Genomic DNA, 135,663 nt, shown 5'->3' with positions numbered 1-135,663 from the left:
TGGTAAACACCTACAATGGAATATAATTCAGGCATACAAGAGTGAAATCTTGCCATTTATGACAACAAGGGTGGACTTTGATGGCACTACATTGAGTGGAATAAGTCAGACAAACAAAGATACATATATGATTCATTTATGTAAAATCTTAAAAAAAAAAACAAAAACAAAAAACAAATTCCAAACCAAATTAATAGGTTACCAGAGGTAGGGGGTAGGGTATGGGTGAAATGGGTAAAGGGAGTCCAAAGGTACAAACTTCCAGTTTTAAAATAAAATAAATAGGTCATCGGGATATAATGTATACAGCAAGGAGACAATAGTTAACGATACAGTACTGAACACTTGAAAGTTGCTAATAGAGTAAATCTTAAAGTTCTCATCACAAGATAAAAAATTTGTATTAATAACTATTTGTGGTGATGTGTATTAACTAGACTTACTGTGACGATCATTTTATAATATATTCAAGTAACAAATATTGTGCTGTACAGCTGAAATTAATGTTATATGAGTTAATTATATCTCAATGAAAATGAAAAGTTCAGTTTAGTTCAGTTCAGTCGTTCAGTCGTGTCCAACTCTTTGTGACCCTATGGACTGCTGCACGCCAGGCCTCCCTGTCCATCACCAACTCCCAGAGATAACTCAAACTCATGTCCATTGAGTCGGTAATGCCATCCAGCCATCTCATCCTCTGTCGTCCCCTTCTCCTCCTGCCTTCAATCTTTCCCAGCTCTAGGGTCTTTTCAAACGAGTCAGCTCTTCACATCAGGTGGCCAAAGTATTGGAGTTTCAGCTTCAGCATCAGTCCTTCCAATGAACACCCAGGACTGATCTCCTTTAGAATGGACTGGTTGGATCTCCTTGCAGTCCAAGGGATTCTCAAGAGTCTTCTCCAACACCACAGTTCAAAAGCATCAATTCTTCGGCACTCAGCTTTCTTTATAGTCCAACTCTCACACCTGCACATGAATACTGGAAAAACCATAGCCTTGACTAGACGGACCTTTGTTAACAAAGTAATGTCTCTGCTTTTTAATATGCTGTCTAGGTTGGTGATAACTTTTATTCCAAGGAGCAAGCATCTTTTAATTTCATGGCTGCAGTCACTATCTGCAGTGATTTTGGAGCCCCCCAAAATAAAGTCTCTCACTGTTTCCACTGTTTCCCCATCTATTTGCCGTGAAGTGATGGGACTGGTCAAGCAGGAGATGGCAAGAGTGAACATCGACATTCTAGGATTCAGCAAACTAAAATGGACTGGAATGGGTGAATTTAACTCAAATGACCATACTATGGGCAGGAATTCCTTAGAAGAAATGGAGTATCCATCATAGTCAACAAAAAAGTCCAAAATGCTAATCTTGGACGCAATCTCAAAAATGACAGAATGATCTCTGTTTGTTTTCATGGCAAATGATTCAGTATCACAGTAATCCAAGTCTATGCCCCAACCAGTAACGCTGAAGAAGCTGAACGGTTCTATGAAGACATACAAGACCTTTTAGAACTAACACCGAAAAATGATGTCCTTTTCATTATAGGGGACTGGAATGCAAAAGTAGGAAGTCAAGAAACACCTGGACTAACAGGCAAATTTGGCCTTGGAGTATGGAATGAAGCAGGGCAAAGACTAATAGAGTTTTGCCAAGAGAACACACTAGTCATAGCCAACACCGTCTTCCAACAACATAAGAGAAGACTATACGTGGACGTCACCAGATGGTCAACACCGAAATCAGATTGATTATATTCTTTGCAGCCAAAGATGGAGAAGCTCTATACAGTCAGCAAAAACAAGACCAGGAATGACTGTGGATCAGATCATGAATTCCTTATTGCCAAATTCAGACTGAAATTGAAGAAAGTGAGGAAAATCACTAGACCATTCAGGTATGACCTAAATCAAATCCCTTATGTTATACAGTGGAAGTGAGAAATAGATTTAAGGGACTCGATCTGATAGACAGAGTGTCTGATGAACAATGGATGGAGGGTTGTGACATTGTACAAGAGACAGGGAGCAAGACCATCCCCAAGAAAAAGAAAAGCAAAAAGCCAAATGGCTGTCTGAGGAAGCCTTACAAATAGCTGTGAAAAGAAGAGACACGAAAAGCAAAGGAGAAAAGGGAAGATATACCCATTTGAATGCAGAGTTCCACAGAATAGCAAGGAGAAATAAATAAGCCTTCCTCAGCAATCAATGCAAAGAAATAGAGGTAGAATGGGAAAGACTAGAGATCTTTTCAAGGAAATTAGAGATGGGCTCGATAAAGGACAGAAATGGTAGGGACCTAACAGAAGCAGAAGATATTAAGAAGAGGTGGCAAGAATACACAGAAGAACTGTACAAAAAGATCTTCATGACCCAGATAATCACGATGGTGTGCTCACTCATCTAGAGCCAGACATCCTGGAACGTGAAGTCAAGTGGGCCTTAGGAAGCACCACAATGAACAGGTGGAGGTGATGGAATTCCAGTTGAGCTATTTCAAATCCTAAAAGATGATGCTGTGAAAGTGCTGCACTCAATATTCAAGCAAATTTGGAAAAGGCAGCAGTGGCCACAGGACCAGAAAAGGTCAGTTTTCATTTCAATCCCAAAGAAAGGCAATGCCAAAGACAGCTCTAACTACCGCACAAATGCACTCATCTCACACGCTAGCAAAGTAATGCTCAAAATTCTCCAAGCCAGGCTTCAATAATATGTGAACTGTGAACTTCCAGATGTTCAAGCTGGTTTTAGAAAAGGCAGAACAATCAGAGATCAAATTGTCAACATCTGTTGGATCATCGAAAAAGTGAGAGAATTCAAGAAAAACATCTATTTCTGCTTTACTGACTATGCCAAAGTCTTTGACTGTGTGAATCACAATAAACTGTGGAAAATTCTGAAAGAGATAAGAATACCAGACTATCTGAACTTTCTCTTGAGAAACCTATATGCAGGTCAGGAAGCAACAGTTAGAACTGGACCTGGAACAACACACTGGTTCCAAATAGGAAAAGGAGTACGTCAAAGCTGTATATTTTCACCCTGCTTATTTAACTTATATGCAGAGTACATCATGAGAAACGCTGAGCTGGAGGAATCACACACTGGAATCAAGATTGCTGGGAGAAATATCAATAACCTCAGAAATGCAGATGACACCACCCTTGTGGAAGAAAGTGAAGAAGAACTAAAGAGCCTCTTGATGAAAGTGAAAGAGGAGAGTGAATAAGTTGTCCTAAAGCTCACCATTCAGAGAAAGCTAAGATCATGGCATCCGGTCCCATCACTTCATGGCAAATAGATGGGGAAACAGTGGCTAACTTTATTTTGGGGGGCTCCAAAATCACTGCAGATGGTGATTGCAGCCATGAAATTAAAAGATGCTTACTCCTTGGAAAGAAAGTTATGACCAACCTAGACAGCATATGAAAAAGCAGAGACAATACTTTGTCAACAAAGGTCCGTCTAGTCAAGGCTATGGTTTTTCTAGTAGTCACGTATGGATGTGAGAGTTGGACTATAAAGAAAGCTGGGCACTGAAGAATGGATTCTTTTGAACTGTGGTGTTGGAGAAGATTCTTGAAAGTCCCTTGGACTGCAAGGAGACCCAATCAGTCCATCCTAAAGGAGATCAGTCTTGGGTGTTCATTCAAAGGACTGATTATGAAGCTGAAACTCCAATCCTTTGGACACCTGATGTGAAGAGCCGACTCATTTGAAAAGACCCTGATTCTGGGAAAGATTAAGGGCAGGAGGAGAAGGGGATGACAGAGAATGTGATGGCTGGATGGCATCACCAACTCAATGGACATGCATTTGAGTAGACTCCGGCACTTGGTGATGGACAGGGAGGCCTGGCGTGCTGCATTTCATGTCTTTCAAAGAGTTGGACATGACTGAGTGAATGAACTGAACTGAACTGCTTCATTCTGTACTCCAATGCCAAATTTGCCTGTTACTCCAGATGTTTCTTCCTACTTTTGCATTCCAGTCCACTAAAATGAAAAGGATACCTATTTTGGGTGTTAATTCTAGAGGGTCTTGTAGGTCTTCCTAGAACCGTTCAACTTCAGTGTCTTCAGCATTACTTGGGGCATAGACTTGGATTACGGTGATATTGAATGGTTTGCCTTGAAAACAAACAGAGATCATTCTGTCATTTTTGAGATTGCACCCAAGTACTGCATTTTGGACTCTCTTGTTCAGTATGATGGCTACTCCATTTCTTCTAAGGGATTCTTGCCCACAGTAGTAGATATAATATTCATTTGAGTTAAATTCACCTATTTCAGTCCATTTTAGTTTGCTCATTCTTAAAATGTTGACGTTCACTCTTGCCATCTCCTGTTTGACCACTTTCAATTTGCCTTGATTCAGGGACCTAACATTCTAGGTTCCTATGCAATATTGCTCTTTACAGCATTGGACCTTGCTTCCATAAAAATGAAAAGGCAACTTATAAAATGAAAGAAAATATTTGCAAACCATATCTATAAGATGTCAATTTACAAAATAAATAAAGAATTCATCCAACCCAACAGCAAAGACAAAACAAAGCCAACTACTCCAATTTAAAAGTGGACATAGGACATGAGTAGACATTTTCCCAAAGACATATAAGTGACTGGATAGAATTTTTTTCAAGGAGACTTTATTCTCTACGAATCTTTGAGAGAACAGGTGTTCTTGTCTTATACAGCTTCCTATAGATGATAGAAATTTGCCCTTCAACTTTGCTTTTTGACTTGCTTCTCTGTACGCATCTCGGAGAAGGCAATGGCATCCCACTCCAGTACTCTTGCCTGGAAAATCCCATGGACGGAGGAGCTTGGTAGGCTGCAGTCCATGGGGTCGCAAAGAGTCGGACATGACTGAGCGACCTCCCTTTCACTTTTCACTTCCATACATTGGAGAAGGAAATGGCGCCCCACTCCAGTGTTCTTGCCTGGAGAATCCCAGGGACAGGGGAGCCTGGTGGGCTGCTGTCTATGGGGTCACACAGAGTCGGACACGACTGAAGTGACTTAGCAGCTTAGCAGCACCCATCTAATCAACTAAGTGATCCATTTTATTTTCTCAACTCTCTCTCATTTGCTCTCCGTTTTCTACCTAGTCTCCCAGGGACACATGTACACTTCTATTACTTCAGCATCCTGTCTCTCACCTCTTAAAACTGCCCCTTCTTTTCTCCTTTGCTCCCATTACAGATTTTCTTTCCTTTCCAAGATATTGCCTTAATTAATTTGTTCAACTCTATTCAATACTTTATACTCAGTTTCACATTGGGAGTAACCTTTAATAATCTGAAGATAGAATTCAATTATTTAAACGAAACTCTTTATAAACCCTTGCTTGAGATATATGTATCAGAAACACAGAAGTTTGGCATAATATATGGCTTACTTTTTTAAAGTAGTTTTTTGGAGAGGGCAGGGCAGAGGAAAGTAGCTGGTACTTTAAGGAAATGTTAGAGACCGTGGGACATGTATTCACTCTTTCAAGACAACTAACGAATGAATCATCATCTCCCAGTTGGGTCACTGGAGGGACAGCCTCTTCAGGTCATGAAATCTGCATGACAAATGTTGATTGCAAATGTGGGTTAATAACTGTATAGCAAGGAAGATGCCCGGTAGCAGAAAAGCACATGCTGACAATGTTAATTCTGGAGTTCCGGCAGTGATGAGGTGTTCATCACAGCTAGGTAGGAATCACTGAGGAATGCAGCGAAACTGGCCATGCCAGCATTTACACATGGAACAGCTCACCGGCAACTAGGTGTCATGGGGCATAGACCCACACACTTCCCTTAGTGCATGTCAAGCTCACGGTTCTCTCCACAGAGGGAGGATAGGTACAAAAGGACCACCGAAGGTAGGTTCCCCCATTCAGGTAGCAGGTTCTGTTTAGCCCCTTGCTGTTCTGGATTCCCATGGATGATATAAACTGGGAAGGCCAATGACGAACCATTATTTCTGAAGGGCTAGTCTCCATGTAACGGATGGGTAAGTTTACGGTGGCTCAATCCAACAACTAATCCCAGTTCAAATGCTTTGGAAAAGGCCACGATCAAAATCACACTGGAAGAGATGTACCCCGTCTTCCTTTGTTCCATGGCCCACAGATAAGTGCTAATAAATGTTTTGACTATAACCTTCAGGGAGATTCTCCTTCCTCAGCCATACCTGACTTTCTATTTTTTTAATTAAAACTTTTAGTGAGATAATTATAGATTCACATGCAAGTGAAAGAAATAACACAGAGATCTCTATGCACCATTCCTAGTTTGCCCTATTGATAACATTATGCTAAATAACATCACAACCAGAGGACTTCCCAGGTGGCGCAGTGGTAAAGAATCCATCTGCCAATGCAGGAGACATGAGAGATGCAGATTCGAGCCCTGGGTCTGGAAGATCCCTTGGAGCAGGAAATGGTGACCCACTCCAGTATTCTTGCCTGGAAAATTCCAAGGATAGAGGAGCCTGGTGGACTATAGTCCATGAGGTTGCAAAGAATTGGACATGACTGAGCACACACTCACAACCAGAATAGTGACAGTAGTAAATTTAATTCACCAATGAAAAAATCCAAACGTTTATCTTCAGATGTGTTGAGGAATGATCTATCTGGTGACAAGAATCTGATCCCAACGCTTTTTTCTACAAGAAATTTTCATTAATCGTTCCTTTGGGTAATCAAACTGAAACCTATGTTAATCATTTGTTCAAATAAAACAAACCCAAAGGAAAGGATTACTGTCTGTTTAAGTAGATGTAAGGAGAATTTATCTGAGAAGGCGATGGCACCCCACTCCAGTGTTCTTGCCTGGAGAATCCCAGGGATGGGGGAGCCTGGTGGGCTGCTGTCTATGGGGTCGCACAGAGTTGGACACTACTGACGCGATTTAGCAGCAGCAGCAGCAGCAGCAAGGAGAATTTATAAGCAGAAACTCATTCCCTCAGTCTTCACTGACCCCTTTCACATAGAAAACCTATGTTAACACTGCAGTTAATCTGTAGATTGCTTCTCCCACCCCACTACCTCTATTTTGTGGCAGAAGGCACCATATTCTAAAATGCTTTAGCCAGAAGCAAACAGAATATGAAGGAAAAAGAAATAAAGCAGAAATTACAAAGTAGAAGAGCGTAACATCATCTGCAGGGTATGAAAGTGTGAGGGTGAGTGTGCAGGCAGGTCGGGCAGAGGCAACGAGGACCTGGCCTGGCTCACAAAAGATCTGAGCTTGTGGAGTGGGCAGAGGTGCCCCTGTCAGGGATGGCATAGCAATAAGGCCATGTTCAGAAAAAAGCAGTGGGGCAGCTGTGGCTGGAGCCAGGTTGGAAGTGTCTGAGAAATGTCAGGTGCAGCATTATCATGGTACCTGGTCCCCTCCCTATCTGCGGAGGTGCAGGTCTTGTGCATAGGATTTGCTGGATGGATCAGAGTAAAAATGCACCAGCTGGGCTTTAATTCTGGATTGCAGACTGAGCCCTAGCCCCAGGCCAAGTTTGGCAGGGGGTCATATGAGTGGAGAACTATTAGTATTATGGTCTTTATGAGTGTTTTAAACACTGTGTTTTTTTTTATTAAAGTGTCTTCTTCTAGAATGAGAGATCATGTTTGGCTTCTGTCACAAACTATACAACGAATTACCAAACACACACACACATGACACAATGCAAGGAAGGAAAACTATCCATGAAAAGATCATCATGTCTATCCTGGTTGTACAGCTCTGTCATTGATCAAAGTAGGATAAGTTACTTCTCTACTTCCCCATTTATAAACATGAATATACTGATGCATGTCTCGTAAGAATCGCTTAAACATTATCTGGGGTATAACTCAATTGATTACAATTAGATCTGAATAGTGGGTTAAACGCATATGTTTCTCTGGAGAGAAATAAATGTATATAAGCACAAATCAGGAAGTTCAGTCATTATCACCTAACTCTCCAAATAGGAAATGCTTCCTCTTAAATTTCTCATGAGCTGCAAACACAGTGGCGTTAAGAGACCAGGGGATTTCTCATTAGTGCTTATGTGGGAGATCAGGAGAAGAAAAAGTCAACAGCTAGGTATATGGAAGGAAAAGAGAGGGGTAAGGATAGGAAGAAGAAGGGAACTCCCTTCAGAAAATGTCTTCAGCTTTTGAGATACTTTTCACAATTTTTCTCCCTTTCACAGCTGGTGAGTCTGTTGGGAGTGGTAGTGGGGAAGGGCGAAAGGTACTGGAGTGAAGTAGAGGAAACCATGTTGAGAAAGATACTTCAGATTGTTTTCCACCAGAATTTTTATGTCTTTTAAAAACCTCAGTTTCATTCTTCTCTTTCTAGTTTCCTTGGGTAACAGTTTTAGAACAGTCCTTGCAGGGGGATTTAACGCTCTGCATTTCTAATGAGCTACCAAGTGATGTTGCTATTGCTGGTATGTAGACCAACACTGAGTAGCAAGGTTTTAAAGAAGTCTTGTTTTTTTGAAAAAAGACACTTGTGATAATTCTAAGATTGCATCTTTATGCCATTTGCAAAAAACAAACAAACAAACAAACAAAAACAAAAAACCAACCCTAAAATAAAGCAAAAACCAAAAAGGAGTCTAAGAATGAACTCAGACACAAACGTTAACTCTCCTTATAAGTGGGTACAAGCTATATAAGCCATGTTTGGGGATTTTTTTAAGAATTCCAGAGGCAGTGTGATGTAGAAAAGGTATGCTTGTTCCCTGTGCTCCCCCTTTGTGGAAGGGGCTCAAAGGGGCTCCCCCTTTGTGGAAGCTTTGAGTTTGAGTCTCTGCTCTATCCTTCAGAGGTAGATTTCTCATCTGTACAACAGGAGTAGCCATTTCTCCCTGTAGAGTTCGTGAATATATTAGTGCCTCTCACATAGTATAGAAGTGGCTCTCACGCAGAGGATGCTCAGTTAAGATTAGGTTTCTTGTCTCTTTCCTATCTTGTCTTCTGAAGAATCTGTTTATAAATAACTACCAGTTTTGCCCTCAAGATAATTTAATTTCTTATCTTTTTATTCATTCTTAGTGCATTATGACAATGCATTTTAATTATTAGGCTGTGTTACTGTACATAATTAAAATTAATAACACTTCTCTTATTTTAAAAAGTGTTTTACAAGTGTTTTTGAACTAACCTAGAGTGATCTTCTTTCCAGGTATTTTGGATTATCAGGGAAGTTTTGATATGAGAATACTGGGCTTCAGGTCAAAATATCTGACTTTGAGATGCAAACGTGGTCACTTACCAAGACTACCAAGATGCCTGAAATTGTGTTTTGTCTTTTATCCATTTCTGCATAATTCATGGTACCTATCACAATACTTCAAATATACTAATGATGATATTTATTGAGCACTTATTACATGCAAGATGGTTTTCTAAGTACTCTACATGTATTAGTTCTTTTAGTCATATTACTTCTATTTAAGGGAAATGAAATTGAGACACAGAGGAGCTAAGTGCTGTATTTCACTATATCTAAGCTGCAATATTATTTCACATTTTAGCATCTCCACAATGGGATGTGTATCAATCAGAGTCCCAGCAGTAAACAACCAGCACACTTTGAGTAACTAGGGCAGAGTTTTACAAAAGCATGCATGCTTTAAAAAGATGTGGTTTCCATAACCAGTAAGAGATAAGGAAGGACCTGGTGTCTTGCAACTGCTGGAAGGCATTACACTCCTTGACCTGAAGTTACAAGATGAAGGAATCTGAAGAAAGCAGTGTTTTTGAGAGAGCTGCCTATAGTACGATGGCTATGGGAGTGGTACATATGCGAACCCTAACACTCCCACAGGAAAAATGTAGAACTCCGACCTCACTCTCCTTCCACCTCTGATCTACATTTGTTGTCAATGCCTCCAAGAAGTCAGCCTCTTAGGACCTAGAGAATGGCAGAAAAGATTGGAGAATTGATCTGGAGGAGCAAATGGAGCATATTCCAGCACAAGATGCATCCTACAATAGAGACCATGTCATGAATAATTGGCAGAGCATTTTGTCTCCTACTGTTGTATAATCAATATGTTACAAATTAGTATCATTCTTTTATTTGATAAAGCACAGAAACTTGTTCAAGGTTACACATTAGAAGACAGTTGTGGCAGAATTTGCACCCAGATAATCTAACTCAAGAGCCCATGGCCTTAACCAACTTGCACTGTAAGTAGATCCTTATTAAATAGTCACAGATAAAACTTGATTACTTTTTTATTTTACTTTTTTTCTGTTCTCATTTACAGCATCTCCAGAAGTAATACTACTTCAGGGGAAGAATAAAACTTCAATGTGCAAAGATTGCAGGGAAACCAGATAGCACAGATTTTCTCAACCCCAGGAGATTGCATCAGTTCAGTTCAGTTCAGTCGCTCAGTCGTGCCTGACTCTTTGCGACCCCATGAATCGCAGCACGCCAGGCCTCCCTGTCCATCACCAACTCTCGGAGTTCACTCAGACTCAGCGTCCATCAAGTCAGTGATGCCATCCAGCCAGCTCATCCTCGGTCGTCCCCTTTTCCTCCTGCCCCCAATCCCTCCCAGCATCAAAGTCTTTTCCAATGAGTCAACTCTTCGCATGAGGTGGCCAAAGTACTGGAGTTTCAGCTTTAGTATCATTCCTTCCAAAGAAATCCCAGGGTTGATCTCCACTGAGCATGAATCTAGAATTAACATGGCAGTGACTGTCCAGAGCACACGCCACTGGGTAGGCAACAATGTACATTATGTGACCTGCTTTGTTTTACATTTGAATAGGAGCAAGTCTAACCATAGGTGAGCAGGCTTGCAGTAACTGATTTAATTATCTTAACTTCTTCCCAAACAAGTGTCAACACCTATTGACATACTTGGTTATCGCCTCAGGAAATTCTAATTGACTTACATTGAATTTTTTCATTCTGTCTTATTTCCTCTTTCAAGTTTTCCTTTGCCTTCTATCTTATTATTGGACTGAGGTTGATTTTCTCAGATAAAATTCACATTCTATTGTTTTATCTCTTTATTGGTTCTTAGTCCATTCTGACTGTGCATTTTAAGTATTAGGTTGTGTCACCACTTAATTTTCTTTTCGATTATGTCTGATTAGGTTTTTAACCTACCCACCAAGATTTGATTCCAATAATTGTATTTTTCTTTTTTAAAAGTTTAGGTCTTTCATTTTATTTCCTTTTTCCTCTTTTCTTTTTTAACTATGTTAATCACATGTTATTTTCCATAGTGGAAAACCATAGTGGTTTTCACACTATCTTATTATTTCTAGTTATTGTGTTGCCAGTTCTGGTGGTTGCTGTAATAGAAAAACAGAATTAGAGAAGAGATAGTGACCATTAAATGGTAACAGGGAGTGAGAAGAATTTAGAGAGTACTTTGTACAGGGGATAAAATTTGAATGAGGTCTGAAGGATAGATTGAAGTTTAAAAAGTTAATCAGGCTGACAAAGTAAAAGAGGGCATTTTATTTTATCAATAACAGCAATAGTTGATTTACAATGTGCTAGTTATATCTGCTGCTCATCAGAGTGATCCAGTTATACATATACATATATCCACTTTTTGAACTTTGTTACCATAAAGGCTGTTACAGAGTACTGAGTCGAGTTCCCTGTGCTATACAGTAGGTTCTTATTAGTTATCTATTTTATATACAGTAGTGTGTATATGTCAATTCCAATCTCCCAATTTATCCCTCCACTTGCCCTTTCCCCCTTGCATTCAGTTGCTCAGTTGTGTCTGACTCTTTGTGACCCTTTGGATTGTAGCCTGTTAGGCTCCTCTGTTTATGGGATTTCCCAGGCAAGCATACTGGAGTGGGTTGCCACTTCCTATTCCAGGGATCGAACCTGCGTCTCTTGCATCTCCAGCATTGTCAGGAGGATTCTTTACCACAAGCCACCTGGGAAGCCCCATCCCTTCACCCATGGTAACGGTAAGTTTGTTTTCTACATCTGTTACTGTATTTCTGTCTTGTAAATAGGTTCTTTTGTACCATTTTTTAGATTCCACATATAAGTGATATCACATGATATTTGTCTTTCTCCGTCTGACTTTACTCAGTATGACAATCTCTGGGTCCATTCACGGTACTGCAAATGGCATTATTTTGGTCTTTTTTTTATGGCTCAGTGATACTCCTTTGGATATGTGTACCACATCTTCTTTACCCATTCCTCCATTGATGGGCTTCAGTGTCCTGGCTACGGTAAGTAGTGCTGCAATGAACAGTTTTGAATTTTGGTTTTCTCTGAATATATGGCCAGGAATGGGATTGCAGGATCATATCATAGCTTTATTTTTACTTTTTAAAGGAACCTCCATACTCTTCTCCATAGTGGCTGTACCAATTTACATCCTCACCAAGAGTGTAGGAGGGTTCCCTTTCTCCACACCCTCTCCAGCATTTACTGTTGGTAGATTTTGTGATGATGGCCATTCTGACTGGTGTGAGGTGCTACCTCATTATAGTTTTGATTTACTTTTCTCTGATAATTAGTGATGCTGTGCATCTTTTTGTATGCCTCTTGGCCATCTGTCTTCTTTGGAGAAATGTCTATTTAGATCTTCCGCCCACTTTTTAATTGGACTGTTTGGGTGTTTTGATATTGAGCTGCATGAGCTGTTTGCATATTTTGGATATTAATTCCTTGTCAGTCACTTCACTGGCAAATATTTTCTCACACTCTGAGGGTTGTCTTTTCATTCTGTTCATGGTTTCCTTTGCTATGCAGAAGCTTTTAAGCTTAATTAGGTCCCACTTGTTTATTTTTGTTTTTATTTTCGTTATTCTAGGAGGTGGATCAGAAAAGATCTTTCTTGTGATTTATGTCACAGGGTGTTTTGCTTTTGCAAAGAGTGTTTTGCCTATGAAAAGAAGGAAGTGGAGATTATTTGTTTGGAATTAATATGTTTTACAGATGAGTTGGGAACACAGATTCAAAGGAAATTAGAATGGGATTCAGATTTTGAAGTCATCTTCTTATAAACAATGAATCAGATTTTCTAGACAAAGATGTTGAATTAGATAGAGAAGCAAGCACAAGATAGAATCTGGGAAACACCACATTTTTAGGAATGGTCCAAGAAACAGAATCTAATAAAAGAGGCAGAGTGGAGTCCATAGGGAAGGAAAATCAATGGAAACCAATGAAAGAGTTTGAGGGAGGAAGAGGCAAAAATTTCAAATTCCTTCAAGATGTCAAGTAGAATAAAAATTTTAAATGTGTTTGAATTAATCAGTGGATCATTGATGACTGTCATAAAAGCAATGGGGAGGGCTATAAAAACTGCTCTCTGGGCAGTTTTTGATTATATACATATTTTTAAAAAACCTTACTGTGAATCATATTAGGAAATACCCTCAAATACGTTACTGAGGTTCTTTTTGTATAATATCATAATAATAAGTAGCACATTGGTCAAGGAGTTTTTTTTTTTTTAATCAGAATGCTGACATTTGATGTCTTATTTGCAAAACCCTTTCCAAAGAACTTTCATGGAACATTTGGGCAAAATTTCACCAAAAAATTCTTATATTTCTTAGAGAAAAGCATAATGCCTGACTTTTTTCAGATTCCTTTGCTACTTTGAGCAAAAAAGAATTATTAACATCAATAATACACTATAGATTAACCTGACTTGTCAATAGGAATGTACTTTTAAGATATTACTTGTAATTAAAGTTCTTGAGCCTCCAGGTTATTCCACCCCTCGGACTCAGCCTTAAGGTTCTCTTTCCTTCTGGGCATTCTGACTATTGTGGGATCCATTGCCTTCTGGAAGTTTACTGGATGCAAGTTATCCATTAGTTAATCAAAATGGACTTTACATTCAAATTATATTTATTTAAATGGGAAATTCATAGGCAGCAAAATTTATGATTGTTCTATGCTACCTCGATAGTCCTAGTATTCAATACTAATGGCACTGGTAAAAACAACTACTAAAACAAAATAGTAGCAACAGCAGCAACCAACAACAAATAGCAATAATTGTCATTATTTGAATGTTTACTACTCTGCCAGGCGCTGTACCATATGCCTATACATCACTTAAACTATTATTTTTCTTATTAACAAAGACAGAAATATATATTGGAAGTAACTGTTCATTTATGTGAAAAGCTTTTATGTCTTTTATGCATGTGTTTTTGGATATGTCAAGGTATAGCAGTGAATATAACACATAATTTTATAAAGAATAGTTTTATTCTTTTAAATAAAAAATATAACACAACACATAATAAAAAACGGTTTTTCTTTAAAAGTGTAAATAGCTTTTTATCACAATTGCTTTGCCAACTAGAATTGTTAAAAGAGGAATAACAAGTACTAAATCAAATTACAAGGACTTCCCTGGTGGCCCAGGAGTTAAGAATCCACCTGCCAGCGCATGGCACACGAGTTTGATCCCTGGTCTGGGAAGATTCAACATGCTGCAGGGCAACTAAGCCCCTGCAACACAGCTACTGAAGCTACTGAGCCCCAGCTCTCGAACTTGGGAGCTGCAGCTACTGAAGCTTGAGCACCCTAGAGTCCATGCTCTGCAATAAGCAAAGCCACCGCAGTGAGAAGCCCGAGCACCACAACTAGGGTACCCACCACTTGCTGCAACTAGAAAAAGCCCACATGCACAGCAGTGAAGACCCAGAGCAGCCAAAAAACAAAAATAAACAAATACATCAGATTGTTTTTTCTTTTTCCTACGTTTCCTGGCTCCCTAATATTTTTGACACACACACAGATAAAAGAACAGTCTTTGAGCTTTCAAGCTTGTTTTAGCTTAGCTCTAACTGAAATGTGGTCCTAGGAACCCTTGCAGGAGGTCTTCAAGGTAGGTTCTATTTTCATAATACTACTAATATGTTTGCTTTTTGCACTTACATTCTCTTGCACTCATTTTCTAGATGCTACATGCATATGTTGATATTGTTGCTTTGATGGCTTATGGAGTGAGTACTTATGTATTATTAGTGTGTGTGTTTCTAAATTTTCCTATGGCAAATTCTTTGGGATCCTCAACAATTTTTAAGGGTAGAAAGACACACTGAAACTAAAAAGCCTGAGAATTACTGTTTTAGCTGAAAGAAAATATGAATTAGGACCACTTATTATTGAATTAGTCTTAAATTGGGGGAATAAAACTTTAGAAAATTATATAAAATTATAAGATATTATCAAATGTGAAAAAGTAATGAAAATTCATGAGCTGTATCATTTGGCTTACCTGAACTGACTATAAATTACTGAGTTGACTATAAATTCCTAGCTGTGGGTCTCTCTCTTTTTTTAGAGTTATAACAAGGTTCTTGTGGTTAAGACTCAGACTCTTAAGCTGCAGAGTTTCCTCTCTTTGTTTTTGTCTTGTTTTATAAATAAATATATATATATTGCCCATCTTCTTTAAAATTAACACAAGCATAACTTTGTTTTTTGTTGACTACTAACAAACACACTCTCTAGCCTTAATAACCTGCCTTTTGGACAAACACCATGTGGTTAAGCCAGTCAGTCAGTCTGTGGTGTTTTGTTACTGATGCCATTGCAGACTAGTACTCTATGGGACTTGGTCTAAAATGCCTTAAATATGGGTTATTTTTGATGTAAATGCTTTCAACTTTTAGCCTAAATATTTGTTGATGTAGTCTACTTATCCCACTTATTACTCTTATCTTCCCAAATCAAATTGTTTACTATATCTTTTTCTCTCTTTTTTTTCCAAGTATCCTGTTTTTCAAGATACCTTTCTAAGTCAATTCTGCCAAATATTCTATAAGTCAGCATTAACATACACTGTGGAAATATTTATCAGAGGTTCCTAGGACATACAATTTTCTCTTTAGTTATTTTTAAAATAATATATTTTATTTTATTTTGGTGAAATGTCCTTCTTACAGGACATTCAGGCAATACAGAAAATGTAATTGCTTCAAATTCCACCACTCAAAACAACCACTCTTAACATTAGCTGAACAGTTTTCTATGAATATGTGTAAAAAGAAGGAAAGACAAATTATTTTATGCAAATTATTTCATATGAGCATGTTACCTTAAATAAAAATTATTACATTTATTGTTACTTTATTTTAAGCTGGCAAAAGGAGCAGATGTAATTACTGAATGTGAGATAGAAATGTCCCTACCATATACAAATGTGAATGTGAACTACGATCTTTGAGTGATAATGCTGCATCATTATTTGTTCATCAATTGCAACAGATGTACCACTCTGGTAGGGATGATGGGGGAGGCTACGTATATGTGGAAGTAGGGGGCAAACAGAAACCGTTTGTACTTAATGCTTAATTTTCTGTGACTCTCAAACTTCTTTAAAAAATTAGGAATACATATAAAAAGTAAGCTCCTTTTCAGAAGCAATATTTTCTAGTGTACCATAATGATACATAAGGCAGTCAAGACACAAAACAAGCACAGCATGCCAAGTAGAGAAAGTAAATTTGCTTAAGTGTCTGTTCCAGTTAGTTTGGACTATTGCCCCTACATATTGAAAAAAAATCTTTATCAGATGGGACACTAATTCCACTAATTGTTCACTAAGACTGTGAACAATATTAAGCACATGATGTAACTATCCATTTTAAAACCTGCATTTTTACTGTCATTGTGTCTGGTGACTCCCTGCTATGGCAGATAAAGATGAGCGTCACACTTTTTCACACAACAATTCTTTCACTTTCTGTTTTGTTGGTTTTATGTTATTTTTACATAAGAAAGTGTTAGCTGCTCAGTCGTGCCCAACTCTTTGTGACCCCATGGACTGCAGCCCACCAGGCTCCTCTGTCCATGAGATTTTCCAGGCAAGGATACTGGAGTGGATTTCCTTCTTCAATATATATTTTTACATATTGAAGGTTAAAACACTTGTGTTCTTTACAAATAATTCTCTCATGTTTAAATTATATATTTAAATGGATTTATTGTTCTTCACAAATCATGATTTAAATTTTTAATTTATTTTTTTGTTGTTGTTGGGATATATATGGCAGAAAGAGAAGAAGAACTAAAGAGCCTCTTGATAAAAGTGAAAGACGAGAGTGAAAAAGTTGGCTTAAAGCTCAACATTCAGAAAATTAAGATAATGGCATCCAGTCCCATCACTTCATGGCAAATAGATGGGGAAACAAGAGAAACAGTGAGAGACTTTATTTTCTTGGGCTCCAAAATCACTGCAGATGGTGACTGCAGCCATGAAATTAAAAGATGGTTGCTCCTTGGAAGAAAAATTATGACCAACCTAGACAGCATATTAAAAAGCAGAGACACTACTTTGCCAACAGAGTTTGTCTAGTGAAAGCTATGTTTTTTCCAGTAGTCATGTACGGATGTGAGAGTTTGACTATAAAGAAAACTGAGCACTAAAGAATTGATGCTTTTTAACTGTGGTGCTGGAGGAGACTCTTGAGAGTCCCTTGGACTGCAAGGAGATCTAATCAGTCAATCCTAAAGGAAATCAGTCCTGAATATTCATTGGAAGGACTGATGCTGAGGCTGAAACTCCAATACTTTGGCCACCTGATGCAAAGAACTGACTCATTTGAAAAGACCCTGATGCTGGGAAAGATTGAAGGCAGAAGAAAGGGATGACAGAGGATGAGATGGTTGGATGGCATCACCAATTCGATGGACATGAGTTTGAGTAAGCTCTGGGAGTTGGTGATGAACAGGGAGGCCTGGCGTGCTGCAGTCCATAGGGTTGCAAAGAGCTGGACACGACTGAAAGACTGAACTGAACTGAACTGAACTATCTAGTGCTTTTGTTGTATGTTTTACAACTGAAGAAGTATGAAAGGAAAGATAAAAAAAAATGAGTGTTTGTATCTGTTTTTAAACTCTCTCCTGTCCTCTTTGGTTTTGATCTACAGGTAAGATGAAATAAAACCTATTGTAACTCATTCTAATCCAGAGTATGTCTGTCTCTCTGTTATGCCACTCATTGAATATGTAGTTGGATCTATTATCTTAAAGTGTAACCATGGAGTTATTAACACCACTAGTTTCCATTCCAAGGTAAAAAAGATGAAAAAAAAAAAAAAAACCCTCGCAGGAGCAAAATAAAATAAGACAGAGTAACAAAGTCTTACTCACAGTCATAACCACTTAGAGACTACTGATAAAATAAAATATTGCTAAAATGTTAAAACAGATACGAAACTGTAGCATTTTCAAAATAATCAGCCACATTGCCTGTGGTTCAGATGTGAAATAAGCAAAAACAGTTTCTTCTGAGCCCTGATATTTATGATGACCACAATTGACCACACCGTGAAAACCTAATGCTTGGTTTGTGCGTGTATATGGTATATTTGCATTCATGTGTTTAATGCTATTGACAAAATGTTTGTATTAGTGGTGGAAATGTTTGTGATAAGAATCAACCTAAGCAGGAAATTCATGTGAGTAATTGTCTCAGTGCTAAATATGCACTTTAGAAAGGCAGTAGAGAAGAAAGATGAGAAAGACTGCCAGAGAATTGGGGGGAGAAGTACAGTGAGGCAAGCTGGCCATGGAGGGTGATGGAATAACTGGACCCCAAGATATGTCCAAGCAGAAGCAGCTTAAGCCATGATGATAAAAGGCTGTAAGGTCTCCACAAGTGACCTTGAAAGTGAACAGAGTTTTGCACATAGCTTACCACCAATGTAAATAAAAAGGTCTGACTTCTGAGAATAAAGTCAGTATATGAGATATAACATGTTTAGTTGCTAAGTCATGTCCAACTCTTTTGTGACCTCATGGACAATAGCCTGCCAGGCTCCTCTGTCTATGGATTTCCCAGGCAAGAACACTGAAATGGGTTGCCATTTCCTTCTCCGAAGGATCTTTCCAACCCAGGGATCGAACCCATGTCTCCTGCATTGCAAGCAGATTCTTTACTGCTGAGCTACCAGGGAAGCCATGATATATTAATAACATATACAGGATATAATTATTATAAGAAGGTGTTAGTCACTAAGTCATGTCTGACTCTTTGTGATCCCATGGACTATAACTCTCCAGGCTCCTCTGTCCATGGGATTTCCCAAGCAAGAATACTGGAGTGGGTTGCCATTTCCTCCTCCAGGGGATCTTCCCAATCCAGGGATCAAACCTGTGTCTCCTGTGTTTCCAGCATGGTAGGTGGATTCTTTACCGCTGAGCCACTAGGGAATTGAAAGGAGAAATAGGCAATTTTGTAATTACAGCTGGAGACTTCAATAAGCCACTTTCATTAATGAATACAACTAGATAGATAGCCAATAAGGAGATAGAAGACTTGAACAATATTATAAACCAACTAGATCTAACAGAAATACAGAACACTCTACCCCCTCAAAAAAGAAAACACAGTTTTCATTGAGTGTGACTGAGACATCCTCCAGGACAGACTATGCGCTAGGCCACAAAACAAGTCTCAATAAATTTAAAAAGATTGAAATCATACAAAATATCTTCTCTGACAACCATTGAATGAAACTAGAGAAATCACAAATATGTGGAAATTAAACTTTTAAAAAATAAATAATAGAAAAGAAAAGAAATCATAAGGGAATTTATAAATACATTGAGATAAATAACATAATATACCAAAATTTATGGAAAACAAAAACAGTGCTCAGAGGCAAATTTATAGTTGCAAACCTCTATTTTTAAAAGAATAATATTTCAAATCAAAAACCTAACTGTATACCTTAAGGAAGAAGACAGGAATAGCAAACTAAACAAAAAACTGAATATATAAAAAATCTGTACTACTCAAAACTAAACAAATAAGCCCATGATAAGATGCTCAGTGTCACTAGTCACTGCTGCTGCTGCTGCTGCTGCTGCTAAGTTGCTTCAGTTGTGTCCGACTCTGTGCAACCCCATAGACAGCAGCCCACCAGGCTCCGACATCCCTGGAATCCTCCAAGCAAGAACACTGGAGTGGGTTGCCATTTCCTTCTCCAATGCATGAAAGTGAAAAGTGAAAGTGAAGTCGCTCAGTTGTGTCCAACTCTTAGCTCACCAGGCTCCTCCGTCCATGGGATTTTCCAGGCAAGAGTACTGGAGTGGGGTGCCATTGCCTTCTCTACACTAGTCACTGCTGCTGCTGCTAAGTCACTTCAGTCGTGTCTGACTCTGTGTGACCCCATAGATGGCAGCCCACCAGGGTCCCCCGTCCCTGGGATTCTCCAGGCAAGAACACTGGAGTGGGTTGCCATTTCCTTCTCCAATGCATGAAAGTGAAAAGTGAAAGGGAAGTCGCTCAGTCATGTCTGACTCTTTGAGACCCCATGGACTGCAGCCTACCAGGCTCCTCTGTCCATGGGATTTTCCAGGCAAGAGTACTGGAGTGGGGTGCCATTGCCTTCTCTATACTAGTCACTAATGAAATACAAATCAAAACCAAATGAGATATCACTTAACACCCACTAGAATCCTACTACTATGACTGCTGAAATGAAAAAATAGGTGTAGACAAGGTTATAGAGGAACTGGAACTCATATATTACTAGTAGAAATATACAATTGTGAAGTTACTGTTAACAGCAAATTGGTGAGTCTTCAATAAGTTACACATAGAGAGGGAGACAGAGACAGTAGAAAAGGAGGATGCTGAGCTCACCTTCCCCATGAACAAATCAGAAATACAATTATATGTGGAAGAATTATTACTGAAAACAACATGGAAACTGTCAGAAAGACTTCTATAACCAGCACTGTAAAGAAAGATCCACGAGAAGTTAGTTAGGGAGAGAGGAGAAGCCATCAAGACAGAACCCAAACCTTAGCAGGAAAACAAGAGAAGGGGGATATCATGGGCTCAGGAGCCTCCCTGGAAGAAGCAAGGACTTTAAGGTGCCCCAGCACAAGGGTCCAACACTGGTAAGATGAGTCTTTTTAGCTGTTTTGAAAACCAGTGGGACTTACTAGAGAGATGAAAGAAACCAAGATAACACTCTTTAAAAAAAAAAAAAATTCAATTGGGGGAAAATTACTTTACAGTATTGTGATGGTTCCCACCATCATTCATGTATGATGGTCCATAGATCTACATGAATCAGCCTTAGGTACACTTGTGTCTCCTTCACCCCCAAACCCCTCCAACTCCCCTCCCTCCCATACCACCCCTGCAAGTTGTTACAGAGCACTGGCTTTGGGTGCTCTTCTCATGCATCAAACTCTCCCTGGTTATCTATTTTACATATGGTAATTTATATGTTTCAATGCTATTGCCTCAAATCATCCCACCCTCTCCTTCTCCCACTGAGTCCAAAAGTCTGTTCTTTATGTCTGTGTCTCCTTTGCTGCTCTGCATGTAGGATCATCAGTACCATCTTTCTAAACTCCATACATATGCATTAATATATGGTATTTGTCTTTCTCTTTCTGACTTATTTCACTCTGTATAATAGGCTCTAGGTTCATCTACCTCATAACTGACTCAAATGTGTTCCTTTTTATAGCTGAGTAATATTCCATTGTGTGTATGTATTATAACACTCTTGAAGAGCATTGCACATGGTTGCTTACTCCTAGGAACAACATACAAGAAACAGATTGAAAATTGCCTGGGGCTCTGGCTAGTTTGCCAGAGAAGCCCTCGTGTATACCCAGCCACACTGGGTGCCAGCTTTATCCCCTCTTCTCTGGCACTGCTCTCCATTGTGAATGCTGTCCTTACCAAGAAGAGTGTGTACACTTAGAGGAAACAGAACCAGTTCAGACCCAACCCTGCTTCAGACCAGGGTGGAGGCAACCTTTACCAGCACACAAGTTCCTGCCCACATTTAGGGGGAGCTAAACTAGTTCCATGGTAGACACTAATATTTTCAGCAGGGCAAAATGAGCTCAGTAGTGTGACTCTAAACCCTCTGACCTGACTCAGTCTCTAACCAAGGAATGCACAATGGGGAAAACGTGACTCAGCACAGACCTGAAGTCACTAGCCCCCAGGTCCCTTCCACTATCCCAACCAAGGCAGAGAATGCCATCACACACATGGGGAGAAACCCAACTCTTCAGAGCTTCTGCTCCAAACCCTTGGGCCTTGCCCCTAGTTTGCACCCTATCTGCCCACTCAGATAGGGTGGTGACCTCCATTAGGCACAGGAGAAGCTCACATCTGGCTCTGCCTCTACTCCTCCACCTCCAGCCTTACATCGCACCAAAGTGATGGTTGCCAGGACACCTTGGGGATATATGTGACCCATGCTCACTTCAGTTCCAGCTATCTCACAAAATCCGCCAGGCACACACAGGTGGCATTGGATGTAATGCTCCCACCCAAGAACATCCCTTTAAGATAGGGTAGGTAACTGTTTCACCTAATTTCATAGAGACAGGGAAAGTTAAACAAAATAAGAAGACAGAGGACTATGTTTCAAAGTAAAGGACATGGAAAAAAGCCCTGAAAAAACATAGTGAAACAGAGATAAATAATTTACCAGATAAAAGCACTGAAGCACTAGTAATAAAAATGATAACTGAATTTGGGAAAAGAATAGATGAATACAGTGAGAATTTTAACAAAGATCTAGAAAATGTAAAAAAGAATCAGTCACAGCTGAAGAATGCAATAACTGAAATAAAAATTACACTAAAAAGAATTAAGAGCAGATTAGATGATAGAGAAGAATGCATAAGCAATGTGGAAGACAGAAAAATGAAAATCAGCCAATCAGAGCACCAAATAGAAAAGCAAATTAAAAATAAATTTCAAGAGAGCTCTGAGACAAAATCAATCATACTAATATTTGCATTATAGGGTTCCCAGAAGGAGAAGAGAGAGGAAAGTGTTGCAAATATATTTGGTGAAATTATGGCTGAAAGCTTCCTGAAATTGAAGAAATTTCCAAACAAAATGAACCCAAAGGGATCCACATCAATTATGACCACTTTGACCAGTGTGTGCTGATAACTCATTGTAGTTTTGATTTGCAGTTCTCAAATAATTAGTTATGTTGCGCATCTTTTTATATGCTCTTTGGCTATCTGTGTGTCTTTGGAGAAATGTCTATTTAGGCCTTTTACCCATTTTTTAAAACTGGGCTATTTGTTGTTTCGCTATCGAGTTGTATGAGCTGTTTGCATATTTTAGAAGCCAAGTCCTTATGTGCTGCATCGTTTGCAAATATTTTCTCCCAATCTGTAGGCTGTCTTTTCACTTTGTTTATGGTTTCCTTTGCTGGGCAAACGGGTATAAGTTTGATTAGATCCCATTTGTTTATTTTTGTTTTTATTTCTATTGTGTTGAAAACTGACATAAGAAAACACTGGTATGATTTAAAACATATCATATTAAAATGGAAAAGTTAAAGATAAAGACAGAATTTTAAAGGCAGCAAGGGACACAAACAGAGTCACAAATAAAGGAGCCCCTATAAGGCTATCAGCTTATTTTTCTGTAGAAACTTTCAAGCCAAAGGGAGGGACATGATATATCTATAGTGTTGAAAGGGGAAAATCTACAACCTTGGACACTCTACCCAACAGAGTTATCATTCAGAATTAAAGGGAAAATAAAGAGCTTCTCAGAAGCAAAACCCAAAAGAGTTCAACTAAATGGATCTTACAAGAAATGCTCAAGAGTCTTCCTTAAGCAGAAGAGAAAAGGCTACAACAAGAACTAAAAACTTATAGAAAAGGAAGATTCTCACTAGTAAAGACAAATATATAAAGAAGGTTAGGTATCAACCATTTAAATAAGCAAGGTTAACAGACAAAAATTGGAAAATTAAATATAATTATATTAAATAGGTGATAGACAAAAAGATGTAAAATATGATATCAAAAACACAAAATAATGAAAATTTGTCATTTGAAGCAAGGAAGCAACAGGGACAGACTTGAAGGGTATTATGCTAAGTGAAATAGTCACTGCTGCTGCTGCTGCTGCTAAGTTGCTTCAGTCGTGTCTGACTCTATGCGACCCCAGAGACGGCAGCCCATCAGGCTCCCCTGTCCCTGGGAGAAAGTAAAACACTGTATGATGTCACTTACATGTGGAATCTAAAAAAATATAAGAAACTAGTGAATATAACAAAAAAGAAACTGACTCACAGATTTATAGAGCAAACTACTGGTTACCAGGGCAGTGAGCAAAAGAGGAGGGAGAAATAGGAGTAGGGAATTTAGAGATACAACTATCATGCAAAATGAGCTATGAGAATATATTGTACAGCACAGGGAATATAGCCAGTGTTTTGTGATAACTATCAATGGAGTATAGCCTTTGGAAGTTGTGAATCACTATATTGTACACTTGTTACTTATATAATATTGAACATCAACTATATTTCAATGAAGAAAAACAGAGACTGAAAGTTGCTGCTGCTGCTGCTGCTGCTGCTGCTAAGTCACTTCAGTCGTGTCTGATTCTGTGCGACCCCATAGACGGCAGCCCACCAGGCTCCCTTGTCCCTGGGATTCTCCAGGCAAGAACACTGGAGTGGGTTGCCATTTCCTTCTCCAATGCATGAAAGTGAAAAGTGAAAGTGAAGTCACTCAGTTGTGTCCGACCCTCAGCGACCCCATGGACTACAGCCTTCCAGGCTCCTCCATCCATGGGATTTTCCAGGCAAGAATACTGGAGTAGGGTGCCATTGCCTTCTCCAGTTAGGGAATGAGAAAAGCTGTTTCATGCATTTGAAATGACTAGAAAACTAAGGTAGTGACACTCATCTCAACAAAGTAAACTTTAAAACAAATTCTATAACTTTTTGTCAGTGGCATTATACAATGATAAAAGGTTCAATACAAGAAGAAGATGTAACATTTGTTAACATACATGCACCTAATATAAGAACATCTGAATATGTAAAGCAAATATTAACAGATGTAAAGGGAGAAATGGACAATAATACAATAACAGCAGGTGGTTTTAAACCACAATTACATCAATAGGTGTCTTCTACACAGAAAATCAATAAGGAAACAATGATCTTTAATGACACATTAGATTAGTTGGACTTAACAGATATCTATAGGACATTTCATCCAAACCAACAGAATACACTTTCTTTGCATAAGCACATGGAACTTTCTCCAAGACAGATCATAAACTAGGCCACAGAACAAGTCTCAGTATGTTTAAGAGGACAGAAATTATATCAAGCATTTTTTTCCAACCATAGCAGTATGAAAGTAGAAATCAATTACAGCAAGAAAACGGGGGAAAAACACAAACATATGGAAGCTAAGCCACATGCTACTAAAAAACCAATAAAGAAATCAAAGAGGAAATCAGAAAAAAACCTTGAGACAAATGAAAATAAAAACACAACTTTCCACAATCCATCAGTTCAGTTCAGTTCAGTTGCTCAGTCGTGTCCAACTCTTTGCGACCCCATGAATTGCAGCACGCCAGGCCTCCCTGTCCATCACCATCTCCCGGAGCTCACCCAGACTCACGTCCATCGAGTCAGTGATGCCACCCAGCCATGTCATCCTCTGTTGTCCCCTTCTCCTCCTGCCCCCAATCCCTCCCAGCATCAGAGTCTTTTCCAATGTGTCAACTCTTCGCATGAGGTGGCCAAAGTATTGGAGCTTCAGTTTTAGCATCATTCCTTCCAAAGAAATCCCAGGGTTGATCTCCTTCAGAATGGACTGGTTGGATCTCCTTGCAGTCCAAGGGACTCTCAAGAGTCTTCTCCAACACCACAGTTCAAAAGAATCAATTCTTCGGCACTCAGCCTTCTTCACAGTCCAACTCTCACATCCATACATGACTACTAGAAAAATCATAGCCTTTACTAGACGGACCTTAGTCAGCAAAGTAATGTCTCTGCTTTTGAATATGCTATCTATGTTGGTCATAACTTTTCTTCCAAGGAGTAAGCGTCTTTTAATTTCATGGCTGCAGTCACCATCTGCAGTGATTTTGGATCCCCCCAAAATAAAGTCTGACACTGTCTCTACTGTTTCCCCATCTATTTCCCATGAAGTGATGTGACCGGATGCCATGATCTTCGTTTTCTGAATGTTGAGCTTTAAGCCAACTTTTTCACTCTCCTCTTTCACTTTCATCAAGAGGCTTTTGAGTTCCTCTTCACTTTCTGCCATAAGGGTGGTGTCATCTGCATATCTGAGGTTATTGATATTTCTCCCGGCAATCTTGATTCCAGCTTGTGTTTCTTCCAGTCCAGCATTTCTCATGATGTACTCTGCATATAAGTTAAATAAGCAGGGTGATAATCCATGGGATATAGCAAAAGCATTTCTAAGAGGCAAGTTCTTAGTGATATAGACTTATCTCAAGAAACAGAAAAATATCTCAAGTAAATAACCTACCTTACCTAATTCCTTTAAAGGAATTAGACCAAGACGAGTAAACAAAGACCAAAGTCAGCAGAAGGAAGGAATAATAATAAAAATCAGAGAGGAAATAAACAAAATAGAGAACTTAAGAAAAGAAAAAGGAAAAAAAGAAAACAATAGAAATGGTCAGTGAAACCAATTTTAAAAAGATAAACAAAATTGATAAACCTTTGACCAGGCTCATAAAGAAAAAAAAAAAAGAGAGGATTAAAATAAACAAAATAAGAAATAAAAGAGGAGAAATTACAACTGATATCACAGAGAAATGCAAAAAAATAATGAGAGAATACTACAAACATTTATAAGCTAAAAAATTGGACAAACTAGAAGAAATGAATAAATTCCTAGAAACAGACAATATTCCAACACTGAATCAGGAAGAAAAAGATAATCTTAACAGACAGATCACTAGTAATGAAATTGAATCAGTAATCAAAAAGCTCCCAGGAAACAAAAGTGCAGAACCAACCATGTCATGCTCTTCCCAGAGCATGTGCAACTAGCCAGGGGGATCCAAAGCATTTAGGAAATGCTCTGCTGAGTTCCTGACACTGGCCCATGTCTCCAGTTGATTAAAGAGACTCTGCCCATAGCCAGGACCAGAACCATACAGTACAAGGTGCTGCCTGCCTGGACTTGTCTCTGAGCAGACTGTGTGTACTGCTTTCTAGTAAGGTGTTTTTTTTTTTTTTTTTTAAGAAGAAGACTTTGTGGCTTTCCTCTGTAACAGAGGTAATATATGAGAGAATCAACAATTTCTAAAAGTTCTGAGAATAATTTTCAGATGAAGAGACTCCAAGGTTGACTTCACTTTGAAGATTATTCATGTGACTGATGATTTGGAAGACATCAGATTTTCTAGGTAATGCTGCTTTTTACTGTATGCATATTTTCTTTTATTTAAAACATAAGGGAAAAAGTAAGAGAAGACCACTTCAATCAGTTGCATGGAAGAGCCTGGTGTGTCCAGGATACAAATCTCTGTCCTTCAGACTAACCTCATCATTAGTGACAGAAGCAAGTTCCTGTGTGAACTATACCTATCAACAGTTTTTATAGCTTTTCAAAAACTCAATTGGGATGAAAATAGAAAATTGCTAAGGTCTGATGTTCTGCCTCCTTCTGGAAAATTCCTGTCAAAATCATTCAGAAATTCTAGCTTGAGGAATGTATTTTATTCTTGTTTGCAAATCATAGAAGATGTACTATAATTTATACTTCAGAATTTTTCATTCCAGGATTTTTAAAGAACCTTTTCAATGTTTTTACAGGTACTTTTATAACTTTTTTATAAAGATATAATAAAAATAATTTTTTAATGAGAAAAATTTAAAGCAAAGTTACTGTTATACAGAGATTATACTGTGTTCTTTGTGTGTTAGTGTTAAGTCCTTCATTTGGACACTGCCAACATCCATAGTTTTTTTTTTTTTTTAATTGGAGGTTAATTACTTTACAATATTGTAGTGTTTTTTTGCCAAACATTGACATGAATCAGCCATGGGCACACATGTGTTCCCCATCTAGAACCCCTCTCCCACCTCCCTCCCCATCCCATCCCCCAGGGTCTTCCCAGTGCACCAGCCCTGAGCACCTGGTCTCATGCATCAAACCTGGACCAGTGATCTGCTTCACACATGATAATAACACCTTTCAACACTACCCTCTCAAATCATCCCACACTTGCCTTCTCCCACAGAGTCCAAAAGACTGTTACATCTGTATCTCTTTTGCTGTCTCACGTATGGGGTCATCATTACCATCTTTCTAAATTCCGTGAATGAATGAAGTTGCTTACTCGTGTCCGACTCTTTGCGACCCCATGGACTGTAGCCCACCAGACTCCTCCAACCATGGGATTTTCTAGGCAAGAATACTGGAGTGGGTTACCATTTCCTTCTCCAGGGGATCTTCCTGACCTGGGGATTGAACCCAGGTCTCCTGCATTGGGGGCAGATGCTTTACCATCTTAGCCACCAGGGAATTCCATATATATATGCATTAGTATACTGTATTGGTGTTTTTCTTTCTGGCTTACTTCACTCTGTATAATAGGCTCCAGTTTTATCCACCTCATAAGAACTGATTCAAATGCATTCTTTTTAATGGCTGAGTAATACTCCATTGTATAAATGTACCACAGCTTTCTTATCCATTTGTTTGCTGATGGACATCTAGGTTGCTTCCATGTCCTGGTTATTGTAAAGAGTGCTGTGATGGACATTAGGGTACATGTGTCTCTTTCAATTCTGGTTTCCTCAGTGTTGTATGCCCAGCGTGGGATTGCTGGGTCGTATGGCAGTTCTATTTCCAATTTTTTAAGTAATCTCCATACTGTTCTCCATACTGTGGAACAGCCACAGTTTAAACGAGAGAACTGAGGGATATATTTTTGCCTCCAATGGAATATAGTATGAACAGATAAAAACCTTGCCATTCTCGTGTAACTGAAAGTAGTTTAAGAGATAGCCAGAGAATGGTAAGTGACACCCAAAGTCTTTTAAATATTGTGTGAAAATGATTAGTGAGGGTGGATACTAATAATAATGTGTCAGTGAACTGAATTCAGAGATAAACTAAGACATTGTTTGATAAATATTAACCCTTTGGGAAAACATTTTCCTGTTCAACATCAATTCATTTTTATGTAAACACAGGAATAAAGTTTATCTATCTATGAATATAAAAAAATCACATCAAAAAGAATAAAATACCTAGGAATAAACTTAATTGAGGAAGCGAAAGACCTTTGAAAACTATACAACACTGCTGAAGGAAATTCAGGATGATACAAAGAAATGAAAAGATATCCCTTGTTCATGAACTGGAAGAATTAATATAGTTAAAATATCCATACTACTCAAAGCAATCTGCAGATTTAAGGCAATTCCTACCAAAACACCGATGACATTTTTCACAGAACCAAAACAAAGAATCTTAAAATCTTTATGGAACCACAAAAGACTCAGAATTATAAAATACTTGACACTGTCAGAAGGATAAAGTGGTCATGACTGCTGACTTATATGGCTTCTTGGGGGTCTGTTCTTGCTTACTGATTCATTCAAAACCATGAGGAGAATAGTTTGGAAAGTCAGTGTGCTTTACTTTAATCTTGTTGCTTGCTGTGGTGTCCACTGGTAGTTTCCTTGTCTCTCCTTACTCCAGTTTCTAAGCTGTTGGAATATTAAATATGAGCAATTCTAATTGGCTAAATGCCATAGTTAGATACTAGCCCAAGTGGGAGCCACCTTAGGGCAATAGAAGTGATTAGGCACTTGTGGCACCAAGTTCATGTGTTGAAACCTGTTCCTTTAAAATGATTGTATTTGGAGGTGGGGGCCTGGGAAGTGATTAGGTCATAAGGATGGAGCCTTCATGGACGGGATTGTGCCTTTAGAAAAGAGGTCCCAGTGAACTAGCTTGTCCTCTTCACCATGTGAGAACACAATGAAAAGACTGTCCAGGAGCCAGAAAGCTGGTCCTCACCAGACACCAAATCTATCAGTGCATCCATTTTGGACTTCTCAGCCTTCAGAATTGTGAAAAAAAACTTTTTTTCTGTTATTTAAAAGTCACCCAGTCTGTGGGTTTTTTTTTTTAATAGCAGCCTGAACAGACTAAGAGAGTGAGCATAAACATTCTGACATAATAAGTAATAAATTAAAATTAAATTAAACTTTCCTGATGGTCCAATGGTTAAGAATCAGCCTTCCAACACAGGGTACACGGGTTTGATCCCTGGTCAGGGAACTACAATACCACATGCTATGGGACAACTAAGCCTGTATGCCACAACTAGAGAAAGTCCATGTGCCATAACTACTAGCCCATGTGCCCTGGAGCCTGTGCAGCACAGCGAGAAGTCCCCAAGAGAAGCCCGTGTGCCACGATTACAGAAAAGCCCACAGGCTGCAACAATGACCTAGCTCAGCCAAGGTTTTTTAAAAAATTAAATCATAGACAACACATTCCTCATTTACCAATTTTGCTTAATCTCTCTGATGCTTCTACTTACAAATAAGCTCACATTAAATGGCACCCCAACAAAAGGCTCTAATGTCTAAGTTAAAGTCAATAGATACTTCTGTGAGTGCTCTCAGAGACTTATTCATTTGCAGGTTTTAGGATTTCCAGTCATAACTCTAAAGTCTCTGGACTATGTATGATGGCCCATAAATTTCTTCTTCTAAAACTATTTATTTATTTGACTGGGTTATTTATTTATTTGACCAAGTCTTAGTTGGCAGGTGAGATCTGTGATCTTCATTATGGCACATGGAATCTTTTTAAAAAAATTTTAGTTACACCATGTGGGATCTCTTTAGTTGCAGCATATGGAATCTTTTAGTTGCTGCATGAAAACTCTTAGTTGCAGCATGGGGGATCTAGTTCCCTGATCAGGGATGGAATCTGCGCCCCCTGCATTGGGAGCATGGGGTCTTACCCACTAAACTACCAGGGAAGTCCTGCCATGAACTTCTGATGCAAAAAATCTGCCCCTCACTGTTTGCTTAGCCCATAATCCTGATATACTCCTTGTGCTCTGTAAAGACATAGTTCCCTACACTCTCCCTATACTCTCATGTCTAAAGGGAAATCTATCTGTGTCATTCTAAAAATTAATGGAGAACATTGCTTTCCCCAGGAGACCTCATATAGGTTCACCCCTAGGACCCCTAGGGAGGGAAATCATTCACTCCCCGGTGCCTTCTCCTGCTTCCCATCTCTAGTTTGCCACTACAACCTCCCACCCTACATCTCTGATAATGACCACCACAACTACTTCTTTCACTTGGATACAAACAAATATCACTAATGATTACATATACCTTCCTGAACTACAAGTTCAAACCCTCCAACAATGGACTGCCACCTTGAATCAATGAATATACCGAGATAATATTATCATAAAAATATACTTTAAATATACTTTACAACTCAACATTACTTTGCCAACAAAGGTCTGTCTAGTCAAAGGTATGGTTTTTCCAGTAGTTACATATGGATGTGAGAGTTGGACTATAAAGAAAGCTGAGTGCCAAAGAACTGATGCTTTTGAACTGTGGTTTTGGAGAAGACTCTTAAGAGTCCCTTGGACTGCAAGGAGATCCAACCAATCCATCTTAAGGAAATCAGTCCTGAATATTCATTGGAAGGACTGATGCTGAAGCTGAAACTCCAATACTTTGGCCACCTGATGCAAAGAACTGACTCATTTGAAAAGACCCTGATGCTGGGAAAGATTGAAGGTGGGAGGAGAAGGGGATGACAGAGGATGAGACGGTTGGATGGCATCATCGAATCAATGGACATGAGTTTGAGTGAACTCCGGGAGATGGTGATGGACAGGGAGGCCTGGCGTGCTGCATGCAGTCCATGGGGTCTCAAAGGGTTGGACATGACTGAACGACTGAACTGAACTGAAGATATTGTTATAGGTTCTTAGAATTCTAGATTTGTTTTCTTGGCTAACACTACATAATGGAGAACTTGGTTATGGACCAACCTACAAGAACTTCTTATACTTCTACTTATTTTCATAATAAAATATTTTTAAGCTGTTTAGGAAACTTAGGCACTACTCTTTAGAAGTCTCCTTTACTATTATTTGGGCCACTCAAATACTACCTACAATCAAGCTCAAAACTGATGTGAAGATCAGTGGGTCAGTTTTAATATAGTTTTTAGTTTTTTAAAAATACTGATCAGGGGCTTCCCTGTAGCTCAGTGGTAAAGAATTCACCTGTCAATGCCAGAGACACAGGTTAAATCCCTGATCTGGGAAGATCCCACATGCCTCGGAGCAACTAAGCCTGGGCACCCACAACTACTGAGTCTGTGCTTTGGAGCTGGAAGCTGCAACAACTGAAGCCCATGCTCCCTAGAGCCCACGCTTGCTGCAACTAGAGGAAAGTTCATGCCATGATGAAGACCCAGCACAGCCAAAGATAACAAATAAATAAAATTAAAAAAAAAACTGTCTAAACAAAATTTTGATGCCCTGACTAGAGGGTGATGGTGACAGAATTCAGAGTAGCGTTCATTTCTGAGGAAGGATATTGACAAAGACAGAGCATGAAGGAAACTTCTTAAATAAAAGAAATGGCCTTATCTTGGTTTTGGTGTATACACGTATAAAAATTCATCATTCTGTAAATTTAAGGTTTGTGCATTTTACCTATGTAATTTATTCTTCCAAAAATGCTAACTTTTGAAAGAATTGCTGTGTAATTTATCTCATCGCCTCAGTACCGTGAGAAAACCAATGAATAGTAAGCCTTGTTTTTTTTGGCCTTATCACTTAGCAAAATCCACAGACATTTCCTGTCAGTTGTTAACCAGCCAAAAGCATATAGAACCAAGATAAAGATAAATTAAAATGGCTAGGAAAAATGATGCATCATACTGTTGAACTGAGAGTAAACAAAAGTGACCGAAAGATAGAGATCTGGACGGATTTAAGTGGATTTGTATTATAGTAAACACCGACCACCCCAAAAGCAGAAGTTTGGGAGGACTTCAGTTGAGACATAACTGATCTCCTTCATTATCACGATATCTGGTAAGTCTGATTCTACGACATTTTTAGCAAAAATTAAAGCTCTCTTTCAATAGTGATGAGGATGCTCTTGATCCATTTATAAGATGTTTTATGGTTTGCTCTAGTAGCAATGATAGATTTGTGCATTATCTAACAAACCTGCTGATTTTACTTTATTCCAATGTTGCAGTGACTAGCGAAGTCCAGAATAATACTGGGGACCCTTGAATGGAATAAAACTAAACTTCTGTATTTAGACAAATGTAGTATTTTTTCTCCTTTTTTTTTGGTTTGTATTTTTATTGAGTCAATTGAATTCTTAGTTTTCGGACGTTAATATTTACTGGTGTGTAGCTTTTCCTGCTTTGATATTTCTAGCCCCAAGGCTAAAAAGGAAACCTTAAATATCTATTTGGGGTTTTGCAGTTTTTAAATAGAGGTAAGAAAATTGTAGGTACAATTTTCAGAAAATGAGGTTCAGGGACTATGAGAACATATAAATGATAAATAATTAATTTTTATTTATCTTTCAACTTCCGACCAGAATTCTTTGTACAAATGGAATCTTACTCATAAGTGCAAACATGCAGAATAAATGAGTGAAGTGATGCTGATTAGAGCATACTTGGGCAGTCAGAAACAAACCTTTGAATCCCACTTTTTTCTTGCAATGATCCCAATGATATTTCACAATATTCTGAGAAACACTGGCTGCCATGCTTCCATATTACATCTAGTCAAGGGAGAAAAGAATCTGTTCTTTGGAGAAAGAAAGAAAGCAATCTACGGCCAGGGAAAGCAGAAAGAAATTGGGAGTGGGGAGGAACATTTTGGATGAACTCAAAAGTCAGTAGCAGATTCTGACTCATGTAAAGAGATAGAGAAATATTTAGGTGTGGCAGGAAATAAATGGCTAAAAACAAGGTAACTGTGCTGCTGTTCTAAGTTGTTTCAGTTGTGTCCAACTTTTAGTGACCCGTTGAACTGTAGCCTGCCAGGCTTCTATATCCAAGAGATTCTCCAAGCAAAAATAATGGAGTGGGTTGCCATGCCCTCCTCCAGGGGATCTTGCTGATCCAGGGATTGAACCTGAGTCTCTTATGTTCTCTGCATTGCAGGCAGATTCTTTATCTCTGAGTCACCAGAAGGAAAGTTTAATTAAAACCTGTTAATGTAATTGACTCTATTACCTGTCCAAAGGAAGAAAATCATAACATTGCCTTATGTATTTGATAACATTAAACATTCACTAATTATAAAAAAGTGTGCACGTTTTAGGATTTATTTTTTTAAGGGTAGTTTTATGTTAACAGCAATTAAGAGGAAGGTACAGAGATTTCCCAAATATCACCTAACTCTTCACTCGCATAGCCTCTCCCCCAATATCAACATGCCTCACCAGAGCATTATGTTAATTTCAACTGATGAACTTAGATCGACGCATATCTATCACCTGAAGTCCACAGTCTACATAAAGTTCACTCTTGGGGTTGTACTGTCCATGGATTTGATCAATATGGTAATGTCATATACTTATCATTATAGTATCATACAAAGATTCAGTGCCCTAAAAATCTTCTGTGTTTTGCCTATTTCTCTCTCTCTTCCCCTCTGAATCCTGCTAATCGCTGATTTACTTAATGTCTCCACAGTTTCACCTTTAAATAAAACCATGTAGTTGAAATTGTACAGTATGTAGCCTTTTCATATTGGCTTATTTCACTTTAATATGTATTTAAGTTTCCTCAGTATTTTTTCTTGGCTTGATAACTCATTTCTTTTCAGCGCTGGATAATATTCCATTATCTGGATGTACCAATTCATTTAGACATCCACCTACTGAAAAGCACCTTGATTGTCTCAAGATGTTGGCATTTATGAATAAAGTTGCTATAAACATTCGTGTGTAGGTTTTTGTGTGGACATGAGTTGTTCAGCTCCATTGGGTAAATACCAAGGAGTACTATTGCTGGATTGTATGATAAAAGTATGTTTAGTTTTCTGAGAAACCACCAAACTATCTTCCAAAGTTGCTGTACCATTTTGGATTCTTGTCAGCAGTCAATGAGGGTCCATGTTGTTTCACATTCTGGCCAACATTCAGAATTACTAATATTCTCGACTTTGGCCATTCCTTGTATCAATGTTGTCATTCATTTCACTTATATATAAACAAATAATAATTCAACTGTATAACTGAAAACAATGTTGCTATTATTATTTTGAACACTGTTATCTATTAGATCAATTAAAAGTAAATAAAATAAGTTTTTATTTTACCTTTACTTATTTGTTCTCCAATACAGGTCTGAGTCTCTGACCTGTATTATTTCCTCTCTCTGAAGAACTTTTGACATTTTCGTATGGCAGAGCTACTGGCAATAACTTTCTCCAATTTTTATTTATATGGGAAAGTCTTTATTTATTCTTTAATTTTGAAGGATAACTTCATAAGGTACAGAATTCTAGGTGGGAGGGGTCTTTCTCTATCAATGTTTAAAATATTTTCACTCCACTCTCTTTTGTTTGCACAGTTTCTGAGGAGAATACAGATGTAATTCTCATCTATGTTTCTCTGTAAGTAAGATGCTTTGTTTCTCTGGCTCTCTTCAGGATGTTTTTCTTCATTTTTTATTTCATTTGAATATGATATGCCTGAACCTGATTGATATGCCCACTAGTAGTTGTTTGTTTGACATTTATCCTGCTTGGTGTTCTCCAAGTCTCCTTGAACTTTGGTTTGGTTTTGACATGAATTTGGGGGAAATTTCCAGTCATTATTGTTTCAAATATTTCTTCTTATCTCTTTTCTTTTCCTTTTTTTTCTTTTTCTTTCCTTCTGTGTTTCCATTAATGTGTTGCAACTTTTGTATTTGTCCCACAGTCCTTAGACACTCTATTTTTTAAAATCTTTTTTCTCTTTGCTATTCAATTTTTGAAAGTTCTACTGATATGTCCTCTAAATCAGAGATTCTTTCCCCAGCATTAATTATTAATAACTCTTCATAAGCTCATTAAGGGTGTTTCTCATTTCTGTTCCAGTTTTTTGATCCCTAGTGTTTCTTTATGGTCTTTTCTTAGAGTTTCTATCTGTCTGTTTATGTTGCTCATTTGCCCTTGTATGTTGTCTGCTTATCCATTAAAGCCCTTAGCATATTAATCATGTTGTTCAGTCTTGTCTGACTCTTTGCCACCCCATGGACTGCAGCATATTAGGCTTCCCTGTTCTTCACCATCTCCTGGAGTTTGCTCAAACTTATGTCCATTGAGTTGGTGATTCCATCCAACCATCTTCTCCTCTGTCATCCCTTTCTCTTGCCTTCAATCTTTCCCAAAATCAGGATCTTTTCCAATGAATCGGCTCTTCACGTCAGGTGGCCAAAGTATTGGAGCTTCTGTATCAGTCCTTCCAATGAATATTCAGAGTTGATTTCTTTTAGGATTGACTGGTTGGATCTCCTTGCAGCCCAAGGGACTCTCAAGAGTCTTCTCCAGCACCACAGTTTGAAGGCATCAGTTCTTTGGTGCTCAGCCTTTTTTATTGTTCAGCTCTCACATCTATACATGACTATTGGAAAAGCCATAGCTTTGACTATAGGGACCTTTGTTGACAAAGTAATGTTTCTGCTGTTTAATGCTGCTGTCTAGCTTTGTCATAGCTTTTCTTCCAAGGAGTAAGTGTCTTTTAATTTCATGTCTGCAAGCACTGTCCACAGTGATTTTAGAGCCCAAGAAAATAAAGTCTGTCACAGTTTCCATTGTTTCCCCATCTATTTGCCATGAAGTGATGGGACCAGATGCCATGATCTTAGTTTTGTGAATGTTGATTTTTTAAAGCCAGCTTTTTCACTCCCTTCTTTCACCTTCATCAGGATGCTCTTTAATTCCTCTTCACTTTCATTAGGGTGGTGTCATCTGCATATCTGAGGTTATTGATATTTCTCCCTGAAATCTTGATTACAAATTGTGCTTTATCCAGCCCAGCATTTCCCACGATGCATGAGTTAAATAAGCAGGGTGACAATATACAGCCTTGATGTACTCCTTTCCCAATTTTGAACCAGTCCGTTGTTTCATGTCTGGTTCTAACTGTTGCTTCTTGACCTGCATACAGGTTTCTCGGGAGGCAGGTAAGGTGGTGTGGTATTTCCATCTCTTTAAGAATTTTCCAGTTTGTTGTGATCCACACAGCCAAAGGCTTTAGCATAGTCAATAAAGTAGAAGTAGATGTTTTTCTGGAATTCCCTTGCTTTTTCTAATAATTGTTTGAATTCCAAGTCTGATAATTCCAATATGTCTGCCATGTCTGGTTCTGATAATTGCTCTGTCTCTTCAAACTGTGTTGAAGAGTATGTCATGTAACTTTTTCTTGATACCCAGATGTGATGTACTGGTAAAAAGAACTGCTGTAAATAGACCTTCAGTAATGTGGTGAGAAAATGGAGTAGGAGGAAGCATTTTAGAGGCCTACAATTAGGTGTCTGTCTTTTAGTGAGCCAATGCCTCTGAACTGTGAGCTTTACAAATGCTTCTCAGTTTTTGTTCCCACAACTCAGATTGACCAGGATGAATGAAGTAGACTATTTCCTTTCTCAAATAAGTTAGGCTCTGATTAAACCCCAGCAGGGAAGGCTTTGGTTAAATGGTTTCTTTTGAAATCAGACTTTGTTAAGAAGGACAGTGTGCCCTCATGCATTTTAAAATAGTTTCTTTCCCCCTCTCCCAGCCAGCAGCAGGACAGGATTTTCCCCAGTATATATTGTGAGAATCTGGTTGATTTCCTGAAGGTAAAACTCACAAAAAATGTGAAGGTCCCTCTATGTGTCCCTGTTGAGTTTTTAACTCAGATTTGCCCAGGTTGAGCCTCCAGAAGCTCAGTTACAGTTCTGGTTTTCCTATTCTGTCATGGGTTCCCTTGAAGTTTCTGAGTTTCTGCTTTGGTAAGTATCTCCCTGTTGGTATCTCCAATTAAGAGAGTAGTTTGCCATGTATTCTTATTTTACTTATGGATATAAACACCATTGTTGATTTTTCATTTTGTTCAGATTTTGGCTTGTCATTAGGATGCAGTGATGGCCTCCAAGCTCATTACATTGGAAGAAGTTAAAAACTGAATAGTTTTTAAATATTTGCCCATTGATTTGTTGATAAGGTTTCATTCTTTATTTGTGACTTTTCTTCTATTATATAAACCTCAATTTTATAATTACAGCCAGTAGAAAATTAGGATCATTTACTATCCTACAATTTACCTTTAAGCTGATTTGATAAAAATATAGATATTTCACAGATATTACATAAAAATATTCTATCAGTCATTATCATAAATGTCAAGATGACTTATTTCTTGAAAAGAAATATTTTTCCAGGTTTCTTGTTTTTGCCCCTTCCTTGAGAGTGATATTTATTAACTAAATGAGGAAAACAAAAACAAACCACTGAGATGATGAGAATCAATAGGATCCAGAGCATAAATGAAGGAACTGGATTTTGGTAGTGATGGCAAATTTAAAACCATTTAAATAACTATAACTGAATAACTATACTACAGCCATCCACAGTGGAGCTGGATGGCCACTGTGGATCTGCTTTTGGACACATTGCTGCATCATTGAGAATTTGAACTTTTCTGAACTGGATCAAGCTCAAGGGCACCACCAGCTATTTTCCAAACAATAGCTGCTAGTAACTGCTAGCGGCATCCTTGTTGTTTCAAAGTTCCCCACTCTCTTCACAACCATGTAATCTTTTCGAACACCAACCGATCCTTGTTTAACAAATACACCTTGCTTAACAAATGCCCTTACTTCTGAGGCAGCTTCAATCCTAATTCATGATAAACAATTCATGTAACTTGCATTTATAAGCTTTTCCCATTTTGTAGTCCAGTGGAATACAGTCCAAATGTTTTTGGATCTGTCTGTCCTTTGCAGCAGTCCCGGCAAGCCCCAAATAAGCACCTCTTTATTTCAATCAAGTTTTCATTTCTGAAATTTTGGTTACCATTGCAAAATCTAATCTTCCATTTTAATATGGAGAAGAAAGATGAGATGGTATAGATGTAAGTCATTCTTGGATTGAGTGGGAAGATTGGGGTGTTCTTTCTCAAAGGGTGTGAAGCAAAGTCATAAGTTGAAAGTTAGTCAAGGAAGAAGGGAGAGCAAGATGAAGAACAAGGATAGTGAAATTACCACTATCTAGACTGGGAGAGCGCAATACTACACAAATATTGTATGACTGCACTCTTTACTCCCTGGGGATCACTATTTAAAATAGACTGACAGATATGAAAGAAAGTATTTTTTTCAAAAGTAGAAATACCAGTGCAAATTTCTCTTTATTTCAGAATGTATAAAATCAAGAGCAAGAGACCGAGATGAGTCACACAATTAACAATAGATTGCCTTCAAAAGAAAACAAAAGTGTGAGGGTCCTTGATACTCATATATTTTTCCCCCTGATCTTTCTAAATTTATTGACACTTGCTTTATTGTCCAGAACACAGTCAACCTTGGTAAATGCATCAAGAGCTCTTGAAGAGAATGTGTATTCTGTACATTGGGTGTACTATTCCATAAATATTTTATATCAAGGTAATTGATACTGTTCATATATTTTGTCTTTAAGATATTTTATTCTAATTGTCCTATTAATTTCTGGGAGAAAGATGTCAAAATCTCCAACTATGACTATGCAATAGTCTATTTCTCCCTTAAATTTTGTCAGTTTTGCTTCATGTATTTTGAAGCTCTGTTATTTGATATATATACATTTTTATATATAACAAATATATATTATATAATTTTGTCTTTCTGATGAACTAATCTACATAATTTTAAAAAATTTCCTTTATCTCTGGTAATAGTCTTTATCTTGAAGACTTTATTTTTATTAACATAGGTTCTCCAGCTTTTTTGTCCTGTTTGCATAGTTCATATTTTTCCAACCTTTACTTTCAACTTATCTGTATCTTTATTTTAAAGTCGATTTTTGTAGACCTCATATAATTGGAATTTGCTTTTTTATCCTTTCTGATAATCTCTGCTTTTGTCTAAATATAGAGTATAGTTGTTAATATGATAAAATTTATACCCATCATTTTGCTATTTGTTTTCTCTTTGTGAAGTTGCTCAGTCGTGTCCGACTCTTTGTGACCCCATGGACTGTAGCCTATCAGGCTGCTCTGTCCATGGGATTTTCAAGGCAAGACTACTGGAATGGGTTGCCATTTCTTTCTCCAGGGGACCTTCTCAACCCAGGGATCGAACCCCAGTCTCCCACATTGCAGGCAGACGCTTTAACCTCTGCACCACCAGTGGCTTCCCTGGTAAAGCGTCTGCCTGCAATGTGGGAGACTGGTGGGTTACAGTCCACGGGTCACAAAGAGTCGGACACGACTGAGCGACTTCACTTTCACTTTTTCTCTTTGTCCCCTCTGTTTATTGCTCCTTTGTTTCTTCTTTCCTGCCTTCGAGTTAACTAATATTTTTAAGAACACCATTTTAACTAATCTATTGACTTTTTTTTTTTGCCCATACTACTTTGCATTAACTGTTTTCAGTATTTGATTTAAAGATAAATTCCCCTTTCATCTCCCTACAACACCTCCTCTAGGAAACTTCAAGTATACTGCTGTTTCATATGTTTGCCTATTCTGGAAACTGTATCTGTATGAAATCACATATGTGGTCTTTTGTGATTGGCTTATCAAAACACTTTCAAAGTTCTTCTATGCTATAGTGTGTATCACTACGTCACTTTTTATTGCCTGACAATATTCCATTAAGAGTATACCACATTTTACTTGGACATTTAGATTGTCTCCACTTTTGGGCTATTATGAACAACTCTCCTACAAATGTTTGGGTACAAACTTCTGTGGATGTATATTTTCAATTCTTCTAGAGATAGAGCTTAAAGTAGAATTGCTGGGTCATATGGTAACTCTACATTTTTTGAAGAACTTACAAATTATTTTCCAAAGTGACTGAACAACTTAAATTTTTCACCAAAGATTTGTTAAAGACTCAATTTCTTCACATCCTCACTAATACTTGTTATTTTCTATCTCTCTCACTATAGCTACCTGTGTGGGGATGAAACGACATCTTATTGTGGTTTTTACTTGTATTTCTTTAAAGACTAACAATATCAAGGATCTTTTCATGTGTTAATGTGATGAGGTGATGTTTTTATATCTCCTCTGGAGAACTATCTATTCAAATAGTTTTTTTATTTTGCTCAATTTTAAATTGGATTATTTACTTTTTATATGATTTATTCATAAAAGCCCTTTAGGGGCTTCCCTGATGCCTAAATGGTAAAGACTCTGCCTGCAATGCAGGAAACGAAGGAGACTCAAGTTCGATCCATGGGTTGGGAAGATCCCCTGGAGGAGGAATTTTTCCCAATTTTCCATTGGGAAATCCATAGACAGAAGAGCCTGTCAGGCTGCAGTCCATGGAGTCACAACAGTTGGCCACGACTGAGCATGCACGGATTTTTGTATGTCAGATATAAATCACTTATTAAGTACATGGTTTACAAATGTTTTCACCCATTTAGTGGGTTGTCTTTTCACTTTCTCAATAGTGTTATTTAAGTACAAGACTTCTTTGTTCTGATATACAATTTATCTACTTTTCCCTTTGCCACTTATGCTTTTCTGCATCATATCTAAGAAAACTTTACCTAATCCAAATATTTACTCCTATTTTTTTCTTCTATGAGTTTTATACATTTAACTCTTACATCTAGGTCTGAGTAATATTGAGTTAACTTTTTTATTCTTTTGCATGTAGCTATCCAATTGCTCCAGCACCATTTGTTAAAAAGACTGTTTTCCCCCATTGAATGATCTTGACCCTTTGTTGAAAATCAGTTGACCAGAGATAATTGGTTTATGTCTAGATTTTAAATTTTATTTCATTGCTTTATATGTCTATCCTTATGTCAGTATCATAGAGTCCTAATAAATATAGCAGATTTTAAAATAAGTAAATGTGAGTCCTCCAACTTTGTCATTTTAAAAGATTATTTTGACTATTCAGGATCTTTTGCATTTTCATATGAGTTGATTCTAAACTCACATGAAATTTGAGTAGTCAGTTTTTGCAAACAAACTCAGTTGAGATTTTGATAGAAATTGTATCTAATTTGTAGATTAGTTTGAGGGGTGTTGGCATCTTAACAATATTGAATCTCCTGATTCTTGAATATGAATGTCTTTCATTTATTTAAGTCTTACTTAATTTCTTTCAACAGCATTTTGTATTTTCAGAATGAAAGTTTTACACTTCTCTTCTAAAATTTTTTCCAGTGTATTTTATTCTTTTTGATACTATGGTAAATGGAATTGTTTTTTAAATTTAAACTTTTTATTGAAAGTATATGAAAATATGATTTTTAGGCATTAATCTTATATTCTGCAAACTTTTTGAAATTATTAGTTGAAATGTTTTTTTAATGGATTCCTTAGTATTTTCTATGTACATGATTATGTCATCTTCAAATAGAAATAGTTTTACTTCTTTCTTTGGTGTGTGTGTGTTAAGTTGCTTCAGTCATGTCCGACTCTTTGTGACCTCATGGACTGTAGCCCCCTAGGCTCCTCTGTCCTTGGGATTTTCCAGGCAAGAGGACTGGAGTGGATTAGCATGCCCTCCTCCAGAGGATTTTCCTGACCCAGGAGTCAAAACCTTGTCTCATGTCTCCTGCATTGGCAGGCAGGTTCTTTACCACTAGCGCCACGTGGGAAGCCAGCATTTTTCTTTACAATTACTATTATGCTTTTATTTTTTTCTTGTCTAATTGCCTGTATGGAAATTCCAAAATAATATTGAATAGAAGCGGCAAGAGAGGACATTCTTGTCTTGTTCCTAATTTTAAGAAGAAAGCATCTAGCCTTTGATAATTAAGACTGGTTTAGAAATGGTTTTTTTTATAATGTCTCTTATCAGATTGATGTGTTCACTTCTATCCATAGTTTGTTGAGAGTTTTTATTTTGAAAGTGTGTTGTCAAAGACTTTTGCTGCATCAGTTGAAATGATTATATGGTGTGGTTTTGTCTTTTATTGTACTGATGTGTTATAATACATTAGTTGATTTTCATCTGTTGATCTGTCCTTATATTCCTGAGTAAATCCCACTTGGTTATGGTATATAATACTTTTAATATGCTACTGGATTCTAATATACATGTCTTAATCTTCTTTATATTGACCCACCAGCTGTTGAAGTTCTATTTTTTTTAATCTGTTCTTTATGTTATTGGTTGGAGGACTTTCATTTGTCTAACTTTAAGTTGGGTGGTTTTTTTCCCATTTTTATTCTGATGAAATTAATCCATCCACTGAATTTTACTTTCTGATTTGGTATTTTTAAAAATTCCATTTGTTTATAAATAGTGTTTTATATCTGTGATATCTTGATGTCTTATTTAATACTGTCAAATGTTTCTTTTGGTACTTCAACGGAATTAAGATGAATGGATGGATGACTGTATAGAGATGTGATACACACACATATTTATACAATGGACTATTTTACTATTGCTATTACTGAGGCATAAAAAATAAAATCTTGCCACTAGCAACAATATAGACGGACCTAGAGGATGTTATGCTAAGTGAAATAAGTCAGAGAAAGAAAAATATATCATTCTAGATATTTTTAATGAAAGTACCATATGTTTTCATTACTTAACATTTGTCTGAAGTGTTTAGTTTTTGTGTTAATGATTGATTCTCTCTCATCAAAACTTAGGCAGAGACAAAGCTTCATTTATTATTTCATTTCTATCCTGAGGAGTGTGAATTATAAGATAAATCTGACAGTCTCTATGACTGAAAGATTATATTTAGAACACTGTCTTTGTCTTTTAATTCAGATTCTCTTTTCTCATCAGTTTGTTTCCTAGATATCAAATCTTCTGAATTAATTTTCATGACACTTAAAAAATCATCATACATATAATATATGTTTTTTTCTAATGATACAAGAAGAAGTTGGTTAATCATAGGACGGATTTAATATTATACTTTATATATATTTCATGAATGTTACTTCTTATGTAAGTCTAATATTTCTGGAAAAAGACCACCTGCAAAGTAAATTTCAAATAATATGCTGTGAATAAATTTTAAGACATGAAATATTTATAAAGCTTTTCTCTTATGATTGTGTTTGTGTGTTCCAGTTAAAACTTCACTATCAGTACTGGTAGATACAAAAGCTGAAAAAAAAAAAAACCAAAACAACACGAAAGCTGTGCTCACTTGCCCTCCTGTGCAGTGGCCAAGTGTGTTGGTAACATGGGAAATAGTCCTCAGAGACAAGCAGCTCTGCTTCAGAGCCTACAGACGTGATACAAATCAGACCACAGGAGGAAACTGCACTGACAAGAGAATAACCTGGGCCTCTGGACCTGACGAGAATCCTGCCCTTCAGATTGGCCCAGTGGCCATCACTCATGATGGGAATTACACGTGCCAAATAGCAACAAGTAATGGGAATTTCCAGCATGAATATCACCTCCAAGTGTTAGGTAAGGAACATCATATATTGAGGTGTTTCAGATAAACAGATTTTGGACTGAAACAAGTCTCTGTCTAAATTCCATGTCGCATGTGTTAAGACTGAAGCATTTCCCCTACAATTCTGCAGGGGCCCCTGAGGTGTTCCTGGTTCTAATTGAAAAGGGAACTGCAGTGTGCAAGGAAGTTTCAGAGAAGCTTCCTGCACAGACCTCCCGGACCCCAGAGGGAGACTGTGTCACTGAGCAAGAACCTTACTGGGGCAAAGGCACAGCGACCGTTCAGAGTACATGCCCTGGCAGGGCTGCTTCCTGTGTCCTGCTTTGTCTCCCACTTGACTGGCAGCAAGAGTCTGTCCATGGAATTGGATCAAGGCAAGTACCTATTTCTTTATAGTAGTGAACTTGATGCTCAATATTTTCTTTCACAGAAGATTGTGAATAACCAAGCAGAAAATAAGAAAGCTTACGCTCCTAATTTGAAGATACTCTTTAACATGTAATTGGACAATGTATTAGTATGCTAGAGAAATTGTCTTCCTTTATCAGATTGAGTACTGACTTTGTACTAGGCACCATATTAAGTACATATATTAGTTTACTTAACACTGTTGTTGTTGTTCAGTCACTAAAGCATGTCCCACTCTTTGTACACCCCATGGATTGCAGCATGCTCCTCTGTCCTTCACTATCTCCCAGAATTTGCTCAAACTCATGTGCACTGAGTTGGCGGTGCTATCTAACCATCTCATCCTCTGCCACACTTTTCTCCTTTTGCCTTCAGTCTTTCCCAGCATCAGGGTCTTTTCCAATGAGTCAGCTCTTTGCATCAGGTGGCCAAAATATTGAACTTCAGCCTCAGTCCTTCCAATGAATATTCAGGGTTGATTTTGTTTAGAATTGACTGGTTTGACCTCTTTGCTGTCCAAGGGAATCTCAAGAGTCTTCTCCAGCACCATGATTTGAAAGCATCAGTTCTTCAGCACTTAGCTTTCTTTAGGGATCCAGCTTTCACATCCATACATGACTAATGGAAAAAAAAAGAAAAAACATAGCATTGATTATATGGACCTCTGTTAGCAAAGTGATGTCTCTGCTCTTTAATATGCTGTCTAGGTTTGTGATAGCTTTCCTTCCAAGAAGCAAACATCTTTTAATTTCATGGCTGCAGTCAACTTATGCAGTGATTTTGGAGCCTAAGAAAATAAAATATGTCACAGCTTCCATGTTTTCCTTCTACTTGCTATAAAGTGATGGGACTTGATGCCGTGATCTTTTTTTTTTTTAATTTTTGTTGAGTTTCAAGCCAGCTTTTTCACTTTCCTTTTTCACCCTCATCAGGAGGCAGAAGAGATTAAATAGAAGTAACAGGAATACACAGAACTATGCAAAAAAGGTCTTATGATCCAGATGACCGAGATTGTCAGGTCATTCACCTAGAGCCAAACATCCTGGAGTGTGGAGTCAAGCAGGCCTTAGGAAGCATCACTACTAACAAAGCTATAGAAGGTGATGGAATTCCAGCTGAGCTCTTTCAAATCCTAAAAGATGATGCTGTTAAAGTGCTGCACTCAGTATGTCAGCAAATTTGGAAAACTCAGTAGTGGTCACAGACTGGAAAATTTCAGTTTTCATTCCAATCCCAAAGAAGATCAATGCCAAAGAATGTTCAGACTACCACAGTATTGGACTCATTGCACATGCTAGCAAGGTTATGCTCAAAATCTTTCAGGCTAGGCTTCAGCAGTACATGAGCCAAAAACTTCCACATGTACAAGCTGGTTTCAAAGAGATCAAATTGCCAACATTCATGGGATCATGCAGGAAGCAAGGGAGTTCCAGAAAAAACCATCTACTTATGCTTCACTGACTATGCTAAAGCCTTTGACTGTGTGGATGACAACAAACTGTGGAAAATTCTTTAGAAAGACATGGGAATACCAGACCCCTTTACCTGCCTGCTGAGAAACATGTATGCAGGTCATGAAGCAGTAGTAGAACCAGACATGAAACAACTGACAGGTTCAAAACTGAGAAAGGAGTATGTCAAGGCTATATATTGTCACCCTGATTATTCAACTTATATGCAGAGTGAAAGTGAAACTATTAGCTACTCAGTTGTGTTGACCTTTGTGACTCAATGGACTGTAGCCCACTAGACTCCTCTGTCCATGGAATTCTCCAGGCAAGAAGACGGGATTGGGTAGCCATTCTCTTCTTCAGGGGACCTTCCCAACCCAGGGATCAAGCCTGGGTCTCTTGCATTGCAGGCGTATTCTTTACTGTCTGAGCCACCAGGGAAGCCCCTGGATGCAGAGTACATCAAGTGAAATGCTGGGCTGGATGAATCCAAACTTGGAATCATGGTTGCCACGAGAAATATCAACAACCTCAGACAGGCAGATGAAACCACTCTAATTAATACATTAACTCCTTTCTAATACATTCTCTAAATATTTTTTATTCTGGCAGCCATAAAAATATCATTTGCTATTATTTGCTATTTTATTGTTGATAAAGTATCAATACTTTTATATAATTTAATAATATTTATTCAGTAGATAGTCAAGGACAAAAGTCCATGCCTTCACATTGTTCTAGGAAATATTATCTATTGATTAGCAGTAATGTCTTTGGCAACATATGGCTTCTCATTTACCAACTGTGTGACTTTGTACAGTACTTCTCTGTCTCATGATTTTTTTAATTGATGCATAACACTTTATTAGCTTCAGGTGTACAATGTATTTGATGCTTATATATATTGTGAATTGATCACCAAAATAGATCTAGTTAATGTCTCATCATTTCTTCATCTGTTAAGCAGAATGAAAATACCCACCTCACAGAGTTACTGTGTTAATTAAATAAAATAGTATATGTACTTAATATGGTGCCTAGAACAAAGTCAATACTCAGTAAATATTGGCTATTGTATTTATTATATTGACAAGTATTAGTTCTTATATTAATCATACCAGTATATATTAGCTATTATAGTTGTTATTTATCATATTATCAAAATAATCATCTATTAATTATTCATCATAACATCTTTCATATTTGTCTTTTTGCAATAGCTTTAGTGAAATCTTATTTATATACCATACAATTTGCCCATTTAAAGTGCATTATTCAATCATATTTGAATATAGCTGTACAACCATCACCAATCAATTTTAGAACATATTCAACACTCCTAAATGAAACCCTCTACCCTTTCATTATCAATGCCTAATTCTAACATCCCTCTAGTTTTAGTTAATCATTAATCTATTTTCTGTCATGATTTTCCTATTTGGACAATTTCATATAAATGGGGCCATATAATATGTGGCCTTTATGTCTAGCTTCTTTTACTTAACATAATTTTTTCAAGAATTACCCATGTTGTAGCATGTAGCAGTACATTCACTTCTAATCTTTGTTTTCCAGTGTCCATCTTCCACCAACTCTAGGCTCTAATTTTATACTTCCTGTCTCTAGACCCATGCATTTATCTCCAGTCCCACCTGACCTTCTCTTATGTAGACCAAACATCCAACTTATACTCTATTTTCCTCTTTCATGTCTTCAGAAGCTTTGCTTCATTTATTATCCTTTTGTTTAGTTTTTTCTGCTTCACAAATCCTTTCCCTAAGATTGATCATATAAACATGTCTATTTTCCTCCTATTTTTAAAACTAGATGCTATGACTTCCTCAAACTTTAGCTCTTGCCTTTTACTCATAACCAAGATTTGAAAAAGAGGATTCTAACTAGGGATTAATTTCCAAAATGTACAAATAGCTCATACAGCTCAATATGAAAAAAAAATACAATAAAAAAGTGTGCAGAAAACCTAAATTCTTCTTTGGACCTACTTCTCCAAAGAAGGGGGCTTCCCAGCTGACACTAGTGGTAAAGAACCTTCCTGCCAGTGCAGTAGACATAAGAGGTATTGGTTCAATCCCTGAGTCGCGAAGATCTCCTGGAAAAGAAAATGGCAATCCACTCCAGTATTCTTGCCTGGAGAATTCCATGGACAGAGGAGGTCTATGCAACCTCCATAGGGTCACAAAGAGTCAGACATGACTGAAGCACCTTAGCATGCAAGCACTCCAAAGAAGATGTACAGATGGCCAATAAGCACATGAAAAGGCACTCATCAGTGCTAATCATCAGGAAATGCAAATAAAAACTACAGTGAGGAATCACCTCACAACAGTTAGAATGGCTATCATCAAAAACATATACAAACAATCAATGCTGGAGAGGGTATGAAGAAAAGGTATGAAAGAAAGGGTATGAAAAACCCTCCTACTCTGTTGGTGGGAATGTAAATTGATATAGCCACTGTCCCAAACAGTATGGAGTTTCCTTGACAAACAAAAAACACACCTGCCATATGGTCTAGCAATCCCACTCTTGGGCATATATGCAGAGAAAAACATAATTCAAAATGATACATGCACTCCAGCGTTCATTGCAGCACTGTTTATAACAGCCAAGATATTGAAGAAACCTAAATGTCCATCAACAGATGAATGGATAAAGAAGATGTGGTATGGGGTCTTCCTTGGCAGTCTAGTGGTTAAGACACAATGCTTCCACATCAGGGGGCATGGATTCAATCCCTGGTTGGGGAACCAAAATCCTGCATACTGTGCAGCATGGCAAAAAAAAAAAAAAAAAAAAAAAGAAAAATTGTTACATATATACAATGGAATATTACCCAGCAATGAAAAAGAATGAAATAATGCTATTTGCTACAATGTGGATGGATCTGGAGATTATCATACTAAGTGAAGCAAATCACACAGAGAAAGAAATGTCAAATGATATAGCTTATATGCAGAATATAAAAAATGATACAAATGAACTTATTTAGTAAAAAGAAACAGGCTCACAGACTAGAGGATGAATTTATGGTTACCACAGGTGGGAAAGGTCAGGGATGGGGTGGATTGTGAGTTTTGGATTGATATGTACCACTGCCAAATTTAAAATAAAATGCCTTTCCAAGAAAAAAAAAGAAAGTGGTATGCAAGTTTATGAATCCATGTTGTAATTCAGCCACTCACAGTGTAAAGTTTGATTTTTCAGAATCTTAGTCCTGCTGCTACAGAAGATAAGACTTTTTTATTTTCAGAGCAGGTATAGGAACTTTCTGGTCAGAACTTGAGCTAGTAATTTGAAGCCCTAGACTAGAGATCTCTTTACGAAAATTAGAGATACTAAGGGAACATTTCATGAAAAGATGGGATCAATAAAGGACAGAAATAGAAGGGACCTAACAGAAGCAGAAGATATTAAGAAGAGGTGACAAGAATATACAAAAGAACTGTACAAAAAAGATCTTCACGACCCAGATAATCATGATGGTGTGATCACTCACCTAGAGCCAGACATCCTGGAATGTGAAGTCAGGTGGGCCTTAGGAAGCATCACTAAGAACAAAGCTAGTGAAGGCGATGGAATTCCAGTTGAGCTATTTCAAATCCTAAAAGATGATGCCATGGAAGTGCTGCCTCAATATTCAAGCAAATTTGGAAAACTCAGCAGTGGCCACAGGACTGGAAAAGGTCAGTTTTCATTCCAATCCCAAAGAAAGGCAATGCCAAAGAATGCTCAAACTACCACACAATTGCACTCATCTCACATCCTAGTAAAGTAATGCTGAAAATTCTCCAAGCCAGGCTTCAGCAATACATGAACCGTGAACTTCCAGATGTTCAAGCTGGTTTTAGAAAAGGCAGAGGAACCAGAAATCAAATTGCCAACATCCACTGGATCATCAAAAAAGCAGGAGAGTTCCAGAAAAACATCTATTTCTGCTTTGTTGACTATGCCAAAGCCTTTGACTGTGTGGATCACAATAAACAGTGGAAAATTCTGAAAGAGATGAGAATACCCGAACACCTGACCTGCCTCTTGAGAAATCTGTATGCAGGTTAGGAAGCAACAGTTAGAACTGGACCTGGAACAACAGACTGGTTCCAAATAGGAAAAGGAATATGTCAAAGCTGTATATTATCATCCTGCTTATTTAACTTAAATGCAGAGTACATCATGACAAATGCTGGGCTGGAGGAAGCACAAGCTGGAATCAAGATTGCCAGGAGAAATATCAATAACCTCAGATATGCAGATGACACCACCTTTATGGCAGAAAGTGAAGAAGAACTAAAAAGCCTCTTGATGAAAGTGAAAGAGGAGAGTGAAAAAGTTGGCTTAAAGCTCAACATTCAGAAAACAAAGATCATGGCATCTGGTCCCATCACTTCATGGCAACTAGATGGGGAAACAGTGGAAACAGTGGCTGACTTTATTTTTCTGGGCTCCAAAATCACTGCAGATGGTGATTGCAGCCATGAAATTAAAAGATGCTTTACTCCTTGGAAAGAAAGTTATGATTAACCTAGACAGCATATTAAAAAGCAGAGACATTACTTTGCCAATAAAGGTCTGTCTAGTCAAGGCTATGGTTTTTCCAGTGGTCATGTATGAATGTGAGAGTTGGAGTATAAAGAAATCTGAGCGCCAAAGAATTGATGCTTTTGAATTGTGCACTGACATTGGAGAAGACTCTTGAGAGTCCCAGTCAGTCCATACTAAAGGAGACCAGTCCTGGGTGTTCATTGGAAGGACTGATGTTGAAGCTCAAACGCCAATACTTTGGCCACCTGATGCTAAGAGCTGACTCATTTGAAAAGACCCTGATGCTGGGCAAGATTGAGGGCAGGAGGAGGAAGGGACGACAGAGGATGAGATGGTTGGATGGCATTACTGACTCTATGAACATGAGTTAAGGTGAGCTCGGGGAGCTGTTGAGGGACAGGAAGGCCTGGTGTGCTGTGGTTCATGGGGTCGCAAAGAGACTGACATGACTGAGCGACTGAACTGAACTGAACTGAACTCATACTTTTCCCCTTTACTTTTCAGGGCAGTGAGGAGAAACCAGCCAATCTTGCTAGGCTAAAATGTTCTAAAGTGTAAATACATGGTCTCTCAGAACCTTTTAAAAGAATTTAATGAGAAGTATCCAATGGTGATACTTCGCATATCTCTATTACTAAAGGTTGTGGATTATTAGTACCCTCTTCATCACTAGAAATAGAGTCATTACAGTCTTTAAATGTAACCAGATTAGAGAGCCAATTTCAGATATCTGATATGAACAATGTAAAGCCTAATGTCTCCAAACTTAAAAGAAAATCTGGTTTCATCTGAAAAATTAAGAAAGAAGTCTCAGGACCTTTGATCATTTGTTGTAATACTTCAGTGCATGCAAAGTTTCAACCAAGACTGTAAGAAAGATGCTTTCTTCTATCAGGGAAGACATGATACTTGATATGAAATTGACATTCTATACAAACTTGCTGCCAATGGAGGTAATGAAATGGAATAACTCATATTAGCAATTAAGTTTTAAAATGAATCCACTATTATAAAAATAATCACAGGAATATATGTGAAACAAGGACAATTTTTTTTCTCTTCTAAAAACAACCATTTTAGTACACTTAAGGGGTGCGTTCCAAGTTGCGGGTTTTATCTCTGGCATGAGAAGTTGCAGAGATAATTTACTGATTTTCCTTCTCAGCGTATTCTTTGGAAGGTGGTATTTTGTTTACTTGTAGGAGAATTTTGTGTCTGGTTTTAAAGGCAGGATTCTCCATGGGCCTCCATTCTCTAAAATACCTTTATTAACCATAAAATCTCTTCCATTCTCCAGCCAGTAAGAGATCACTGAAATTCAATATACTTGAAGACTTACTTCAGTCAATTTTGAAGACACCACTAATGCATGACAAAGCTATTACAACAGAATCCTCTAGTATCAAGGCACCAATTTAGTTATATCTGATAAAAACAAGCGTGCCAAATTGTCAATACTCTCAAACAAAATGGCTAAAATGAGTATCTACTGAAACGGCAGCAACTTAACTGATAGCTCAGTTGATAATGAATCCACTTGCAATGCAGGAGACCCCAGTTCGATCCCTGGGTTGGGAAGATCCCCTGGAGAAGGGAAAGGCTACCCACTCCAGTGTTCTGACTTGGAGAATTCTATGGACTGGATATTCCATGGGGTTGCAAAGACTCAGACACGACTGAGCGACTTTCACTTTCACTTAACAGTTCTTGAATGAAAATCATGTGTTTTTATCACTAAAATTAACACTGTCTGTGGGGTATTTGAAATAGAATCTAGAGGATAGAAGAAAAGCCTTTGACTATCCTTTGAAAGCCATTAATCAAGGCTGGGTTCTCTGAATTTTCCACGGATAACAACCTATATCTTTAAAATAGGGAGCACAATGGGTGACGAATATGTGAGGAATTGACACTGAAGAAGAATTCTGTTTTGCAAGGACCACAGGATACCATATTTGTGAAACACTTTCTTCCAGAAGCACTGGGTCTCAAGGTGCACAGACCAAAATACCTACAAGAGAACGCCTTCATAAGCTCCAGTAACCTTACACTATTATGGCTGTTGTCTTCTGACGACCAGACAGCTCCCCTTTAGCTGGGAATGGGCAGGCTCACTGTAGTTTTATTATTCACTGGGATCCCATCAGATGCCCTCAATACTTGTCACACTTAGGCTAAGAAAAGAGGGAAGGAAGGAAAAGAAGGAGGGATGGAGAAAAAGAGGAAGAAAGGGAAGGAAGGAAAGAAGGAAAGAAATTATATGTCAAAAACAAAACAAGAAGTTAATTTGAGGAAGAACTTGGGGTTGTCACTGGAGATTTAGTTTACTTTTAAAAGGCAAAGAAAGCAGAAGAAAATAGAACGTGCAGTAGATGTTCATTGCTTATTTTTAACTGTGATAAATGAAAGAAATGGCATTAGGGCAAGTGAAATACTATACTTTAAATCGAGGCAGCAAATTGTGGCCCGTGGATAAAATCTAGTCATATTTTTACAAATAAATTTTTTTTTGGACAAAGCCATGCACATTTGTTCCCTTGTTATATGTGGCTTCTTTCTTGCTGCAAGAGCAGAGTTGAATACTTGCAACAGTGACCATATGGAATACAAAGGCTCAAAAGTTCACTCATTAGCCAGCCCTTTGGTAAAGCTACAAAGTAATCCCTCTGAGGTCAGCTCTCATCTCTTATCTGTTTCTGGAATAGATATTTGAGCCTAATATGAACTAAATTCAATAGTTAGAATCTCATCCTTTGTCTTACTTCCCGCCCAAAACAGTAATATTTAGCTGTCTAGAAAAGTCAAATTATTTCAGAGACTTGTTTACTGCTTATTTTTAAGAACTTTATTGAATCTATTTATTTTTCTTATGTCAACATATTTTTAAAAATTATTTTTATTCAAGTATAGTTGATACATAATATTATTTAAGTTACATGTACGCAAAATAGTTATTCAGAATTTTTAAATGTTATGCTCAAAATATTGGCTATATTCCCTATTTTACAATGTATCTTTGTAGCTTATTCTATAGATAATACTTTGCACCTCTTACTCCCCTACTCCTGTATTGCCCCTCCCCATGTTCCCTCTACCCACTAGTAACCAGCAGTTTCTTCTCTGTATCTGTGACAGGCTCTTTGTTTATTTTTTTAATGTGGTGAAAATGGATATAAAATTAGAATGGGGAGTAAAATGTGTATTTTTGTAAGCTTACGATTCACGAATGCTTATTTTCTATAATTTTATTTATTTATTAGCTGTGCTGGGTCTTCGCTGCTTGCTGCCTTTTCTCTAGTTGCTGAGAGCAGGGGCTGCTTTCTAGGAGGGTGAGCTTCTCGTTGTGGTGGCCTCTTTTGTGGCTGAGCACAGGCTCCAGGCACACAGGCGTCAGCAGTTGCGGCATGTAGGCTCAGGAGCTGTGGTTCCTGGGCTCTAGGGCACAGGAGCAATAGTTGTGGAGCACGGGCTTAGTTGCTCCGCAGCCTGTGGGGCCAGCAATTGAACCCATGCCCCCTGCATTGGCAGGTGGATTCTTTGCCAGTGAGCCACCAGGGAAGCCCCCAAATGCTTATTGAATTGTGGTCATATATAAGAAGTACTTTTTAAATCATTGTTGTTCAGAAAAATACTATAAAAATATTTAAAATACTAAATACTAAAAATACTATAAAACAGAGGGTTTTCAAAAACCAAATTTGAAGTAGATTATGACTATTTTGACTCTCAGACACTGCAAAATTCAAGAGAAGGAATGCATATAGGTCTCAAAAACTATGAAACTGAGAACTTGAACAAAGTAAAGACTGTTACCTCTCTCTCTGTACCTCCCTCTGTACCTCTGTCTCTGGATGTATGTCCAACACACATATACACATCCTGTTCTGTTTCCCTGAGGAACCCTGACAAATAGACCTATTTTAGGAAGAATGAAGCAAAAGCAAGGTGGGGGTGTAGAGGGGAGATTAATTTACTTTAAGAAATTCGTTCACATGATTGCGGAGACTTGGCAAGTTCAAAATATGCAGAGTAGGCCATAACGCTGGAAACCCTGGGTAAGAGTTGCACTTGGCGTCTGAAGGCAGACTGCTGGCAGAGCTCCCTTGCCTACAAGCTCAGTCTTTTTCTATTAAGCCTTCAACTGATTGGATGAGGCCAACCCACATTTTGGAGGGTAATTTACTTTATTCAAAGTCTACTGACTTAAAGGGATTCTTCGGTGGCTCAGATGGTAAAGAGTCTGCCTGCAATGCGGTAGACCCAGGTTTGATCCCTGGGTCAGGAAGATCCCCTGCAGAAGGAAATGGCAACCCACTCCAGTATTCCTGCCTGGAAAATCCCATGGATGGAGGAGTCTGGCAGGCTATAGTCCATGGGGTTGCAAAGATTCATACGCCACTGAATGACTTCACTTTCTTTCACTGACTTAAAAGTTAATTTCATCTAAAAATATTTTCACAGAAATATCTAGAATAGTGTTTGACCAAATTTTGGGATAACATGGCTAGCCAAGCTGACATGTAAAATTAACCATCACAGTAGGAAAAGGAAGGAAGGAAGGGGATGAACTACTCTTCTTAATTCTGGTTTCAAAATTCTTTTAGAAAATACTGTTGTGTGCAGTGCCCACCACTGGGCCAAATAATTTTAAGCAGGGCGTGGTATGTGGTAAGAGGATTATAATCAGTCCAGCTCACATGAAGTGCCCATGATGAACCAATACATTATGGCTTGGGAGGAGGTGGGGTTACTTTGTACAAAATAGTTGTCAGGTACAAAACAAGGTGTCTCATAAATGGGAAAATCATTCATTAGTACCTTATAAAGGTACTTTTCATATGTCAGCATGTTTTTCCAAGGAAAAACCTTGAATTTCTGTCTTTTAAGGATTTTCTTATGATTTTAACTACGGTTAATTGATTTTCTATCATATTGTACACAAGCTCTTATGGAGAAATAATGGTTTTTACTCCATTTATGTATCTAAAATTGATTTCATCTACTTTTCTCTGCATATTTTCTAGCTTCAACAATTACTCATCTATGGACATAAAGCAGAGCACTGTTAACACTTTATCCAGAAGGCAGTATGCTTTTTTATTTTTTGAGGCCAGTACTGAAGCATGAAATGTTGAGCTTACTTAGAAACAGAGTCAATGGTCTGGACTGAGTGCCAGCCTCATGCCCAGTTGAAGAATATGGTGATCTGAACGCTGTGGGATAAGGAACCTGAATGACCCCACCTGTCCTCCCCTAAAGCAGTTCAATTCCACTGGAAGACTATGGAGTGTTCTCTATCAGGCACTGTGCTGGGCTTTGTGGGGAACATAAGATTAACAAGACTATCAAAGAGCCCCAAGGGAGCCCAGTTTTGTGGGGGAACCCAGCCATCAGGAGCTCAGCTATCAGACAGACAGAGGAGGTAAGCACTCATAGCAAGTGTATCAAGGGAGAAAGGGAGTGGTTAAGCACCAATGCTTTGGAAAGGGTTCACAGAGCATATAGCAGTAAACTGGGTCTTAAAGAAAGCATATTTAAATAGAAAAAAAGCAGTATACTGACCACCTTGGAGAGTGAAAACAATGTGAGAAATGACATAGAAATAGAATTGTACTTTGGTGTTTTTTCTGGAGTGTGGAGGCAATGAAGTCAAATGTAAAGTGAGTCAATGTGAAAAAGAGGGCTTTCAAAGCCAATATGAAGACATTTAAATTTGTCCTTTAGGCCATGAGAGATGTTTGCAGGGTTTTAGAGTTGAGGGAATGACATCTGTGTTGCAGAATGATATACTGGCGGCAGTGTAAGGTATGAACGGAAGAGAGAAGAGTTTTGAGACAGCGAGAGAAGTTAGGAGGCTTTTGCAGCAATCTAGGTGCACGGTGACAGGGACTTAACCTAGGGTATGGTAGTGAGAAGACAAAGGGAATGCCCCGAAGCCAACTGGAATTTGTCTGTGTGCATATTTATAGACAAGGGATGCAGAAAAGATGAGATATGACCGCTGATTTGGAAACAAAGATGAGACTCTATCCTCTATCTTCTCTGGGAAGTAGGAGGTAAAAATCACTGTAGCTGATCACAGGAATGTACAAAGAATATATCTGTAGGAGCCAAATCCATTGACTGTGGGGCTGGCTCTGGCCATTGTGTAAATTATCACAACAGGTGTGAAAATGAAAGAAGAGAATGAAGAAAGAGTGAAATACTAGCAATACCATAAGAACTATCATTATACGTGAAGGGTGATCGAAGTTCAGAGAATGGAAGAGGAAAGGACGTAAAATATCTGCCATGCTTGGAATCTTCACTGTTGGAGTTACTTCTTTGGATATTGTGCCCCTGTGCAACTGTGCTTATTTGACTAGCAAGTACGTTCCCTTAAAAAATCAGTCAGAACTTGAGGATAAATACTAGCAAAAACACTAAACTTAAACTGTTTACAAGGTAAAGTTCAAACTCCTGAGAACACAAAGGACATTAACACCTTGCTATCTCATCAGTCTCTTTATCTCTCTGGTGTTATCTTCATCATCTTTCCCTTGTGTACAGATCTGTTTACTCATACCCACTCTAGTTGTTTTCCACAAAGTTTTAATACTTTATATATTTCATGTGATTTCTTATGTAATTAGAAAGTTCTTGCTTGTATCTACATCTTTGACAAGAGGTTCCCTCTGGAAAGGAATATTGCTTGGAGTAATGGGAAGAATATGACTTGACAGCCTTCACTCTGCTTTTAAAACCCTCCATCTTCCTTCATTAGTTATGTGATCTTTATTTGGCTATAAAATGCAAGGACTTGAGTACATCTCTGAAGAGGCAGGTGACACCAGAAGATGAGAAGGGAGATATTAAATGCAGAGTTTAGTACAGACAAGCTTCATCCATATAAACTTCTTGTCCACTATAGCGGATTCTATTTATGAAGAAATAGCTGACGTGCACTTCTGTTAGAGGTGAGTTGTAACAGACACACCTAATGAGAGTATCTCACCAAATGCCTACCACGCACAGAAACATTATGTGAATTTATGGGAGAGAGTGACCTTTTAAATTGGAAAATATCTGTAGCTTTGCAGGGCTGAATTTTTACTTTAAAAGATGGACAAAGGGAAACTTTTTTTAAATTTAATTCTCATAGTTACATTTAATGTCCAGAAATAAAATCTGCAAGCAAAGTTCACAGTTGAACGGCCTGGTAGTATAACTGAATAGGAAAAAAGGATGGAAGGAAAGAAGGAAGAACAAGAGGGACGGAGTGAGGGAAGGAGGAAGGAAGGAAGATCTGTTGATGTTACTGACGTTGGGATTCTCCAAATGAAAAATAAACTTGAAAAGTCTCCAGCTTCTTTAAAAACTTCCCAGCTTGCTTAACCTGAATGCCACTCTACTTAAGGCTTGTCTGAAGTGCTGCTCTTAGGAATAGGCATTTAGTTCTGAGGTTGCTGATTTATTCTCTCATCAAAACTTAGGAAGAGACAAAACATCACTTATTATTCCCTTTTCTATCCTGGGGAGTATGAATTACAAGATAAATCTGCGAGTCTCTATCACCAAAAGATTAGATTTAGAACACTGTCTTATAGATTCTATTTTCTTATCTGTTTGTTTTATAGACATCAAATCTTCTGAACTAATAACACTTGAAAAATTTTGTTGCATATATAATTCATGTTGCTTTCTTAATGATCCATAATACAGGATGAAGTTGGTTAATCTTTGGATAAGTTTAATATTTTATATATTCTCCAGGCAAGGATACTGTAGTGAGTTACAATTTCCTTCTCCAGGGTTATATATATTTCATGAAATTTCTTGTTTAAGTCTAATATTTCTGGAATATGACCACCAGCAAAGTTCAAGTACAACTTCATGTAATATACTGTGAATTAATTTTAATGCATGAAGTTCTATAAAGAGCTTTTCTCTTATTATTTTCATGTTTGTGCCTGTGTGGGTGTTCAGTTAAAACTTCACTATCAGTACCAGTGAATACAAAAGCTGTGCTCACTTGCCCTCCTCTGCTGTGGCTAAGTGTGTTGGTAACATGGGAAATAGTCCTCAGAGACAAGCCGCACTGCTTCAGAGCCTACAGACGTGATACAAATCAGACCACAGGAGGAAACTGTACTGACAAGAGAATAACCTGGGCCTCTGGACCTGACGGGAATCCTGCCCTTCAGATCGATCCAGTGGCCATCACTCATGATGGGAATTACACGTGCCAAATAGCAACAAGTAATGGGAATTTCCAGCATGAGTATCACCTCCAAGTGTTAGGTAAGGAACATCATATATTTTGGTATTTCCAATCACTAGATTTGGGACTGAAACAAATCTCTGAATTCTATGTCCCAGGTTTTAAGACTGAAGCATTTCCCCTACATTTCTGCAGTGCCCCCTGAAGTGACCCTTGTTCAAACTGAGAAGGGAACTGCAGTGTGCAAGGCTGCTGTAGGGAAGCCGGCTGCACAGATCTCCTGGACCCCAGAGGGGGATTGTGCCACTGAGCAAGAGCCTTACTGGGGCAATGGCACAGTGACCGTCCAGAGTACTTGCCGCTGGGGTGGCCGCCATGTGCTGAACGTGTCCTGCTCTGTCTCCCACTTGACTGGCAACAAGAGTCTGTCCATAGAGCTGGATAAAGGTAAGTGCCTGTTTCTATAGTGAACTTGATGCTCAGTCTTTTTCTCTATAGAAAAAGCGAATAACCAAGCAGAAGGTAAGAAAACTTATGCTTCTAATTCAGAGATAGTCTCTAAAACTTAACTGAGTAATGCATTAGTATACTAGAGAAATTGTATTCCTTTATTAGATAGAAGGAATTAATTCAATAACTCCTTACTAATATATTCTCCTAATATCTTTTATTCTGGCACTGTGAAAGTACTTTGAGATTAATTATTTGTTGTTGCTGTTCAGCCACTCAGTTATGTCTGACTCTTTGCAACCCCATGGACTGCAGAACTCCAGGCTTCCCTGTCCTTCACCATCTCCCTGAGTTTATGCAAACTTATGTCCATTGAGTCAGTGATGCCATCCAACCATCTCATCCTCTGTCATCCTCTTCTCCTCCTGCCCTCAATCTTTCCCAGCATCAGAGTCTTTTCCAATGAGTTGGCTCTTTGCATCAGCTGATCAAAATATTGGAGCTTCAGATTCAGCATCAGTCCTTCCAATGAAGATTCAGTGTTGATTTGCTTTAGGATTGACTGGTTTGATCTCCTTGCTGTTCAAGGGACTCTCAAGAGTCTTCTCCAGCACCACAGTTTCACTCAGCTTTCTTTATGGTCCAACTCTCACATCCATACATGACTACTGGAAACACCATAGCTTTGATTATATGGAACTTTGTGGGCAAAGTGATGTCTCAGCTTTTTTATACGCTGTCTAGGTTCATCATAACTTTTCTTCCAAGGAGCAAGCGTCTTTTAATTTCATGGCGGCAGTCACCATCTGTGGTGATTTTGGAACCCAAGAAAATAAACTTTGTCACTGTTTCCATTTTTTCCCTATCTATTTGCCATGAAGTGATGGGACCAGGTGCCATGATCTTCATTTTTTGAATGTTGAGTTTTAAGCCAAACTTTTCACTATCCTCTTTCACCTTCAACAAGAGGCTCTTTAGTTCCTCTTTGCTTTCTGCCATTAGGGTGTTGTCATCTGCATATCTGAGGTTATTGCTATTTCTCCCAGCAATCTTGATTTTAACTTGAGCTTCATCCAGCCCAGCATTTCACCTAATGTACCCTGCATAGAAGTTAAATAAGCAGGGTGACAAAATACAGCCTTGACATACTCCTTTTGCAATTTTGAACCAGTTTGTTGTTTCATATCTGATTCTAACTGTTGCTTTTTGACCTGCTACAAGTTTCTCAGGAGTCAGGTAAGGTAGTCTGGTATTCCCATCTCTTTAAGAATGTTTCAGTTTGTTGTGATCCACACAGTCAAATGCTTTAGTGTAGTCAATGAAGCAGAAGTAGATGTTTTTTTTGAAATTCTCTTGCTTTTTCTATGATCCAACTGGCATTGGCAATTTAATCTCTGGTTCAGCCACCTTTTCTAAATGCAGCTAGTAGATCTGGAAGTTCTCAGTTCACCTATTGTTGAAGCCTATCTGGAAGGATTTTGAGCATTACCTTGCTAGCATGTGAAATGAGTGCAACTCTATGGTAGTTTGAATATTCTTTGGCATTGCCTTTTTTTGGGATTGGAATGAAAACTGACCTTTTCCAGTCCTGTGGCCACTGCTGAGGTCTCCAAATTTGCTGTAATATTGAGTGCAGCACTTTAACAGCATCATCTTTTAGGGTTTGAAATAGCTCAACTGGAATTCCATCACCTCCACTAGCTTTCTTCATAGTGATGTTTCCTAAGGCCCACTTGACTTCACATTCCAGAATGTCTGGCTCTAGGTGAGTGAGCACACCATCGTGGTTATCTGGGTCATGAAGATCTTTTTGTATAGCTCTTCAGTGTGTTCTTGCCACCTCTTCTTTATCTCCTGCTTCTGTTAGGTCCATACCTTTTATTGGTTCAAAATATCAATACTTATATATCATTTAACAATACTTATTCAGTAGATAGTCAAGAACAATAATAACTCTTTCCTGACATTTCATTTTTTATATTACTCACCCCTTTATTGCTACTCTGAGTAACAGAGTTTTCCTTCTCCCTTGCTGTCTGAAACCAATTCATTGATCAAACATTTTTTCAATGTTATTATGTATTTAAAGCTGGTGATACAGAGATGAAAAGACAAAATCCATTTCTTATTGTTCCAGGGAACATAATCTATTCATTAGGAGCAATGTCTTTGGTAACACATGGCTCTCATTTACCAAATGTGTAACTTTGAACAGTATTTAAATTCTCTGTCTGAACATTTTGTTTTTAACTGATATATAACATTATATTAGCTTCAGGTGTACAACATAATATTTAATGCTGTTTTTGTGACATGATCATCAAAATAGATCTAGTTAATGTCTCATGGTTTCTTCATCTGTTAAATAAGATAAAAGTACCCACCTCACAGAGTTATTATAATAGTATATGTGTTTAACATGGTGCCTAGGACAAAGTCAGTACTCAATAAATATTAGCTGCTGTACTTATTATATGAAAAATTATTAGCTATTATATTAATTATATCAATACATTAGATATTATACTCTTTATGACATTATTTAAAATAATATCTATTAATTATTCATCATAACATCTCTCATATTGATCTGTGTTTCTGCAACAGCTTTATACAGCATACAATTCGCCCATTTAAGGTGCATTATTCAATGGTCTTTGAACATAGTTGCAAAACCATCACTACAATCAATTTTAGAACATATTCATCACTTCAAAACAAAACCCTTTACCTTTTAGTTATCACTCCTTAATTCCAACATTCCTCTAGTTTTAGGCAATCACTTAATCTACTTTCTGTCACAACAGATTTTCCTATTTTGGACATTTCATATCAATGGAACTATACAGTATGTGGCCTTTGTGACTGGTTTCTTATACTTGGCATATTTTTTCAAGAATTACCCATGCTGGGATTTCCCTGGTGGTAAAGTGGTTAAGAATCCACCTGCTAATGCAGGGGACACTGGTTGGACCCATGGTCCAGGAACTAAGATCCCACATGCCTCAGGAAAACTAAGCCTGTATACTACAACTACTGAGCCCCATGCATTGTAGCTACTGAAGCCTTCACACCCTAGAGACTCTGCCTCACAAGAAAAGAAACCAATTCAATGAGAAGCCTGTGCACCACAACTAGAGAGTAGCCCCCACCTGCAGCAACTAGAGAAAGCCTCCATGCAGCAGCAACAACAAAAAGAATCACCCATGTTGTAGCATGTATCAGTACATTCACTTCTTTTTTATATATATTTACATTATTTATTTTAAATTAGGCTTTTGAAATGCAACAATATATGCTTTTCTCATCGTAGAACAAATTAAATACAGATAAGAAAACAGCCTGCATTTACCCTTCTGGATTTTAACATACAAATAGTCCATTATTCAGTGTAGAAAAATTAGGAAATATAGACAAGAAACAAACAAACAAACAAACATAATCCCAGCCCAAAATAACCATGGTTAACATTTTGGTGCATATCCTTTCACAAGTATATTTATACACACACACACACACACACACACACATATATATATATATGTATATATATATATATATGTCCACATATAGATAAATATGGGCTCCCCTGGTAGCTCAGACAGTAAAGAATCTGCCTGCATTGTGGGAGACCCAGGTTCAATCCCTGGGTTGGGAAGATCCCCTGGAGGAGGGCATGGCAACCCACTCCAGTATTCTTGCCTGGAGAATTCCATGGACAGAGGAGCCTGGCAGGCTACAGTCATGGGGTCGCAAAACAACAACAACAAATACATCTATATGTTTATATATTTCCCTCCAACCCCAGCAATTAACTTTGTGTGGGGACAGAGATTATAGGTTCTAACGGACAATACTGCTCCATGAGTTGATCTGTTGGACTAATTCCTGCTAGCTCAGGTATTATTAATACAGCTTTTAATTAATTGTTCCATTAATGTTTTACAACTTCTACTCATTCTAGTAGTGCAATAAAATATATAGAAAATATTTATATGAGTACATGCACTTCTAATCTTTATTTTCCAGTATCCATCTCCTTGTGATGGACAGAGAAGCCTGGAGCACTGCAGTTCATGGTGTTGCAAAGAGTTTGACACAACTTAGCGACTGAATGGCACCAGCCACAATCCATCTCCCACCAACTCTAGGCTCTTATTTTATACTTATTGATTCCAGACTGAATCATTTATACCCAGGCCCACCTGACCTTCTCTTCTGTAGACCAAACACTCACCCTGTACTCTATTTTCCTCTTCCATGTCCTCAGAAGCTTGGCTTCATTAATCATCCTTGCTCTCCTTTGTTCAGTCTTTTCTGTTTCACAAATCCTTTCCCTAAGCCTGATTATATAAACATGCCTGTTTTCCTTTCATACTTTAAACAAGATGCTATGAATTCTTCAACCTCTTAGCTCTTGCCTTTTACTCATATCCAATATTTGAAAAAGAGGATTCTAACAAGGTATTGATTTCTGAAATATACAAATGGCTCATACAGCTCAATATCAAAATAACAAACAACCCAATTGAAAAGTTAGCAGAAGACCTAAATAGACATTTCTTCAAAGGAGACATACAGATGACCAGTAGGCACATGAAAAGACACTCAACATTGCTAATTATTAGAGAAATGCAAATTAAAACTACAATGAGTTATTACCTCACACCAGTCAGAATGGCCATTATAAAAAAATCTGCAAATAATAAACACTGGAGAGGGTATGGAGAAAGGGAACCCTCCTACACTGCTGGTGGTAATGTAACTTGGTACAGCCACTAAGAACAGTGTAGAGATTCTGGTGGTAATGTAACTTCATACAGCCACTGAGAACAGTGTGGAGATTCATTAAAATTCACAATCCCACTCCTAGGCATATATCTGGAAACAATGGAAACTCTATCTTTGAAAAGATACATGTACTCCAATATTTATAGCACTATTTACAATAGCCAACATGGAAGCAATTTAACTACATATATACAATGGATTATTATTCAACCACAAAAAAGAATGAAATAATGCTATCTGCAGCAACATGGATGGACTTAAGAGATTATCATACTAAGTGAAGTAAGTTGGGCAGAGAAAGACAAATATATGGTATCACTTATGTGTAGAATCTTTAAAAAATGATATAAATGAACTTATTTACAAAATAGGAATAGACTTATAGACATAGAAAACAAATTTATGGTTCAGTCAGTTCAGTCGCTCAGTCATATCCGACTCTTTATGACCCCATGAATTGTAGCACGCCAGGCCTCCCTGTCCATCACCAACTCCCCGAGTTCACCCAAACTCATTTCCATTGAGTCTGTGATGCCATCCAGCCATCTCATCCTCTGTCGTCTTCCTCTCCTACTGCCCTCAATCTTTCACAGCATCAGGGTCTTTTCAAATGAGTCAGCTCTCCGCATCAGGTGGCCAAAATATTGGAGTTTCAGCTTTAACATCAGTCCCTCCAGTGAACACCCAGGACTGATCTCCTTTAGGATGGACTAGTTGGATCTCCTTGTAGTCCAAGGGACTCTCAAGAGTCTTCTCCAACACCACAGTTCAAAAGCATCAATTCTTCGGCACTCAGCTTTCTTTATAGTCCAACTCTCACATCCATACATGACTACTGGAAAAACCATAGCCTTGACTAGACAGACCTTTGTTGTCAAAGTAATGTCTCTGCTTTTTAATATGTTGTTTAGATTGGTCATAACTTTCCTTCCAAGGAGTAAGCATCTTTTAATTTTATGGCTGCAGTCACCATCTGCAGTGATTTTGGAGCCCCGAAAAACAAAGTCAGCCACTGTTTCCACTGTTTCCCCATCTATTTCCCATGAAGTGATGGGACCGGATTTCATTATCTTAGTTTTCTGAATGTTGAGCATTAAGCCAACTTTTTCACTCTCCTCTTTCACTTTCATCAAAAAGCTCTTTAGTTCTTCTTCACTTTCTGCTATAAGGGTGGTGTCATCTGCATATCTGTGGTTACTGATATTTCTCCCGGCAATCTTGATTCCAGTTTGTGCTTCCTCCAGCCCAGCATTTCTCATGATGTACTCTGCATATAAGTTAAATAAGCAGGGTGACAATATACAGCTTTGACGCACTCCTTTTCCTATTTGGAACCAGTCTGTTGTTCCATGTCCAGTTCTAACTGTTGCTTCCTGACCTGTTTACCGGTTTCTCAAGAGGCAAGTCAGGTGGTCTGGCAATTAAGTTAATTTATGGTTACCAAATGGGAAAGCATGGGGGAGGGATAAGTTAGGAGTTTGAGATTAAGAGATACAGACTACTATATATAAAACAGCGAAAAAAGAAGGAACCACTGTATATAATAGGGAACTATATTCAGTATCTTGTAATAATGTATAGTGGAAAAGAGTCTCAAGAAGTATATACATAAATCTGAATCACTTTGCTGTATACCTGAAACTAAAATGACATTGTAAATCAACTACATTTCAATTTAAAAAATCTAAAAAAGGAGAATTTTATATTCACTGTCTTTTCTATGCCACCTCACATCTGCTCCTTAAATCACATACATCTCTTTGCACATGAAATGTTCTAACAGAAGGTACTAAAGTTCTCTCAGACGCCAAATAAAACAGAAAATTTTTATTCCTTTTTATTAATTAGCTTCTTTATGATATTTGATGTGGTCTGGCCTCCCTTTTCATCTGTTTTCCTTCCATATTCACTTTGTTCTCTTATTAACTTATAGCCAACTTATTAGTCTTCTTTAATAGATACATTTTCAACTACTCATTCCAAGAAGGAAGGTATTTCAATGCATTCCATCACTGACTCTCTTCTCTCTTCATTTTTACATCTTTTCCTTGAGGGATCTCATCGGGACCCATGACTTCAGCCACATCTAATTCTTGACTCTTAAATCTGTATTTTGAGCCCAGATTTCTTTCCTTGGCTCATTGTTGTCATTTTCGTCACTAAGTTGTGTCTGATTCTTTTGCAGCTCCATGGACTGTAGACTGCCAGGCTCCTCTATCCATGGGATTTCCCAGGCAAGAATGCTTGAGTGGGTTGTCATTTCCTTCTCCAGGAGATCTTCCTGACTGAGGGATCGAGCCCAGGACTCCTGTACTGCCAGTGGATTCTTTACCGTTGAGCCACCAGGGAAGCCCCTCTCCTTAGCTACCCATGATCAAAATCAATTTCTAATTGACCAGCTTCACCCAAATGCATCAGAGGCACCTCAACGTGTATATATTCTGAACCATAATTCCTCTACTTTAGTTCAGATGGTAAAGAATCTGCCGGCAATGCGGGAGACCCAGGTTCAATCTCTGGTTTGAGAAGACCCCTGGAGACAGGAATGGCACCACCCACTGCAGTATTCTTGCCTGGAGAATTCCATGGACAGAGGAGCCTGCTACAGTCCATGGTGTCACAAAGTCAGATAGGACTGAGGGACTAACACCCCTTCTGAAGCTCCACACCTCTATTTTATGTCTTGATAAACGAATCAAGCCAGAAAATTAAAGACATCATCCTACAATAGCACTCTTTCTTATTTCTTATAATGAAAATCAGTTCCTATCTTTCACTGATTCTGCTTTAAATTTTTTCTTAAATCCAGACCTTTTTCTTTCTTCTGACTGCACTAATTGAGCACATGATCATCTCTTTCCAGGGTTATTTCATTGCCCTTGTAACAGGTCTTCTGGCCCTAACTTACCTTCCTCCATTCTCCTACACTGTGGCCAGTGACTTCCAAGATGAAAAACAGGCTGCTCCCCTACTTAAATGTGCCCAGGGCCTTCTCTTTGCCACTTGGAAAGTTAAACCCTTTCGGCCTGGTGCTCTGCTTTCTTCATATCTTGCTAGTCTCCAGCATGTACCCTAAGCATGTGGGCCTCTTTGGGCTCCTCAAAAGTGTTATCCTCTTTTAGTCCTCTCCTCTTTACAAGCAATTTCTACCTATTTACAGTGTACTTCTTTCCCCAACTCTCTTTCTATTCCATTCAATCAATTCCTGTTGAAGTTTTAAGACAATTTGATATAATTCTTCTGCAATAACTTCTTTTGCCCTGCAGTTTGGTTAACTGTTCCTTCTCTGTGCTCACATAATGCCTCATGCATTCAGAAAATATTTATTAAAAAGATACATGTACAAAAGCAAAGATACCATTGCTAAATTCAGTCCTGAAAGAATGATACACTAGCAGAATTCAAATTGTAGTGTTATGCCCAGAGTCCGAGTCCCCAAAACTGAGAGAATAAGACGTCCACAGCAATGCAAAAGCATAAAGGGGTTTATTACTAGCTTGATCCAGGGCCCAGGTTTCATGCAGCACAGTGGAATCCGACAAGGGCCCCGAGTTCTGAATCAAATATACTTTTATACAGACGGTTCTTTGTTTCTGTAACAGCATAGCTGATTGGTTAAACCGTACGCGCGCGGGACTTTTAAACCTCGCATCCCTATCTGGATTGGCTCGGGTCTGGCGCGGGCAGGGGGCTACGGGGATTTTTCTGATTGGTCTAGCTACACTGCCTGCGGGTCTGCCCCTTAGAGCCTGTCCTGGCTTCAGTTTAGTCCTAACATTCCCCCCTGTCTTCAGCTACATAGAGGAATCTTCCTTTTTATTTTGGGGCAGGGCCTGATACTGTTGCCTCAGTACCATCAGTTGGATGGTACTGACGAGGTCTTTTATAAAGGCAACAAGCTTAGTTATTATGCATGGACCAAAAGTAAGTATTAATAGTAGCACTATTAGAGGGCTCACCAGGGTAGAAATTAGCATTGTTAACCACAGGGACTGTTGGAACCAGAACTCAAATTAATTTTGAGACATTTTTTTTCTTTTTTTGATTTAGCCCTTTTTTTTATCTTGGCCAGGGACTCCCTGATTATCCCTGAGTGATTTACATAAAAACAATGTTTTTCCCTTAACACAGCACCTAGGCCCCCTGAGAGACTTCATACTCAAGATACTTTTTGGGAATTGGGGCGGAGGTCTCTTTCTTCTGTAATTTCTTCCTGCTGTGCATGGGCATAGGCCTGCCTAGCAGAGCAGAAGTCTCTCTCTACCTGATCTAAGTTGGGGTTTTTCACATCTGAAAGCAGCTTTTATCCTTGTAGTTGCAGCAATTTAGTTGGTCCCTCTCAGAGATGAAATAGACAAGGGCCAAACAAGAGACCTAACAGGATGGTCATCTCTGGTCCCTGGAAACAGAAGGCAACATTTGCGGTGAGGGTTACAGGGTTTGTGACCCCTTCTGATTGGTTGGTGGCGACGCAACAGAGCTGTGCTCCAGGAATCTTGTATTCAGTCTGAAGTCTTTTACCTGGGTGGGGGCTCAAAGACATTGTTATGCATATTTCTTTGAGTAGGAACCAGGACTCTGTCTGGAGGCTGTACCAACCTTTGATGGTTTCTGTTTTTGTATCCCCTCCCTTCCCTGATTAGCAATTATTTGAATCTATGCTTTGGAATTCAGGGAAGGCCAAGGAGGCTGAACAAAGTCTATATCCTACAGATAAGAAATGGAGAACACAGAGCAGATCTGTACTCCAGAGCCCCACAGAGTCCCGCTCAGTTTTAATTTTAGGGAACTAGGCAACAATGACTACGATAACTTTCTGTCAAAATGGGGCATAAGACTGCCCCAGCTTGGAGCATAGACACTGAATTGGAAGTATTTCTGAGTTCCAAGTTTTAGATCTGAGTCTTGTATGATTAAAATCCTAATCTCATTTCTTTTTAGAAGAATAGGTCTGAAACCCAGTCTGGACGTGGCACTTCAGGGAGACTTGTAGCCATGTAGCCAGTTGTCTAGTTTTATAAAAAGTAAGGTTAGTAGCTTCCAGCAGACATTGTTTTGAAAATGGTGGCATCCAAGCCTGACACGACTCAGAAAACTCAAGTGTTTAGCAATACAAGGTCTAATCTGAAAGTACACTCATAGCAACACTTAGTTATTTCCCAGGATATCTGAACCATAGCTATTCCATTTTGACTTTTAATTGTAAACTATTGTTTAATAGCCAAAGCAGATTTTACCGTTAATGACAGTGTTTTTCTAGATATGAGAAGATGTAAGAATTGAGGCTCATAAAATCTTTTCCTGAAAAGATCTAACTATCTGATGGCCTGTTTTGCCAGTTTTTCCCAGAGCACAGAGTACCTCATTTCTGATTTTTACCCTGAACTCCTTTCAGGGGCGTTGAAAGTCAGCAGTTGCAGCGGCCATGGTTTAATCTTTGTAGATGCAGATGGCGAGTGTCAGTCTTCAGTTGGCAGAGCCCCTTTTGCTCATAAACTTGACCATGATTATGAGGGGGGCACTTCATGACCATTTTATCCCAGGGTGCTGAGAGTGTCCATTTTCAGGTAAACAGGCCACTCAATGTGCTGTTACTGGACTAGGCCATGAAACAGTATCTAAAATTCTCTGGACCACCTGTCTTACTAGCTTTTTGGTCCAGGAAAATATTCCCTCTTGTTGCTTCTTGCCATATCTAGAGTTACACTGTTACCATCACTGATCTCATATGGGACTATATATTATTTTATTAGAGGCCTCACACACATACAGTGTAAGAAACAGCAAGTTTGTAAAACAGGTGAAATACAAATAACATAGCCAGCAGTATTAGTAAAGCCACAAGTAAGACTTATGTTAAGAACTTTCATTAGATGTAGCCCAGTATATCTTCAGGTTATCTGACTTAGTCTGCCCTGTAGAATCTTTATCTTCCAAGGAAATTATATATTGGCACCATCTATAAGGAACATAGCCCAATTTTCTAGTGTCGCTAGACTGATTATCTTTAGTATGATTTAATTTTTTTAAGTAAATTTTCTCAGGGCCAACCAGTTAGAGTCTGGTAATAGAGAAATTTACCAAGATAACCCAGAACTAGACACAGGTTGTTGGCCACAAACCCAACAATTGGATTGATTTTGAAACTAGCACAGGATCAGGCCTATGACAGAAAAGCATTTGACTTATATGTAAAGGTCTAAGAAGCCAAGAAAACATAAATGATCATACGAATCAGGTCCAGCATCTTGGGGAAGCTGTCTACCTCTGATGTCGTCGTCTTCTCATCCTGGTGTAGTGTAGTTTCTCCTGATACAAAAGTCATTCCATCCAGGTTGGAGACAGTCCCTTAAATTATGTCTTTTTTCAGTCCTGGTTGCAGGTCATGAGGCATCTGATCTTCATCCAAAGATAGATTACTGAGATAAGCTTCAGAAACAAACTTAGGGTGTTCTTCAAGAATTCAATTCAATTTTATATTAACATCTCATAACAGCAAAGAACTATCTAAGAGATGAGTCTTACTAGATGCAGACCTCCACTAACAAACTGGTATTTAACATTTTGAAATATCTTTTTTCTCCTTAAAGTTACTCTTATTTTTATTAAATATAACCAAATTAAGGCTAGTTTGTTTGCAAAATAGGTCTGTTCTCACTGATTTTGGTCTGATGGTTTCTATAACCATAATTGATTATAGGCTTTTTATTTTGTTGAAACATTTATACAGTCTCAGACTGAACTTTTAAAAATAAAACAGGGCTGGGAATCTCACACCAAAGGCTTATCACAGATATTGCCTAACAAATCTAGGTGAATTTTTCTCTTTTTAAGGTTTTAAAAAATTCTTGAGATTTTTGTATCCGTGAGATAACCTTCCTAACTCATTTGTTAAACTTACTGGGAACCTAAGAACTTCCAATTTTTGGAGGAGTCAGATAGAAAATATAATTGTTTTGTTTATAACGTTTAATTTTACCAAAGTATTGTCATAATTAGTTTGAGAGGAAGATTTCCCCTACTCCCTGAAAACATAAGATTCAACCCCATAATTTTTCAGATAGAAACCATAAAAGTTATAAGCATATTCACTGGTTCATTCAGTCCTTTTGTTAACTTTTGTGAAGTCATCAGGTTTTTCGCTAAAATACCAGGACATATCAGAATGTTAAAAACTCCATATAATTTTTAGGATATCTGTATTAGTAATTTTACCCTACATTATAATATGAGCAGATGTATTACTCATTTGATAATCTTTTTTATGTAATTTAACCAACCGAATAAACACAGTTTAATATCTCTCTTTGGGATGCTTCAGGGGCCCTCTGAAGCACCCCAAAGTTAGCTAGAAGCCAAAAGTGCTTCATAGAATAATTTAGGAAGTTTTGTCAACAAATATCAGAAAGGTTTTGAGCACTCAGTCAGATGGGACTATAGGTCACTGTGAAACAATAGCTATTCACTCAGCCAAAGTAACAATATGGGATTTCAGAGGCGAATACAGAGCAGACCATTTAAGAAGCAAATGAACTTAAATCTATTGTCAAATGCAGTTCAACATCTGAAGAAAGTGTGTCCTTTTAACAGAGAGAAAAGCCAAATTCAAGTTTTTGCGCCAGCTTATTTTTAGTCATTAACAGTCCCAAATTTTTTTAGCTTCTTTGTAAGAGGAAACTAATGTTCAGTAATAAATGTTACAAAATTTTACTCTATTTAGAAATGAGCTAGCTAGTCAGTGAACTTCCATCACTTAGTTTAGCACAACCCAATTTAAGTTACCCCAATTTGGACAGACTATTTCAGACAGACATTCCTAAAGCATAATTATTCTTAATAAAGTCTATCTAAAAGCTCATATCTCATTTACATTTTTTTTAAGTTTTTTTACTTGAGGTAATTGATTTTTTGTTGTTGTTGACAAACTTATAACAGATATAATATTTAACATATTAAACCTAGGTACAATGAAAATATTTTTTTAACATTAAGTACTCTAAGACATGTCTATATTATTAAACAGGTCAACAAACAAACATTAATATCAGGTATTTAACACTGAATATTTCCCAGTTCACATAAACCTGGAATTTATTGTTTAATTTAGAATTACTTGATTTGTAAGCGCTTATCTTTTTTAAGCCAAATAAATAGATCTCATATATAAATTAACTTTAAAAATATTACCCAGAGACAGAGACATACCAAGACATATTTAGACAGACACAGTGCGAGATCTAGCTTCAAGTCTTTTTTTTTTTTCCTTTTCAGTGTCAGGAGTTAGAGATAGTCTAGATAAGTGTTTTTAAGAGCCCTGGTCTCAAGGCACAGGGAAAGAAAATCAAGTTCTAACAAATGGCGGCAGGTCTAAACCACATGGTGGCCAGACAAAGCAAAATGGCCATCAAAAATCACAACACAGATCACAGAGTTAAAACACACACATATAAACCCGGCAGTCCTCATCAAAGTGAAGGTGAAGTCGCTCAGTCATATCAGACTGTTTGCGATCTGTGGACTGTAGCCCACCAAGCCTTTCCGTAACATCAAAGATTTTAAGGGAGGAAAGGAAGCCAGGTTGAAAGAAGAAGGGGGAGGAGGCGGGAGAGGGGGCAAAAGGGGTGGCCTTACAGACGTCTCCTGCCACCTATAGATACCCAGGCCTTACGGGACTTTTCCCTGGGCTTCCAGAGAAGGGAGGACTGGAACTCGGCCCTACCAGAAATCAGAACCAGAATTTGAGTTTTCTGCCAAGAGAAGGTGATCAGTCTCCAATCCTCAGGTCAGGCTGAGGGCCCTTCAACCAGATTTCTGCGTCTAGGACCAGGGGACTAGAAAAACAGGGAAGGATAGGAAGGGTTAAGGAGAGGAGACAGGGAAGGGGAGAGAGATCAATAAAGTTTCTTGTTTCTTACCGGTTGGGGCACTCTGGCCAGTTGTCCGTGTCAGGAGGAGACCAGGGACAAAAGGGTCCCAGTTGCGGCCGCTGGGTCTGGTCCATTGGCAGGCAAGCTGGCCCCTGAGTACCCCGAGTGGTCAGGATGTCAGTCTCGGCGAAGAAGAGTCCCCGCCAGAGTCGCCATTTGTTGCAGGAAGAGGGACCCCTTCCAGGGCCCGAAACTGGGCTCTTGCCTAACACTCAGAAATGAATTGTCCGAGGAGACATATGTGCTGACAAAGCAAGAGATTTTGTTGGGAAAGGGCACCTGGGTGGAGAGCAGCAGGGTAAGGAAACCCAGAACTGCTCTGCCACGTGGCTCACAAAGTACAGGCGGTGTCTCCTTTAAACCTTTCCCGAACTCTTCGGGTTGGTGGAGGCTTATTAGTTCTGTATTCTTTATCAGGATCTCCTGTTTTATAACAACTCATGCACATGGTTACTCTGGTGCCTGGCCAGGGTGGGGCGGTTTCAATCAGTGTGCTTCCCCTAACAATTCCCCCTGCAAGATGGGGTATATAGCGGTGCCGTTGGTTCAGGTTCCTTGAGATTCTTTGGGTTCTTTCTTACATGTGTTGCCAACACCTGAGGGGTAGAAAATCCCTGTTGAGGCAAAAAAGGTTTTACCCAAGGAGGGTGGGGGTGCTTGGTCAGGGTGTCCAATCCGCAGTCAGAAGATGATATCTCGGACTTGGTGTACAGTTCCCAAGTCAAAGGTGCCTTCTGAGGGCCAGCCTACATGGAAGGTCGGCCATTCTGCGCTGCAAAAGGTTATTAATTTGTTCTTCTTCACCAGCACCGAGAGATTCTGTGCTCTAGACTTAAAATCAGAAAAATGGTCAGTCCTAAGGGACAACGGAGTGGAAGTCTCTTGCCCCATGATTACAGGATAGAACACAGGAGACAAGACGAACACACAGAGAGCAGTGACAATGCCGGCACACATAAAGATGCGAACAGAGGAGACAAACCTCGGCCGAGAACACAGTACTAGGTCTTCCTGGGCCCCCTGAACCCTCCTATCCCTCTAGGTTATCTTACCAACAAGGCGTTCACAGAGCCAGCCGCCTTCCCAGCACAATGCCGGGCCTCGGCCTTACGCCGGCTAAGACGACTAATTCGCCCCTGGTTAAGCCTGACAAGAGCTCTCTTCTCACCAGAACCAGCTGCCTTCCAGCGCGTAAGCTGGGCCTCGGTCTTACACTGGCTAATCAAACTTAACACCGGTGTTCAGATAGCTTTCCTCCAAGTGAGGAAACTCCTTCTACCGGGAGAGTGTTATTCTTCCCAGTTAAAGGGATCCCGGACGAGCCCCCAAATGTTATGCCCAGAGTCTGAGTCCCCAAAACTGAGAGAATAAGACGTCCACAGCAATGCAAAAGCATAAAGGGGTTTATTACTAGATTGAGCCAGGGCCCAGGTTTCATCCAGCACAGTGGAATCCGACAAGGGCCCCGAGTTCTGAATCACATATACTTTTATACAGACGGTTCTTTGTTTCTGTAACAGCATAGCTGATTGGTTAAACTGTACACGTGCGCGGGACTTTTAAACCTCGCACCTCTATCTGGATTTGCTTGGGTCTGGTGCGGGCGGAGGGCTACGGGGATTTTTCTGATTGGTCTAGCTACACTGCCTGTGGGCCTGCCCCTTAGAGCCTGTCCTGGCTTCAGTTTGGTCCTAACAGTAGTTTAGAAGGTGTTTTGATTCTGATGATCTGTGAACTTTCAAGAATTATTTTAAAACGTTCTTTTAAACTATAGACTCTGATTTGTTCATTAGAAGGATTTTTGAAATGGCTCTTCACCTCTGCCTGTGTTATCTATGTTTAAAGGTGTCAGAACCCTGGGATTTCCAGGATCAGACTTACTGATCATTCTCTGTGTGAAATCCTCTCTTTTGTTGGTTATCCTGGTCTTCGTGGGATTCATCCACTTCCAGAGAACAAACGATTGCAGGTAGGAAATGAAAAGTGAAAACTGTAGATCCATTAGAAAGAAAACATTATCATAAGACTTTGAGTTTACAAAGTCCTGGGAAAAGCCTGACCCATTTCTTTTTTGGCAGGGGGGAGGGGGATGGGGTGGGGGTGGGGGACATTGTTTGTACCCTGACTCATTCTTTGATGTAAAAGCCTTGTTAACAGTTGAGAGCCCAGGCAGAAACTACTACTTCATTGTAGTTTTTTCCTGAGAGAGATTTGCCTAGTCCATGCTTTGAGAATTCTGTGGGGGAAATGAAGTTTAACTGGGGCTTCTTCAGTGTTTGCTTCCCAGTTTCTATACTTCTGAAGGCTTGTATTCATTTCTGCTTAATTATATACTTAATGTTTTTTCCTAGATCAAGAAAATGAAAAAAAATCTGTATGTCAATTTAGACTTGATGAGTTATCACAGAAAAGCAGCCAGCTGAGATCAACCTTCATTTCAACATCTAGCTCAACTGTTCTTGTTACTACTGGAAATCTTTGTGTTTAGAATCTGTGTGATAGCTGTCAGGCTGGTTTCAAATTCTTAGTCTACATATATATACACATGCAAAAGCTTGTCACTTGCCATTATAATTGCCTAGGATGATTCATCTATTTTCCCCTTTGCCCTAGTGAGTTCTTATTTGCAAATGAGAAACCACCCTGCTTCTCAGCCTAGAGAGAAAGATGGCTCAGTAAAAGGCAAATAACAATGCTGTGCAGTTTTTCTATACCTGTTGGATTACTGGGTGGTGCTTTCATCCTGTCTATTAATAGTTGTTTCCTCTACCCACTTGAGATGCTAATCAACACTGCAATAGCAGGACCCACCACAAACACTGCCTTCAAGTCAGCCCATAGCTAACCTTACATTGTTGCTTGCTCGCTAGTAATTACTGAGACATTTGTATTGAATGTTTGACCTGATCATTAAATAAATGTCCAGGAGCTGTTTTTAGTAGTACCTGTATTTTTGAAGAAACTATTAGTTGATTCCACATAGGAAACTGCTAGTCATTGGAGAGAGTGCTAAATGTTGCCTCACCTTTTAGAGCTGCAGTGTCTGGATTTCTTGTCTGCACTACACAATGTGTTAATTGTGGTAAGAGAAAGAGTACTTGGTGGAATTCTAACAACTTCTAGGGCCACTGTAAACTGGAACCTTATCTTCAGTGATATTTATGGTAAACTTGTATAAAAAAAGTGTCCTTTTATATAAAGGAAAAATTTATTGTGTAAAGTGGCAGGTGATTTGGGCTATTACTTTTATTTTAAGCAAAACTCTAAGGGTGAAGATGAATGCTTACTACCTGGAGAATACTAATATAAGTAGAATAGTCTAGTGGTTGGAACAAACAACTCCCAAATCTCAGTGTATTCATGCACAAAAGTTTAATTTTTGCTCACTTCACATACCAAGGCAGGCTAGTGGGGCTAGGGCAGGTGGTAGGAGGAATTTTATCCTATGCTTCTGCCTTTCTCAGAGTATTTTCTGTTCAGCAAGTGGATAGGAGAAATATGGAGAGATACAGAGACAGAGGACAGAGAGAGACAGAGATAGATGCAGGATTTTAGTGGAAATCGCTTTTGCTCACATTCCGTTGACTAGTGCTTGTCACGTAGCCACACTAACTGCTATGGAAGCTCAAGAATGTAGTGTAGCTGCCTTGGAATAAATAAAATCAGGTTTTGGGTACATATACCCAATCTCTGCCTACAGTAAATAATAAGACAAATGCAAATTTAATACCCTGTTAGTAACCAAACATGAGTCAAGAATTAAATTAGTCAACAATGTCATGTATAACTTATATTGGTTCTTTTCTCTCTCTTTTTAAATCATAATTCCCTCACTTTTAAGATAGGGCATAAAATGGAAGAAAGTCTAATACTACAATTCAATTACAGCCTCAAAACTACTGTTGCACATATTGCTAGCTGCCTGGTGCAATGTTCATTTCCCCTTTCATCTCATAGTAGATGATTGTATTCATGAGTCCAAATTTTCTCCCCTCCCTCTATCCATGTCATTTGTCAATAACCTTAGACTTCTTTCCATAAAATGTCTTTATGGAAAATTCTTTCCATAAAGAATTTTATTTGCATTAGCCAATAAAATGAGGCAGAAGTGGCAGTGTACCATTTCTGAGCCTAGATCTAAGAAGTCCTGAAAATTTCTATTGCTACTCCTTTAGTACATGACTGAGCTAGTATTCTGCAGGATGAGAAAGATGTAGAAAGCTGAGACACCCCAGGATCATCCCCCACTTTCTGTCAAGGCCATCCTACACAATTCAATAGCTGTCAGTCATCTCCCCCAGAAGTGTGAAGAAGTTCAGTCAAGGTCAGAAGAGCTGCCCACCTGACCTTCAGTTGATCTCAGACATTTGAGCAATTGCCACAGAGGTTTTTGTGGTTGTTTGATACCCAGCATTGTCACATTAGGTTTCTGACACATGCCTAGTAATGAAACTCCACTTTTATTTAGTGTGGAGACATACTTAGCTAAAAGACATTTCTCAGTTTCTCTTGCAACTCAGTATGACCACCCATAAAAGTTTTCACAAGTGTAAACACACATCTTGTGTGATATTTTTGGAATCGTTCTTTAATTAAAGAGAAAAAAGAAGCCTTTTTTTTTGCTTTTTATTCTTAGCTCCTAGATTGCAACTCTGGTGTGATGACTGGAAGTCCACCAGCCAAAGTGGGTCTTAGGTAACTTTGAGGATAGAACCTAACTTATTGAGGGTGAAAATGAAAGATAGAAGGATCCTGGCGCCTCATGACCATGAGGTAGCCATAGACTACCTACCTCTAAATTTTTGCGTGAGACAGAATAAACTATTTTGTTCATGGCACTGTTGTTTTCAGTTTTACTCCATGTGCAGTTGAACTTAATCTGATCGATATAAATATCTAGCTTACCGACTGTAAGATTTGCTCTTGGGCTTGCAACATGAATTATGCTCTATTCATGTGCATCTTCGGGAAAAGGCAATGGCACCCCACTCCAGTACTCCTACCTGGAAAATCCCATGGACAGAGGAGCCTGGTAGGCTGCAGTCCATGGGGTCGCTAAGAGTTGGACATGACTGAGCAACTTCAGTTTCACTTTTCACTTTCATGCATTGGAGAAGGAAATGGCAACCCACTCCAGAGTTCTTGCCTGGACAATCCCAGCGATGGGGGAGCCTGACAGGCTGCTGTCTATGGGGTCGCACAGAGTCGGACACGACTGAAGTGAATTAGCAGCATGTGCGTCTTCATGGACTATTTTTGTTTTCCTGGATTATGAAGCAAGTTATATTCTATTCACGTGCATTATCGTGGTCTATTTTCATTCTTCCCTTAGAGGTAATCAATCAGATGTAACTTCAGAAGATAATAATCATAAGCAAGAAAGCCATCTCTATGATAGTTGCAAAAGAATTGCTAGTTGTATAAACTCAAGGAATGCTGTGGGCTTATGATAGGAAAGGGTGTGGGAAGCTGGGGGTGGGCAAAGATGACCTAATAGTCAGCCAATCCCTAGACATGTGAGGGCATGTCTGCATTTTAAGATTGGGAAGATAAAGACACTGTTGTGGGCTTTTAGAGAGGATGTGAGCAGAAAAACAGAGGAACTGAAATCTATGGGATTTTATTATGTTCTTTTTCCACAGAAGAGACTCCATCGCTGCCTGAAGAGATTTACCCAAGTTCATGTTTGTCTATTCCACTCTCACTGCCCTGATTTTCTGGGAAGAGTAAAAAGCTAAACTATTTCCTCTCAACATCCGACCCACATATAAAGATATTAAAAAAAAAAAACCAACAGGATTATTTTCTTTTCTGAACATACATGTAATATACATGCACAACAGATTAATTGTGATCCTAAATTGAGGGAAATTGGAGGCAACTTTTATCAAAACACAATTGAGAGCCACTAGATGGTGCTTCAACTTAATTTTTTTTTTTAACATTTCTAAGCAAGCTAAAATCTTACCTCAGACAGTAATCTTGAATTTTTTTCTTTAATCTTTCTACAGAACTGTCCCTCTCTAAGACCAATTCTTGCATCTTCTTGGGTAGTTCTGAAACAGTTACAGAAGAAAAGGAAAATGGTTTAAATTAAAACTAAGGAGAAAAATTTTTTTCATACTTGAATTGTATTACTCCTTCACTTAATTGTAGTTGAAACATTTTGTTTATCAAATGTTAGTGTTAATGGCAGCCGATGGTCAGAGCTACCAAATAAGATTAGCTGGCTTTTTCCACTTCTTGGGTCCAACCCCTTATCTCCTCCCCCATCATCTTTAAGAGGCATACATGATTTCTAAAGCTGGAAGGAAGCTACAGAAAAAGTAGGCCAACTTCCTCATTTTACAAAAGAGGAAACTAAGACTCTCAGAGTAAAGAGACCATTGGGTGTTACTCAGAAGCCAGCTGGAATGTGGACTTGCTTTGCTTGCTGATGAGAACACTCACAAAGTGGACTTTACAGTTTGTTTTGTTTGGATTTAGAGTTAGGGTTCAAGAGAGAATTTATGGTGGTGGTGGTTTAGTCACAAAGTTGTGTCTGACCCCATGGTCTGTAGCCCACTAGGCTCCTCTATCCATGGGATTTTCCAGGCAAGAATACTAGAGTGGGTTGCCATTTCCCTCTCCAGAGAATTTATGGGAGTTCTTAAAAGGATCACAGGACGAAAAAGGAAAACAACACATGAAATATTCATGAGTTTAATTGCTATCTTCAAAGAGTGAATATTACTGTTGTTAAAGATTGAGTTTCACCACGTGCCAAGGACCTCACATGCCAGGTACAGTACATCTAAACTGAGAAACAAGTGTGATATAGAGATTTTAAAAATTGCTCTTTTAAGTCTTACTTTAGTCTTTTTCACAATCTGTATGCAAAAAAAAAGAGACATGAGAGGAAAATTTCCCTGTTTAGGGAAATACACCAATAGTTCAGACAGGGAAAGTAGGGCTCAGGCTGTAGCTTGCATTGGAATTATGAAAACAAAGGGAACTAAAATGATCAGCATAATTTGAAAGTGTTTTTTTTCTGGGATCCAGAAATAGGAATTTATGAATCTCGTGAGGAATCAGGTAAGAGAAGAAATAGAATAGGCCTTAGCTACAAAAGGGGCTTCCCTAGTGGCTCGATGGTAAAGAATCTGCTTGCCATGCAGAAGACCCGGGTTCAATACCTGGGTTGGAAAGATCCCCAGGAGGAGAGAACAACAACCCACTCCAGTATCCTTGAATGGAGAATTCTATGGACAGAGGAGCCTGGCAGTCTACAGTCCCTGGGGTCACAAAGAGTCAGACACGACTGAGCAACAAATACTTTACTTACAAAAAAGAGAATTGGCTGGTCATAAATTCTTTCTGAAGGGATAGCTAAAGAATTTTAGAATTAAAGATGCTTCTCTGTTAATATTTAGTTAAAATCTATTATAGACTTCATGATTATTGGTGCTTTAGAAATGAAGGAAGAGGGAACTCTGCCCACATTCTGGGGGAAACAGAACAAAGAGGGCAGCAGCTGGCAGGCCTTGTGATAAGACCAAGGATGACTACAAATTAGGTGGGAGAGAGATGACAAGAAGCCACAGAGGAAGGCAATGCCTGATTAGGCATTTTCAAAACGCAGGGGAGGGTATTGTACTTCCTCAAACTACACTGGCTACAGCTTGAGTTATTTTATTTGCACATTAAAGGAAAAGATTTTTCCAGAAGATTGGAACTCTTAGGCACTACTGGGAACTGCAAAGATGATTAGAAGTTCACAGTCTACCAATAGTTATTACTTGAACTCTGAACACTTAAGATATATTATGTCCTAATAATAAGGAGAAGAACTCTATAATCTTTGAAGGTTCCGGCTAGATGTAGAGTGTGACATTTTCCTGCCTTCTTCCCAGTGGCTTATAGCTTGTAATTTTCTGAATGAGAAGAAAGAAACAGGGAATCAATTAGAAATATTCAGAAATCCTTAGATTTGTAGAGAGTGTTTTCTTCTTAGGAAACTGCAGACTTTCTCCATTACTAAATAGCCATAAAAGGCCAGAAAGGCAACTCAGCAATTGTGCTCAGTGAGATTCCACAGATGTCCCATGGTGTGTGCTCAGTGAGAGTCCCACAGATGTCCCACCATGTGTGCCCAGTGAGAGTCCCACAGATGTCCCACGGCATGTGCCCAGTGGGAGTCCCAGTGTGTGCCCAGGGAGACTCCCACAGATGTCCCACACTGTGAGCCCAAGGAGAGTCCACAGATGTCCCACAGCATGTGCCCAGTAAGAGTCCCACAGATGTCCCACCGTGTGTGCCCAGGGAGAGTCCACAGATGTCCCACAGCATGTGCCCAGTGAGAGTCCCACAGATGTCCCACGGCATGCGCCCAGGGAGAGTCCCACAGTGTGTGTCCAGTGGGAGTCCCACAGATGTCCCACAGCGTGCGCCCAGGGAGAGTCCCACAGATGTCCCATGGCATGTGCCCAGGGAGAGTCCCACAGTGTGTGCCCAGTGGGAGTCCCACAGATGTCCCACAGCATGCGCCCAGGGAGAGTCCACAGATGTCCCACAGCATTCGCCGAGGGAGAGTCCCATAGATGTCCCACGGCGTGTGCCCAGGAAGAGTCCCACAGATGTCCCAGTGTGCCCAGCAAGAGTCCACAGATGTCCCACAGTGCTCAGATGGGAAGCAGCACCCTCTGCTGTTCTCTCTTTGATATGTGTTCACCTGTCTTCCTGAACAGATCACTGAGCATTTTCTTGTCAGTGCTAGCCTATATGTTTACACTGAGAGCACTATTTCTATCCATTGCCATCTTCCCACATATCCCCAGACAGCATTTATATCTGAAATGGTATCAAAGGGGCAGAGGGCTCCCAATTGACATTGTGGAGGGCAGAATGGAATCTATGCCAGTACAGGACAGTGTATCTCTCTGAACTCCTAGAGGTTGGCATGGTGCCTGGCATTTCTGTGGATTGGATGGCTGGATGAACAGGTGATAGAAAAAGTAGTCAGTTCTAGAAGCAGGGTGTAAAGGGCTAGGATCTCAAGGCGTTATTTAAATTGATTACATCCAAGGCTGCCTATGTGCACTCACTTGCCATATTCTGAGTAAATTTGTTCCTCCATTCATCAAATATTCATTAATTACTTGATATGTGTCAGCCATAACACTAAATTCTAAAAATAAATAAGTAAAATGTGAATCAAATATTAAGTAAAATAAGATCCTTGAAGATTTCACAGTAAAGAAGACAGACATAGGAGTGGATCATTAAAACCCAGAATTGATGTACTAATACAGGTATATACACAGCGCTACAGCAATCAAAGGAAGGAATACTCAGTTCTGACTGAAGGTGTGGCTTGTAGTTAAGGAAAATCACTGGACACATTAGGAGGCTCTCAGCTGCTGCATGAAACAGAAACTAGGGCTCTGACAGGTAATAAGGCCACTAACTATCTTATATGACCTAAATCAAATCCCTTATGACTCTACAGTGGAAGTGAGAAATAGGTTTAAGGGGCTAGATCTGATAGACAGAGTGCCTGATGAACTATAGATGGAAGTTCATGACATTGTACAGGAGACAGGGAGCAAGACCATCCCCAAGAAAAAGAAATGCAAAAAAGCAAAATGGCTGTCTGAGGAGGCCTTACAAATAGCTGTGAAAAGAACAGAGGCGAAAGGCAAAGGAGAAAAGGAAAGATATACCCATTTGAATGCAGAGTTCCAAAGAAAAGCATGGAGAGATAAGAAAGCCTTCCTCAGTGATCAATGCAAAGAAATAGAGGAAAACAACAGAATGGGAAAGGCTAGAGATCTCTTCAAGAAAATTAAAGATACCAAGGGAACATTTCATGCAAAAATGGCTCAATAAAGGACCAAAATGGTATGGACCTAACAGAAGCCCAAGATATTAAGAAGAAGTGGCAGGAATGCACAGAAGAACTTACAAAAAAGGTCTTCATGACCCAGATAATCACAATGGTGTGATCACTCACCTAGAGCCGGACATCCTGGAATGTGAAGTCAAGTGGGACTTAGGAAGCACCACTATGAACAAAGCTAGCAGAGGTGATGGAATTCCAGTTGAGCTATTTCAAATCCTGAAAGACGATGCTGTGAAAGTGCTGCACTCAATATTCAAGCAAATTTGGAAAACTCAGCAGTGGCCACAGGACTGGAAAAGGTCAGTTTTCATTTCAATCCCAAAGAAAGGCAATGCCAAAGAATGCTCAAACTACCACACAATTGCACTCATCTTACACGCTAGTAAAGTAATGCTCGAAATTGTCCAAGCCAGGCTTCAGCAATACATGAACCGTGAACTTCCAGATGTTCAAGCTGGTATTAGAAAAGTCAGAGGAACCAGAGATCAAATTGCCAACATCTGCTGGATCATTGAAAAAGCAAGAGAATTAAAAAAAAAAAGGTCTATTTCTGTTTTATTGACTATGCCAAAGCCTTTGACTTTGTGGATCACAATAAACTGTGGAAAATTCTTCAAGAGATAGGAATACCAGACCACCTGACCTGCCTCTTGAGAATCCTGTATGCAGGTCAGGAAGCAACAGTTAGAACTGGACATGGACAACAGACTGGTTCCAAATAGGAAAAGGAGTACGTCAAGGCTGTATATTGTCACCCTGCTTATTTAACTTACATGCAGAGTACATCATGAGAGACGCTGGGCTGGAGGAAGCACAAGCTGGAATCAAGATTGCCAGGAGAAATATCAATAACCTCAGATATGCAGATGATACCACCCTTATGGCAGAAAGTGAAGAAGAACTAAAGAGCCTCTTGATGAAAGTGAAAGAGGAGAGTGAAAAAGTTGGCTTAAAGCTCAACATTCAGAAGACTAAGATCATGGCATCTGGTCCCATCACTTCATGGGAAATACATGGGGCAACGGTGGAAAGAGTGTCAGACTTTATTTTGGGGGGCTCCAAAATCACTGCAGATGGTGACTGCAGCCATGAAATTAAAAGACTTCTTGCTCCCTGGAAGGAAAGTTATGACCAATCTAGATAGCATATTAAAAAGCAGAGACATTACTTTGCCAACAAAGGTCTGTCTAATCAAGGTATGGTTTTTCCAGTAGTCATGTATGGATGTGAGAGTTGGACTGTGAAGAAGGCTGAGCATCGAAGAATTGATACTTTTGAACTGTGGTGTTGGAGAAGACTCTTGACAGTCCCTTGGCCTGCAAGGAGATCCAACCAGTCCATCCTAAAGGAGATCAGTCCTGGGTGTTCATTGTTGTTGAAGTTGAAACTCCAATACTTTGGCCATCTGATGCAGAGAGCTGACTCATTCGAAAAGACCCTGATGCTGGGAAAGACTTAGGGCAGGAGAAGAAGGGGTCGACAGAGGATGAGATGGTTGGATGGCATCACCGACACAATGGACATGGGTTTGGGTGGACTCCGGGAGTTGATAGGGAGGCCTGGTGTGCTGTGGTTCATGGGGTCGCAAACAGTCAGACACGACTGAGTGACTGAACTGAACTGAACTATCTTATATAAGAAGGCATCCAGAAGTAGGGCCAACCTCAAGTCTGGTTATTTCAATGGCTCTTCAAAGCCTTGAAGAACTTGGATTTTATCTTTTTCTCTGCTCTGTTATCATCAGTGTTTGCTTCATCCTCAGGCTGGAAGTGAGACAATGGCAACCATCTAAAGGCCACAACCAGACATAGCATGTCCAGAGGAAGAGGGCCAAGCATTTCTTCCTCAAACCCCATCTTATTCACAAGGACCTAGAGCCCTCGGAAGCTTCGTCTCTTGTCTGATTGGTCAAAGCTACAGGTCCAATCTCTGGCAAAGGGGCCAGAGATCATGTTACATTGGTGAGGTCTTCCATGGAATTGGGCTAAAGTCAGTGCCTTTCTCTAGGCACTCATCCTAGTAAACAAAATTGGGACTTTGTTAAAAAAGCAGAACTTCAGAGTGCATGTGAAGCCTTGATGAGGGAGAGGATAGCAATCAAATTGAGTTCTAAAAGATGCATAGGAATGCTACAAGTGGACAGCAGGGAAGAGAGGACACCGTCGATAAAAAGACAGGGAGCTGTGACAGGGTGTGTCTCTTTCAGGGCAATGGAAACTGTCTGTATCATCTCCTCACACAAGTCCCACATTTCTTTCTTGAAGTCATCTGGGGACAGAAGATTGCTATTCTATTGAGAATGCCAGGAGAGTTTTGCAGATCCAGCATTTCTTGATGAATTTATAACGTTTTCTGAACAGAATGTCCAAATCTTCTGACTGATTCACCCAACACTGATTCTAAGATCAAACAAGGAGCCAAGAACTTTGGTTATACACAGTGAAACACCAAAGAGAGGCACGGGGCCTCAGGTTGGAGCAGCAGTGGGTCAGCTGGTTGATGTCACTCATCTAACAGGGTGGGACTTGGTGTCTGAGCTGGGTAAAGCTGGCAGAGTTGAGGTACTTCTCCTTATTCTGGTGCCCCCTCGTGAAATATGAAAATAATTCTTGCTCTTAATACAGTTGAAGAGAAGGTTTTGAGGCCAGTCCTTCTATACTTACAAATGTCCTTGTAAGGAAAGGTGCTATAGAAACAAAAGGTCTTGTTATTCATTCTGTTGGCTTTTGAAAGGCCCTTATGCACACATTGGTATGTAGAAAAAACTGAATGAAGTATCTTTCCCTGAAACATTTCTTCTAAGACACAGAGGCCCCACACAGGTACACCTCGGACATAGATTTCCACTTCCCATCATGTCTGCTCTATTCTAAACCTCCCACACATGGAGAAGAGAGCTCCTCACAGGTATGGTAATCACCAGAGAGGAAAGAAATGGTCACCTCTCCACAAGCAGAAGAAGGCTAGGGGACTAATCAAAAGAAATTGCAAATTTAACAAGAAAGAGCAAAATACATAGACTCAAAATCAGAGAAAAAAAATTGAACAAGATTCACTAAAAAAAAAAATGTTAAGATTCTTGAGGGAGAAGAAAAAAATCATCTTCTAAATTGCTATTATGATGTGCTTGTTGTTCAGAATGCAATCCTCCTGGGAAAACAGTTGTGTACGATTATGAGCTTAATCATTTACCTTCTTCCTTAAGATGATGAAAATGCACATCTTTTCAGCTTCTCCCCTATGTTATCTTTATGAAAACAGACCTATCGAGCAGGGTGGTTTGTGGCTAACAGAAGAGTTTTACTTTGTTTCTTAAGGGCATCTTGTCTACTGTGCAGCTTCCTGGGGTTCAATGGGAGCCACAGAACCTGGACAGGAAGCAGGTCTCCTCCCCCGTGGGTGCTGTGTGCACATGTCACACTACTAGAAAGATGAACTCTGTATGCTGCTGCTGACCCTTGGAAAGGACAAGAGTGTCTCTGTAGACTTGATGTGCTATGGGAGATAGGAGATGGACCAAGCTGTGTATTTGTGTCTGAACACAAGAACTTACAGCTTGCTTATGGTTCATGCACTCCCAATCGAAGGCTTTGACCCAAGGACACCATCTGCTACATAACACCTTTAAAAAAACAAACAAACAAACAAAAAAACCTCACCCACAGACTTTCTCATTTTCCATGCGATGGAAAATCACAACACAACACATTTACAAGATATTGAAAACCAAGGAACGGCCCAAGATGTTAGCTCCAAGAAACTACAGTAACTGTCTTGGGACTAGAAAGAATGATTAAACAACCAGCATTCCAGCAAGAAGCATCTGTCTTTTGTCATTCTCCCCAAAGCAACATAAAAAGTGCAGAGGAAGGCAGCCATTTCAGCAGGGGCAAAGGAGGTCAGCTGTTTGCAACATTTTCCACCATTCCCTTAGAACTAAAACCCAAATCCCATTACTTTCCAACTGCCTATCAAAGCGGAGTGTTTGCTGATGCAGCTCAAGGAGACCTAATCACTCCCCGCAGCAGTTCCCCGTGGCAGCCTCTGCATCCTGGAGGATGACTAAATGGCCGAGTCCAGAGAGGAGCTGGATGTGAAATCTCACCCCTATGCCAAATTCGTCTTGGGTGTTTAAATTTTTTTTTTACTTTTTCTTTTTTAAGATTTCTATCCAAAACATGCTTTCGTTGGCAGCTTCTCCAGAGGACTGTGAGGTCATAATGCACAAATGGTCCAACTCTTACCTCCGCAGGATGGTAAAACAGACATAAGACTTGCAAATTGTAGCTGTTGTCAGGCAAGGGCTCTGGCCAGCAGAAACCAGAAGACACACTGGCAGGGCTCACACACATGCCAAAGGGTCATGGTTGATGTCACTCATCTAACAGGGTGGGACTTGGTGTCTGAGCTGGGTAAAGCTGGCAGAGTTGAGGTACTTCTCCTTATTCTGGTGCCCTCCATCTGCAAGCTGTCATCAAGCCAGAGGGCAAGGCTATCTATGTTCATCCAATCACTCCAAATCTTCACTTCTCAGGGTCACTAGTCTTCTTTCAGTTAATGGCTACTTTTCAAGGGAACTAGGAAGTGTAGAACTTATTACTCTATTTCTTATTTATGGGTAAAAGATTCAGATAGTCCCACCTTACCTTTTCAATCTGGTCTTCCGCTATGTTTACGTCTTTTATTCCTACCCATATACCCACTATCCAGCTTCCCAGAAATTCCTCCCCAGCCCTTTCTGCTGTCTTTTCTGCCTGGCTTTTGCTGTTTCTCCTTCATTGCCATCTCTGCCTTTCAAAAGGCTACCCACTCTCCAATGCCACTGTCTCTGTGAAAGCTTTCCTGGTGCCTTGTTCTGAGCTAGGCATTGCTCCACTGAAGTGCTTCTTTTCATTGGACTTGGCAGATTTCTGCACATGTATTTCCAATACCAAACTGTGAGACCCATGATGGCCTGTCTCTTATTTTTATATCTTCTAAATTTCCTAGCACAGTGTCTTACACATACTGCTGCTGCTAAGTCACTTCAGTCGTGTCTGACTCTGTGTGACCCCATAGACGGCAGCCCACAGGCTCCTCTGTCCCTGGGATTCTCCAGGCAAGAATACTGGAGTGGGTTGCCATTTCCTTCTCCATACATATACTGAATACTCAAGAAATGTATCCTGAATTTAAATTTACAAACTCAAAATCAAAAAGGCTGATGGAGGTATGATTATTATAAGGATATACAGATACATTTGACTATATAAATAAAAGCAGCTTTATATGACAAAGATAAGAACAAATAATGGGAGAAAATATTTGCTACATAGATAAGGTAAAATACTATTACCCTGAACACATCAGCTCCAAAAAATCAAAGGGAAAAGACCAAAGATCCTGTAGATACATGGACACTGGATACAAAAAGCCATTCTACAAGACAGGAAATTTAAATGTCTAGTAAACATATGAAATGATATTCAACCTAAGTAAGAATCAGGGAAGTGCCAATTACTAAAAAAATCAAGGTATCATTTTTTTCCCCACATATCAGATTGTCAAAATTAGCAATTTTGATAGAATTAACTAAGAGAGTTACAGTGAATAAGCAGTTTGTGATGGGAGTATAAATTGTATGGTTATTTCAGAGAGCAGTTTGCGAGTATGACCAAGTAATTCTAGTTTTCAGTATCTATTCAAAGACCATACATGTGCACAAGGAGGTAAATAGTACAACATGCTTTGTGGCAATAAAAATGGGAAACAAACCTCACTATCTTCTTTGCATGCATGCTTAGTTACTCAGTTGTCCAACTCTTTGTGAACCCATGGGTTTTAGCCCTCCAGGTTCCTCTGTCCATGGGATTCTCCAGGTAAGAATACTGGAGTGGGTTGCCATTCCCTTCTCCAGGGGAAATTCCCAAGCCAGGGATCTAACCTGGGTCTCCTGCATTACAGGCAGATACTTTACCATCTGAGCCACCAGGGACACCTTGGGGGATGCAATATCATGAAGCAGCTGAAAAAAAAAAGAATGAAGTTGCCTCTGCAGAGAAGTCCTCTCTGTCTAAAAAGCCACCCCTTTCTCTGTCCTTTCATCCCATTTTCTTTGTAATTCCCATCATTTCATGTTATATTTCTCATGTACATGTACATTTAATTGTTATCTTTCTCCTTAACAAGTAAGACTAACAAGAATGAGACTTCGCTTGTTTTTCCATGCAATATACACAGCCCCTGGCACACAACAAAGGCTCAATAAATGACCACTGAATGAATAATGTAGAGCTGTATAGAGAAACATGGAAATATCTTTAAGGCATACTGAATAAGAAAAGGCAAGTTATGGAACAATACACATAGGATGACATAACTTTCATAAAGTATGTACAAAATGATTTTGTTTACTCTCTCTCTTTTTTTTTTTTTTGCAATATCCTTCTAATAATTTCAGTCTGTCCTCATCCCTTCCTATATCAAGCTTGACCATCCCAGGCTCATTACCCTAGTAGAAAGAAATATTTTGGCAGAAGGTAGAAATGTCACATACATATTTCTTCCTAAGGCTGGTTTTCAAAAGTGTAAGTTCTCATAAGGGAATAGAGAGAATTCTGTCTTCTCCCACCTTACTCCACAGCTTAAAAAAAAAAAAACAACAACAAAACTCCACCTTGAACTGAGAAGAAGGGCTAATGAGGCAAGTAGAACTGGACATAGAACAACACACTGGTTCCAAATAGGAAAACGAGTATGTCAGGGCTGTCTATTGTCACCCTGCTTATTTAACTTACATGCAGAGTACATCATGAGAGACGCTGGGCTGGAGGAAGCACAAGCTGGAATCAAGATTGCCAGGAGAAATATCAATAACCTCAGTTATGCAGATGTCACCACCCTTACGGCAGAAAGTGAAGAGGAACTAAAGAGCCTCTTGATGACAGTGAAAGAGGAGAGTGAAAAATTTGGCTTAAAGCTCAACATTCAGAAAACGAAGATTATGGCATCTGGTCCCATCACTTCATGGGAAATTGATGGGGAAGCAGTGGAAACAATGTCAGACTATTTTTTTGGACTCCAAAATCACTGCAGATGGTGACTGCAGCCATGAAATTAAAAGATGCTTATTCCTTGGAAGAAAAGTTATGACCAACCTAGATAGCATATTCAAAAGCAGAGACATTACTTTGCCGACTAAGGTCTATCTAGTCAAGGCTATGGTTTTCCCTGTGGTCATGTATGGATGTGAGAGTTGGACTGTGAAGAAGGCTGAGTGCCAAAGAATTGATGCTTTTGAACTGCGGTATTGGAGAAGACTCTTGAGAATCCCTTGGACTGCAAGGAGATCCAACCAGTCCATTCCGAAGGAGATCAGCCCTGGGATTTCTTTGGAAGAATGATGCTAAACCTGAAACTCCAGTACTTTGGCCACCTCATGCGAAGAGTTGACTCATTGGAAAAGACTCTGATGCTGGGAGGGATTGGGGGCAGGAGGAGAAGGGGACGACAGAGGATGAGATGGCTGGATGGCATCACTGACTCGATGGACGTAAGTCGGAGTGAACTCCGGGACTTGGTGATGGGCAGGGAGGCCTGGCGTGCTGCGATTCATGGGGTCACAAAGAGTCGGACATGACTGAGCAACTGAACTGAACTGAACTGAACTGATGAGAGTATAGATTCCTTTGGTGAGAAAATATCGCTCCCAGGCAGAGCCCAGGAGATGAAAGGCCCAAGGGAGTTCAGGCAGCAGAGATCTTGGAAGTCATCGCAGAAATTCTCTTGGTTTATAGGCAATACAGGTAGACTCTTACTATACCATCTTGATGTGGCAAAGGCAGTCTCAGTTCTAAAGATCTAGGTGAATGGGAACAGGGGTTTTCTCCACAAATGTCTAAAGAACAGATGACTTAAAGGTCCAGATGCTTTTCTAAATAACACCAAATTTAGATGCAGCCATGGCAGAAGACAGGACAGAAGGAACTGATGAAGTAATTTTTTTCATGCTATTAAAATGAGTATGAATAAAGCTGTGTCTACATATTCCAATAGATACATAGAAAAAGGTCTGGAAGATTACAGGAGTGCACAGAGGACTGTGAGTAGCAGTGAAGGAAGGCTTTAATTTATCTATAACATTTGGATTTTGTACCCACAATGTATATATGTACTCCGTATAGTTAAAAGTTCAGTCACTCAGTCGTGTCCCACTCTTTGCAACCCCATGGACTGCAGCACACCAGGCCTCCCTGTCCATCACCAACTCCCAGAGTTTACTCAAACTCATGTCCACTGAGTCATCCAACTGTCCCATCTTCTGTCGTCCCCTTCTCCTCCCGCCTTCAATCTTTCCCAGCATTAGGGTCTTTTCAAACAAGTCAGTTCTTTGCATTAGGTGGCCAAAGTATTGGAGTTTCAGCTTTAGCATCAGTCCTTCCAGTGAATATTCAGGACTGACTTCCTTTAGGATGGATTGGTTGGATATCCTTGCAGTCCAAGGGACTCTCAAGAGTCTTCTCCAACACCACAGTTCAAAAGCATCAATTCTTTGGCACTCAGCTTTCTTTATAGTCCAACTCTCACATCCATACATGACTACTGGAAAAACCATACCTTGACTAGATGGATCTTTGTGGGCAAAGTAATGTCTCTGCTTTTGAATATGCTAAGTTGGTCATAGTTTTTCTTCCAAGGAGTAAGTGTCTTTTAATTTCATGGCTGCAATCACCATCTGCAGTGATTTTGGAGCCCAGAAAAATAAAGTCTGACACTGTTTCCACTGTTTCCCCATCTATTTCCCATGAAGTGATGGGACCGGATGCCATGATCTTCATTTTCTGAATATTGAGCTTTAAGCCAACTTTTTCACTCTCCTCTTTCACTGTCATCAAGAGGCTCTTTAGTTCCTCTTCACTTTCTGCCATAAGGGTGGTGTCATCTGCATATCTGAGGTTATTGATATTTCTCCTGGCAATCTTGATTCCAGCTTGTGCTTCCTCCAGCCCAGCGTCTCTCATGATGTACTCTGCATGTAAGTTAAATAAGCAGGGTGACAATATACAGCCTTGACATACTCGTTTTCCTATTTGGAACCAGTCTGTTGTTCCATGTCCAATTCTAACTATTGCAGTTAAAAGTAAGAATTTCCAAAAGATTAAAAAAATAAAAGGTAATATAATCTGATATACTTTCTTGCCAAAATGTAGGGCAAGATTTAGAGGACTTGCTAACGCCATGTAGAGGGGCTGAACTTGGAGCTGACAGGTTACTAAGGGTAAGTCCAATAAGGCTGGGGCAAAACAAGGATAATTTAACATACAGGAAGCTGTGATTCTGCATTTTTATTCATTCTTCATATAGGTGATTTCTCTAACCTCCCTATTTATCTGTTTCCCAGCCTAAAAATACCAGAATATGAGAATTTGAAACTCAAGTATTAATCAAAGACATATGAAGAAAAAGATGAAACAAACAATCCAAGTTCTGTCATGGATATGCCTTTTTAATTATTTGGGAAGCAGTATTAAGAGCTAATATTTATGACTGTCTCATACTTTCACAGCTGATTTCAATGCCAAGTACTTTAAGTTGTGTGCAAATGCAAATAAAATGTCATTTTCTGAGTCCTTGCTTTAACTTGTAGGGCTTTAAAATTAATTTTATTCTTCAGTTCTTGACGCCTCTCTTTGTTGAAGTACATCAAAGGGTTGAAATAATTTTTAGTAAGTTTATAAACCTATAGAACTTCCTGCGTTTAGCAAGTTCATAAACCTATAGGGCTTCCTGTGCTGTATAACACAAATTAACACAAATAATTTGAAAAATTATTTCAAACCTTTCACATATGGCAGAAACCAACATAACATTGTAAACAAATTTTCCTCTAGTTAAAAAAAAAAGAATAAAAAAAGAAAAGAAAAACCTACAGGAACTTCCCAGGTGGTCCAGTGGTTAAGAATCCATCTTGCTATGCAGGGGACACAGGTCGATACCTGGTTGGAGAACTGAGTCCGCATACTGTGAAGCAACTAAGCCTGCAGGGTGCTGCAACTACAGAGCCCACACACCACAACTAGAGGGTCTGCGCTGCCACCAAAAAATCCCACACGATGCAATGAAGAGATCGTGTGTCGCAACCAAGACCCCACACAGGCAAAGGAGTAAATAAATATTTTTTAAAACTCAACAACAAAACCCTATAATTATATAACTACTGAACAAAAAGAATGTTTCATTTATAAATCACTAGTATTCGAGGATTCCAAACTCCTGGCTCACTGATGCATACCTGCAATGGTTTATTTTAACTAAACTATGTCCTTTAACATTTTTCTTTCCATATCATGGCTCAGCTTCTCCCTGACAATTAAGTTGTGTCTTTGAAGATAGAGTCAACTGGTCAGAATGAGGTCATCTTTTCTTCTCAGGCAATTCCTATTGGCAATTTTGTGGTATCCCATGCTCTTTTGATTTCCATTGTTACCTACCATGAAGGAGAACCCGTACTGTAGATGATGCTTAAGACACAAAAGAAGTTTATTAAGGATTATTAGGTGGTTCATGGAATCTCTGTGGCTAGACCAAACCAGTCTAATGAGGAAGAGCATTGCTGTCAGAGCTGCTGGTCCACAGTGGATGGTGTAACTTACAATACCACCATTACTGCTATGGGTATTGGACACTTCCTCTATCTCTCACTGTCTTCCTTTTTGCATCACTAGACCTTAATTCAAGATCCTAGATGAACAGCTGCACCTGATGAATCATGTCTAGCACACTTGTTCAACAGCTGCCAGAGTAACTGACAAAGTAGGTATCTTGCATTTTCTGAGTAAAGAAAATTCTGTTTCTCATCAAGACCCAGAAGGTGGAGAATTAGTCAATACAGGAGAGCAATTCAAAGGCCAGGGAGTTTCAGAAACCTAATAAACTGTATCACAGGGATTAAAATGGAGACTTTTTTGCATTTACTGATCCTGAGCAGTTTATAAACGCTGTCTCTCTGAATACTGGGTTTTAAATGTCTACGTGATATTCATTTTCTATTGCTGCATAATAAATTACTCCACAAACTTATAAGTTTAAAACAAAAAAACATCTATTATTTCAATTCTGTAGCTCAGGGACTCAGGGTTAGCTTAGCTGGGTGGTTCTGGCTTGAAATTGCTCATGAGCTTGCAGTCAAGATGAGAGCTGGGGCTGCTACCATTTGAAGACTTGACTGGGCCTGAGAATCCCCCTCCAAGAGGGCTCACTAACATGCTGACAGTTGATGCCTGAGGTTGACAGGAGGTCATTGCCCACCCCCACCATATAGGTCTCTCTAAAGGGCCATTTGAGAGTCCTCATTATATGAAATATAATGGTGAAGGACAGGGAAGCCCGGTGTGCTGCAGCCCATGGGGTCACAAAGAGTCGGTCACCACTTGGCAACTGAACAACAATATTATATGAAAGCTGTGAATAATCCAAGAGAAAAAAGTAGAAGCTATAATGTATTCTATGTCATTTCTACATGATATTCTATTGTTTACACAGGTCAATACTATTTAGTGTAGGAAAGGATGACATTACAGATGAACGCCAGGAGGAGAAGATCATTGTGACTGGCAATCATACTAAGCAGGTAGAAATCTGAGAGTTATCTGGTTAATTTCATAATCAAAGTGGAAAGTCAAATAGATTCATTATACAAATGACTCTGAAATATGTAGACACAAATTTGGAATGAGATTGTCATATTTATGTGATCTGAAGCCCCAAAACTTTGCTGAATAGACTAATTTAGGATGATTAAACCCAGAAATTGAAATTGTTTCACAAAATAGATTCAAGAAATTTTTTTCACTTGAACCCAGTTGGGAATTTCTTCATCAAGAGATTCTTCCTGTTACTCTTCCAAAGCTGTCAAAATAAGATGAGAAATTATAAAGTAAGGGGATTTGTTCTTTTTGGTGCTGTGTTTGGCTAGAATTCTTCCCGATTGCAAAATTTTTAAATTATTGTAAAATATTAGATTCTTTTTACCTAGTATTGTGAATAGTAGTGAAGTTTTGGGCATGGATAGTAAAAGATAAAGACGATCATTTTTATGCTAGCACACGTCTTAGCCTTTTTCATGTTTGCCTCTCCTCTCTTTTTATCCTACTGCTTTCAAAAGAGCATTTGAGAATTGGGGAGAATTTTAACATGGTTTTTTTTCCTCTCTTTGGACCCAAGTGAAATTATTTGTATATATGTCTCATGGTTTAAATAAGTATCAGTGAGTTTAACATGGTAAAAAAAAAGGGGGCCGTGGATAGAAAGAATGGGTTACTATCTTGATGAGGTGAATGGATTTGTAATCTAATCATTGAAGGGCTGGGGAATTTACTGAGCTCAAGGTTATGTCAATAATTTCCACACTGCAAATGGGCTACAAACTAGAGATGTCCCTCAGCTGGAAGAAAGCCACAGTAGAACATCTTGTGAAGTTTGATGGTGGTTACAGAATACAAGGACAGTTCCTTCAACAAAAGAAGGGACATTGGCTGGCATCTGTATCATCTATGTGCCAGAACCAGCTCTTAGCAGCTTGTGAGATTGATTCTTTAGTGTTCAGGATATTTGTGCACTGTTATTACATGACTGATAGCTTGAAGTAGGCTATGATGGGAATACTTGCACCATGCTGCATGCAAATCAGGGCTCGGCCCATGCCCTTGCCAAGAACCAGTTGTCATGGGCTGATGTTCTTGCCCCCAAATTCATATGTGGACGTTAAAGCCCTAACACCCTGTGCATCAGAATTTGACTGTATTTGGAAAGAGGGCCTTTAAGAAGGCAATTAAGTTAAAATGAGGTCATGATGATGGACTCTAACCTGACTGATGTCCTTAAAGGAAATGAAAACAGGACACACAAAGAGACAGCAAAGATATGCACACACAGACTAAAGACCATGTGCACGCGAGGACATAATGGAAAGATGCACATCTGCAAGACAAGGAGAGAGGTCTCAGAAGAAACCAAACTTGCTGATACCTTGATCTCGGACTTCTAGCCTCCAGAACTGTGAAAAAATAAACTTTTGTTTCTTAAGCCACTCAGCCTGTGGGGCAATGGCACCCTACTCCAGTACTCTTGCCTGGAAAATCCCATGGACGGAGGAGCCTAGTAGGCTGCAGTCTATGGGGGCCCGAAGAGTCAGACACAACTGAGCAACTTCACTTTCACTTTTCACTTTCACGCATTGGAGAAGGAAATGGCAACCCACTCCAGTGTTCTTGCCTAGAGAATCCCAGGGATGGGGGAGCCTGGTGGGCTGCCATCTACAGAGTCGCACAGAGTCGGACATGACTGAAGCGACTTAGCAGCAGCAGCAGCAGCAAACTAATTTACCTGTTTACCAGGACCTGTAGGAGGTTCACAGTGGAGATCCCCTGAAACAATAGTAAAGTTTACAACAATGAGTGATGGTACTAGTGGAAAAACCTGAGCTTCACTTGGATAAATTGGTTGGACCAAGTGAAGTCAGTATCTCTCTGACCTCTCTCCTAGGTCAGAGAGAACTGGTCCGGAGTGATATTCATGGGCTAGAGCCATGGAAACTTATTTAAAAAGTAAGAAAGGTGACTGTGGACCAGACCAGAATGGAATGATCGACAGCCTAGAGGAGGAATTTAAGGTTAAATTAGAAAAAAGAGCTGATATTTATAGAAGCACCTGATTTACATTTGATTGATCTGCCAAGGCAGGTAATTTTCAATGACTTTATAACCTGGGTAGGGAAGATCCCCTGGAGGAGGAAATGACAACTCACTCCGGTATTCTTGCCTAGGAAGTCCCATGGACAGAGGAGCCTGGAAGGGTACAGTCTATGAGGTCACAAAGAGCAGAACACAACTGAGCAACCAACACACACTATTTCACTGTATATTTTATAATCAAGAACACTGAAATTCAAATTATTAACTGGTAGGGTCCAGTTCTAATTCAGGGTTTTCCTACAACACGGTTTCTTCCTCAATCCTCTTCTAGAAATTTGGGAAGGGTAAGAGGTAGAGTATAATTGTTCTAGGAGCAGAAATCTCCAGAAGGAGCAGGAAAGTACCTGCCAAGTTAGTGAAGAAAGATACCTGTACTAAGTTAAAGGGAGGAATATCTGAGCAGATAGAACCTTCCTCACCAAAAGAAAAAGATAGACTTACCTGAGAAATGAGTTTTGTGTCTATGTTTCTGCTCTAGAGCCAAGAAAGTATGTGCATGAATAGGAGAATCACACAACTATAGGGTACAAAGGAGTGTTTTATATAAAGTAGACCTGAGCCATCCATACAGTTGACAGGTCAATAGCTCTTATTTAAGGGCCCGAGGGTAATTGGTAAAGATTCTTCTTGGCTTAAGAGTAGCTAAAAAGAAAAAACAAAGTGTAGCTTAAAAGGGAAAGTGTACTCCCCTTCAACCTGATTTCACATCCCTTACCTTTTTTGAACATCTAGTTCTTTAAACTAGTATTCTCTGTGTATGGAGAAAAGGAATTTATGATTGAGACATTTGCTCTCCAACATTATATACTCCAGCAGAATAGGAACTTGGTCTTCTTCATTGATTTGTTTCTTGACAGCATGACATACTGGATGAACAAATAATACTTTACAAATAAATGTGTTGAGCAGACATCTAAAGTCTCTGCTAAAAATAAAACTGGCTTAGGTTATGTAGTTCTACCTCTGTGGTCTCATTGTACAAACATATGTTTTAGATCTTAGACTATTCAAGACATGTGTTCTGACCTATTCTTTAAAACAAACTGAAATGGAAAATGCAACCAAAAAGCATAAAGAATTTGCCCTAGGACTGCAAACAGAACACATATAGGCTGGAAGATAACCTATTTGGGGACCCAGGAACAATCAGGAATTATTCATTCAGGTTTTTTGGCTCATGACCCTGTAGGACTCCTTTTTCCTTGCTTACTTTATCTGCAACTTATCTGCAACTTACCCTGCAGATCTGTACTGGTGTCTGTTTAAGGACAACTTTTTATACCTGTTTTCTGAGAGTAGTTACAACAGTTGTTGAAGTCTGAGACACAGGTAATGTATTCTTGTCCTTTACACAGGCAAAGGAAAGTATGATTGGATGAAATAAGAGGACTGCTGAAACACAAAGTTTATATTATTTCCTAGCTCAGAATACCAAAAACAAAGGTGTGAAGTATCCCAATAAAAGAAAGACTTTAAATCAGTTTCTGTTTCAGAGAAGTCCTCAAGATAGCTACGACTGCTCATCCCAAATATATTTGCCCAAGCTATGACAAACCTAGACAGCATATTAAAAAGCAGACACATCACTTTGCCAGCAAAGATTTGTATAGGCAAAACTATGCTTTTTCTACTAGTCATGTACAGATGTGAGAGCTGGATCATAAAGAAGGCTGAGCACCAAAGAACTGATGCTTTTGAACTGTGGTGCTGGAGAAGACTCTTGAGAATCCCTTGGATTGCAAGGAGATCAAACCAATTAATCCTAAAGGAAATCAATCCTGAATATTCACTCGAAGGACTGATACTGAAGCTGCAGCTCCAATACTTCAGCCAATTGATGTGAAAAGCCAGTTCACTGGAAAAGACACTGATGTTGGAAAAGACTGAGGGCAGGAGGAGAAGGGGATGGCAGAGGACGAGGTGGTTGGATGGTATCACCGACTCAATGGACATGAGTTTAAGTAAACTTGGGGAGATAGTGGAGGACAGGGAAGCCTGGCTAATGCAGTCCATGGGGTAACAAAAAGTCAGACATGACTTAGCGACTAAACAGCAATGACAATCCTTACTTATTGGATATACAACACCAGTCATGAAATGCTTGAAATACCCTATAAACAGACAGTTGATGAACAGAATGTATCATTTGTCTGACTCTTTGAGACCCCATGGAATGTAGCCCACCAGCCTGCCGGCTCCTCTGTCCATGGGGATTCTCCAGGCAAGAATTCTGGAGTGGTTGCCATGCCCTCCTTCAGGGTATCTTCCCAACCCAGGGATGGAACCCAGGTCTCTCAAATTGCAGGCAGCTTCTTTACCATCTGAGTCACCAGGGAAGCCCTCATTTTAACCAAGGATATTTCTATTCCCTTTGTCTTTTCACAGAGTGAATACAAAGATACATCAATAAAATACTGGCAAGCTTTAATTTTCAAGTGTCCTGTGTCAATTTTAACAATGTTATTTCCTGTTATTTCATGAGTTAAGAGAATGCGTTCTGAATTCATTCCTCCTCCAGGTAACTAATAGGGATAACACATTAGAAATTTTTTATGAAATGTTGCCATTATGGAAACTTACATGGAGTAGTGGAGAGAATCCCAACTAGAGCCTGAATGCCTGTGTTCTTGTATCAGGTCACAGGTATTTCAATTTTTCATACCTTACTTTGCTCATCTGTGAAATGAGGTGCTTAAATTTGATCATTCTTGCCTAAATTAATTTCCCTCAAATAGTCTAGGCTTCTATGGGATCTGTGCGTAACTGCAGAGCTTCAGAAGGAAATGTACTGAATCCAAAGATCTGGATTTTTGATCTCGCTTTATACATTTTGTGGTTTTATTTCCTCATCTCTAAGAAATGGAGAGTAGCAGATGTCATTTGGTCACAGGTATCATATGCAATTAGATATTTCCTTGTGTGATAAATTCACAAAAAGATCTATATGACTGGAAGATGAGCTCCAACTCCAAAATACTGAAACACTGAAAAACTAAACATGTAGAATTGATGTTGGAAAATGAAAAAAAGATTGAAAAAACAGAATAATTAGAGTTTATGAATATACCAGAAGATAACTTATTAAAGAGAAAATCATTATTATATTCCTGGAAAGATGCTCGATATTACTACTAACCAAAGAAATACAAATAAAGACAGCAATGAGATACCATTTCCCTGTCATTAAACAAGAAGTTAGTTGGATTTAAACTATTTTCAAGTAAGAATGTATTAACATATTATTTAGACATTAAAGTTTTTTTCCAATGGAAGAAAATAAATTACATATTTTCTATTCAATTAAATGAAAATCTAACTCAAGTTATTGTTCTCCAGGCAATATTATGTAAACCTTCATGCATACACCACGTTCTAGAATATCACCCAGTTCACTGGGTCTGAACTGTTAAAGAAGTCAGGCTTTCATGAGCCTTATCCTTTACCCAATAAAGTAGCCAATTGGCTATAAAATTTGATTTCTAGAGTGTTCAGGAACTATTACTCAGGGTCTTAGTAAAGGTAGTTCTGGTATTTAAATTATTATGGCATTATTCCACCTTATTGAACTTGAAAAGCACAAGGTCAGGAAGGTGGTGGCATTTCTCCAGAGGTGGATGATTGTCTTAACCATGGCTGTTACTAGCGTTCTGTGTGGAGGAACTAGCATTCTGTTTGCCTATGCGTTTAAAGTGTCCCCTCAGACGGAATTCCAGAATCTAGCTACAGTTCTTCCACTGGATTCTTCTGAAGGTCATCCATTCCATTAGAAGGTAGTAATTTGAGACAACGAAACATACACTTAACAGTATTTGTTACTTTTAGAAACAGAAGGAATACATAATCTGAAGATTGGGGAAACACAAATTTTGCTTCTCTCCAAATCCTAGGATGTGGAGAGAGAGGATATTATTATGCCCCAACTTGTACATTCAGTAAATGGAACTTAGAAAAGTTAAGGAATCTGTACAAAGCCACAGAGAGAGTAATAAGTACAATTTTGTTATGTTTCTTGACTCAAAGTCTAATACTTTTTTCCCCACTCCATTATCATACCTATCATCTTGAAACTAGCATCTGAAATTTGAAGATCACATATCCAAGTTGATCTACTGAGTCAACTAACACTTCACCTAACATGTGTTGAATGCCTGTTATGTATCTGTCTCTGTTCCAAATGCTTTCATAGCATTCACTCAAATCTTATCAGAACTCCTTGGGAGGCGTATTATTATCCCTGCTTTACAAATGAAGAAAGAGAGACCTAGAAATTAAACAGTATACTCATACCACATCATCAGGAAGTGGTAAAGTTTCAAACCTCCAATCTCTGGCTCAAGTAAGTACTTTTCCCATTAACATGAGGGTTCTAGTACTTCTAAGGAAGAGCTGTTGTCAGCAGATGATATAATTCTTGAACAAAGTCTACTCTTAAATAGACACAGGCCCTTTGGTCTTGTTAACTACCTTGTTGCGGACACTTGTTAAGCAAATGAGTGTGGGTTAGAATGTTTTTCTATATGACTAGGAGACATCTGGTCATATTAGCAAAATAAGCTATTTCTAAATAATGTCATGTGTGAGCCAACAAAAGGTCCATTCTTTCACTCCTTCTCAGGGGGCCTCCCGGCCTCCTCTGTTGGAATGAGTGTTAAGGTTCCCCTCGCAGTGACCCAGCATAATTTGTTTTAATAACGTCTGAGCACTCTGAGGTAATGGTCTCATGACCTCAACTAGTACTTTTAAAAATGAAAGAAACATGAATAAGTAGAACATTTTTATTTCTTTGTTTAAAAGTTCAGAAATAATTAGAAAGTGGGCTATCCAAACAATGAATTAGGCATGTTACCACGAGTCTCAGGAAACTGATTTGAATGAAAATATTTAGCTACAAAGCAAATTTGAAAATGTCAGACAGCTGGGAGAAAGTAAGATCAAGAAAAGAATCAGAATGGATTTTCCTAGACTGGTGATTTACATAAACCATGGCAACCTTATTTATGAGTGTTTTTGCATGCCGGGCACTATTCTGTAAGTGGTAACTAATTCCATCCTTATAGAAATCCAGTGAGGAGGTTTGTCTTATTAGGTCCATTTTACAAATGAAATCAAGGCTAGAAAGTGTTAAGGCTAGAAATGAAAGCCAAATTTCTCTGTCTTTGGAAGTCAGCACTCCTCCTTCACTAGCTCCCAGGACGGAGGGTGAGGGCAGAGTCGTGGAGTCCACACTAGTGAACTTCTGAATGTTGTTGAAGAGGGCCCAGGTTGCAAATTTAGGACAGCTCCACATTCTTCCAGAACAGAATCTTGTGGGTTGTCTTTAGTGTTTAATCTGAGATATGAGTTCTCAAGTCAAAAGAGAGCAATGTACTCCAATGCTGAATAGACCTTTGCTCAATTGGAGGGGGCGTGTTGATCACAGGGAAAACAGGGAAAATTTTTAAAACCATGAGATGTTTCAAAAAACCAGAAGATGTAAACAGTAAAAGAGAAACACCTCAGTCGCCTCCTGACTTAAGAAAGAAAACTTGACAAACCCAGTTAATGCTCTCTGTGCATCCTTAGATTATACCTCCTTCTTTCCCCTCACTGTCTTGAATTTGGAGAGTATTGCTCTCATGAAATTCTCAGTTGTTTCGGCATATATTTGTATTCTTATAAAATATATTATTTAATTTTGCATATTTAAATTTTATATAAATGGACTCATATTTATATATTCCTCTGAAATTTCTGTGTTTTGCTTCTCATTATGTTCACAATATTCACCCCGTTAATGCCAAGTGGAAAAACTAATCACAATTTCATAATTTTGGGTGCTACCATTTTTACTTTTCATGAACATTCAAATAAGCTTTTTGTGAAGACTACTGTGATTTAAAGCCATCAATGTCACTAGTAAAAAAGTTTCTGTAGATACTTTCATTTTAGACACATTTGAACCTCAGTGTGATTTTTCGTTAGGACAGAATAATCTTTATGTGATTAGCTCAGAAGAAGTTTTTACATGTGATCTAGTTTTATATGGCTTTTTTTTTTCTTTACTGTTTTCCCATGGCCCCAAGAGATGAAAAAAGAGGTGTTTTCTGCAAAGCAATTAAATTTTAGTATCTTTCCCCTCTAGCAAATTACACAGCTGAAGGCTGGAAAAAAACACACTGTGGTTAAAGGAAACTTCCCTTCAGAGCAAAGATCAAAGTTACAATTGTCCTCTAACTTGGAGGGATAGCTCTGCTGCTGCTGCTAAGTCACGTCAGTCATGTCCGACTCTGTGTGACCCTGTAGACGGCAGCCCACCAGGCTCCCCCATCCCTGGGATTCTCCAGGCAAGAATACTGGAGTAGGTTGCCATTTCCTTCTCCAATGCATGAATGTGAAAAGTGAGAGTGAAGTTGCTCAGTCATGTCCAACTCTTAGTGACCCCATGGACTGCAGCCTACCAGGCTCCTCCGTCCATGGGATTTTCCATGCGAGAGTACTGGAGTGGGTTGCCATCGCCTTCTCCGTTCAGTTCAATTCAGTTCAGTCACTCAGTCATGTCTGACTGATTGCGACCCCATGGACTGCAGCATGCGAGGCTTCCCTGTTCATCACCAACTTCCGGGGCTTACTCAAACTCATGTCCATCGAGTCGATTATGCTATCCAACCATCTCACCCTCTGTTGTTGCCTTCTCCTGCCTTCAATCTTGCCCATCATCAGGGACTTTTCTAATGAGTCAGTTCTTCACACAAGGTGGTCAAAGTATTGGAATTTCAGCTTCAGCATCAGTCCTTCCAATGACTATTCAGGACTTTAGGATTGACTGATTGGATCTCCTTGTAGTCTAAGCGACTCTCAAGAGTCTTCTCCAACACCGCAGTTCAAAAGCATCAATTCTTCGGCCCTCAGCTTTCTTTGTAGTCCAACTCTCATATGCATACATGACTACTGGAAAAAACATAGCTGTGACTAGACCGACCTTTGTTGGCAAAGTAATGTCTCTGCTTTTTAACATGCTGTCTAGGTTGGTCACAGCTTTTCTTCCAAGGAGCAAGTGTCACAGCTTCCAAGGATCACAGCTTTGTTCTTGGTCATCAAGTGCCAACTCCCTCTTCTCCCATGTGGATAATCTATCCTTTTCCTAGTGTCAAGTTGGGAGGCAATATGTGTAGTGGTTAGGGTTTGGGGCAGAAGGACTTGAGCTGAGGTCAGAAAGCTCCATCACTTTCCACAAGGTTCTTTAAAGCAAATTATTTAAAATCTCTGAAACCCAGTTTCTGTTTCTGAATGATGAAAAATGCTGCCTATATCCTGAGACTTCCTTAGTGATTAAATGAAATCATGCCTGTATGGTACTTGCGCATAGTAAGCATTCAATTAGCAGTGGTTATTATTACTTGGGGCTTCCCTGGTAGTTCAGCTGGTAAAGAATCTGCCTGCAACGCAGGAGATCCTGGTTCCATTCCTGGGTTGGGAAGGTCCCCTGGAGAAGGGATAGGCTACCCACTCCAGCATTCTTGGGCTTCTCTGGTGGCTCAGACGCTAAAGAATTCACCTGAAATGTGGGACACCTGGGTTCAATCCCTGGGTTAGAAAGATCCCCTGGAGGAGGGCATGACAACCCACTCCAGTATTCTTGCCTGGACAATCCCCATGGACAGAGGAGCCTGGTGGGCTACAGTCCCTGGGGCTGCAAAGAGTAGGATTCGACTAAGCACACAGCACAGCACTATTACTTAGTCCTAATAAAACCTGAGATCAACTCAAAAAGATGCTATAAAGATGCTACAGCTTCTTAAAAGAAAATATACCTTTTACTTCCCTCTTTAGAGGCATCATTCAGGACTAAGAATTTTTCTGAAAAATGTACACTTTGATGAAAGGAATCAAAAATTAGCTCCTCCCTTTCAGCTTCCCAAATGGAACTGTTAATCTTATTATACAACACAGGTACACAAGAACAGGGTTTATTAGACTGGGCCTTGAAGTCCAATAGAACCTGAAAATAACCTACTCACATTGAGATGATAGAACGCTAAACCATGTTGCCCCTGGCAGAACACTTTGTTTGGCCACAATGTTTTTCAAAGCTACAGAACATGCTAGTAGTTCTTTTGTATACAATGTGCTTTTTCTTTGGCTTTTCTCAGCTCTATATTAAGCTTATTTGTTTACCCTGTGGACACCTCTAACACACACACATACACAAACACACCCAGTACACATACTAATGCTTAAATTAAGCTAACAGCTCATAAACAGAAAGCAATCCTTTGTAAAATAATTAGGAGGCTTGTTTAGATTTCTCTTGCCAACTGTGATGTACTGGTGTCTTCCAGAGACAAATAATTTGCTAAGAATTTAATAAAGAGCTGTCTGGTTGTCCTAACAGTGATATAGCCTCTATTAATGTTAGGAAGTTTCAGGCTTCTTCAAGTATCTATCTTAAAATAATAAACCAAAAATGTTTTTGTGAAATATATATCCAAAAAGGCCACAAATGGATCAAGTCGTTCAGAAATCATAGCTTGTAATTCTGAATTATATAATTTACTACCTGTAGGACCTAAAACAAGTTACTCAATTTCTCTGAGCCTCAGTTTACCTCATCTGTAAAGTGAGGTTGCTAAAAGAAATAAGTCAGAGACAAAGGGCTTAGGTTTTTGGTTGCTTGATCTAAGTGGAAAAAAAAAAAAAAAGAGTATCCTATGGAAATATAACCTGTACTTTGCTAGAAAACCTCTCTTGTTTAGATATGAAAATCTACATCATTTTAGACTTTTAAGTTTGCCATTCTCAAGATAACAGGGGGTTTTGGCAGAACCCCTCCGAAGCCACATGCCAGAGTCTAAGTCTTATGGGTACCAAGGGCAGTGATCAGGTATCTGTTCTGAAGATCATCTCCCTGGTCACCTGGACCTTAAAGAGGCAACAACAGCAGCTCCTTGACCTCATTTTCCCTACACCATGCTGTAAACAAGTGGCAAGAAGGAAGTGTGAGGTCTGCTCAGTGCCAGGGGTCCTGTTGCTTCCTCCTAACACAGAAAGCTACTTTTGCTGTTTTCAAAGGCAGCTGCTCCTGGCAGGACTCAGGTAGGGCAGGGCAAGCCTTTGGCTAGCTAACCAAAATTATTGCTGACATTCTCCTGGAGGCAGGAGCTGGAGCAGGAAGAAGTCTTCCTGAATGTTTACCGCTCAGACACGATTCAGCACTGTGTGCTTCCAGGCATGTCTCCCTTTTCAAGGTGTGACTCCAGTAATAACATCCCTAAACTCAGGATTTTCTCAAGCGCATTGTTCTTTGAATTTGAGCAGAGCCTTTCTGAAGAGGGACCTTTCCCAGACCTGCGGAGTGCTAGAGGACCCATTTCTAAAAGCACCATTCATCTGAGTGAAAATATTACTACTTCTGTAGAATCTTGTTGAATACATGTTTGAGTGTTCTGTTGAAATACTGAAATATTAATCTGTGTTTTCCTTTTCAGTTTGTTTTTCTGTAACTGCCCCAGGAAGGTAGTTTTGCCCTCTGAGTCTCTCCCTTGCCTCAGGGGAGGACTGTGCTGTGGGTGCAGGAAGCAAATCTGACTGTGAACATCGCTCTTTCTGGCTTTTATGTCCACAAGAGGTGATCTCCTGGAAAGGATTAGTCATCCCTCAGGGGATTGACTGCAGGACCCCCACTGAAATACTTAAATCTGTGGATGCTGAGGTCACTTATATAAAATAGGGTAGTATTTGCGTATAACCTATGCACATTCTCCCAAAGTTTTGTAAAACCATCTCTAGATTACTTATCATACCTAGCAAAATATAAATATTTGTAAGTAACAATGTAAATGCTATGTAAATAGTTGCTGGTACAGCACAGTCAAGTTTTGCCTTTTAGAATTTTATGGATTTGTTTTTTCCAAAAAATTTCCATCTGCAGCTGAATCCTCAGATACGGAACATGAAGATACAGAGGGCTGACCATATACCAGGGAAATGGGAGAGAAGTGAGTGTCCTTTGAGAAGGGAGACTCCTTAAGAGTGGAGGGAATGAAACTCTTCATGGGGAACCCTGCACCATGAAAGAGATCCAGGTGGGAGGCAGGACTCAGGAAAGCTGCAGCTAAGGAGGCTGGACACTGACACAGGGCTTCTGCCTTAGTTATGTTTTCTCCACCTTCACATAGAAGAGGAAAGGAACCACCAGACTTTAAAGAGTAATGCAATCTGCACTATGAATATCAGGAGATAGGATGGACTGAAGGCTGGTGAATCTTCCTCTTTCACACACATCAGCCTCCTAGATTATAGATGGAGCCTAAGAAGGAGAAGACTTTCCCCACCAATCTCAGTAATGAATGAAACTCAATTTTTCTACAATTGCAAGAGGAAGGAAGCTCAAACTTGGATTTAGTTAGAAGAAAGTAAAGAAACAGTACACTTTTCTCACACTCAAGATTGCGGGATAAAGTTCACAGAGGTTATAAATGCAAATGACCTGGGAGCTAAATATATAAAATACATTCACTTATCACCAGTCAGTTCAGTTCAGTTCAGTTGCTCAGACGTGTCCGACTCTTTGCGACCCCATGAATCGCAGCACGCCAGGCCTCCCTGTCCATCACCATCTCCCGGAGTTCACTCAGACTCATGTCCATCGAGTCAGTGATGCCATCCAGCCATCTCATCCTCTGTTGTCCCCTTCTCCTCCTGCCTCCAATCCCTCCCAGCATCGGTCTTTTCCAATGAGTCAACTCTTCTCATGAGGTGGCCAAAGTACTGGAGTTTCAGCTTTAGCATCATTCCCTCGAAAGAAATCCCAGGGTTGATCTCCTTCAGAATGGACTGGTTGGATCTCCTTGCAGTCCAAGGGACTCTCAAGAGTCTTCTCCAACACCACTGTTCAAAAGCATCAATTCTTCAGCGCTCAGCTTTCTTCACAGTCCAACTCTCACATCCATACACGACTACTGGAAAAACCATAGCCTTGACTAGACGGACCTTAGTCAGCAAAGTAATGTCTCTGCTTTTCAATATGCTATCTAGGTTGGTCATAACTTTTCTTCCAAGGAGTAAGCGTCTTTTAATTTCATGGCTACAATCACCATCTGCAGTGATTTTGGAGCCCCCCAAAATAAAGTCTGACACTGTTTCCACTGTTTCCCCATCTATTTCCCATGAAGTGATGGGACCGGATGCCAGGATCTTCGTTTTCTGAATGTTGAACTTTAAGCCCGTTATTAACAATTTAGGGAAGATATTTTTCATCAGATTAGGATCATATTAGAGCTTATTCTCAAAAATAGGGCAGGTGAGATGATAATTTTGAAAGTGTTGAAAAGAGATAGCAAGAGACAAAACTCACTGCCAGCAGGTGGTAAGAGAATTGGGCCATTTTTATGGGACTCTGGTACATGATTCTGTTCGTATATCTACAGTCCAACTTTCCCCTCAAGATTCTTCGCCTTCAAAACTAAATAACAGTTAGCATCAGGAGAAGGAAATGCTGATCATGCTTAGGAATTCCTGAGTGTACCTGTCCTCTCTCTCAATTTTAGGGTACGGTATGTGTATGAGACTTCCTTTAAAATAAGTCTTCCATGAGGCAAAAAACTAAATTATTTTTTCAGTTTTCTTTTCAAAAATATATTTTCTGTCACTGCTACATCTTTACCAGTATGTAGGTAACCTAGATATCTGCTGGTCCTTATATGTAGTCTTTTTCATCTCCTTGCTAAACTCAATATTACCATATTTCTCTAAATCACTTGAAATAAGAGAATGACTGAGCAATGTAATATTTACCAAAATTCTGGTAAGAATGACAGGGGATAAAATTTTCCTTACACATTCAATAGCATACTCCTTCAAAATATTGTTGAATATCTCTGTTCCCCAAAGTTCTCATTTTGGCTATTCAGCAAACAGGGTGTTCTCCTTTTCATTTTTTCCAAACATGGTCCAGTTTCCTCTATTTTGCTGAGTTATTCAGTTCTTTTCCTAAACTTGTAATTTCTACTCAGCTAGGTGCTTGACAAAGCAAAAAGGTCTGCTATGAATAGTATCTCTCCCCCTTAGAAGGAAGTTTAGCAACTGTTTATTATTACTTGAACATGAACAGAATGTCTCACTCTGCCCTACTCTCATCTTGTTTCTTCCATGTAGTTGATCAAGTGTATTTTCCCAAATACATGGAGCAGTCTTCCTTAGAAGAGTTCTAGTAAATATAATTTTCTCTGCCTGATCATATAATATGACTGCTTATTAAGACCTCTAGCTGATTGCAAAGTCTAGGAATACCAAGGTGTTAGAAAGTTCAAGGTCAAGTATTTCATAAAAGATACTCCTTTCCTGAGGGTGCCAGAAACTTCTGATTTTCTGAGATTCTGAAGCGGTCTGAATAGTGGGAAGTAGAAGTAACTTTGAAATAACTCTGTTTGGCTACTATTGCTGCACGATAAATTATTTCCAAACTTAGTGGCTTAAAACAGCCATGTAATTTTGCTCATTATATTTTGGATCAGGAGTTTGAGAGGAGCTTGGCTGGATGGTTCTGGTGTGGGGTCACTCTAGCAGATGAAATCAGGTTCACTGGGGTTGCTGTCATCTGAAGGCTAGACTGGGCTGCATGATCAAGATGAGATAGTCACAGGTCTAGCACTTGGTATTGACTGTTCACTGAGAATGCTACTTGGGCTGTTGAATACAGCACCTTCCTGTGGCCTTTCTATGTGGTTTGGCTTCCTGAGACAGTGTGGTGACCTCATGGTAATGGAACTTTTAACTTGGTGGTCCCAGGATCCAAGTGGAAGTGTTCTAGTGACCAAGACAAAAGCAACACTGCCTTTGTAATCCAGTCTTGAAAATTATACGGCACCACTTCTTCCATACTATACTCATAGAAGCAGCCATAAGCCCTGCCCAGATTCAAACAAAAAGGAACTGGACCTTCCTCTCGATGGGGGTGGCAATATCACATAGCAGAAGGGTAGGAAGGACAGGAGATATTTTTGCAACCATTTTGGAAAATATCATCTCCCCAGTTATGTGGTGGTTACAGCCAGAGGCCTAATCACACTGCTTTTACGGCCATAATGTGAGTGAACAAAAATGCAATGTGGAATTGGGTTATTAATGTCCTTTCAGAAGAGTAAATTCCACAACCTTCTTTGCTTCCCATCATCTCCTCCTAAATCACTCATCATTGCACTGTCAGAAATGCACCTGAGGAGATGCGGCTTGAATTCCTGTCTGTCAGTAGAAAGACAGTGTGCAGACTTCTGAGATATACAAAAGATTTTCTCCTTGACATTTCAGTTCATAATTTTACATGGAAATGGGAATTATATTGTCTTGGCTAAGGTAGTTGATTGGATCTAACTGTATGCGGACATACTAATCTGGCCTACCTAGGACCAAGAATTAGATCTCTTGTCTACAGAAATCTACATAGTAGAAATGTCCAATTCTATCAGTAATGTTTTTTATCAAACTATCTTGTTACTAAGCCTACAAAATACCATATATTCAGATTAGGCTGAACCAACTGCTTACCAAAAGAATGGTTTAGACTTGACCCTACAAAGCTTTCTATTGGGTTTGTCCCATGCTGTGATGGGTATGCACTGTTCATGGTTTATCCACCAAAAAACTCATCAGGCATCATGGATTATCAAGTAGAGTCCAAGACTAGGATAAAGAAAGTGGTAAAGTGTGTGTGTGTGTTGTCTGAGTTTTGAATACGTAACACCTTTTACTCACTGGAGAAATTTAGAGTTTCTTCTATTACATCCAGGTTTTCGAGTTATGGGGGTTAACACTATTTAGTATTTGAACATTATTTTTTTCCAAATGAACATTTAATTCCAAATCACACTGAGCAGTCTGTTTATATTTCTGCATAACTGAAGAGTTCAACTTTACTTAATGGGATCTTTGAGCTCAGCATAGTGGGAAAAACAGGATACTGGCAGAACTATGTGGCAAGCTTGCAAAATAAACTCTTGATAAGGCTGTAATCCTTTTGTTGGCTTAACCATGATTAGATTTGAGACTCTGGAAAAGTCCACAAAGACGTCTATGTAACATGGATAATAAATTTACTACTCACATATTCCTAAGTGTACTAAAGGGGGAGATGTTAGGCCCTTCGCTAAATGCATGATCTTAGAAAACCTTTAAAGTTGAATCAGCTATACCTCTAATTCTGAACATTTTTAATTATTCCTATTATTCCTATTCCTATTCCTCTGAGTGTCAGATGCATGCGGTTGGCACAAAATAAGGGAAGAGACAGTATAACTTCCAAGTCAACCTGAATTATAGGGCAGAAGATGTACTCTTGTGTTTAAGTATAGTTCGACTGAAAATCCTGTCCAGGAAGCAAGGAGCAGATCAAGAAGGGGTCTTCCTTGGCTGCATAATTCTACCTGTTGGTTGGAAGGAGATGGAAAGACTTAGTCTTTGTAGTTTTGACTCAAATCTGTGAGGCTTTGTATTGTTGGCAAGTGTAGCTTATGGGTCTGCAAGGGAGGACTTCTGTCTTCACGCCCCAGTCATCATTTTATTTATTTATTTATTTATTTTTTAGTTTTTTATTTTTTAAATTTTAAAATCTTTAATTCTTACATGCGTTCCCAAACATGCACCCCCCCTCCCACCTCCCTCCCCATAACATCTCTCTGGGTCATCCCCATGCACCAGCCCCAAGCATGCTGCATCCTGCGTCAGACATAGACCCCAGTCATCATTTTAAAAAGTGGCTTTGCAGAACTGCAGAAGGCCTCACATGGTTATGTTCACTGGAACCCTAACTAACTGCCCACGGAATCCTCTGATCTGTAGGCAGGGAGATATCTGGATCTCAGATCTGGTGTTCTACAGCAGGAGGATTGTAGTCCTGTCTACAAGACTGGGAGTTTATGATATCCAGCCTTATCGAACTCAACTAAATCAGGAGCACTATTGGAGCTGGGGTCCAGACATCAGTGGTTTTTAAAGCTCTCAAGGGATTCCTATATGCAATTCAAGTTGGGAACCACTGACCTCAAGTTCCACATTAATGTTTGTGAACCAACACTGTCAAAGAACCTATAGCATAGATCAGTCTGTTGGAGGCACTAATAAGGTTTAGGGAAAGGTATCAATATTATAGGTAGGAGTTTTGGAACTTGGAATAGGACTGATCTTCATTGTAGATTCAACATTGCTGGACTCAGCTGAACTTAAAATTCCATTAACAGTTGTTAGTTCACAGGCATTAGAAAATAACAACAAAAGAAATCTGAGGCTCCCTAGAGCTGAGTGTGGCCACTCTCTCCCCCATTTCTTTTGTGGTCTTCTACTTCCTTTGACTCACCACCCCAGCCCCAGACTACTGTCTGGCTATGTTCTTACTTTTAACTAAGAAAAATAAACTTGTGGGCTATGCCGCCTAAATTCTTGCCCCTCTGATAAGGCAGTTAGCAGTAATGTTAACAAAAATGCGGAAAATGGATCTGTTCCAATAACTGATCAGGGACCATTATCCTTGTGGACTGCAAAGGCTGCTGGTGATGGGCCCATGGAGTGAGGGTGGTGAATTTCCTTTTGTTTCCTTTTGTAAGCTGGGAGAGGGGATATGAAAAAAGAGAGCAAGGATTCTGTAGGAAGTGATAGGCACAGTTTTGTTGCTACTTATCTCCTAACTCAAAGAACTTGGGAAACAAAGGCCTTTAGAGCTGAAACTTCTTGAGTATTCTCTCGGACTAGTTCCATGAAGATGAGCCTGATCAGCTTGCTAATAAGCAAAATGTGTGTGCTGTCTTCAAGCGCCTTTGCATTGGGTCCTGGAACACTGGCAGCTTCCTTCAAGATTATTAAAGGAAGCTGAATTCAGGGTTTTTCTTATTCCTTTGCTGCTGTGACATTCTCTAGTCTATCTGATGAACTACAGGATCATGAAATAAATAGCAACCAAGACGTGCAAGTTCCAATCCAGGCTCTGTCACTGAATGGTCAGGTAACTTTGAACAGGTTACTCAGCTTTTCCAAGTCCCAATCTCCACACTTACAAATAGGATTTCAAATTCTATCTGTCTCATAGGATGAATGTGAAGGTTAAACCAGAGCATAAAAGTAAAATTAGTATTGTTAGAATGTTTCAAAGATCTCACTTTAGTTTAATACAGAAATTACTTTTTTGCTTTTAGAAGGCAATTTTATCTTGATTATTGACACCAGTTCCTGGTAGTGTTGACTAAACTCAGATCTTTCTTGAGAAGCATAAGGTGTTAAAATTCACAATTGCTTCTGAAAATTATAGTACACTTTTTCTTTATGAGCACTAGTAAAACTACAGGGCTTTTTCCTTAAGGAATGGTGAGATTTATAAAGTAAAACATAATCCAAATAATGAATTTAGATTTTTTCCCCATCTTGCTTGAGTTCTTAGAATTGTGGAGCATTAGTACTAAATGATGGAGAAGGAAATTGCAACCCACTCCAGTGTTCTTGCCTGGAGAATCCCAGGGATGGTGGAGCCTGGTGGGCTGTCTGGTGGGCTGCCGTCTATGGGGTTGCACAGAGTCTGACATGACTGAAGTGACTTAGCAGCAGCAGCAGCATCAGTACTAAATGAAACCTTAAAGAGCATATTTTCAGGTACAGCTGCTTTTCTGATATTTTCAAGCATTCAAAAGTAGAGAATTCCATAAAGATACTATATCTCTTGTTACCACCAGACCCATCTGTGTTTTATCTGTCTTTGTGTGTCTGTGTCTCTCATCTTTAATGGTTCTTTTCTCCCTAGATAAAAAAGATATTCTGTCTCCTTTCTCCTCACCACCCAAACCCATCTTGCATCCAGCATACATGGATGTCTCAGTCCTGGACTGTATGCTGATGCCTGTTAGCTCAGGTATTGCTGACGATAGAGGTGGAGGGTCTGAATTCTAGTCAGTGAAAGAAAGCGAAGGTGGGGTTCCATTTCATTTTGGTCCGCTTCTCACTTGTGTGCTCATTTATTTCCTTGCTAATTTGCATTAGAAGAAAACAAGCACTCCTTGCCAGGATAAACATTCATTTTGGTGGGTGACATCACAATATAATCACATAGAATGAAAAGACATTCCTTTTGATATCAAGACTTTAGCTTGTCTCTTGGGAAAAAGTTGCCTTAATGACCTTAAGAACATGATCTACCAGCTGTAGTCTCTCTTTACCATTCTGAAAAGTCAGAAGCAGCTCTCTGAGGACAGAGAACAGGGCTTTTCCTGCCTTGTTGACTGCCATAGCCCTCACATAGAGAACAGGGCTAAACACAAGGTGTAAGTCAATATATATTGGTTGAAGTAATGAAGTTATTTTCTAAAACCTCCATCCTATCCTCTGCCCATTAGCAGAAAGAACTTTATTCTGCAATATGTATGCATGTGCATACACTTTCACATAAACACACAGTTTGGATCTTTTTTGCAGGGTTTATTTCCAGAGATTCTTAGAGCCAGGCTGCTTTTGGTTCCAAAAGACCCTTAGTTGGATGCAGAGCAGTACGTCATTTGCTTTATGGCTGAAGGTAAGCTTATCCAAGGAAGCAACTGGGAAGGTAAATCTCAAGAAGATATGTAGTCAATTTAAGTATGCCATCACTCTTAAGGGGCTTGGTAGAGAGGGTGATTCAGGGTACAGACTCACTGGGATAGAGTGACTTGGAGATCAAATAAGAAAGAACATTTCAAGTATAGTGTGGGAGAGTCATTTTGGAATAATCCTCAGATCCTAGGTAGGCAGGGACCATGGATTTTATAGGGAGTTGTGACCTCAGTATGGACAGAGAGACAGAAAAGACAATAACCTGGTGCGGTCATCATATGTATTAAAAACGAAGGACTTTACTAAAATCTCCAGTCCCTAAGGTAAAGAAGCTTTAATTATTGCTTAATGTTTGGATCAATTCAGAAAGTGACTTGTCAAGAAAATGAAAATCCAACTAACATGCTGTGTCAGTTAGGAAATCCCAGCCCATGCTAGGTCAGTCAGTCAGTTCAGTTGCTCAGTCGTGTCTGACTCTCTGTGACCCCATGAATCACAGCACGCCAGGCCTCCCTGTCCATCACCAACTCCCCCAGAGTTCACTCAGACTCACATCCATTGAGTCAGTGATGCCATCCAGCCATCTCATCCTCTGTCTTCCCCTTCTCCTCCTGCCCCCAGTCCCTTCCAGCATCAGAGTCATTTCCAATGAGTCAATTCTTCCCATGAGGTGGCCAAAGTACTGGAGTTTCAGCTTCAGCATCATTCCTTCCAAAGAAATCCCAAGGCTGATCTCTGTAGTCCAATATTAATAATTTAATACAGGGAGCAAGTTACAAAGGGGCTGGAAAACTTTTGAAGTTAGATAAGCTATCACAGGGCTTCCCAGGTGGTACCAGTGGTAAAGAACCTGCTGGCCAAGGCAGGAGACACATAAGAGACACAGGTTTGATCCTTGGGTCGGGAAGATTCCCCTGGAGCTGGGCACAGCAACCCACTCCAGAATTCTTGCCTGAAGAATCCCATGGACAGAGGAGTCTGGCGGGCTACAGTCCATGAGGTTGCAAAGAGTTGGACATGACTGAAGTGACTTAACACGCATGCACAAGTTATCTCAAGGAGTAGCAACTCAAAGATTAGTAATGGCAGGAAGATACTACCACTCACAGGGCTGCAGGGACAAAAGACAGAGATGATGCTTACTGGAGCACAGGAGTAATTGCGTCCTGGAGCTGGATTTGCAAGACGGCTTCTTGGCGGAAGTTGGGACCATGGAAGAGGAATTGTCAGCAGAGATTGAGATGTGGACGAGACATAGCCAGTGCTGGGGATACTGCTTAAACCAGAGGAAAAGGAGGAGAAATTTCCTGGCTTCTCCTTTCCTCTCATTCTCTAATCTCTTGCTAATGCTGCCAATAGACTATACCTAACTGGACATCAGATGGCAAGAAAGTTTAGAAATATCATTTGCAGAGAACAATGTGAAATAAATCTAGGAATAAACAGGTAAATGACCAGTAGAAAGGACTTTATAAAGAGGACAATTCCTACTCAATAAAAGATCCTGGGATAGACCCTTGTTAGTGTGCATTCAGTGTTTATGAAGTAAAGACTGATGAACCTGAATTTCTCTTGATTGTCTCTCAGACACCCAAGGTAGCCTTGTGCAGATCCAATTCCTATGTTCAAGACAGGAAGAAGAAGGAAGAACCGTGACAACCCATTTATGTGTATATCAGAAAAACTAATATTTATTTTTAAGAATATGCCTAGTTAACTTACTGTTAAGTTCCTGCTGGTCTGTATGGAAAGGCTGAGAAACTAGGAAAAGGATGGTCATATTTGTCTTAGACCAAATTAATGGTTCCCCATCCAAAGCTGTGCATAATGTCATTATAAACAAAACAGTTCCAGATGGCAATTAAGAGTGGGGAATGGAAAGCGGATAGGTGGGCTAATGGTATCTTCCAGGGTCAGGAGACATCTGGGCACCCACACATGCTGACTTACTTCTGGCTTCAAAGCTTCAGAGCAGCTCATAACCCTAGGACTCACTGAATTTCAATCCTTGGTCCATCTCTGTTAGATATCACCATTTGCTCATAACTTTATTTGAATCACTAAACTAATACTTCCCTTAACAAGCTTAGCTGTCCTTCCCTGCTTAGAATGCTTCTGGTTCTGTTTACACGGTCCTTAATATGCTACTGGAGATCAGTGGAGAAATAACTCCAGAAAGAATGAAGGGATGGAGCCAAAGCAAAAACAATACCCAGCTGTGGATGTGACTGGTGACAGAAGCAAGTTCCGATGCTGTAAAGAGCAATATTGCATAGGAACCTGGAATGTTAGATCCATGAATCAAGGCAAAATGGAAGTGGTCAAACAGGAGATGGCAAGAGAGAACGTTGACATTCTAGGAATCAGCGAACTAAAATGGACTGGAATGGGTGAGTTTAACTTAGATGACCATTATATCTACTACTGTGGGCAGGAATCCCTCAGAAGAAATGGAGTAGCCATCATGGTCAAGAAAAGAGTCTGAAATGCAGTACTTGGATGCAATCTCAAAAACAACAGAATTATCTCTGTTCGTTTCCAAGGCAAACCATTCAATATCACAGTAATCCAAGTCTATGCCCCGACCAGTAACACTGAAGAAGCTGAAGTTGAACAGTTCTATGAAGACCTATAAGACCTTTTAGAACTAACACCTAAAAAAGATGTCCTTTTCATTATAAGGAATGCAAAAGTAGGAAGTCAAGAAACACCTGGAGTAACAGGCAAATCTGGCCTTGAATATGGAATAAAGCAGGGCAAAGGCTAACAGAGTTTTGCCAAGAGAACGCACTGCTCATAGCAAACACCGTCTTCCAACATCACAAGAGAAGACTCTACACATGGATAGTCAACACCGAAATCAGATTGATTATATTCTTTGCAGCCAAAGATGGAGAAGCTCTATAAAGTCAGCAAAAACAAGACCAGGAGCTGACTGTGGCTCAGATCATGAGCTCCTTATTGCCAAATTCAGACTGAAATGGAAGAAAGTAGGGAAAACCACTAGACCATTCAGGTATGACCTAAATCAAATCCCTTATGATTATACAGTGGAAGTGAGAAATAGATTTAAGGGCCTAGATCTGATAGACAGAGTGCCTGATGAACTATGGATGGTGGTTCGTAACACTGTACAGGAGACAGGGATCAAGACCATCCCCATGGAAAAGAAATGCAAAAAAGCAAAATGGCTGTCTGGGGAGACCTTACAAAAGGCTGTGAAAAGAAGAGAAGTGAAAAGTAAAGGAAAAAAGGAAAGATATAAGCATCTGAATGCAGAGTTCCAAAGAATAGCAAGAAGAGATAAGAAAGCCTTCTTCGGTGATCAATGCAAAGAAATAGAGGCAAACAACGGAATGGGAAAGAGCAGAGCTCTCTTCAAGAAAATTAGAGATATCAAGGGAAGATTTCATGCAAAGATGGGCTCCATAAAGGACAGAAATGGTATGGACCTAACAGAAGCAGAAGATATTAAGAAGAGGTGGCAAGAATACACAGAAGAACTGTACAAAAAAGATCTTCACGACCCAGATAATCACGATGGTGTGATCGCTCACCTACAGCCAGACATCCTGGAATGTGAAGTCAAGTGGGTCTTAGAAAGCATCACTAAGAACAAAGCTAGTGGAGGTGATGGAATTCCAGTAGAGCCATTTCAAATCCTGAAAGATGATGCTGTGAAAGTGTTGCACTCAATATGCCAGCAAATTTGGAAAACTCAGCAGTGGCCACAGGACTGGAAAAGGTCAGTTTTCATTCCAATCCCCAAGAAAGGCAATGCCAAAGACTGCTCAAACTACTGCACAATTGCACTCATCTCACACACTAGTAAAGTAATGCTCAAAATTCTCCAAGGCATGCTTCAGCAATACGTGAACTGTGAACTTCCAGATGTTCAAGCTGGTTTTAGAAAAGGTAGAGGAACCAGAGATCAAATTGCCAACATCCGCTGGATCATGGAAAAAGCAAGAGAGTTCCAGAAAAACATCTATTTCTGCTTTATTGACTATGCCAAAGCCTTTGACTTTGTGGATCACAATAAACTGTGGAAAATTCTGAAAGAGATGGGAATACCAGACCACCTCCTGAGAAACTTGCCTCTTGAGAAACCTACATGCAGGTCAGGAAACAACAGTTAGAACTGGACGTGGAACAACAGACTGGTTCCAAACAGGAAAAGGAGTACGTCAAGGCTGTATATTGTCACCCTGCTTATTTAACTTATATGCAGAGTACATCATGAGAAACGCTGGGCTGGAAGAAGCACAAGCTGGAATCAAGATTGCCTGGAGAAATATCAATAACCTCAGATATGCAGATGACACCACCCTTATAGCAGAAAGTGAAGAGAAACTAAAAGCCTCTTGATGAAAGTGAAAGAGGAGAGTGAAAAGGTTGGCTTAAAGCTCAACATTCAGAAAATGAAGATCATGGCATCTGGTCCCATCACTTCATGGGAAATAGATGGGGAAACAGTGGAAACAGTGTCAGACTTTATTTTTTTGGACTCCAAAATCACTGCAGATGGTGACTGCAGCCATGAAATTAAAAGACGCTTACTCCTTGGAAGAAAAGTTATGACCAACCTAGATAGCATATTCAAAAGCAGAGACATTACTTTGCCAGCAAAGGTCCGTCTAGTCAAGGGTATGGTTTTTCCTGTGGTCATGTATGGATGTGAGAGTTGGACTGTGAAGAAAGCTGAGTGCCGAAGAATTGATGCTTTTGAACTGTGGTGTTGGAGAAGACTCTTGAGAGTCCCTTGGACTGCAAGGAGATCCAACCAGTCCATTCTGAAGGAGGTCAGCCCTGGGTGTTCTTTGGAAGGAATGATGCTAAAGCTGAAACTCCAGTACTTTGGCCACCTCATGCAAAGAGTTGACTCACTGGAATAGACTGATGCTGGGAGGGATTGGGGGCAGGAGGAGAAGGGGACGACAGAGGATGAGATGGCTGGATTGCATCACTGACTCAATGGACGCAAGTCTGAGTGAACTCCAGGAGTTGGTGATGGACAGGGAGGCCTGGCGTGCTGCAATTCATGGGGTCGCAAAGAGTTGGACACGACTGAGGGACTGAACTGAGCTGAACTACCCCTTATAGAACTTAACAGTCTGGTGAGGAAAGAACAGCAATAAAAAAAGTAAACATCTGTTAGAAGGAGGTCAGTGCCATGGGAAAAAAACAAAATAAAGCAAAGTGAAGAAGTTACAGGGCAGGGTATTTGTAATTTTTAGTAGGATGTCCAGAGTAGGACTCTTCTATGCTATGGCCTCATCTGACTTTAATTTGCATGGTTCTATTTCTTTTTGAAAAAGTCAGACTGGTCTTTGTCATAGTTAGGGACCCTCACACTTCCCCTGGATCTAGATAAAAGCCAAGCAAGTTTTTTTTTTTTTTTTAAATTCAGAATCCCTTATCTTTCAAAGTATGATAGTTGTGTGTTCTTTGAAGTTATTTGTGTTCTTTGATGTTATTTTGTTCTAGACTGTTGAAGAGGCCATGTAAAACAGGTAAATCATCCAGGATGTTTAAAAATAAATCTGCCTTCACCAGCAGTTACAGAGTTTTATTAGTTTCTATCAACATATTCTTTATTTACACAATTCTAAATTAAATAGTTCTTATTAAAAGTAGATATGCTACCATGAAATAGAGATAAGATACACCTTAATAATTCCCAACCACTGATTTCATACTAATTTCATGTTTAACCACAAAAATCCTCTGATGAAAAATTTTTATTTTGTGGGACTTCCCTGGCAGCCCAGTGGTTAAGAATACACCTGCCAGTGTAGGGGACACGAGTTTGATCCCTGGTCTGGGAAGATTCTACATGCCGCTGGGCACCTGAGCCTGTAAGCTACACCTATTGAGTCCATGACTACATGCCACAACTACAGAAGCCTGTGTGTTCTGGAGTCTACACTCTGCAACAAGAGAGACCACCACAATAAGAAGCCTGCACACCACCACTAGAGAGTAGTCCCCAGTTGCAGCAACTGGAGGAAGCCTGTGCACAGATATGAAGACCCAGCACAGCCAAAAATAAAAATTGACTAATTAATTAATGAATTAAAAACAAATAAAAGGTGACAATGGTAACTATTGTGCTGGATATGCTTTCACAACTTCTTTAAAAAATTCTTTTTTATTTTCTGAGTATAATTTTTTTCCCAAGAAGGTCATGCTATGTGAAGATGATTACTCAGTTTCAAGAGTAAGAGGTGCTGACTTTCTGTGTGGATATCCATTCCTTGTCTGTTTATTCCACCTCCTTTCATCAACTCTAACTGGGCTAGCTCTCATCTTTCATCCTATTCCTATCTTTCCCAGTTGTCATAACAATTTTGGAACTAGGTCCATAGACCCACCCTCCCTGCCCTAACCTGGATTAGTAACCAGTTGCCCCTACTGAATTCTAAGCCCAGACTTGTAGGTAATCCATTGTTCTCTGGAAAGACTAAGAACAATCTTCACATAAATCCAAAGCCATGGTGTTACCTCAATGCACTGTGACCTCTATTTACTGAACACCATCTCATTCTAATTATACTTTCTCTTTCCTAGGACTTTCTGTAAGGAATATTCATTCTATAACCCTAGTAGTATGTGAGGAATACTTGTATAATTTGAGGTAATCTGAAATGTATATTTTGAGACAAAAACCAAAGTAATTTGAGTAGTGCTGGATAATTTTTTATAATTGGACTTCTTTCTGAGTCTTCAATCATCTATGTGTTGATAGAAAAAGCCATTGCTATTTCAGTAGGTCATAGAGAAGACAGCTGAGGAATTTATTGGCAAGATCTGGGTGTTGCTTTATACAGTATGTAATTGTGAAATGGAGGTGAGTCATTGTCAGATTATTGCTACAAGACTGCAATACTCTCAAAGAATTTTTACATAAGATTTCAAATGGGGTTGAAACAAGGACTTTTGAAGAGAGAGACACACATAAATCAACAGAATGTCCACATGTGGTGCCATGTGGGGGAATCCTGGTATATCATGAATTCCTCTTAGAAAGTACTGAATTTATGGAATGTGGAACATTTTTGATAGGGCCTTTGTTCATTCTCAATATTACCACCACCACTTGACCGATATCAGAGTTTGCTCCAATATTTACATTGATACATAATGCTATCAATGCAATAATCTATTATTTGGAATTACAGCAGAGAAAAGCTATTAGCCAGTCACTGACAAGGCTGAACACTTGAAAAAAAAGATGTATTGACAGAACTAGTATGTGTCAAATAGTGGCTAGGTGCCGGCATTGTAGAGATTAATAAGCACAGTCTCTATTTTTGAGAAATTTACAGACCAGGTCAAGAACTGCAACATGGCATGTGACCCACTACTCCTTCACACAGCACCCAGGGCAGACATAACACTTTTTTCCTTCCATGCTTAGTGATATACTCTTCCATACAACCCTCTAGGAAACCATCATCAAACAACCGGTGCTAGCACACAAGATTATAATAGTCTTACTGTATTATTACTGCACTGCACTCAGTTATGTTCATCTCTTTGCAACCCTATGGATTGCAGCTCTCCAGGCTCCTCCATCCATGGGGATTCTCCAGGAAAGAATACTGGAGTGGGTAGCCTATCCCTTCTCCAGGGGAACTTCCCAATCCAGTAATCAAACTGGGGTCCCCTGCATTGCAGGCGGATTCTTTACCAACTAAGCTACCTGGGAAGCCCGTATTACTGCTAATAAGGGCTAATGATGATGGGGGCCGACACTGTAGCCAGAGTGCTATGCCATTTCTATAGATTAACTCGTGTAATTTCCACAACAGTTCCATTAAGCAGTCATTATTATTATTCCCATTTTACAAATAAGAAGATTGAGGCTTAAAGAAAAATTGAGGTTTAACTTGCCACATTCACATGGCTGGTAAATATAAAAGCCAGGATTCGAACCCAGGCAGTCTGAATCAAATTTTTTATACTATTTAATACTTCCCCTTAATCTCCTTCTCCAATTAAGTTTTTGACTGTTTTAATGTTAAATTTCTCTTAAATTTTTATCTTCTTGAAATAGAAGAAATTAGATTCCTTTGTTATAATTTGTGCTTTAGATTTTTTTTTCAAATCTGTAAGTCTTTCAAATATTCTTTTCATTCATGCATACAAGTATTATGCAAGTATTATGCATACAAGTTCCAATTCCTAGACTAGACATTGGGAAATGGCAGTGAGTGAGAAAGAAGCTTCCCACCTCACAGACCTGATATTCTACCTTTCTGAATAGGTGTCTGTTGCCTGCAAGGTCGCTTCAGTTGGGTCCGACTCTTTGCGAGCCTATGGACTGTAGCCCACCAGTCTCCTCTGTCCTTGGGATTCTCTAGGCAAGAATACTGGAGTGGGTTGCCATGTCCTCCTTCAGGGGATCTTCCTGGCCCAGGAACTGAACCCTCCTCTTCTGCATCTCCTACTGTAGGCCGATTCTTTACCACTGAGCCACCAGGGAAGACCCTCTGAATGGGTATCCTGGTCTTTAACTCTAGAACGCTGTCCTGGGGACTTTATTTCAGGAGAATATCTGGCCAGAGGATGCTTTGTGTGAAGTGGGATCCAGTTCTGTGCCTACCACCGCTTCTATATCATTATGCTGGGACCATGTCCCACGACCTAAAAGAGATGGGGCTTTGATTATCATGCTGTGACTTCAGGCTGGTAGGATCAGATTGTTATTCAGGATTTAGCAAAGGCTCAGCAGTAAGGAATCCACCTTAATGAAGTAGCTGCAGGAGATGTGGGTTCAGTCCCTGGGTTGGAAAAATCCCCTGGAGAAGGAAATAGCAACCCACCTAGTATTCTTGCCTAGAGAATCCCATGGACAGAGGAGTCTGGCGGGCTACAGTCCTTGGGGTTGCAAAGAGTCAGACACAACTCAAACAACTTTGCACGTGGGTTTTAACTTCAAGACCTGATCATCACTGGAAGGATATACCTACAGGTTCTTGCGAAAGTATATTCAGTTCACAAATGTTATCATAGACACAAGTTCATTTTATGACCCATGGAGTTACCGTGAGCCTCAATGAAACAAAAGGAAGTTTCCTAGTAGGCAGGCAGATAAAGAGTAGGGCACTGAATAAAATGGATTCAACCATGTGACAATGGGTTCTTAGTAGGCAACTCAGTTCTCTTAAGGAAGGAATTATGCTTGTTTGTTTATTTCTGGAGAACAAGGTAAAAGTTTAGTTACCTCCTGTGGCTTAGCCCTCTGAGAGTAAGTAGTAAGTGTATTACAGAATTTAGAAAAGATCAACTAAAAGCATTATGTACAATGAATGAGGAGGAAATGGCAACCTACTCCAGGATTCTTCCCTGGAAAATCCCATGGACAAAGGAGCCTGGCAGGCTATAGCCCACAGGATAGCAGAGAGCCAGACATGACTGAGCATGCATGCACACAGACACAATGAACACATATATAAGTTTATGTGTTCCTAGATTCATATTTGTGAAAATATGAGGTACTAAATATGGAATATGAGCAGGCGTTTCATCCACTTGAAATCTCTAATTTGATTCTAATTTTATTTCTCAGTAAATGTGCCTTACTTTTATACTGTTTTCTGGGAAGATCAAGACAAGATCAGGTAATGTAAAGGACTGGTGTGCGCTCCTTGTGAGGAAGGTGTCCTGGGGTAATTGCTGTTTCCTTTATTCAGCATGGTCCATTTGGCCCCTGGATTGGCAGACAAAGGGTAGAACTTTAGAGGGTGTAGAATGACTTGTATAAGTGATTTGTTGGCACCATTCAAAGTTAACACTCTTTTGTCAGTTTGATTCTCTTTTTATTAACTCTTCTTCCAAACAATTTCTTCCAGTTTAATCCTGGGAATCTCAAGGGAAGAAGAAGACCATCAGAAAGCCAGATCACATGTGTAGTTAGGGTTCATTATAAACCATATTGCTCACCACCACAAAGCTATCCAAAGACAAGATTGACTCAGGGCGTGGAGCAGCACCTTGTGAACTGAAGGTCCAAGGCTATCAGGCTCCAGGGGAGAGGAAGCAAGGTCTAGTATTACGGATTGTTTTCTCAGTTGAGTTTAGTTGCTCAGTTGTGTCCAACTCTGCAACCCCATGGACTACAGCATGCCAGGCTTCCCTGTTCATTACCAACTCATGTCCAAATCATATCAAACTCATGTCCATTGAGTTGGTGATGTCATCCAACCATCTCATCCTCTGTCATCCCCTTCTCCTGCATTCAATCTTGAGGTATGTTAGAGAGGTCAAGTTTCTTTGGAAATAAAAGTTCCCTTTAGCAGATATAGCACTTCCAAGATAATAATGAAACAGTGATGATCAGCCATGATGTGGTGGTGCTATGGCAAGCACAATCCAAAGCAAAGTGGAAGCTAGGCTATGATCCTGGGCCCTACACTCAGGGGCTGGATTTGCTGAAGGGCCATGTAAGCCTGGTGGTTCAGGATAATATGTTGGTTAGAGGAAGAGCTAAATGCACCTATGTCAGTGCAGTGGATGTGAAGAGGATCAGGCCACCTGCAATGTACTTTTGACCTCTGTGTATCTACCACTCCCTGGGAGGCCAACATTCTAGGGCTCATCTTTGGTGAATGGACTTTGAGCATGAATCAAGAATAGATGCTTGGAAGTGACTGAGATGGTGCAGTACAAAGACCCTGAGCTCACCTTCTCACATGGGCACACCAAATTTACAACTATTTTCAGAGCAACTATTGATGAAAAAGACCTGAAGACTAGCAAAAAAGACATTCTATGAATAAAGATATAAAGAAGGAACCACAATGAGACAAGTAGGAAGGTGGAGATGTGGTACAGTCAAGACCAATACCCCTTCTGGGTGACCCACAAATAGGGGAATAATTACAATTGCAGAGATTCTCTCCAAAGAGCAAAGGGTCTGGGCTCCACATAGGCTTCCCAGTCTGAGTGTTCTGCACAGGAAGATGAGCCCCCAGAACATTTGGCTTTGAAGTCAAGTGGGGCTTACTTTGAAGAGAGCCAGAAAAATACAGGAAGTAGTCATTCCACTCTTCAAGGACACACAAAAATTTTGCATGCTCTGAGATCCAGGGCAGACTGCAATTTGAAAGGAGCCTGAGTAAGACCTACCTCTGATCTTGGAGAGCCTTCCAAAGAGAAGGCAAGAGGCAACTGGACCTCACCATGGGAATATAAGCACTGGTGGCAGCCAAATTTGGCAGTTCATTCTACCATGAGGAAGCTAACACTGGCAAGTGGCAGTTTGAAATCTTTCTAGTTTATTAGCCTGGGACATGGTCCTGCTCACCAACCTGTGGCACCAATACTGGGATGCCTCAGGCCAAGTGCTACCTGGGTGGGGATACAACCTCACTCACCAAGGCTGGCTGCCTTAGGACCTCCTGAAACCACAGCTACCCTAGGATCTCCCACCCCCACCCCCAGAGGGCCCAGAACATGTCTTTGCCCACCAGTAGGCCAACATCATCAACTCTGCAAAAACCCGGACACTGCAGCCAGGAAGTCTAGAACCCAGTTCTGCCCACTAGTGGGCTAACAACAGCCTGGGACCATCTGGGCCTGAGCCCTGCCTACTAGTAGGTCAACACCAGCTTTCAGACATCCCAGGTCACATAGCCAACTATATCAGGAACTAGTCTCATCCAACAGCAGGCTGACATTTATCTGAGACCCTTGCTCTCACAACCAGCCACCCCAAGATCTGGTCCCATCCACCAGTGGGCTAGCACTAGCCCTAGCACTAGCTCTAGCCCTCTGTGCTGACCTTACCCACCAACCAGCTGACACCAGCCTCAGAATACCCTGGACTTCAGCTCAAACTCTACCTCCCAAGTGGTACACACAAGATCTAAAACACCTTGGGCCCCTCAGTCAGCTGCCCTGGAATCTGGCGCCATTCATCAGTGGGCTGACACCAGCTTTGGGACACCCCAGAACCCATAGCCAGGCATCAAGAACTGGGCTGAGCTAACCCACCAACCTGCTAACACTAGATCTGGGACCCCTGGCCCCCAACCAGCCACCAGCAGGTCAGCACTAGCCCCAGGACCCACCAGGAATCCACAGTCAGCCACATCTTGAACAAGCCCCACTTAGCAATGTCTGGCAGCCTCTATAAAAGGCAAGGCTTGGCAGTCAACAAGAACAACAGCCAGACACACCTAACAGACTATCCACAGTAGTCAGTCTGCCACAACAGAAAGACCCCCATAACCCAGATTGGGAGCACCCCTAGAGCATATCGTTCTGGTGGCAATATGAGAGTGTGCTCCTGGGACACATGGTAGGCCTTCTACATAAGGCCACTTATCTGAGATTGGAAAATGTAGCCAACCTACCCAATACACACAAATAAAAATAACAAATTAGATAAAATGAGGTGACAGAAAAATATGTTCCAAATGAAGAAATAAGATAAAACTATAGAAGAAGAAGAAGTAAATGAGGTGGAGATTAGTAAGGTAAATGGTGAAGTAAATGGGAAGTCTGGTAGGTGTGTCTGGCTCCTGTTCCTGTTGGTTGCCAGGCCCTACCTTGTATGGAGGTCCCAAATCTGTACCAGTATTTGCACCAGTAATGAAATTAAATGAGTTATTAGGAAAATAACTGCATCTATCCTTCTGAAACTATTCCACAAAATTACAGAGGAAAGAATGTTTCTGAACTCATTCTACAGGGCTAACATTACCCTAACACCAAAACTAGACAAAGATATTACAAAAAAAGAAAATTGCAGCCTAATATTCTTGATTAATACAGATGAAAAAAAATCCTCAAAAAGTATTTTTCAAACTGAATTTAGCAATACATTAAAAAGATCACACATCATTATCAAGTGGGATTTATCCTGGGGATGCAAGGATAGTTCAATATCCACAAATCATTGTGTGATACACAGCATTAACAAACTGAAGAATAAAAACCATATGATTATCCCAACAGGTGCAGAAAAAGCTTTTGACAAAATTCAATATCTATTTATGACAAAAACTCTTAACAAAGTAGGTTAAGAGAACATACCTCAACATAATAAATGCCGTATATGACAAATCCAAAGATAATATTATACTTAACAGTGAAAATTTTAAAGTATTCCCTTAAGATTAGAAATAAGATAAGGATGCCTACTCTTTCCAATTTTATTCAGCAAAGCATTAAAAGTTCTAGCTATAGAAATCAGATAAGAAAAAACATGTTGATGTATGGCAAAACCAATACAATATTGTAAAGTAATTAGCCTCCAATTAAAATAAATAAATTTATATTTAAACATAAATAAATAAATAAAAGAAAAAACATTAAAAGGAATACAAATTGGAAAGTAAAAAGTAAAACTGTTAGTGTCTGCAGATAACATAATACTTTACATAGAAAGTCCTAAAGATGCCCCCCAAAAACTTCTAGAATTTATCAATAAATTCAGTGAAGTTTCAGGATCAAAAGCAATATATAGAAATCTGTTGTGTTTCTATACTAACAAGAAACTATCAAAAAGAGAAATAAAGAAAACAATCTAATTTACAACTGTATCAAAAGGAATAAAATACCTAAGAATAAATCTAACTAAAGAGGAAAAAGATATATACTTGGAAAACTGTATGTTACTGATGAAAGAACTTGAAGATGGCACAAATAGATGAAATATATATCATCTTCATAAACAGAGAATTAATATTGTTAAAATGACCATACAACTATGGCTGATAAAATTTTGCCAAGAGAACACACTGGTCATAGTAAAAACCCTCTCCCAACAACACAATAGAAGAATCTACACATAGACGTCACCAGATGGTCAACACCAAAATCAGACTGATTATATTCTTTTCAGCCAAAGATGGAGAAGCTCTATACAGTCAGCAAAAACAAGTCTGGGAGCTGACTGTGGCCCAGATCATGAACTCCTTATTGCCAAATTCAGACTGAAATGGAAGAAAGTAGGGAAAACCAGTAGACCATTCAGGTATGCCCCAAATCAAATCCCTTAAGATTATACAGTGGAAGTGAGAAATAGATTTAAGGGACTAGATCTGATAGACAGAGTGCCTGATGAACTATGGATAAAGGTTTGTAACATTGTACAAGAGACAGGGATCGAGACCATCCCCAAGAAAAGAAATGCAGAAAAGCAAAATGGCTGTCTGAGGAGACCTTACAAATAGCTGTGAAAAGAAGGGAAGTGAAAATCAAAGGAGAAAAGGGAAGATATAGCTATCCGAGTCCAGAATTGCAAAGAATAGCAAGGAGAGATAAGAAAGCTTTCCTCGGAGATCAGTGCAAAGAAATAGATGAAAACAATAGAACAGGAAAGACTAGAGATCTCTTCAAGAAAACTAGAAATACCAAGGGAACATTTCATGCAAAAATGGGCTCAATAAAGGACAGAAATGGTATGGATATAACAGAAGCAGAAGATATTAAGAAGAGGAAGCAAGAATACACAGAAGAACTGTATGAAAAAGATTTTCATGACCCAGATAATCACAATGGTGTGATCACTCACTTAGAGCCAGATATACTGGAATGCAAAGTCAAGTGGGCCTTACGTAGCATCACCATGAGCAGTTAGTGGAGGTGATGGAATCCCAGTTGAGCTATTTCAAATCCTGGAAGATGATGCTGTGAAAGTGCTGCACTCAATATGCCAGCAAATATGGAAAACTCAGCAGTGGCCACAGGACTGGAAAAGGTCAGTTTTCATTCCAACCTCAAAGAAAGGCAATGCCAAAGAATGCTCAAACTACAGCACAATTGCACTCATCTCACACACTAGTAAAGTAACGCTCAAAATTCTCCAAGCCAGGCTTCAGCATTACGTGAACCGTGAACTTCCAGATGTTCAAGCTGGTTTTAGAAAAGTCAGAGGAACCAGAGATCAAATTGCCAACATCTACTGGATCATTGAAAAAGCAAGAGAGTTCCAGAATAACATCTACTTCTGCTTTATTGACTATGCCAAAGCCTTTGACTGTGTGGATCACAATAAACTGTGGAAAATTCTGAAAGAGATGGGAATACCCAGACCACCTGACCTGCCTCTTGAGAAATCTGTATGCAGGTCGGGAAGCAACAGTTAGAACTGGACCTGGAACAACAGACTGGTTCCAAATAGGAAAAGGAGTATGTCAGGGCTGTATTTTGTCATCCTGCTTATTTAACTTATATGCAGAGTACATCATGAGAAATGCTGGACTGGAAGAAACACAAGCTGGAATCAAGATTGCCAGGAGAAATATCAATAACCTCAGATATGCAGATGACACCACCCTTATGGCAGAAAGTGAAGAGGAGCTAAAAAGCCTCTTGATGAAAGTCAAAGAGGAGAGTAAATAAGTTAGCTTAAAGCTCAACATTCAGAAAGCTAAGATCATGGCATCTGGTCCCATCACTACATGGCAAATAGATGGGGAAACAATGACAGACTTTATTTTTGGGGGGCTCCAAATTCCTGCAGATGGTGACTGCAGCCAGGAAATTAAAAGACACTTGCTCCTTGGAAGAAAATTTATGACCAACCTAGATAACATATTAAAAAGAAGAGACATTACTTTGCCCACAAAGGTCCATCTAGTCAAGGCTATGGTTTTTCCAGTAGTCATGTATGGACGTGAGAGTTGAACTATAAAGAAAGCTGAAGAATTGATGCTTTTGAACTGTTGTATTGGAGAAGACTCTTGAGAGTCTGTTGGACTGCAAGGAGATCCAACCAGTCCATCCTAAAGGAAATCAGCCCTGAATATTCATTGGAAGGACTGATGCCGAAGCTGAAACTCCAATACTTTGGCCACCTGATGCGAAGACCTGACTCATTTGAATAGACCCTGATCCTGGGAAAGATTGAAGGCGAGAGGAGAAGGGGACGACAGAAGATGAGATGGTTGGATGGCATCACCAACGCGATGGACATGAGTTTGAGTAGTATCCAGGGGCTGGTGATGGACAGGGAGGCCTGGCATGCTGCAGTCCATGGGGTTGCAAAGTCAGACACAACTGAGCAACTGAACTGAACTGAACTGAACTGACCATACAATTGAAAGCAATCCCAGATCCAATGCAATCTCTATCAAAATACCGAAGGCATTTTTCACAGAAGTAGAACAAATAATTCTAAAATTTTTATGGAAACACAGAAACCCTGAATAGCTACAACAGTCTTGAGAAACAAGAACAAAGCTGAGGGTACTACATTCCCTTATTTCAAATTATTCCATGATGCTACAGTAGTCAAAACAGTATGGTACTGGCACAGAAGCAGACACACAAGTCAATGAAACAGAACAGACTGTCCAGAAATGAACCCACACTTATATGAGCAATTAATCTATGACAAAAGAGGCAAAAACATATAATGGAAAAGAGACAGACTTTTAAATAAATGATGTTTGAAATCTTGGACAACTTCATGCATAAGAATCAAACTAAACTACTTTCTCACACCATAGATACATACAAATTCAAATTGGTTAAAGACTCAGAGGAACTGGAAATCATAAAACTTCCAGAAGAGGACTTCCCTGGAGGTTGAGTGGTTAAGACCTCTTGCTTCCACTACAGGGGGCACCAGTTTGATCCCTGGTTGAGGAACTAAGATCTTGCACACTGCAGGGCACAGGACACCCCCCCACCCCCTGCCAAATAAAACTTCTGGAAGAAAACATAGGCAGTATGCTCTTTGGTATCAACCTTAGTTAAAAAAATTTTTTTGATATATCTCCTTGGGCAAGGGAATTAAAAGCAAAAATAAACAAATACATCAAACTAAAAAGTTTTCACAGAGCTAGAACAAATAATTTCACAATTTGTATAGAAATACAAAAAACCTTGAATAGCCAAAGCAATCTTGAGAAAGAAGAATGGAACTGGAGGAATCAACCTGCCTGACTTCAGGCTCTACTACAAAGCCACAGTAATCAAGACAGTATGGTACTGGCACAAAGACAGAAATATAGATCAATGGAGAAAATAGAAAACCCAGAGATAAATCCATGCACCTATGGACACCTTATCTTTGACAAAGGAGGCAAGAATATACAATGGATTAAAGACAATCTCTTTAACAAGTGGTGCTGCGAAAACTGGTCAACCACTTGTAAAAGAATGAAACTAGAACACTTTCTAACACCATACACAAAAATAAACTCAAAATGGATTAAAGATCTAAATGTAAGACCAGAAACTATAAAACTCCTAGAGGAGAACATAGGCAAAACACTCTCCAACATACATCACAGCAGGATTCTCTATGACCCACCTCCCAGAATATTGGAAATAAAAGCAAAAATAAACAAATGGGACCTAATTAAACTTAAAAGCTTCTGCACAACAAAGGAAACTATAAGCAAGATGAAAAGATAGCCTTCAGAATGGGAGAAAATAATAGCAAACGAAGCAACTGACAAACAACTAATCTCAAAAATATACAAGCAACTTATGCAGCTCAACTCCAGAAAAATAAACGACCCAATCAAAAAATGGGCTAAAGAACTAAACAGACATTTCTCCAAAGAAGACATACAGATGGCTAACAAACACATGAAAAGATGCTCAACATCACTCATTATCAGAGAAATGCAAATCAAAACCACAATGAGGTACCATTTCACGCCAGTCAGAATGGTTGCTATCCAAAAGTCTACGAGCAATAAACGCTGGAGAGGGTGTGGAGAAAAGGAAGCCTTATTACACTGTTGGTGGGAATGCAGACTAGTACAGCCACTATGGAGAACAGTGTGGCGATTCCTTAAAATACTGGAAATAGAACTGCCTTATGACCCAGCAATCCCACCGCTGGGCATACACACCAAGGAAACCAGAACTGAAAGAGACACGTATACCCCAATGTTCATCGCAGCACTGCTTATAATAGACAGGACATGGAAGCAGTCTAGATGTCCATCAGCAGATGAATGCATAAAAAGCTGTGGTACATATACACAATGGAGTATCACTCAGCCATTAAAAAGAATACATTTGAATCAGTTCTAATGAGGTGGATGAAACTGGAGCTGATTATACAGAGTGAAGTAGGCTGGAAAGAAAAACACCAATACAGTGTACCAACGCATATATATGGAATTTAGAAAGATGGTAGTGATAACCCTATATGCGAGACAGCAAGAGACACAGATGTATAGAACAGTCTTTTGGACTCTGTGGGAGAGGGAGAGGGTGGGATGATTTGGGAGAATGGCATTGAAACATGTATAATATCATATATGAAACAAATCACCAGTCCAGGTTCAATGCATGATACTGGATGCTTGGGGCTGGTGCACTGGGATGACCCAGAGGGATGGTACGGGGAGGGAGGGGGGAGGGGGGTTCAGGATGGGGAACATGTGTATACCTGTGGTGGATTCATGTCAATGTATGGCAAAACCAATACAATATAGTAAAGTAATTAACCTCCAATTAAAATAAATAAATTAATATACAAAAAAATTTTGCACAGGAAAGTAAGCTATCAACAAAAAGAAAAGTCTGACTACTGAATATGTGAAGATATTTGCAGACAACATAGCTGGGAAGGGGTTAATATCCAAAATATACAAAGAATTCATACAATGCAACATCACAAAAACAAACAACCCAATTAAAAAATGAGCAGAGGACATGAGAAGACGTTTCTCTAAAGATGACACACAGATGGCTAATAAGAACGTGAAAAGATACTCAATATCACATCATAGATCATCAGGGAAACGCAAGGCAAAACCACAATGAGATACTGCCTCGCACCTATCAGAATGTCTATCATCAAAAAGACAAGAAATAGCATGTTGTCAAGGATGTGGAGAGAAGGGAACACTTGTGCACTGTTGGTGGGAATGTAAATTGATATATCCAACAGGGAAAACAGTACGGAGATTTCTAAAATATTTTAAAATAGAGCTACCATAAGAGTCTGCAATTTTAACCTGAATATTTATCTGAAGAAAACAAAAATAGTAATTCAAAAAGGTATATGCACCCTTATGTTCACTGCAGCATTATTGACAATAGCCAAAACACAGAAGCAACCTAAGTGCCCATCAGTAGATGAATGGATAAGATGAGTGTGGTATATGTGTGTGTTTATACATGTATATATACACATACAGATTTGTGTGGTATGTATACACATATGGTATATATATACTGCATACATATTTGTGTGGGGTGTATATATACACACACACACATATATATATTTATATATACATACACACACACATATATACATACATACAATGGAATACTACTTATCCAATAATAAAGAACAAAATCTTCCCATTTGCAACAACATGGATGCACCTAGAAGATATTATGTTTGGTGAAATAAATCAAACAGAAAAAGACAAATGCTGTATTTTGTCACTTATATATGGAGTCTAAAAAAAAAAAAGAATAAACATAACAAAACAGAGATAGTCATAGATACAGAGAACAAACAGGAGGCTGCCAGAGGGGAGAGGTGAGAGGAAGAGAGAAATAGGCGAGGGAGATTAAGAGATAGAAACTTCAGTTGCAAAAGTAAGTGAGTCATGAGTATGAAGCGTACAGCGTGAGGAATATAGTCAATAATCATGTGGTATCCTTTTATGGTGATAGATGCAACTAGACGTAGTTAAGACTTGATTTAGTGTCTAGGTCAATGATACTCCATTAAAAAACAAGCAACCTACAGAAAAAGATATCAGATTAGTGGTTATCGAAGGTGGAGGTTATTGCGGGGGAACTGAACGAAGGCAGTCAAAGGTACACTTTCGATTATAAGATAAATAAGTACTAGGGACGCATGTGATGTATAATGTGATAAATATAATTAAAACTGTTGTGTGTTATATATGAAAGGGAGTAAATCCTAAATTCTTATCACAAGAAAAATACTTTTTTTTGTATTTGTTTTATTTTATTTATATGCGATGACTGACATTCACTGCTTTCCAGATGGCGCAGGGGTGAAGAATCCACCTGCCAATGCAGGAGACAGACACAAGAAGCACAGCTTTGTTTCCTGAGTTGGGAAGATTCCCTGGAATAGGAATGGCAACCCACTTCCCAGAGGAACCTGGCAAGCTACATCCCATGGGGTCACAAAGAGTTGGACATTACTGGTGACTGAGCATGCAGGCACGCAGACTAACTGTGGTAATCATTTCATGAGGCATGTAAGTCAGATCATTATGCTGTACACCTTAAATTCATATAGTGCTGTATAATAATTATATCTCAATGAAACTGGAAGAAAAAAAATAAAAGAACAGATGCTCTATGTACTTACCACAGCCCCACTTAATGGAAGCATCCACAGCTGGTAATCACAGGGGAATACAAAGGTGAGGTTCCCACCTGCAACTGTGGAGAACAGGGTTAGAATAAGCATGGTTGAGTTTGAAGAATATAAATAATTGCTATTGTACCTCTGAACCTAGGAAATGCAATTGATCTTTTAAGGCTGTTTCATTCTGTGGTACTTGTTCATGGCTGCTGCCAAGTTCAAGTTCTTTTTAAAAAGAAAGAAAGCTCTATTGAGCCTCTTCCACAAATCCCAAATCAAGACACTGAGCTAGGTTCTATCACCCATGTTCTTTCCTAACAACTTCATGAAACTGGCACTGTTTTATTTTGCAAATGGGAGAATGTATCTCATAGAAGTCAAGCAGATTGCCTAACTTCATTGAGCTAGTAAGTGGGTGGCCTGGATGTGAACTCTAGCCTTCTGATACTGACTCAGTGTATATTTGTAGGCTCAAAATCACTGTCGTGTCCGACTCTTTGTGACCCTTTAGACTGTTGCCTTCCAGGCTCCTCTGTCCATGGGATTTTTCAGGCAAGAGTATTAGATGGGTTGCCATTTCCTACTCCACGAGATCTTCCTGACCCAGGGATTGAACCCACGTCTCCTGTGTCTCCTGAATTTCAGGGGGATTCTTTACCCGCTGAGCCATTGTGGCAGCCCCAGTGTATATTCAGGTGTTAGTAAAAAGTGAAGCAATCTTAGTGTGAAAAGTAGGTTTATTTTATTAGGAAACATATGACAAGAGTAAGTATCTTTTTCAAGATTGTAGATATCATATCTTCTGGAAGCCCCTGGTTAAACTGCCTGGGATAAGATTAAGAAGAGGCGCAGAATGTAAAAGTATTTCCACCCACATTTAAAGGGGACATATAGGAGAACAATCTTGGCCTCTGGAAAGGAGGTCAATTGGTCTAGTAGAAGGAGGATCAGGAGGTTATAACTGTGGGATTGGGCATATATATGGATTACGCAGAAATGAGGTCAGTATGTGAAGCCATATATATATATATATGCAGAAATATAATATGCAGAAAAGCA

General features: G+C 39.4%; 1 protein-coding gene, 1 long non-coding RNA gene, 2 other non-coding genes and 1 pseudogene across 5 annotated transcripts; 2 read left to right on the top strand and 3 right to left on the bottom strand.

The window, feature by feature from the left end:
- Window positions 1-5,535: 5,535 nt before the first annotated feature.
- LOC114110858 (putative teratocarcinoma-derived growth factor 3) lies at window positions 5,536-6,113 on the bottom strand (annotated as a pseudogene).
- A 22,103-nt stretch (window positions 6,114-28,216) lies between these two features.
- TRNAW-CCA (transfer RNA tryptophan (anticodon CCA)) lies at window positions 28,217-28,289 on the bottom strand. The gene has a single exon. It is a non-coding gene; the product is annotated as a tRNA-Trp (tRNA).
- Window positions 28,290-32,638: 4,349 nt separating this feature from the next.
- Window positions 32,639-44,127, top strand: LOC132660027 (uncharacterized). Its single transcript, XR_009601179.1, has 2 exons — window positions 32,639-32,871; window positions 44,049-44,127. It is a non-coding gene; the product is annotated as an uncharacterized LOC132660027 (long non-coding RNA).
- Window positions 44,128-44,668: 541 nt separating this feature from the next.
- Window positions 44,669-82,781, top strand: LOC101114747 (cell surface glycoprotein CD200 receptor 1). Of its 2 annotated transcripts, none has more exons than XM_042231364.2 (5): window positions 44,669-44,759; window positions 58,770-59,084; window positions 59,200-59,451; window positions 75,018-75,141; window positions 78,815-82,781. In XM_042231364.2, exons 1-5 carry the CDS (start codon window positions 44,744-44,746, stop codon window positions 78,834-78,836), a joined length of 729 nt encoding a protein of 242 aa, XP_042087298.1. In that variant the 5' UTR covers window positions 44,669-44,743; the 3' UTR covers window positions 78,837-82,781. The 2 variants fall into 2 exon arrangements, with proteins under 2 accessions (XP_042087298.1, XP_042087300.1); XM_042231366.2 differs by lacking the exon at window positions 78,815-82,781 and adding an exon at window positions 75,524-76,106.
- A 6,173-nt stretch (window positions 82,782-88,954) lies between these two features.
- On the bottom strand, window positions 88,955-89,026 carry TRNAY-GUA (transfer RNA tyrosine (anticodon GUA)). Its single transcript has one exon. It is a non-coding gene; the product is annotated as a tRNA-Tyr (tRNA).
- Between the last annotated feature and the right edge of the window lie 46,637 nt (window positions 89,027-135,663).

The sequence above is a fragment of the Ovis aries genome, chromosome 1, assembly GCF_016772045.2.
Source record: "Ovis aries strain OAR_USU_Benz2616 breed Rambouillet chromosome 1, ARS-UI_Ramb_v3.0, whole genome shotgun sequence".
Lineage (NCBI taxonomy): Eukaryota > Metazoa > Chordata > Mammalia > Artiodactyla > Bovidae > Ovis > Ovis aries.
Note: the sequence above shows the minus strand (reverse complement) of the source record. Positions and strands in the feature narration are given on the sequence as shown.

Bases quoted from the DNA above. Each gene is read 5' to 3' on its own strand.
- LOC101114747 (XM_042231364.2), top strand. The intron at 59,452-75,017 runs GTAAGTGCCTGT...CTATGTTTAAAG, and splicing joins GTCCATAGAGCTGGATAAAG to GTGTCAGAACCCTGGGATTT. The intron at 75,142-78,814 runs GTAGGAAATGAA...CTTTTTCCACAG, and splicing joins CAGAGAACAAACGATTGCAG to AAGAGACTCCATCGCTGCCT.